The sequence below is a fragment of the Xenia sp. Carnegie-2017 genome, unplaced genomic scaffold, assembly GCF_021976095.1.
Source record: "Xenia sp. Carnegie-2017 unplaced genomic scaffold, XeniaSp_v1 HiC_scaffold_24, whole genome shotgun sequence".
NCBI classification, from domain to species: domain Eukaryota; kingdom Metazoa; phylum Cnidaria; class Anthozoa; order Malacalcyonacea; family Xeniidae; genus Xenia; species Xenia sp. Carnegie-2017.
Window position 1 is genome coordinate 14,716,788 of NW_025813487.1, and position 104,671 is coordinate 14,821,458.

General features: G+C 35.4%; 9 protein-coding genes, 1 long non-coding RNA gene and 1 other non-coding gene across 12 annotated transcripts; 10 read left to right on the top strand and 1 right to left on the bottom strand.

The window, feature by feature from the left end:
* Positions 1-21,464: 21,464 nt before the first annotated feature.
* LOC124451932 (transcription factor AP-2-epsilon-like) lies at positions 21,465-31,668 on the top strand. Its single transcript, XM_047002537.1, is given in 8 exon segments — positions 21,465-21,902; positions 23,933-24,457; positions 26,748-26,784; positions 26,964-27,095; positions 27,098-27,173; positions 27,869-27,987; positions 28,204-28,345; positions 29,491-31,668. Coding segments are annotated over 8 exon segments (1,488 nt in total). The 5' UTR covers positions 21,465-21,728; the 3' UTR covers positions 29,774-31,668.
* Positions 31,669-33,886: 2,218 nt separating this feature from the next.
* On the top strand, positions 33,887-35,891 carry LOC124450770 (histamine H2 receptor-like). The gene is made up of 2 exons (XM_047001410.1): positions 33,887-33,931; positions 34,596-35,891. Exon 2 carries the CDS (start codon positions 34,616-34,618, stop codon positions 35,696-35,698), a length of 1,083 nt encoding a protein of 360 aa, XP_046857366.1. The 5' UTR covers positions 33,887-33,931; positions 34,596-34,615; the 3' UTR covers positions 35,699-35,891.
* Positions 35,892-37,999: 2,108 nt separating this feature from the next.
* Positions 38,000-40,889, top strand: LOC124451424 (homeobox protein EMX1-like). Of its 2 annotated transcripts, XM_047002041.1 has the most exons (4): positions 38,001-38,231; positions 38,319-38,776; positions 40,083-40,150; positions 40,286-40,889. In XM_047002041.1, the coding sequence occupies exons 2-4, from the start codon at positions 38,452-38,454 to the stop codon at positions 40,427-40,429; spliced, it is 537 nt and encodes a 178-aa protein (XP_046857997.1). In that variant the 5' UTR covers positions 38,001-38,231; positions 38,319-38,451; the 3' UTR covers positions 40,430-40,889. The 2 variants fall into 2 exon arrangements, with proteins under 2 accessions (XP_046857996.1, XP_046857997.1); XM_047002040.1 differs by lacking the exon at positions 40,083-40,150 and having other exon boundaries at positions 38,000-38,231; positions 40,218-40,889.
* A 1,442-nt stretch (positions 40,890-42,331) lies between these two features.
* Positions 42,332-49,308, top strand: LOC124451351 (metabotropic glutamate receptor 3-like). Its single transcript, XM_047001960.1, is given in 9 exon segments — positions 42,332-42,875; positions 44,657-45,327; positions 45,329-45,342; positions 46,036-46,858; positions 46,860-46,899; positions 46,902-47,330; positions 47,333-47,921; positions 48,246-48,428; positions 48,533-49,308. Coding segments are annotated over 8 exon segments (2,919 nt in total). The 5' UTR covers positions 42,332-42,875; positions 44,657-44,766; the 3' UTR covers positions 48,813-49,308.
* A 2,259-nt stretch (positions 49,309-51,567) lies between these two features.
* LOC124451350 lies at positions 51,568-61,120 on the top strand. The gene is made up of 10 exons (XM_047001959.1): positions 51,568-52,306; positions 56,107-56,242; positions 56,545-56,762; positions 57,231-57,487; positions 57,565-57,851; positions 58,002-58,278; positions 58,687-58,899; positions 59,213-59,397; positions 59,559-59,617; positions 60,065-61,120. Exons 1-10 carry the CDS (start codon positions 51,936-51,938, stop codon positions 60,465-60,467), a joined length of 2,406 nt encoding a protein of 801 aa, XP_046857915.1. The 5' UTR covers positions 51,568-51,935; the 3' UTR covers positions 60,468-61,120.
* Positions 56,891-57,013, bottom strand: LOC124452314. Its single transcript, XR_006950757.1, has one exon. It is a non-coding gene; the product is annotated as a U4atac minor spliceosomal RNA (small nuclear RNA).
* A 917-nt stretch (positions 61,121-62,037) lies between the features above and the next one.
* Positions 62,038-68,436, top strand: LOC124451251. Its single transcript, XR_006950392.1, has 3 exons — positions 62,038-62,047; positions 65,289-65,290; positions 68,093-68,436. It is a non-coding gene; the product is annotated as an uncharacterized LOC124451251 (long non-coding RNA).
* Positions 64,754-68,436, top strand: LOC124451243 (neuropeptide Y receptor type 1-like). The gene is made up of 4 exons (XM_047001874.1): positions 64,754-64,923; positions 65,680-65,811; positions 66,058-67,099; positions 67,190-68,436. Exons 3-4 carry the CDS (start codon positions 66,374-66,376, stop codon positions 67,466-67,468), a joined length of 1,005 nt encoding a protein of 334 aa, XP_046857830.1. The 5' UTR covers positions 64,754-64,923; positions 65,680-65,811; positions 66,058-66,373; the 3' UTR covers positions 67,469-68,436.
* Positions 68,437-69,797: 1,361 nt separating this feature from the next.
* Positions 69,798-71,267, top strand: LOC124451244. The gene has a single exon (XM_047001875.1). It carries the CDS (start codon positions 70,325-70,327, stop codon positions 71,006-71,008), a length of 684 nt encoding a protein of 227 aa, XP_046857831.1. The 5' UTR covers positions 69,798-70,324; the 3' UTR covers positions 71,009-71,267.
* A 183-nt stretch (positions 71,268-71,450) lies between these two features.
* On the top strand, positions 71,451-77,305 carry LOC124451245. The gene is made up of 4 exons (XM_047001876.1): positions 71,451-71,576; positions 74,241-74,744; positions 74,884-74,910; positions 76,996-77,305. The coding sequence occupies exons 1-4, from the start codon at positions 71,564-71,566 to the stop codon at positions 77,055-77,057; spliced, it is 606 nt and encodes a 201-aa protein (XP_046857832.1). The 5' UTR covers positions 71,451-71,563; the 3' UTR covers positions 77,058-77,305.
* Positions 77,306-83,966: 6,661 nt separating this feature from the next.
* Positions 83,967-98,427, top strand: LOC124451237. Its single transcript, XM_047001860.1, has 9 exons — positions 83,967-84,052; positions 86,691-86,855; positions 87,181-87,234; positions 87,306-87,405; positions 87,643-87,753; positions 88,356-88,505; positions 88,622-88,672; positions 92,355-96,554; positions 98,061-98,427. The coding sequence occupies exons 2-9, from the start codon at positions 86,745-86,747 to the stop codon at positions 98,225-98,227; spliced, it is 4,944 nt and encodes a 1,647-aa protein (XP_046857816.1). The 5' UTR covers positions 83,967-84,052; positions 86,691-86,744; the 3' UTR covers positions 98,228-98,427.
* The last annotated feature ends 6,244 nt before the right edge of the window (positions 98,428-104,671 follow it).

Sequence of the window (104,671 nt, forward strand, 5' to 3'; positions counted from 1 at the left end):
ATTGCACGGTTTCATCTTGTTTCAACGATGTTCATGTAATGGTACTTACTAAATAAAACGAGTTTCCCAGGCATCGTGCATGATAAGAAAACCTTTCGCCTTGCTTCATGTATTCGATTCTAAACCTTTGCAGAACGCGGGCTTTAATTCAGCGAATAGTCTACAACGATAGACAACAACGATTTCAAGACTCAACTGTACATATGTGATTAGATATGCGCGATTAAAGCAATACACACAAAGACTCAAAGAGTCCAAGAGTAGATCTTTATTATATCTTACCAATATATTTCATGTGGAAAACCTGCGGAACTGCACAATATTGATGACATACTTATAAAATCATGTTTATTGCCTATGAATAAAGCACCATCATAAGGTACAAAAGGTATACAAATGAACTTAGAAAACATTTGAGACAAAATCCGACGATAAAGAAATTCTTTCACTGTCAATATTTGCATGACCCAACAGGTTGTTCGACAGAAGAAAACACGAAACCTTTAAGCCTTTGGTATCAATTTGAAAGAAAAATGTAGCAAACGAGTATAAGTTTTAATACCAAGTGTATTTCCACAAGTTAACGAACTTTACCAAACAATGTACAGTAGCGCTTTGGCTAAAACAATTTATCACTAATTTCTTAACTCATTTGCAATGGTTATCTAATTGTTCAGAGGTTAATGTTGATTTATTCTGACCGGTACATTGGATTGAAATTATACTTCGACGAAGACATCTAGTTGTTCAGAGGTTAATGTGGATTCATTCTGAACGCTACATTGGGTTGAAATTTATATTTCGACGAAGAAAACGGCAATGCACGCAGCAAGTACATATACACAAGCACATCGCCAAAATATTTCATAACCTAAAAAAATGCAACCACCTACTGATTACAAGTCAGCACAAGTAAACAAGGTATATGTGTTTTGTTGTGCCATTTCAAAGTGAATTGTTCACTATCATCTTTTTGTTCGACCAACTCACATAGCTATATCCCTTCTATATATTTTAAAGAACACGTTTACGAAATCTGATGTTTTTAAGGTACTTTCTGAAAATGCATGATGATAAACACTTGCTATTTACGAGAAACAGATGTTCTCTAATGTTTTCGGGACTTTTGGTATGATTTCATGATTTTTAAAAGTTGTCAATATCATTGTAAAACATAGCTATTCTCAAACTTTTATCTTGGACGTTTCGAGAGCGTTCTCTCGAGTATGAATCGTCTGTTTTGAACGTATTTTCGAGGTAAAATGATTTATGAAACATTGTTGATCAAGCCCTTAATACTGATAATTAACACGACCTTGACTTGGTATAGCTAGATAGTTTCTAAAACGTAAATTTTCGAGTTCTTTACGCTCTCACTAGCTCTCTTTTGCTATATGATACGTAGTTTTGCAGTTGCATATAAAAATAAAAACATTAAAAATCTAAGTAGTGCTTTGCAGTATTATGATAAGGATGACATAATTTTTTGACATACTGACGTCGATTATATATTTTTTACTCGTTTGTGAGGGAGGCAAACACTGAGACCCAGATATGTTATTTGAAATCGACGAAAATACTATTTCTTTACAGAATTTGAATTAAGATATGGGAGTTGGTTAGTTCCCTTTAAAATATTGCCTAAATTGAACTTATTCATTTCGTAATTGTGTAGCGTTGAAGAGATCACTGCAACGGTGGCATGGAATATAGGCTAGTGATTTAAATAATTCAGTTTTCAAAAGAGAACATAGCTTCAATAATAAGCTTCACAATATATTGTTGTTAGTAGCATCCCTTGTAAGGCAATAATCAAGTACATACATAAAGACCATGCAAGTTTTTACATAACTTCAATAATAAACCTCATAATACATTGTTGTTTGTAGCATCCCTTGCGAAGGTAATAATCAAGTACATACATAAAGATCATGCAAGCTTTTACATAGCTTCAATAATACACTTCACAATATACTGTTATAAGTAGATCCCTTGTGAAGATAGTCATCAATTACATACATAAACACCATGCAAGTTTCTACAAAGCTTCAATAAAAAGCTTCATAAAATACATGAAAAGACCATGTATTATATGATTCATGGTATGTCTATCAAACAATTTTTCGATCGATGCATCTTAGAAAGATGTGTAGTTTTATTTGTCATGTGTAAACGATTCTCCATTGTTCTCTCTCTTGCATGCTGTTTTTAAAGTCACAATGATTCGATGTGCTTTCCCCCTATCGACAAACAGTGATACGTTCTATACACGCATGAAGGGGAGAAATGTTTGTACCTAAAATGTTTTTATACTCACATTGATTCGATGTGCTTTCCCCCTATCGACAAACAGTGATATGTTCTATACACGCACGAAGGGGAGAAATGTTTGTACTAAAATGTTTTTATACTCACAATGATGCGATGTGCTTTCCCCCTATCGACAAACAGTGATATGTTCTATGCACGCACGAAGGGGAGAAATGTTTGTACATCAAATGTTTTTGTACTCCCAATGATTCGATGTGCTTTCCCCCTATCGACAAACAGTGATATGTTTATACACGCACGAAGGGGAGAAATGTTTGTACATCAAATGTTTTTGTACTCACAATCATTTGATGTGCTTTCCCCCTATCGACAAACAGTGATATGTTCTATAAACGCACGGAGGGGAGAAATGTTTGTACATCAAATGTTTTTGTACTCCCAATGATTCGATGTGCTTTCCCCCTATCGACAAACAGTGATATGTTCTATACACGCACTAAGGGGAGAAATGTTTGTAAATCAAATGTTTTTATACTCACATTGATTTGATGTGCTTTTCCCCTATCGACAAACAGTGATACGTTCTATACACGCACTAAGGGGGGAAATGTTTGTACCTAAAATGTTTTTGTACTCACAATGATTCGATGTGCTTTTCCCCTATCGACAAACAGTGATACGTTCTATACACGCACTAAGGGGGGAAATGTTTGTACCTAAAATGTTTTTATACTCCCAATGATTCGATGTGCTTTCCCCCTATCGACAAACAGTGATACGTTCTATACACGCACTAAGGGGAGAAATGTTTGTACATCATTATAATACACGAAATATATTGGATTGAGAAACACATCAATCACGAACCGCAATCTATCTCAAGCTTTTGAGCTTATTTCACATGGATTTAATTTTACCCCCTCTTACTTAAAACGCCTGCTTCAATGTTTTAATTTTGGCTGATACAATCAATGGAATGTTATTGCATGAAAAAAGCAAATTGATTGTTTATGGAAATTTACTACCTAAATGTTAAGACGAATTGATTTGTTAGGCTCTCCACATCAATCAATAAATGTGGGACACAAGGCTTAGTTTAATGTGTGAGGAGAAATTGACGTACGTACAATTACCAATATGGACAACAATTGTTAAAATTTCATTTAAGTTGCATCACATTCATTTAGGTTAAATATGTTAATTCTTGACGTAATTCATTTTGTGATTTTGATAAATGTTTCGCTCAATGGTACGCGGTTCACGCCCATTTCAAACGCAAGTCGATCTGATGAGAGAGTTAATAGGATTCTCGACGGATACGCTTTCGGAAATCGGAGAATGTTAAGCGGGATTATGGACTCGACATTCTTTCTCTAATAATATTGTTGGCTATCATGTTGTTCAACAAACCGACAAACTTGATGCAGCTATGTACACACCATGCCAGCGAGGTTTTCACATGCGCAAGAAAAAGCAAGTATTGTTCAGAAAACTGTAAGGTTAAAAAGATAGAGGTGCAACGCACAAGGATACGACTTATGCTGATATAATGTAAGGAGTAAAAGAAATCTTTTTCAAATTCTTCACAAGTTAGACAGACTACATTTATACATACACGTGTTTTGACAGTTGGTTGTATTGAGCGAAGAAAGGAGAAGTCTTGAAATTATCTAACAAGATGTCTCTCTCAAAATTCTTCATGTCGAGGCAAATCGAGGGCTTGAAGTTCATGGTTATGCTTAGAGGGAGGGGAAGAGGGGTTAGCGAGAGAGGAGAGGGATGTATAAATATCAAATCACTTATGCATGGCGAAATGATGCAATTTCAAAAGTTTGTTTTTAAATTTGAAGAGTTCAAGTTCCACACAAATCTAATTACATCATCCGGACGCTCAGACTGAATCATATGATTTATACCGATAGCTTATTTCAATATACGTTTAAGGCTGCCACGAATAAATATTCAATATTTTTGACAAACATTTTTGTAATGCAATCAGCCAAACAAAAACCGAGCACTTTAACTGTGAAAAAAGCAACTTTTGAGAATTGACCACATTTTATAGATGCAACGTCAACCGCGAGTCTTGTGCCGAAGCATCAATGAATGCATTCAAAAAGAAGCAGCGTTTAAGAATCAAACACATTGTATATAGAACAGATACAACGTCAACCGCGAGTCTTGTGCCGAAGCATCAATGAATGCATTCAAAAAGAAGCAGCGTTTAAGAATCAAACACATTGTATATAGAACAGATACAACGTTAACCGCGAGTCTTGTGCCGAAGCATCAATGAATGCATTCAAAAAGAAGCATCGTTTAAGAATCAAACACATTGTATATAGAACAGATACAACGTCAACCGCGAGTCTTGTGCCGAAGCATAAATGAATGCATTCAAAAAGAAGCAGCGTTTAAGAATCAAACACATTGTATATAGAACAGATACAACGTCAACCGCGAGTCTTGTGCCGAAGCATCAATGAATGCATTCAAAAAGAAGCAGCGTTTAAGAATCAAACACATTGTATATAGAACAGATACAACGTCAACCGCGAGTCTTGTGCCGAAGCATAAATGAATGCATTCAAAAAGAAGCAGCGTTTAAGAATCAAACACATTGCATATAGAACAGATACAACGTTAACTGCAAGTCTTGTACCGAAGCATCAATGAATGCATTCAAAAAGAAGCAACGTTTAAGAATCAAACACATTGTATATAGAACAGTACACATACAACTTTAACCGTTAGTCTTGTACCGCAGCATTCATTAATGCATTCAAAAAAAAGCAGCGTTTAATTAACGATACATTATATAGATACTATACGTTAACCACAAGCATTGTGCCGCAACACTTATTAATGCATTCAAAATTGAGAGAAACGGTTCGTCATTGAACTTGACGCAAATAACAATTACAGGAAATGTCAACTTCATGCGATACAACGCGGCAAAGTCAGTGGTTTGTATGATCAAGTACCCGTACTAGATAATTTGATGGCCCTTGTGTTCTATTTTAAAAAGGCGACACGAACATGTGTTAGGGACACGCATGGCCTTTCATTCAACCACCAAACATACATACATTATATAATGGGCACATTTATTCTCAAAGCTGCATGGAAGAATGTCCATAAAATTATAGCTACAACTGGCGTGCAACCTTCGGCTAGTTTCGCATGAATTTTTGGCACAGAAAGATATCACTATTGTGATTTCACAAACCTCGCATGTTATTGTGTCCTTATTTTGATATTATTTCAGCAAACTTTGCATTTCCAACAAATTCTTAATGCTTCTGAAAGTCAAGTTGGTCCGTTGGAAACGATACATACATTTAGTGTCCGGCACGTTACGTTTTAAGTCAACCATTTTTGTTTGCAAGTCCACGTTATTCCAGTGGTTTTCTACTTTATTGACCTTCCTCTTTGCCCTCACTCATCACATCTTGTATGCTTATGATTTTCTATCTTTGCTTTATTGGATTCTAACTATCCTGACATGTCAAAGATGGTTTTTGCTGTTAGGAACAGGGGGAAATCCATTTCCAATTTTTCCATGGACAAGTAATTGATCGGGTAAAATTCGGCTTTCCCCACAAAGAGTATGTTTGAGCATCTTTATGATGTGTAATAGCTACATCATAAAGATTATATAACACAGTTGCCGCCTGACTTGGCGTTCTATACTTAATCTTTTGAATGTAAGCCAACTTGGTAAGAGGACAAGTGAACACAATTGTAGAGCATATTCATGAGAACGATTTTTATATGTTAAATTTTTTTCTGTTTTTATCGCATTGAAATAAGCCAACTCGGGGAGCACATGTCCAGTGTAGAGTATCACCTCACATCCACCGAGATATTCTTTTATGCATAAGTGATGCATCTGTTGTTCGAGATAAAATGGAGAGGACTTTAGGTATCATAGTTTCATGGATGAAAATTCAGAATGGTTTTACAGAAGGCATATACTTTCTCCTTGTAGGGTTCAACCCCCCTAAAAGATCGTACAGTAGGTTTAACCCCCCCCCTCTCGTAAAAGATCTTACATTAGCAAGTCTTAGATGAAGAATGTAATAAAATGATACGAAGCCAGGGTGAAATAATCTCGAAATAGAAATGCAATTCTGAAAAATATATAATTTATTGCGATAAGTTTACGAAGAGTTTATATAAAAATAAACATGCAAGAGACTGTTTTTGCCAGTCAAATAAAGCACACTGATTAACAGTCATTGTATGCCTTGAAACACAGTATTGTATAATATAAATCAGTTTAAAATTATTAATCAACGATCGATATTTAGTGTTATGAAAAATGCCATTAGATAGATTAATTTCGATACATAATATGTTATGGTTTTCTAGAAAATCTAACATTTAAGCAGAATCAAATAAATAGCTAGAAGTAAAAGGTTTTTCAACGGATACTCGTGTTCCTTTAAATCGTCACTAAAATAATCAAATATGATAAAAAGGAACATCCAACTAACTGCCTAGCTAGTATTTATCCTTGCAGATAATCCGTGTCAGGACACGCGAAACGCGTTTCACACCCCATTCATGTTTATTTGCCACCGTTGAAATCTTATTTACACATAATCTAACTATAGCAGTTTTACGTCAAACTCAATAACAGGCTTTACGTATTTAAGGGGTCACCTTGTTCACCAAAACGGAAAAAGCTTTTTTAAAAACCCGCACACGAGAACGTCTGTCCGCATGGCCACATTAAGCACAAACAAGCAACTCACGCTACTGTCACGCAAAATGATTTCTCGAGCAAATGCTTTTTTAAATTTTGCCAACTGAAGATGGTTATTGAATGACTTCTACGAACGCAATATGGCATATTTCAAAATACGCGTTATCCTCGATGATGGTATTCATTAAAGCATGTTGAGCGCACTTCGTCTCATATCCGGACGTGATTTACCATAATGCTACATGTCAAACGTATCCAACCATCAAACGTAACGTGAAGTCCTTTCCACAGTATCCGCGAGTGACACAATTGTTCGTATTGAACGCGAGCGTCAAGCACGGACTCTAAAAGAAGCGCGTGTGTATTCGTACTCAATTTGTAACTCGCGTATTTGATAAACGGTGTACATGTGTTAACACGCAAGCAGATATTCTGTTGATAAATTTGTTTGCGAGTTACGCCATTCGTTAGAAAAATGATATGAGGAATGACAATGTACAGTTGCGTACAGTCTGACGGAAAGAACTGGAACAAAGGAATGATGAGGTATAAACAATCGTGAGAAACTCCCGTTTTTCATGCGGAAATTATGCTAATTTGTTCTATTGAAGGAGACAGTTCAGTTCAGCGAAATATATAGAATAGACAGGTTACACGAAGTAGAAATAAGACTTAGTACGTCTATATTTTCTTTGCGACACAAAGCTAAATTCAGGATTATGATCTGAAAGTTTTTGTTAAATTCTAAGACTGGATACATCACCTTTGATCAACCATGTTTCGCAGAAAGAATGCTACTAGACTGAAGATAACACGATTTAATTACTTTTCCGAAGCCAAAATGTCTCCGTTACATGTGTAGTTATTGCGTCAGTGCATCATTCTCTGAGTACAACTACTGGTTCGTGTGTTCAAAACAACTTATGATAATATTCTAAAAGAAACATTTAATCGCAAGTTTACTTTATTAGTTTTTCGTATGTAACTTCTTATGCGTATTTTCAATGTCTTACATCATGCACGTATAGAGGATGGTTTCGACAATAAGGCATTTTTCTTGACGGCACTTAAGTTGTGCACGCTCTTTCACAAGTGAAGTTTTGATCGCGAGGACAATTTGCACAGCTTACGATTGTATTTTTTAATAGGTATTACAATACAGTATTTTAATTTGTGCGTGCTTACGAACATTTCACGCGCGTTGCTTTAGTCTGCGATACGTGGTTATGTGGGGGAAAAGCCGAAATTTTGTTGCTACATTTAATATATGGGAAGCAAGCATGCGTAGCATTTCGCATATCAACCTTTTACCATTTCTTGTTTTGCAAGGCAGTTGCTCGCAAAATAAAAGCAAGCTTTTGTAAATGTAAGCCCAAAAATTCCAATCGTTTCAAACGTCACTCGCAAATATCATTATGTAGAACAAATAAACATTATAAAACCAAACAAAGTTATTTCCCTTACAGTGATATTTATTATGACCTGCGCGAAAAAACACAAGTGTCACATTATATGCAATTGCCGTGAATGTACACAAACAGAGAGGAAAGAGCAGTAGAAACTTTAAAGTTTTACTTTAAAGTGAAAAGTGAACCTGTCGCATCTTTTTCATCAGCAATTACCATTGCTAAGTTAAGAAAGCTAAATTACAAAGGGTTAGTGAACTGTTAACTCAAGAAAGCAATAGTACAGAAGATACTTGGTTAGTGAACTGTTAACATAAGAAAACAATGGTATAGATAATACTTGGTTAGTGAAATGTTAACATATGAAAACAATAGTACAGATTTATACTTGTTTAGTGAACTGTTAACATAAGAAAACAATGCAATAGCACAGGAGATACTTGGTTAGTGAATTGTTAACCTAAGAAAGTAATAGTACATAGGATACTTGATTAGTGAACTGTTAACTCAAGAAAGCAATAGTACAGATGATACTTGGTTAGAGAAATGTTAACTCAAGAAAGCAATAGTACAGAGGATACTTGGTTAGTGAACTGTAAACTCAAGAAAGCAATAATACAGATGATACTTGTTTAGTGAACTGTTAACATAAGAAAACAATGCAATAGCACAGAAGATACTTGGTTAGTGAATTGTTAACCTAAGAAAGTAATTGTACATAGGATACTTGGTTAGTGAAGACTTCTTCATCACCGAAGCTTTTGTTATAATCTGCATAGCATGTATGACATATTTATATGAATGCTGTTTACAAGATGAACAAGGTTTAAAGAGTTTTTATCTTTTGGCAAAACGTCAACCGTCTAACGAACTAATAGTCGAAGCATTTTCATTGCATGAATAAACTCTATTTACGGAAGGTGTCACATATCAAAAGAACATGCGAGAACTTGAGCTTGTTGTATAGTAATTATTCGATGAGGAAAAGCAGTCGCTAACATCAACATCGATAACTTCTAGATACCATCAAAAATACAACACGTTCTATCGAGATCTCGTTTCGTTTGCAAGAAGAGATCTTTTGTACAATGTTGTTATGATGCTGTGTGAAGTCATTTTACGCCTTTGTTGCTAATTAAGAACGTTCTCTACGCAAACTAGTCATTTTGTTCTCTTTGTTAGAGCACGTGGCTAAAATACATGCATACATAGCGTATGAACAAAACGCTTCTCTACGTGTGCTTTCAAGGCGTCGGATCAATTTCCACAAAATATCTAAAAACAATCAAATGCATAAAGAGCTTTCGTTAATCCGTTCGACCACGGTGGTCAGCGGATTCAATAGACAAGCACCACACAGTCATACATGTCGACTTCTTGTCTCTTTTTAGAGGGCACCACGAACAGAAAATGTTACGTGATTCAAACTTTAACGGAATGATCGACGACGCCATCATTCCCAAGGAAGAGTCGACATGGAACAACGACGAGGTGAGTCACAGTCGATGTGTTTAAATTGTCATTAATTCTTCACGAAATGCTCCGCACGTAAGGACATAACCAGAGTAGACTAACGTAGAAATTTCAAACATGCTCAAGCTTCGCGAAAATTGCGAATTTAGATAACAAACGTTGCCAAATCGACATTGTAAACACGCTATCGCGATTTTGTTATTCTGTAATTAGCATATTTTGCGCATTTTCTCCTTTCATCGCGTATTAAATCTAAATGAACGCGGATCGTATGGTTAAACTCACGCGCGCAACGTCCATTCAAGCGAGGCCAATAACGGCGCACGGCTACAAAAACACAGGATATCTATAAGTAGAATTTTACTCAAGTTACTGTTCATTTACGAATTTGCGGCAGGAAAAGCAACAAGCGAGCTACAATGCAAGTGCCGTGCCACGAAGGACAAGGTCATTCGGAATTTCCTGATTCCGTGAAGTCCAATTTCGTGTGATCTTGGATGGTGTTTGGTTTTTGAAATATTTCACTCGTGTTTGTACACATTACTCGGCAAAGTAAACGCAATCGCAATAACCGGCGCTTGTCGTGTACATTTTCTTTATGTAGAAGTATATCGACATATACACGACATAACATTATGATAATTATGAACTAAGCAAATCTTGGAAACTTTCCATTTGGTCTTGGCATCGAAACTGCCACTTGCCCATCATTGTTTTTCGAGTTTTATTATTTCCTTTGGTAAATCAATCGTGGTCTTATAAAAACCAATTTTTCGAAATATCATAAAGATGAAAGGCAATGTGTTGTATGATCGCCCTTCTCTACGAATCCTCGCTTATTGCCCTAGACGTCATGTAACTTCCACATAAAAACGATTTTGGAAAATGTTTTTGATGTTCGAACATGCACTGACCACGTTTGCTCTATAGCTATCTTGTGGCGATCTTGATATGTTTTCTCTTCGAACTGAGTTTGAGTTCTTTGCCGTTAACGTGTCGACAGTACGTCATATAACTAAAAGTGATGGCCATCATGAATAGTGCGGTGTGCAATGTAGCCAATTATCTAGAATGAAACATAAGACTTATTCTTTGGCAATTTCTAGTCCTCATCCAGCTCATTTTACTTCTTTCATGACTACAGTATATTTTATGATAAACATAAATCATAAATTGTGGTTATAGGGCTAAAGCATGATTTTTCCTTTCGCTTAATCTTATTACGGGAGGCATGCGGGCTGAACCGTTAATTCAAATCCATCGATTATGAGTACGGAGCAAAAAAACAGCTTCCTAATTCGAACCACAACAGTTGTGTTTAGGAAACAGCAAGTGGTCATGCGATGATAAACAAAATGGCAAAAGGAAATAAAAATCACTATCAGTATTGATCTTGCCAACATAGTATCGTTTTCATGTATCAGGACGCACATTCCACGCATGTTGACATTGTTTCTTTCGCACGCAACGAAAACGGTTTATTTGTTAAAAACACGCGGTTTGTTGTGGCATCCTTCTAATTCTACGATTCTTAAAGTGCGCGAAAGCTTCATTGAACAATGCTTGCCGTTAAAAAATGTTTAGTTAAAAACGTTAAAAACTATTTCAAATTTTTATCAATTCGAAGTTGTTTAGTAATTGCTTCACTTGCAATAAACATATTCTCGTCAAATTGGACGACAGAAGACTCATAGATGGGAGAATTGTAATAAATTCCACACAGATATTACGTGCTTGTAAATGAGACCATGCGAAAATCCATGCAATTAATCGTGTTCTATCCATCTTAATTAATGGTGCTATTCTCAAAGCATATCTTTGCAAATACATGCGGCATTCAGGTCGATCAAACGGAGTCATAAGACAGTTTTACTCCTCAGCAGGAAGCAAATTTCACACTTTCTGTTTTGCGGACAGATTAGATACATGTATGTTCGACCACAAAAATGCACCATTCGGCCTGTACATGTAAAGAGTGTAATTAAACTGTGACATTGACCGTAAATTTCACACTTTCTGCACGTCTAGAAGACAGATTAGGTACATGTATATTTTATCACAAGAATGTAACACTGCCTGTTTAAGTAGACTGTAATGAAACTGTAACACTGACGATAAATGTCACACATTATGCATGTCTAGAAGACAGGTTAGATACATGAATATTTAAGCACAAGAATGTAACACTCAGCCTGTTCAAGTAAAGCCTGCATTGAATTGTTAACATCGACCATCAATTTCACACATTCTGCAAGTTCAGAGGACAGATTAAAGGTACATCCATCAATTTACGCACAAAAATGAAACAATGCTTGTATATGTAAGACCTATAACAATACTTTAACATCGACGATCAATTTTAAATACTCTGCTTGTCCAGAAGACGGTTAAAGGTACATCCATCAATTTACGCACAAAATGGAACACTCCTCTGTCTGCCTGTATATGCAACACATGTAATTATATACTTTTAAAATGACGATCGATTTCACTCATTTTGCCTGTCTTAGAGTACTTACTACATATACATGTGTATATTCAACCTCAAAAATGCAACGCTGCCTATTTAAGTAAACTTTGTAATGAAACTCTCAGCATCGACCCTTCACTTCACACACTTTGCATGTCTAGAGGACAGATTAGGTAGCTACATGTATATATTTTACCACAAAATGCAGCACTACCTGTAAATGTAAAACTTTATAACGTTTAAATGATATTTCGAGAATTTAAGGTTTATATTTTATCTTTACAGTCATGCAAATGACTTCTCTGTCTTTTTACAATTAATTAAGTAAATGACTTTTCTGTCTTTTTTACAATTAATTAAGCATTTTGACTCTGAAGATGACTACCGCTAAGGTTGTCGAAACGTCAGTCAACAACAACAAAACAGTCCTTCTCAGGACTATACCAACCTGGACGATCTACATTTACCAACATGTAATTAATTAAGTGTTCGCCAGGAGTGTGTCATTGTATATGTTAATGCAAACGTGTTCAATTGATGTTATGGTTTCATCGGCTATTGTTACCTTTAATTCGCAAAACACAAAGGATTTATAAAACTAAAGTAATTCCGTATGAGCTCAGACTTTGGTACGAAAATTGCTAACCTTAATTTTGTATTTCCGGTTTGAGTATGAAATGTTTATCCACGTTCTTAAAAATCGTGTAGATTTTCCATTCTCTAGGATGTACTGTAAAGGTTAGTGCACTGATCATACCATGTGTACCTTATAGTTAACGATTTGACGTTGAGAGCTATCTAAATATTTTACTCCAAATCTAAATGTTTTAATCGATACGATTAGTGAGAGGTATTACTGAGGAACTTATTCCGAGTGAAAACGAACATCAAGAAAAAGCCATTTTTTACACATGCCCAGGATAGTAGAATTTGAAGAGTGGAGCAGCCTTTTCTTCGCATACTTCAAGTTCCGTCCATAATTTGAACACTTGAAATTTGTGAGGATCATTAGGTAAATGTTGCAATTACATTCCGCCTCCGATTTCTAAGATAAATTAAATACAATCACCAATCATATCGTCGACATCGCAAATATGGGAAGCAGTTGGACGTTTTTTGATGCCATAGAAAGTCAAGTTCAAACTACTTTCAGGAAGTCGGATGTCCTTACGTCACAAAGAGTTCGTCGTGAATAAATAAACATACAAGCACCTTTCTATTTCTCGATAGCGGCTGGGCAGACGAGAGTGAAAAGTGATAACTTTTACTCTTCTTGAATATACCAAGGAAACACGATACCTACATATAATTGAAACATCATCGAAGACTAGAACTGTATGTGTTGTTTTGTAGATTGCGTGATTCTTTCTAACCTAATTAGCGAGTCGATTAACAAGCCGATTAATTTTAGTCACGATAGGGAAAGTTTAAGATATATGGTCTTAATGATGGATCGGTTTTTCGTACTTATTTAAATTTTTGGCAAACACTTTGTTTTATAAGTTTATATTTGTGTGTGTGTGTTCCTCTTTCTCTCTCTTAGTCATAGCTATGTTGACCATCTCAGATTATATCTATATTTCATTCTTTCGCTAATTTGCCTAAATTATAAGCTATCATATTATCGTATATTATAACGAGTCTCCCTCTAACATTCATGATTACATTCAACTATATTATATTGTAGTAATTCAGGATACCCACATCACTTAGTGTGTTTTTCAAGGTGCTCGCATTAGATAATCATTGAAAATACACAATATAACACAAATACCTACGGATCTATAACAGTGAGACACAAACACAAACATATATTATAATAGTCAAAACTTTAGTAAAGAACTAAAATCATAAAGAGATAGATGTAGTGTTCTTTATCATATTTCATCATTATCAGTAACATACTGCTCATTTTTGACCGCTGATAAGTGGGAGTGTTTTGTGTTCAATTCTGTTGAATTGTTTTATCCAGTAGAACAACGCCTGTGCATAACAATACTAATAATTTAATAGATATATACGGACATAAACACAACTTTCTATATATACCAGTGTTCTCCTGTAAATTATCCCCTTCTCTCTAAGTAGCTATTCACAATTACAATACCATTCTCAATCGTAACATGGTATTTTTAATTAATAGAAAGGTTAATATTAGTTCACTTAGCTTGTCCGGTGAAACTCTTTTCGAGAGCATGCAAAGGACATGTCTATGCATGTGGGCGCTTAAATCATCTAACTTACCATCATAGAATGATTGCAATTGTCTTACAATCGTATCCACACTCCACAAAGTAACTTTGATATTCTTTAATGAAAACGTGTAACTTTGTCTTAAAGTATCGTTGAGTTTAGAGAATGTTCTACTTCTTACAGAAGTCGCTCTTTTTTATCAAAAATGTAGGAAAGACTGGAAGTCTGACACGGCATTGCTTTTTATCATGATACCATAAAATGCCACATAGCAAGATAGTGATCCACGAAGCACGTCTATATTTCCATGAAGATTCGTAAATTGTAACACAAAATACCATAATATGCTACAATTCACGATCCTAGATCCACATTCCACTTATATTTACTATGAAATTTTTTTATCATTGCAAACTGACGTTTGGACGCATCTATAGAATGTCAACCTTAATTTGAAGCAAATGTTTTCACGATGACACAAACAATAGGCATGCATTACATACTAAAGGAATATAGAATATCATATGAAACCATTTGATGCACAGAATTATTGACTTGCAGGGCACAAAATATTGTACTTATATGTACTTATATATGTAAGGTATATCCTATAGTTCTTTGTGTTTCGATTATTTTAAGGGTATATGCATTAATTGATTTTGTTATCAAACTATTAGGAAACTATTTAGGTTTGTTCACACCTTAATAAATCACAATTCATTCGTATTGCAGAGCGGAAAATAGGCGAAATACAACAAAATAAACAGCTAAAATGTCCTCGATACTTGGAGTATATATACCACATTCATTAGAAATTGTGTTCAGTAGCACACACATATTACATATTATTTAGATTCATTGATTTGATTCATTGTATTTGTTCATATATATTATCAGCATAAACCTCGTGAATGTATATAGTGCAATTGAAAAATATGCGCTTGTACATGCACATATCGTCGGAACTTTAGAAACATGCACGTTAACACTTGGATTATATACTTGTATAATCAGGGAATTTAGAAAATATATTTCTGGTATTATCTTCTAAAAATATTGTTTCAATAAAAGACACCACGAAGTTATGGAGAGCTCAATATCGACAAAGATAGAGCAAGACAACAATACAATGGTATAACATCAATACACTTATGTTTTGTAATCAAATTGCATTGGTAATATTTTACATATATATTTTAACTTCATTTATTGATATCTTTTTTATCCTTCTATTGACCTTTTCAATGTATAGCGTAATGTAAAAATATACAACACACTTGCACACGTATATTGTCGATGAATGTCGGTCGTAAAAACAAAAATAACCAAAAAGCCATGCATGTCACGTCTGTTTAAGCGCTCGGTTCAAGTCCTTCATTTATACAGTTGGCAGCTATTACATCGACTAAATATTATATAAATTGATGGGTAAAATTCTGCTATTGTGCTAATATGGCAACGCGTAGATGCATGCTAGGAGCTTGTGATTCTTGAATGTATAAACTATGTCCTCCTTTCTTCATATCGACGATAGATACTTGAATGCTACTTAGCTATCAAAATACACTCATGCATGTAGGATATTATGATATTACAACAAAGAACACAATGGTGGATGACATGCAGCAACTCAAGGAATTCATATCTGATTCATTCGGATAAAGGGATGCATCATTGGAGAATAAAAATTCGAAGAATACACCATATTAAACCTTCGCTTTCATTTTTCTACAGTTTATCATGAGATCAGATTGCTATAGGGTAAGTTTTACACGCGACTTTATTTACTCTTGATCTACTTTTTTTTAAAGCGATTAATCGCTGCGCCGTGCGGTTTTATATATTGATCATTTAGTGTAGATAAATATAGTTCTATAACGTCCATCTGTAAAGGATTATATATTGTTTTTGCAGTGAAATATTACATGACTATACGACAATGTACGTAGCAGTACTTCAATTATCAAGAACTCTCACCGGTAATTCTCGACTTAATTCGAAAACCACAACACAGTCATGGATTTTTACGTTAACGTAACGCAGGCACATCTATAGATGTAGCAAATTAAACCAATACTGTTCTCGGAAACAACGTTCGCGCATCTCTTTTTGTCTTTATTTCAAAGTTATTTGAAAAGCGTTCAAAATTTTTCATGGTGCGTGTCAAGAGCCCAAACAAGCCAAATGCACAATGCGCTCTTACCTCGAATGAACAACTGGTATAGAATGGTTTCCAGTAGATATATACCATATTGTTATATAAGGGCGTCATTGCATCAACTCTAATACAATTATACGTAATATACGCATTTATATTTCGATAGAAGTAAGCGTACAGATACTACAATAACTTGCTATATCTATCTGGAGCGCAACAATTTTCAACAATTCAAGTTTATAAGCTAATTTTCATGGTATGTATAGCATTTCATATATATAAAAGCGAATGTAGAGCGGTATGTAGAGTAAGTCGATATGTTGAGCAATATTACTTTATTGAATCACTTCAAGTTTGTTTGCTAAAGCCAGCCACACTCTGCAGGTGACGAAGTATTTAAATCAATGTCGTAAACTAATGTAGTCTTGATAAATATCTGTATATTTTATCACAAAAATGCAACACTGCCTGTTTAAGTAAAGACTGTTTCCAATTATACTTTCGGAGAATCGTATATACATATGTACATATATAGAAAAATAGTGTCTTCAGCATAAATGGCGAGGAATTATTGATTAATTCAAAATGATCGACAACTGAATATGATCGCTATTAAAATTAATCCCATCTATAAAAATGCATGTGGGGTGGAATTCCTATACGCGCATGAGAAAGCGATTCTCAGCACATCACGAGAATTGCACTATCGATCTGGAATTTTATCACAGTACGATTATTGCCGATAATTATAGTTAGGACAACATTGACCACAGGTAGTATATTGACCACAGGTAGACTATTAGGTAATATGCAGGTAGATAACAAAAAGAAAAGTTATAGTGCTAATCTTGTACATCAAAATTACTAGAAAAGTTGTGTCCGCGAAATAAACACATGTACGGCGTCATTTATGTGTGAGGGAAAAGTATATAAGTATATTATGTAATAATTGAAGATAAAAACATACAAGGAAAGTTTTGTCCTCGAAATAAGCACAGCGCATCATCCCTACAATTTTGTAATCAATAAAATAGTTGGTGTGAAAAATGTGTGAAGGAAGGCTATATATGTATATATTATGTATGTTGTGCGTTAAGATACAAACGTGCTCGACATAACAGATCTTGGACAGGCCGCTAGACAACATTTCCGTTAAATTCTTTATGTCTACACGTACTGTCATTTTTAGAAAGTGCTTACGCCTTCCTGGTGATCTATTGTGCAAGATTTAAACTCGTTATAATGATCGCACCGAACATAATTCCCTGCTAATAGTACTACAAAAAAGAAGTTTTCGCGGACGTATTTTTGTGTTTACCATGTACACAAACACAATATTAGCTAAGTGATGCATTAGAAAGAAGAAACAAAATTGCGATTTATACATCGACAAATACCTTGCTCTGCATATAGTCTGAGGTTGAATAGAAATGATATATACATATATATGTTGCGTGCGATTCAACAATAGACAAGTCCATAACAATACATGATAATCGTCTTAAATCTTTCCAATTCTGTCTACATGACAACGAACATTATATTCGAACGCAATATGGACTGTGATCAATCTAATTATACGTTCTAATTTGTACAAATTGTGGCAGTTGTACACATATTTGATAGTTATCTCTGTAATGTCCATAGAGCCTAAGGGGAATGATAGCTTTTTTAAATAACTTAAGATATTCAATAAATAACCGAAGCTCTGTTGAAGAGAGATATTTTGATCGATATCAGTAGAATAATTTTTAGAATTTTTAATCGTAACAGAATTTGCCATTCGTGGAAGCTTCCATCACACAAATGCAGACTCACAGATCGTACTTTGTATTCAACATTGCTTATCGTGTTATGTTAATACATGTTACAGTGAGTTGCTGTTAATTCTTTTAAAATTCTACTACACAATGATTGTCAAACATGTCGTAAAAATTGATAAAAATGAATCATGGGTCGTAAGGTTGGATAGCTTTAGAAGTCGAGTGAAGGAATTTACTACGTTTTTTTAGTAAATGTATACATAGTTCATATGGAGTAGCTAAAATTGTTATCTAAATTCCTTTACATACACCATATAATATTATATACATATACAGTTCATGTATGGAGTAGCTAAAATTGTTATCTAAATTCCTTTACATACACCATATAATAGTATATACATATAGTTCATGCATGGAGTTGCTAAAATTGTTTTTATGTATGATTTCTTTACATAAACCGAGACATAACCGAGACATAAAAGCCTATAAACTGTGAAACTTAAAATTATCATTGCATGAATAAGTCCCTGTAAAGTTTTCGGTTTTAAAGGTACTTCTATTATTTTTCTATTATTTTTCTATGTATAGTAGCATTGTGATTTGACATTTGCTTAAACTATGAACATGAGCAATTATTTAGACGAGTAGTCGAAGTCGAGAGCCTGGTATTGAGTTGGGGAAAGATTTACTGCCCCATCCACTCCTGCGTAGTTGAAGTCGAGAAGACTGGTATTGAGTTGGGGAAATATTTACTACCTCCTCCACTCCTGCGTAGAAACGACCCTCCACTCCTGCGTAGAAATGATACCTCCTTTACGCCAATGATTCGAACTTTGGATCAATTCACACCATCGACTATTTCATCATTCATTAAGCAACAACGTCTCACGCCAAACAACTTACATTATATACATAGTGCAAACTAAACCATGAAAAACAATGATAGCACGCTTTTATATATGAACTTAAAACGGTAAAACTTTATATGGAGACCATTATCCTACCTGAGTAGATAATATTGTTGAAGTACGTTAAATATGCAGAAGTTTTTTTATTCAATTGACGTATTTTTCAGCATATCATGATGATGTTATTTCTAAGTATGATAATATAATTCTTTGGGATAGCTAATTATATTGAAGAAGGCATCATGAGATGCCGAAACACTTCTCTCATAAGAAATCGTAATGATTTGGACTTTTGGATGCAAGAATGCCTGCCATACAAAACTCGCTGCTTTATTATGTGAATGACGTTTAGGTGAAGTTTGTTTTAAGCTCAGCAAGCAGTTAACTTACAACAGTAATGCGAAAATAAATTTATAATAAAGCAAAAAACATTGGCCATGATGCATGCAGGCAAATTGGCTTGAACATACTCGACATGTAACCTTTCCGAGAAAAGGTGAAGGAAAAAATGTCTTCGTCCGATTTAACTAAATTTTCATTGACTATGTCAATATGGAAGTATGGATCAATTTCATTAAAAAACATGCCGACCGGAAGACCTCAATGCAGTCAATAGATAATTGTTGGGCAGTTGCCATTTTTTTGGTAAACATTCCTTGTGTACTAGAGACGAAAATTCATCTTCATTTCTCATCTTAGACCTAAGCTACAAGCAATAGGTCTGGAATAAAATATAGAATACCTTAAGTTATATATGTTTAAAATATAAAATACTTCACGAACAATAAACTATTGGTAAAATTTCGACTCCACAGTATTCTTTGGAAATTGCCAACCAACAACAGCGTTGTTGTTATGGCATTTTTGAATTGAAAATGAGTGTTTGTAATGTATTCTGACTCACCCTGAACCGCTGCTGGAAGCTATACGCACAAAAGCGAATTTATTACATGAGTAAATGTTGATTGGTCGAATACTGATGGTTAAATGTCATTTTTTCAGTTAGAACTGGTAAGCTCTAATTTTTGATAGCCTTGTTTATGCCAGTCGACGGTGGAGTTAGGAAAGCCAAAATTCGTATATAAATAGCAACAGATCAAAATATTTTCTTCAATACTCGCCACAACATGCAGAAACCGTGAAAAAATCCATTGTTCGTGTATTGGCAAAGCTAATTCGGTAAATGAATAATGCCACACCAATTCACACGTAGTTTTTAAAGTATGAACAAAAGTGACAAAATCCTTTCAACACTGTAGTGTAGGAAAGCATCGAAAATAGCACAAAATGCCAAAAAAGAGTAAGCCGCCAATGTGATGGGTCATGCAATGTTGTTTTCATAAACAATGTGAACTATTATAACAATCGTCATCTGAAGGAGGATGAACGTAGTAATATAATATCATTAAAGGTTAGTACGGTAGGCGATCTTTTACGAACCCATATGGAGTTACTTTTGAGTTAGCTGCATGTATGCATTAAGAAGTAAACAACATCCATGGATTTGGAAACTCATAATGCATGTCCTAGCATGTGAATTCGCGAGTGTTTTTTTTAGCATCGTTCATACAAAAGGGCCAGTTAGCGTGGCTTCTCTTCCTCATTCCTCCTTAAAAAATTTGTATATAAATTAGCTTCGTGTTCATGGCGAGTGATTTGATTTGAGTACAGTATGCTTTTGCGTCACGTTTTTCCAATTATGAAACAGGAAATACCAAAGCGCCAGGCCAAAACAAACTGTCTAGGGATGACGATGGGCCAGAAAAAACACACAAACGAATTAAAGACCGCGATTGAATCGATCATTTTCACCAATGTGCGGTTGATTTGCGAAATTAGAAAAGCAAATAGCGTTAGATGACTATTGATATTATTAAACACGTATACCGCAAGTATTAGTATAAATTAAGTTGTGCATTTGAGGTAGAAATTCGGGAAGGGTGCATTTCATTGGTGAAAGAGAAACCATTCCACCAATTGGTGGCAGTCAATGGTACTAATATATACAATAACGTGTCGCTGCGACCATTTGCGATTGATCATTACATCGTTTAAATTGACAGCGAGATATAATGCACAGTTGCATGTCAAGTATTCCCATTCAATTTATGATAATTTGTTAGGGTTCGTTGAAACATGATATGTAGCAGCCAAAACATAACAAGTACAACGCACGCCATCCTTTCGCGTTTCGACAGTATAGCGCTCAAGGCCGTGTTGCGAAGACACGGCACACTCAAAATACCCCACGGCAAAACAGAACGAGAAACGGCGACCCTAGGTCATTGAGCCAGGTGAATTTATTAATATAACTTAGTGATATCGGGGCGTTTTGAGACTATGGTACCACGGAATAAACTCGTGTGATTAAAATGATGGACAGTAAACCAGGGACGAGTTTTGTTTTCGAACCATGCAGTGGTTTGCTGACGAGGGGCGCGAATAAACGGCGTGTATCACACGAAGATTTGAGCCCACCGCCGACCCCGATTTCAGCTAGTAATATTCAACTGAACACATCGGAAAACACGCAATCTATATTGGAGGTGAGCGTAAAATACAATGTGTATAGTTCATGAGACTTAGCGAATCATATGGATGCGAGACTGCGTGCAACGAACTATATATGACACGTAGTGATTTTGGTTCTTGTCTAAAAATTACTCGGTCGTTTTATGAAAATTTAGACATAATATCATGCATACTCGCTCGCATTGTGCTCACTTCGTGATCTATATAGACGTAAAGCTATAGTTTGTTGATATTTGGCTATATGTAAGGCAAAGGTCTGATTCTGTGTACGATGCAGTCAAGTCATATATTTGGTAACAATCATATAACCTAACAGTGTTAACTTATACTGGATTGTCTCCGTTTTTTTGTACTAAATGCAAATTGTTTGATGATCGCATAACTGAACATGATGTTCTAAGAGTCAAGTATATTTGTACATGCTTAAGAACATAAAATAATAAATTTATTATCTAGGTGTTATAGATATATTGTTATAAGTACTTATGAATTATCGTATGATTAAGTGAGGCAAGATATTTGTCGTATTAAAATACAAATAGTTCTACTTCAGCAACCGTGAAAATTTTTCATTCGACAGTGTCGTGCTTTTATTTTGGGATTTTCATATTTAAGCGCGGATACCTCACATTACTCGATACGGAGCGCAAAACTCGCTTGGTAATCTCCTCATAGAGAGAGAAATAGCCGTGTTCCACAGTCGAAAGTTCAATAATGATTAGCTATTAAATGTTTTAATTGAATTAAAATCATAAGATGTCAAATGTCTATATATTTATGACGTACGCTAAAGATATACGTTCGCATGCAATGAATTAAAATCATAAGATGTCAAATTTCTATATATTTATGACGTACGCTAAAGATATACGTTCTCATGCAATGAATTAAAATCATAAGATGTCAAATTTCTATATATTTATGACGTACGCTAAAGATATACGTTCGCATGCAAGTACAAACGTAAACAAAGCTTAAACTAGTCCAAGATAAGAGACAATAGCCTTAAAAGCTTTTCGATAAACTTAAGCTGACGAAAAGAAATATTTTTATCGCACATCATTGTTTTACTCGATGATAAACAATTATATCTGTCAATGAAAACAAGAAGTGGACTTCATTTGAGCCCGCAAACTTAAGCTGGAGGAAACGCTGTAATGACGCCTCGGCGAATGTGTTTGCACAAAATTTCCGAAATCATTTTGTACTCGTATGTTTTAGAAGAGCGTGGGGGTATTAGCGCGATAAATCACTGACGGAGGTGAATTCAGGATATCAATAAAACAGCCTAGCGACATACCTTAGAAATTGCAATCTTCACGACAAAGAAACTTTGTAACTATAATAGGAACGCGTTGAACTTAATCAGGATTGCTTGACTTTGAGAGCTGTAGAGAACACTTCCTTTTCTGCGTTGAACATAATCATGATTACTTGGTTTTACGAACTGTAGTGAACGTCCTCTTTCCTGCGTTGCATTACGCCTGCAATAAAACCATCGAAAATTTCAAAAGCAACTAATTATCAGAATCCGGGTATTGGCTAATTCATTTCTAGTTGCGGATTGTTTGAATTGCACTTAATGTGGATTAACGATAATGGATGATGAGTGCAATGAGGGTAGTTCCAGTGACGATAACAAAAAGTCGGCAAAAAATCTTTTATTCACTTTACACACTCTGGAATAAACCGCGGTAACTTTGACAAATACTATGAATGAGAACTAGACTTTAATAAAGTCAGCAATCGAGACTAAACTCTCCTATATCAATTATTATTCGTATTTGCTAAATCAACATCACTTCAACAAAACATTTTCAATAAAATACGATGTTTTCATCGTTTCAAAAATCAGTTTTCTCCTAATGTAGATTAGACTTAGATTTAGATTGTATACTGCACATCATATACTTTAAATCTGGTGGCTCAGATTAGATGTTAAAGATTGGGTAGTTTGCATCAGTTTAAGATTAAGATTTCATAAATCAGTATACACAGTGTATAATAGAGCCACATTGAATGAACAATCTCTTTTACTTTGTAGGATCGAAGTTTGTCAACAATGCCATGTGGAAGTACAACAACAAGTGTGAACACTCCATCGGCAACACTCAATGCTTGCTCAAGCATAGCACCCACGGGTCTTTCCCTACAAAATCCGCAAGCTCACGACCTACGGGATATTCTCGCCGGACAGCTACCTCCGAACACCAGTCCGTATTATGCACCGCAATATGCACCGATCCCCTATCAACAACCACCGCAACGTTTTGACTTTTCACATTCAATAGATCATTTTCAACCGGCAACGCCTTACGGTCAGACACCGTCGGCGTTTCATCCTCAACAACAAATTTCAAATCATCAACAAGCGACTTCAAATCCGAACCATAGACTCTTAAGACGTGAACAATTGCAGCGTTTAGATACATCCGTGGGACCGTTTAGTCCCGATTTAGTCAATGGACATTTTACCTCGCATGCTCATAGGCATGATCCAATACGGTTAAGTAACGAGGCTATGGATATTATGTCGCCCGCGCAACTTAGTGGTCAGAGCACTCCGCAGGTACGTTTATTCACTTTGTCCTTTCCTTGTTATCAAACTGCAGTGGAATTTAGATTAGACAAAACTTATGTAATAGCTCAGGGTGTTTTGTGTTTTAAAACAAGAGAATAGAAATTTCTGTGGTGAGAATTGAAGGTAGATAGGTAAAAAGATCTAGATGGAACGTTTAATAAATATTTATAGTCTTGCGAACTGAATTACTATTGAATTCACAAGGTATTATCAAAATTATTTATGTCAATATACACACTACAATATTTTGAATGCAACAGTTGTCTCAAAGAGTCGATCGAAAGTTCGAAAGTTCATAGAAAATTTACAACAATGTTACAAACTAAATTAGCAATTAATTAATTTAGCACTAATGTATCTGCATAATTGCTTTACAAGTATGGGATGAAGAAATTACTATATCTGGTTGTATACATTAGGAGAAATTTCTATTTCCTAGTTGAGCTAAGACTATTATAAAAGGTTTTGGGTTGTAAAATTTCTTATAACTTGCGGTGGTTTCGCACAATCTGCGCGAAGTGCTGGTTCACTGTTCTAAAACTTCACACTAACGATGGGACTGTATTTTGAATTTATAATTTTAACACTTCAATAAGATATTTCCAGTGTTGTGCACGATTTTACGTTCCAAGCGTTGGTTCTTCGCGATACGGAATGATTAAATTTCATCTCGTTAAGATTACGGACAACTGTCAATCATACAACTGCGTTTTCGAAATTTATTGCCTTCTGCAATACAACTCTAATTCATCAAATTTGTATTACCAGTTCATACACCAATAACTACAACTTTTCCGAACCCCCGAACCAACGCTTGCAAGCTATATTTATGTATAATTATTCGGAAGTGGTTTTTGGGCTTCTACATATGACGCACAACTTTGCCATCCCGTTTCTACCTACATCCTACCGCAATGACGCATTGCGGTGAGGAAGTGTTCTCTTAACCATGACTATACTATTTTACATCAACATAATATCCGTTATATTTTATAATCAAAAATATGACACAGTCACACACTACATAACATAACATGACAATTTACGACAGGTGGTAAGCCTGGTAACTTTCGTTCTTACTTAAGTTTTAATTGTATTATACAGTGCCGAAGAAAGCTAGTTAGATTTACTGAACGACAGCTCTCCCGTCACGAGTGTAACATTAGTATAGGTAATTGTATAGTTTTGAGTGCAATTACGTATAAAAATTTACGAGTGAGTTTTTTAGGGACTGCAGCGAATCTATTTGAAGTCTTCAAAAAACTCACGAGTACATGTTTAGCCTTAATTGCGCGAGAAACTATACTCTTATTAATAACAACATACTTTGAGATAATTCTTGACTGGACCGTTAAACTTTGTCTCACTTTGTTATTTTCTATCGTTCCAGAAGAGCCTCGTTGCGCGGCTTGACCGTTAAAAATATTCACCCAAAAAAACAGTACTTTCTGTCTTATTTTTTTCTTTGCATTCTTTTGTAATTCTTGAATTTCAAACGATTGCAATTGTGGAAATCATTGTTTACTTACAACTACAGCCATGTTTTTTTTTAAATTGAAAAGAAGTTTGTTTGGATTTCCTTGCTTTTCAACCAATCAGATTACACAATTTACAGTGCAACTACACTTTCTACATTGCAATTTCATATATTCACATTGCAATGATAGATAAACTGCCCTGCGATTAACCAATCACCGTCGAGAAATATCTCAAGGTATATTATTATCGCCGTAATTCTCTTGCTGTTTCTGGCTTCAAGCAAGCACGTACAATAATTAAGACCTTACAAAGAAGAGGATATGTATTGTCCTTTGGGTAACTTTGTCTGAGAACATGTGCTGTTAAAGTTTTATTACAATCTTTTCTAAAGATAGAAAGGCAAATGTTCTGCGCCGCATGTGTCACTCGCAAAAATTGACGTTTTTCTACGTTCTTTTGACGTTTCTCTACAGAGTACCACACTCCGTGAACTTTGATACAACAAAGTAATGAATAATACACGAAATACTACATTGGAAAATCCTAATTTAAACTGAAATAGACATATTAACATTCTATAAAATTTTATAAAGTAAATGGTTTGAACCCCAGAGTATCGTTACTTTTTATATATAACGTAACATAGTTTTGAATTGTTTCCATACAGGAACTATTTCGGAGAGTTACCTCATGTTATATAATTCTAATCTGTTTTTGTCGTTGTACCTTGCAGCTAGCTTAGATAGGTTAGCTTGCGCATTCGTGAATCATTTTAACGCTTGCTGCTATTCAATTTCATTCTTTGGAGCCGCCATCATCAAGAACGTCGCGAGACTGTAAGCATACTTTTATATCGAATTAATATAACTATCCGGGTATGTGGAGGGGCTGCTCTCAACACAAACTATTCTTATTTGAAAAGATTCTATATTTAAGTGCCGGCAGTTTTTCTTAATAAGTGACTGCTGTGAAGTTACTAAATTCGTAACATAAGAAAATTTTTCATTCTTTTCAGTTAGATATAGGCAAGACGACGAGGATAGCAAAGACGAAATCGACACCCATCGTCCCGTGCAACCTTCGGACGTATTTTGTTCGGTCCGAGGGCGTTTGTCCCTTCTCAGGTCCACGTCAAAATACAAAGTTACGGTGGGGAAATAAGGAGACGACTGTCACATCCTGAGTGTCTAAATGCCTCATTACTTCGGGGAGTCTGAGAAGGTCGGTAAAATAGTACACCCTTATACATAGTATCAGGGGCGTCGGGAGGGCTATAAAAGTGAGGGGTGCATAGAGAAATCATGGTACTAATTTTATATTAGTAGTTTTATCTTTCCTGCATGTTTTAGTGTAAGATGCATTCGAAAAATCGAAGTATAAACATCGCAAAACGTTTTACAAGACGTTTCTCATTTTTACATACATGCATGCTAATAGAATAACACACGAGATGACATAATGTAAATGATGCAATCACTGTCATGCAGGAAAATAAAAATTTGTCATTTTAGAAGCATTTTTGCCCCACCAGGTAACTATAGCAAACTCGGCTAGCAATAAAAAATATCTAAAGGTTTCTGCGCTTTTCTTTAGAAGCCCATTAAGCTGTGTATATCTGTATTGTAGAATATACCTATGCTAAATATTCTCTTGTCATTTTGCTATTTTAGTAAAAAGTGATGGAGTATTGCCTCTCTTTCAAGAAAAACGAAAAGGCTTTAATTTTTCTGCCAACTCCCCGCTTGAAACGGCCCTACACAGTATAGAGCACAAAGCCGTCTTTGGGGGGAAGAGTTAAGATATGCCTAAAATGCGTCTAAAACAATTTCCACATGTTATGATGTCCTATTCGCTGCAACGTCTCCAGAGTTTGTAATTAGTAATGTTTGACTTTATCATCGTCTCTTTTTTTAATAATAGGGCGAAGTCGAAAAATGGTGGTAAATGTCTACGGGAAAAATTAGAAAAAATAGGTTTGTCACTTCCGGCTGGACGAAGGAAAGCAGCGCAGGTCACGTTGTTAACATCATTAGTGGAAGGTCAGCATAAATTGGTCATACTCATTCTTTTTTATCCATTTTTTATCATTTCACACTTATCATTGAAGTTTAATTATTTGCGATAACATTGCAGTCTTCACTATTTGATTTACTTTCCGATGCAATCTCCACTATTTGATTTTCCTGCTACTTTTTACATTTTACATCAGTACCCAAAAAACTGTTTTTTAACTCATTTATTTTATTGCTGTTCAGGCGAAGCTGCTCATTTGGCCGGCGATTTCGACTATGTATGTGTATCGGAGTTTCCAACACAGGCACTTTCCGAGCACGTGGCTAAAAGTCATAAAGAATCAGCAGAGTATGAAACACGAAAGAATGCCATACTCTCTTGCAAGTAAGAAAACAATGCATGTTCACAACTCCGTGTAAAACAAGGCCAGATTTTGAGGGGATGTGCTGGGAAGCATGCATCTCCCATGTGATCGCTTTGCGCATCCCAAGACATTTTTCAGCCCCTTGAAAATAAATGCGCCTCCCCTAACATTGAAATTTTATTGATCCATTCCCAACAATATGCGACTGTCTAGTATCTCCGCAACCGGTTGCACAAAGCCTAAATATAGCGCTATTCATTGGATACTATTTTTTTCAAACTTGTAAAAAAAGTGGTTATATTCTCTTTGGGATAATGAAACTTTCTAATTTGTAAAACCAATATTGTATTTCAATGCTTGTCCAGTTCAAATCCAAATTTTTTTCCCGGCTCCATGTTCATCAAAGTCTATTTACACTGTAATCTTTATTCGGTAAGGTAAACAATAGGAATTTACAGCAACCGCCAACTGGAATAAGCGATGGGATGGCGCTATCCGGCCTTCGTGCAACCGGCCCCAGGTCTATCAAAGTCAATTTACACTGTAATCTTTATTCGGTAAGGTAAACAATAGGAATTTACAGCAACCGCCAACTGCAATAAGCGATGGGATGGCGCTATCCGGCCTTCGTGCAACCGGCCCCAGGTCTATCAAAGTCAATTTACACTGTAATCTTTATTCGGTAAGGTAAACAATAGGAATTTACAGCAACCGCCAACTGCAATAAGCGATGGGATGGCGCTATCCGGCCTTCGTGCAACCGGCCCCAGGTCTATCAAAGTCAATTTACACTGTAATCTTTATTCGGTAAGGTAAACAATAGGAATTTACAGCAACCGCCAACTGCAATGAGCGATGGGATAGCGCTATTCGGCCTTCGTGCATCCGGCCCCAGGTCTATCAAAGTCAATTTGCACTGTAATCTGTCTAGTGAAGCTAAACAATAGGAATTTACAGCAACCGCCAACTGCGATAAGCGAACGCTTGTTTTCTGTTCAACAACAAAAATTTTTGCAGGAAATTTCTAGTTTAGCCGGCGATATCTATTTTTGAAAATTTGCTGCTAGGTTAAGTAATATGCAAACCTACTCTCCATAACAAATTCGTATATAATTCTATTCAAATTTTCCATTGCATTATACACCCATGTTTCTTAACTCTTTAGACAAATTACAAAGGAGCTACAAGACATCCTCGCCCAAGATCCATACCCTACAAGTAGACTATCCAACAGCACTCTACCGGAATCCGTTCTCAAAGGACTCACGCATTTTGGTCTTGTGACACACGGTTTTGGCACGCCTGCATTCAATGCCGCACTCAATTCTTTTCAAGCTTACCTTAGTGAACTTTTAAAATGCCACGAATCTTTGCATAGCAACAATAACTCCTTCCAAGCTGGTATGTCTGCGTCTAGAAGTCAAAATTTAAAGAATGGTGAAGTATAGCATTGGGTTCTCTGAAGACGCGTACTAAGATGATGGTATCAAGATGCATTTCAGCACGTATTTCATGAAAATCTTCCACAAAGCTTAAACAATAAATCGTATTTATAGGACTGAAGCACAGAGTAATACAGAGGGTTCGCTTTTTCTCATTGCTTTGTGTGATAGTCTTCTAAGTTCATCTTTGACTGGATCAACACCACCCCACCCTCCCCACACACACACACACCCACCCACAAAAAACCAAATAACTATTTCGATCAAATTAGATGCACTTCATTTAGAAGGTTCACCAATTTACTTAAAGTGATACCTCTGTATTGCTCTGTCGGTAAAGCAGACTAAAGAAAATATGAATTTGCTGCTAGGAGAGCAAAGTCCAAAAAAATTAACACGTGTAATTAATACGTGCAATGGGCGACAGTTAAAGTCAATGTATACCATGAGCGTAGCCAGGGTGATGTCTCCCTTTCATGACAATTTCAAACTGACAGCTATTAGTTGTTTTTTGCGTGTTAAGATACCATCGCCCTCCCCTGCACTATTTTTCATAAATCCTGCCCGTGCCCCCTGATACAGGTATTGTTCATTCAGGCATAAATGTCATCAGGTTTGCTTTTCAAGAAAACCCCATCATCGTGGCAATGACAACAATTCACATATAAACTCAACTTAGAAATAGGTCGAGTTTTCGCCATAGCTACCTCCTACGAAAGTCGGACGAAAAAATTTTCCAATTCTTCTCAGTTTTGTTTCTACGTCGATTTTCGAACAGAAGGACGATATTTATTAAGATGTTTTGTAGAGATTAATAATGCAAGCTTTCTAAAAGCCGCGGGGCATTCGACACGAGTTAGGTAATTCTATATAATTATTTAGAAAAAGACAATACAATATTCTATGCGAATAGAGTAATTTGGCATTTTGTTTGAAATACGTTTTATGTATTTGTAGTTATGTACGAGAATTGTATTTAAGCTACGCACGCGCGTGGGTTGGTCTAACTATTGCAAAACTTCAACTTGAATCCGAAAACACGTTCCGCTGTTGATAAACGAGCGATACGGTGAAATAGAGAAAATATGCACAACTACAGACTAATACAGAGAGTCAATTTCGAAAACGAAAGGATCAACAGCATAGCAGTGCGCTTGTACCTCCCCCCTCCCCCATCATTTTCTATTCATTTCTGGGAGGTTATACGTTAAGTTAAACAAGGCGACCGAACAAAAAATTTGTACGCATTAACTACCTCTGTATTTATCTGACATTGTTGCATAATCGCACATCGATGTCAAAATACAATGAATTCTTGCATAGTATCGTGAATGACATGTAAAGATGGTTGAGCACTATGCTTGATAAGCCGTTACAGGACATGAGACTGTCAAGAACGTTCATGGAAGTTCACATATTCAACCACTCGTTGCTACATATATATCGTGCCTATAACTAAGTCATAGGCATGAAGGTATGCTGGGTCGGGGGGGACAGTAAATATTTCTTAGCCAATACAACTCACAATTTCTACTGGACTTCTAATTACACGTCATAATTTTATTCATAATTTTAATTTTCCTTATTCTTCGCATTACTAATGTTGAAGATTTTACGAAACTAAACCTTGATAAGAACTCGCTTTTAGATCTCAACCAGCAAACCAGAAGATAGACAAGTGTTTCCCACATGCAAGTAAAATTATGATGCGTGCGCAAGGTGTTTCCCACATGCAAGTAAAATCATAATGCGCGAGCGCAAGTACAATAAATAACAAAGACAATCTACGGGTATTGAAATCACAAGCCGCAACTGTGCATATAAAATTTGTAAGAAACATGCAATTGTAAAAAAAATCAAATCAAGATTGTTGTAATTGAATAAAGTCATGTTCAATGGTATGTTTACTTGAGCTCATTTTTCTACGTTTTAAATAAAAAAGTATATTGGCGGATTCTTCCTGATGCATGCGTTTTGCTTACTGATTTGGCTCGAATTATTGACAATAAGGACAAGAAAACACGAAAAGAGTTACTGTCGAAGCAGGGAAAACTCCAGGGCTTTATTAGTCCGTACAAAAGGCTTCTGCATTTTTACAGAGTACGGTAAAGCAATTATTGAATTTGGCTTCGCATAACTTCGACCTCGGTCTGAATAATTCGTGATATCATGCTCAGTCTCATCTAATAATTGTAGAATGTTTCGCATTCATTCATGCCTAGTCATAGTTTTTGATTCTCTGCAATCTGATTGGCTGCAGCAGAGCGTTCATTCCCTTCAATCTGATTGGTCGCAGCAGCGTCATGCTTTTTACGATATCTTGACCTCTGTCCGAGAGTGTTATTTTTTTGCAATAAATTTGTTTACAAAGTAAAATTTGAATTTTTTAAACTTCAATTTTAAAACTATCATTAATTAGCCATGTAAACTGTTCAAATTAGCAACGAGCATTCAGATGGTAGTCATCATAGCGAGAGAAAACTTTACTATCCAGACGAAGTAACGTTTGCAGAAAACAATCCAATTTCAGATCTTCAGTCCAATCAAGCCCATCGATCATTTTACAACGTGAAGTTCCTCATTATAAAAATGAAAACTTTATGAACCGTTTAGGTCTGTTCGTACCGAATACATATTTTCACGAGCTCTCAGAAGCGGCAAGAGCCCGAAGCCGGCATATAACATGTACGCGTATTTAGACAAACACGTACAAGTGCAGTATCTGGAATTGAGAAACGAGTTTGGCAGTTTTTGTTTGTAACATAATTCAAAGCATAATTAACTACATCTAAGAATAATTCTTTGATAGCTGGATATATGATATACAAGAAATTATATTTTTAATCATTTTCGAAAACAGTCCTAACATGCAAGATGGATGCATCTGGGCTTACTGCTCGGACGAAAAAACGAATTAGATCTGAAGTGATAACTAATTTTGTCCCATATTTTCGATGGAAGCCCAGCCGACCGATAAGAATCACACACGACTTAAAGTTCTACCGGAAAGATTTTTCCTAGAAAACGGCCTAATTTCTCTTTAGTCGATACTCGTTGAAAAAATGATGATAAAACGTCAATAAAACTATACATGTGGTATATTTAAAAAAAGTCGGTTGAACATGCTCATAATGATGACTGGGCCAAATAAAAAGTAGCGTAAAAGATAACTGCTGCTAACTCATTCGATAATAATATAGACTGACTTATGTTTACTTTACGACGAATAGATAACGTTGACACGTGAATAAACACGATATAGACGTTTACTTTACAACGAATAGATAACGTTGACATGCGAATAACACATTTTATAAATGTTTACTTTACAACAAATAGATAACGTTGACAAGTGACTAATACACGACCGTTGTTTTTGCTGTCTCAAACCTTTACCGTATTATTCCTTTCATACAAATATAATAGAAAAATAGAGAGAGAGAGCGCACGGGCGCAAGAGAAAATATAAAACATATATTAATTTAAAAGTTTCGATTGAGAAATTGAAAGTGTATAAAATATTTTGCTTCTTCGAATTATGATGGGATAGTTTGATATCCACCTTCACATTCAAGTGTCGGCAAATTAATCTTTCTACAAATCAACAAAATATTGTCTATCCTTACATCATAAACAGCAGATGGCAATGGCGTGTGTGAACAGAAGCCTCGTGAATAAAATCGTGCGGATTTAAATATAGCGACTTTAAAAACTCCCACAATGCTATGCGTTTTTACGAAGACGCACATTCTTTGGTGCATTCTGCAAGGATTTATGCTCGTTAATGTTCAATTTTTTACATGTCAGGCAATGTATTTAATAGTACTAATAGATACATTCGCCGTGTATTATATTAGAAACCCCATGTTTCATCCCTCCAACTCCCACCCCCCATCACACACACATACACGTGGCACTTTGGGAATGATATATATTATATATGTAGGAAGTTTATATATGATGATTCTCCGTATAAAACATATATATATATAGAAAAGTGTCAAAAAATACAAAGTACCAACCCCCCCCCCCTCCAAACACACACACGTGGCACTATGGGATTGAAAAATAGACTATATATACAGAAGAAAAGTGGCAAACATGCGAAACTGTGTCAGATTCGTTCGGTTGCCGAAACGGTATTGAGAAAACAAGTTAGTCAAGGTGAGTTTTCATACCAAATCATGTACATGACTTAATAAAAATCATTAAATTCAGTAAATAATGCAGGTCTTATGAAGGCTTTTTGCACAAACATTTATCAGAGGTATTTCCTGAAACGTATTCTATACAGTCAGTTGCCGATTTCTTTTTACAGCAAACATTTTTCGCAATTGTTGGCTTTGTCACAAACATCGATGATTATGTAATATTACGATGTATATGTAACATTTTAAGTGCACTCTTCTTTAATATTCACGATATCAGTTGACGTACGAAAAAAAATCATCATCAACGAGCAAGATTGCCCCGTTTAGCTATGACCGCAATGTTAAAAGACAAGACATCAAAACAAATTAGCAAAGAATTGTTGAGATGTTTCCAGGAGATAAACACTTTTTAACAATAATTCATCTAATCATAGAGGATTTTTATAGGAAGAAGTATTAGCTACAATTGAAGTAAGTAGCGTAGCAACTCGTTAATTAGTGGGTGAGGTAGAAATTTATATACACACATGTTAATACGTAGAAAATAATTGATTGTAAAGGAACTTAATACGGAAGAACATGTATAAATGAAAATCCCCCACTTCAATTATTGACGTTTCTACACCACTGATTGAGTAAAAATAAGGTGCTCATCTGTTTTTCTTTCTGCTATATAGTTTGGAAAATTCATTACAAAATGGGGAACAACACGACAATATCATGGACAGAAACAGGCATCCTGTTAGACTACCACTCATACTTGATAGCATGCGCCATTTTGATATGCATCGCAAACTGCCTGGTTTTTGTCCTGTTCTTCACCAACGCGTCGCTACGAACTAATGGAAATTACTTATTGTTTAGTCTAGCTATTTCGGATTTGTTCGTTGGTCTAATTGGTATACCATTGAACATTGGCTGTGAAATTACCCAAAGATGGAATATGTGTCTGTCAGGATATTCCGTGAACCGCTTCATAGCAATTTCTACTGTTTATCACATCTTCTGGATAACATTGGAGAAATACGCAGCGATCCTCTTTCCTTTCAAGCATAAACTACATTTCGACAGGATGAAGGTAAAGCTCATCTGTCTCAGCACGTGGCTGGGTTCAATTTTCCTTAGTGTCATCGAATTGACGTGGCTAACGAAACACAACAACCCGAACGAAGATTATTCATATGATATTAAAAAAAAGGTGATGATCTACAATATCTTCATCTTTGCTCTGGTGTTTGTATTTCCAATTTCAGTCATGGTATTTGCGTACGCTTCGATATTTCTACGAATTGTGAAGAAGACGTCGAACGGTTTTCTTAGAAAGCACGGAAAGCAGCATGGTAAGAGCTTCGTGCATCCACGACACACGAGAACGGCCATATTGTTCTTTGGCATTCTCTTGATGTTCATACTTAGCTGGTTTTGGTGGTTCTATATAGAAATATACTACACGCTGCATGCGAGTTATGAGTTGGTGCCAGAAAAATTCTACGTATTTCTCATCTCTCTCAGATACAGCACGTCCTTTCTCAATCCAGTTTCGTACACATTTTTCAAACGAGATTTTAGCAAAGCCTTGAAGAAGTGCGTGAATAGATTACGACTTGCATCCACAAATGAAATGCAGCGCAGCAACCAAGCCTCCATGACAGCAGTCAGCATTGCATTTAAGGTTCAGCCAACATCGTCTTTGAATAACGTGTTTACGATCACTCGTGAAGGCAATGAAGACGTGACGCCAGGCAACAAAATTGAACGTTCAAAAAAAACAGCCGAGTAGATTTGTGTGAGACAATGCTTGATTAAGGCACAACGATTACGACTATTCATGCTGTATCTGTAGCAAAGCAAGCCCGCATGTTTTAGTCAGGGTGGTTTTAGTCTTGCCATGCATAAATTTCAACAAATTATCATTTTCATTTCTTTAGAAATCTATTGTTTGTCTGGACTAAATAAACGAGTTTCGCACGCCATTGTATGTTAGTTTTGTTCAGATACCAATCTGTACAAGCACAATGCAGTAATCTCGATAAACTACATCTGTCTCGATAATTTCTTAATCTCTTCAGCAGCACTCCTTGTAATAAGAAGTTAACAAACATCCTGCATACCATCGATCTCCAAATTGCTTATGTATTCTCAAATGGTCGTAAACCGTGTGTCCCTTAGAATTTAAAAAACATCACATGCTATCGACATTCGTCTTCAAATTGCCTATGTATTCTCAAATGTTCTTAAGTTGTGTGTCCCTAAGAAGTATGAAGAACATGATGTGTGATCCTGCATAGAATGCATGTAATTTAATTTCGACACAATTTTCTCACATTATACATCAGTACAAAAGCTACGTGCGCGACAATATCATATTAAATTAGCAAAATTGGGAGTTGGTTGCAACGCAATTAATAAGCAGCAATATGTAATTAAATAATTTAAATTATTAGCAATATTTTAATATTGGAAACAACACCTTTTTTTTCATTATTGAAGAAATCATAAAACAATTAAACGTAGTCATAATAGTAAACATCAAATCAGATAACACAAGCGCGTCATTGAAAAAGCAAAAAGCTATGATTTGAACAACACATGCAATGTTATAGAAAAAAAAACAAAATAGCTCATGCTTTGTCTGCTTTCATCGAAATAACTAAAAGATCAATTGGACAATTAATCATAGCCGGTATAATTGATGTTTCAAGTGTCTCTCACATCTCATCAACAGTGTATTCCATATATATAACTAACTTAACATAATAATAAAAATAGATATTTTAAGAGTTGCGTAATAAAACTGTATCGCGCTAACACAGTTCTCAATGCTGAAGAACAATAAATAGTTATTGAATGGAGAATTTGGGCATATACTCCTGTATCACGGTAAACATCATAATTTTCAGTTAGTGTACTGCGTTCGAGAAATTATGATAGCTATATATACACAGGGACAAGTGGATGAGTAATTTTTTGAACGGTCCCATGAACAATGCCACGTCATTTACAATATGTAAGAACTTATACAATTAAACACACAACCGACAACACAAGAGCAAACCTAGCTATAAAGCCTGGATGGCAATAAGCAATTGTCTCGAAAGTTTGACAATTTCAAGTCTCATTTGAATACGACAAAAAGAAAATTACAATCTAATTGTGAACTCTGATTTGAGAGAAATTGTTCAAGACTTTATTCAATTTCTTCTTTGGACTTCCTAATGACAGTAAAAACGAAAATTAAAAACCATTCTACCATGGAAACGATTACGCTTATCAACACTGTAAACGGAGTGATTAGCGTTGCATTGTTTAAATTTGTTTGGCCTATTCAACGAAGTCATGACAGGCTAAATTCTCGGCTAAATTAGCGAATAGCTCATGCTCTTGCTATTTGTCTACGGTTAACTTTTGTATCGTAATTGCCTACGTATTACAGAAAGAAGATAAGAATCTGTTCTCAGACATTAAAACTCGAAAACTTTATCGAAAAATATTTCAACAAAAACTTTCGTACGTTGTGTATGTTCAAGAAAATTTCTTAAGTAGACACCTGTTTTTCCTTTAATCCATTTGACGAGCATGAGAAAATTTACGGCTTCAATTTTACGATTCAAGTATTATACATCATCATAATTGTTTGCAATTGTAAAGACCGCAACACTATAAAAATTAGTTCTTTGATCACACAAGAATAATTTAATTTCAAAAAATCGTGCTGAAGGATCCTGGGAAAAGTGCTCAAGATTTTCTTACGTCAAAAATGGACTTGAATGTTCTGGTGAAAACAAGACTTGAATGCTCTGTTAGCGACATTTCTTACAAACTTTCTATAGAGACGAAAGTGTTGTCTGCAAACATTCAAATAAACCTTTGTAAATATTTTCGTTGAATAAAAGGCTTTTAAAGTGCAAATTAGCAGCGATTATAGCATTAAACATAGTTTTAATTATTCTTTATAATTGAGTTTCACCGTGCTGCGCCAAACTACGAGCGCACTTAACACGAGCAGGGTCTGTTGACAAAGCCCTAAATTAGCAAGCTCACTGCATTCTTTCTTGGAGCCGCCCTCCTCGTAGGTAACCATGGCCTATAAAACCGGGAAATCCGCAAAAGATTACGCATTAAGTGAAAGACTACAGTGGATGTAGCAGCAATATACTGGCGTAAAAGTTAGAAGCTGTTTGTTCTAGGACCATATCATCGCGGAGTAACTCTTTTGATTCAAGTTACTACTGATAGTGATAGCTTTCTTCGAAAGAATCCACTTCCTGAGAGTATTTATAGAGAATTATCAAGAACAGTAAGGAAACGTTCAGGTAATACTTTTGTCGTTTGTTTTTTTTTGCAAGAGGTATGTAGCGATGCAAAAAGTCCAGTATTCTTGATTTGATTAACATTTGCAGAAAAAACGACAGAAGAAAGCGAGAAAAAAATCCCTGCGGGAAATTAGTCGGACCGTTCGCTCCCCCGAAAGAAAACTTCAACATCAGAGTATAAAAAGAGATAAAACAACACCTTTTCATACAAGTGGACGAAATGCAATTTTCCACCGAGTTACAATCAGAAAACAGACTCATGTTCTACAATTCCTCTTCTCCACCCGTACGATGTTCCTGTGGTAAATGCTATCAGAGAAGCTGTACAGATTACGAACGTCTACGTGAACGTCAAAGAGAAGATTTCGACAAAGCTATACGCGACAGATACATGTATAGCTCTCGTACTTTTCCATTTCCATCCACAACAAGACATTCGTCGGCATTTCCTTATCCCCTTCCTGATCCAAGACATTTCTATCCAGGCTCTGCTATACCTTCATCCTTGCAGTACTATGCACACGATAGAGCTACGTCAGAATACGGTAGGTGATACTTGTATTGAAGAATAATCGCACAAACGGATAACTAGTTCCAGGGCCAGTAGGCTAAAACAAATAAGTGTTATCCATTCCTCCCACTAAGTTCAGTCACTGGACGACGTTTACTTTCCTCTCGCTCCTTTGGTTTTTACATTTCCTGACTAGTGTTTAAAATTCATGGTGTTTGCAATAGGCAATAAATTTATAGTTCAAACTGAGAAAACACACTACTTCATGAGTTCGGAGCATTGTGCATTTAATCAAACAATTGGTCGTACCGTTTTCAACAGCATAAATGGTTTTAATTAGACCCATTTAGCATAACCTGAATAGCAAAAATCAAACACTAATTATTTCTAGGTACTACAGGCCTCTCGTAAGCCCGGGCCTGTAGGTTTCAGCCTACTTAACCTACTGAGTAATCTGCTAATCACATAATGTATAGCAACGCAAAACAAAAGGTTGTTTCACAATTTCAACTTCCTGCTTGTCTCATTTATACAAAAATATTACATAGCATGATGAATGAAAGGCAGCATGGCTCTTGTATGTATATATTCATAAATTTTCGAAAATTATGCCCCTTATGCGGCATAAAGTGATTTGCAGTTTCAATTAAATATCTCAAGTAACGAACTATAAGTGTCCTTTTAACCTTCTAAAGGCTATTGTTTACGAAACGCCTCATCACAATGAATTGTACCGGTCGCATTAAATTGATTTAACAATGCTTTGGAAGGAAACACGTTGCTCATTTTTACACGTTGTATAAACACCCAACTGCGAACACGTTGACAACATTCTTAACAAATATGAACTGCCTTTCGTATGTGGCTGTTTGTAGATCATATTTGAAAGAAGGGATTCGAAGCATGAAAAAAGGCGTCGCAACAAGTGCAAAATAAACGCTTGCATCATTCAAAAGGAAGGTGAACTTGAAATTTGAGCATGCGCATTACACCACAAAACTTCATAATCAATGTGTGAATCAAGTTTTGAAAACAAGGCGGCGTACGCAAAAGTTTCGGCAAAGCAAATTTCTTGCATTTTAGTAAGAACGATCAAATTAGGCAAGAAACGAAGATGAATACGGTTTTAAAGGGGTTCTTGACCGGCAGTTTGATTTACTGCTCGTGAAATATAAAACCTGTTTATTATCGACAAAAAACAACTTGCTACCACAACAAAAGAGCAGCAGTTGACATTGCAAGATTGGCAAAAAAATTCTTCGACATTTAACCACCTTCAACTGCCACTTACTATACTTAGTTTTTACATTAATTAACAACTATCATTTTATTATTAATAACGGACGATGCCAATCAAGACAGCAAACGGAAAAGAACGAGAACGATTTTCACCCCACAACAACTGGAAATACTAACTGCCACTTACTATACTTAGTTTTTACATTAATTAACAACTATCATTTTATTATTAATAGCGGACGATGCCAATCAAGACAGCAAACGGAAAAGAACGAGAACGATTTTCACCCCACAACAACTGGAAATACTTGAAAAAGAGTTCGAACGACAACAATATATTGTGGGCCCAGAACGACAGTACTTAGCCGCTTCATTGAATCTCAGTGAAAATCAAGTGAAGATTTGGTTCCAGAATCGTAGAATAAAGTACAGAAAAGAAAATTACTAATTATTAACGAGTATTTTTGAAAATAGCTATCGTACAGATAAATCGTTATGGTAAACAATATTATCAGTAAGTTTTTTTGGACAGGACAAAAACTTTGCTTTTTAGCAATGGAGAGTCAATACTTTATACCACGATTGATTTTTCACAATGACAATATATCATTCCCGTCGTTCTTTTAGTGCTAATTAAAACCCGTTTACACCACGACTTTCGTAAAGGTTGCACCAAAAAAATTAAATGTTGGGCTGTCACATTTTAATTAAAAATGTAATGATCAATGCTCAATCCAAGATGGAAGAAAACCGGCCACTCCCACTCATTCATTTCAATATCTAGAATTTCCTATAAACATTTGCGTATATAATAAAGGAGTATAGACATTAAATATATATAGGATAGTCATTTCACTATGTAGAATTTCTTAAATACACCAACCTAATAAATGAGTGTAGACATTAAATCAATTTCCTTCATAGTCCATTATCAACAAGTGTTGATGTGTGCAACTATTAATACGCACAAAAAAGCAGATCGCGAAAAATAAAGCTATCTCGAGATTTTCTTTTTTGAGAATCTGCTTCAGTGCATTTATTGGAAATTGCCGGCCTGGACTTGGTTTTTGTGTGCAACCAAATCACAGCGTTTGTAAGAGTATTGTAAGTTATCAGCTTTTTCTATTACTTCAATTCCTGTGTAAGTAAATTTACACCACACACATTACATACATGTTAAGCACAGTTCACACATTGATGTAAATGGGGCACATGGGTTAGACTGCACAACCATTTACTCGCCACAGAAAGTAAATAGGTTGTTTACCAAAATGGGATAAGCTAACAGGGAACGCAGAGCATTTTCATTTAGAGAGGGGGAGAGGGCTGAAATGATCCATTTATTTGCTCACAAATACTTTCATCCTCGTAAAACACGCATTCATTATGTTTGTAATTAAAGTTGAAATTATTAAGGGGGCCGTGCACCCCCCTCCTGCTGTTAATTTTTGAAAGGATTAAGGGACGTCTAATTTTGAATTTGCGTTGGAAAAATGCATTAGAAATTATACTGTTAGTATTATTTCACTCTCTAAAATCAAGGAATTAATTAAAAACTTTCATGGGAAAATACTACCGGACCCTCAAACACGACTCTCACTTTCGACGTTCGGCTCAGGCCTTTTCCCCTTCGTTTCTAAATTGCTTTATTTTTCTGCCCCCCCCCTACATAGAAGAGGTTCCAAGCACGTCACTGACCCCCCTGCTGTGCGATCCCTGGCTGAAAAGCACTTCCAACTAAACATAACTATCGGAATCAAAATTATCAATCAAATTGGAGACAATAAATTGCTTATTTAAAAAAGATTAGCACAGCGCCATGATTATGCCATCATGAAATAAATGTATAAGGAAAGAATATCGTTCCCGGAGAGATGTTATCATATCTGTGTGCAATAATTTCCTTAAAATAACACGTGCTCTTACAATATCTAACTGATTCAACAGTATAGAGAGAACAACATGTTTTGAATATAGCCTACGGTTACAAGGAAGCGAACTTCTATTTTGAAGCATGAATAGGCAATCTATCAAAAAGTGTAAAATATTGGTGTCGGGCTGTCAGCTGCATAATACATCTACTTTCAAGATGAGCTCCCCACGTGACGCAAGGTGAGAAGCACTATTTAAAACATGTATAGTTTAAGGAAAACGCTTTTTCTTACAAGTACTTTTCATAAATTGCCTTGTATAATGAGGTAGTTCGCATCAATTCATTTACTCAAATGCACATGTAAGTTTATCTCACACTTGTATTAGATTAAGTTATTGTAAGACCACATGTCCACTAATCTTTATTAGTATTATTACATCATCGTAATCATTCGTAGACCTTGGCATTTTTGGACAATGCCAACGACGCTACTTGCAACAAGAATGGAATCGTACGCTTTGGGAAATCAGCTTGAAGAGCTCTAAGAAATCTGTAATTTTTCGAAAAGAAAACTGAGGATCGTATATTTTTCGTGCGCGCAAACCCACGTTTTAATTTGTTGTTTTAGGTAGCGCGCATCGTCCGATATTTGATTGTTTCACTTACACTGCTCGTTTCAAGTGTGTACAATTTTGTGGACATTTAAATGACAATGCCGCACAAACACAAGCGAAAGAACACCTGCGAGCAAAATTCAATTTGACCGCAAAGCCTTTCATATATAAACTCGTGTTCAATTGTTCCTTCTGTACGAGAGACAGAGAGAGTTTTTACTACGTTAAACGATAGTCTGCGTCAATGGAAAATTACTCGCGATCCTTGAGCTGCATTGCTGTGCATCAAAACACATTTTATTGATTCGCGTCACGGATTAACTCTAATCTGAACGACACAAAATCGTGCAATCTTTGATAGAAAACCGCAACATAAGATTAAAGAGTCGTTCGCTCTATATACGCAGGTATGTAGCCAACTATTATTCATATGAAACCATCGTGTTTCAATATATGACTTTAAATGAAAGCATTTAGTTTTCCGATCAGTAGCTATTATAGATTATATTGATGATATACCTTGTTAAACAAATGTGATATGCATGGTATAGTGTTACATTTTGATATTGTCACCTCATGTCCGTCCTTTACAAATTCATTTTGTGTTTTTAGTCACTCGTTTTAATTACTTTACAAATGTTATTGACGACGTAAATTTTTTGAATTATATATAAAGGCATTTCGATAAAAAATGCAGTGAATTTTTAACTTCGAAGATGAGTTGACATAAGGGAATGTAATAATCTGCGTGCTTACATGTGTACTGTCTTGTATTCACGCATAAATGAATTTATCGGCAGCATTGCGCATATAAATGAATCAACAACTGTTCCGTAAGATTCTTTAAAGATATAAATGCCAAATGGTAGAGAAAATACAATATTTTTGTTGAGAATTCCCGTTGAAATCTTGTGATATGTAATCAAAAAGCTGTGAAATATAAAAATGCACGATGGCTGAAAAGAGCAATTGAAATACAATATATTCATATAACATAAATATATTTTCATCTCAGGACAAATTTATACTAGTTTTATAAGAATACGTGAATCGACATGGTAAACATAATACGGAAATGGAATTTTACGTCATGTTTGATGTTGATTGAACTGGAGCTGTTTGAGCATGTTTCTATAGAATTTTCGTTATGTTACTCCACATACGTACAGTTGGTTGTCAACAAGTCGACAAGGTGAATTTAATTAGGGAGGACAACGATTTTGCAGCAATGTGCAAAGTAATATAAATTTTCCTTTCTTACTGATAACCACGAACGAGACCAGTGTGAGCAACTAAATCCTGAGAATTTATCACACATTACCATTTATATCCCATTTTTGAGAGAAACCCCTCGGCAAAGAAAATAGTCTAGTGTTAGAACATCGCATGATAAATAGTCGTATGAATCTCCAAAGTAGCAGCAACAGATTCACGTGTAACACACAAAGTGTACTTAGCGTGGAGTTTTAAAAAATCATATCATGTCAAAATATCATCATGATCAAAAAAGCTACTCTTGCGCTGAAACTGTCTGTAAGGATATCACATGCATGACGCAGTTGGCAGTAATTGCCAAAACATTCTTTAGTATCGCGCGAATCATGCAGAGTTCGCATGTTTCTTATTCTAATATTTATTGTCAATTCTATACAAGAACAGAATAGATCATTTTGGAATATTCAAGGAAAGTGGAGGCGTGTGGGCAAGATCGCACCTAACTCTGCGTGTGGGAAAGTTCGCACCTGACTCTGGGTATTTTCTTCAATACTTCAGGGCATTTAAAGTAAACGTAGACGGTTGAGCTAGGCTCGGCTTAGATTAAGTAGTGGTATGCACAAAAAAATTTACAACTTTTAACTCTTCTAAAAGATGGAGCGCTTTCGGCCTGCCATGCTCAAGAGTGTCTCCTGATGTATTCTATACCTTACATTAAAACAGATGGCTTTCCACGAGCTTGTAAAACTCCGGAACATCTGTCAAATAATGGATATACATTTTTGTCAGTCGTCTGAATGAGTAAACAGTATCCAATATGCTATAGCAGTTTTAGTTGTCAACTTTATTTATTATTAATGCAATTTCCACGGAATTAGGTTTTCTTTTCAAAATAAATGACAGCGAAAGTCTCGAGATTTTAGTTTATTCTTTAAATTCAAAATATTCCTAATACAATTACCATTTCTTTTAGCCACAAGAGAGATGAGAAAATTCTTCTCGGCATTCAAGAATATCTTATTTATCTTTGCATTACTGCATTGGGTTATTTTCGCTGCTCTCGTCAATACGGCTTTTGTTCACATGCCGGGAAACATTACACTTGGAGGTATGTTCCCAATACATTCGATGAACGAAAAAGGGGAATGCGTAAGTTTAAACGGAGTGTTGGGTATCCAAAGACTTGAGGCTATGCTGTACGCAGTAAAACAGATAAATAAAAACGAGAGTATACTACCGGGTATAACCCTTGGTGTGAGCGCATTTGATACGTGTTCGAGTGAAACAACTGCATTGGATCTCACTGTCGAGAAATTTGTCATTGATCATAAATGCCATATGCAAGATGAAATGACATACGGTGGGAGACAAGTGATGGGCGTTGTAGGACCGCTGTACAGCTCCATTTCAGTACAGGTGGCTCATTTGTTTCGTCTTTTCAAAATACCACAGATCAGCTACGACTCCACAAGTCCTGAACTTAGCGATAAGACCAAGTATAAATATTTTCTGAGGACGGTGCCATCGGATATCTTTCAAGTTCGTGCCATAGTTGACCTACTTCTTCGCTACGGATGGAGCTACGTGTCAGTTGTGTACAGTGAGGACAACTACGGTCTCAAGGGATGGAGGGATTGAGTATGGAAGCAAAACAAAAGGGTAAGCAAAACACTGGTAATCATACTGTCGACAGAGTTGCAAAAACCTGTGTACACAGGTGTACACAGGCGACAACCGTGAAGAAGGTTTCCTAAATAAAGTTTGTGAGAAAAGTTCAAACTCGAATAATCCAACTAAGCACATGAACGCATCCAAGCTGAACGATTCGCATAGCTAATGTGAATAATATGATATTATTTTGAGGAAGGTTTTCGAAACATGAACTTCTACTTGGAGGAAAATTGACTTCTTTTAGCAACTACTAACGAAAGCAGGTGTCAATTCTTTTCATTTCGACTGTTCTTGTGTAATATTGGATAGTCAATTGACCAATTCCATAGATCTTTTGACAAGTTGTTGAAGACAGTTAGCAGTACTGCAAGCACGTCCAGATTGCCGCTGCCAAAGCCTCTGTAATGCATTGCCACCAAACAATTTTATAAAGTATAAAAAGAAACATACTTAGAAGAAAAGACCCATCATCTTTTCAATATTTAAGAAAACAAAGAAAAGACTATCGAAATATTACTATTTGAAAAAATATCTTATCTCTGTTTTCTCAAATATTTCCTTCAAGATGGAGTTAAGACTTCAACAGTTCTTTTCTTTGGAGTATGTTTCCTTTTAAAGCTCTGTAATAGTTCACACTATTTTTTTCCAGCTAACAATTCTTGCATTGTGTTTCATCCTCAGGTATATGTATTGCAATGCGAAAAAGGTTCCTCTTCGAGCCGACAATTTGACTTATGCGAGAATTATTCAAAAACTAATCCAAGAAAAAGAAGCACGCGTCGTGATTGTACTTTGCAGTAAGAAAATGATGATAGAGTATATTTTTCGAGCAGCACACAAAGAAAATGCTATCAGAGAATTCCAATGGATTGGTTCGGACGCTTTCGTTACTGTGAATTGGCCCAAAGAACTTCGACCACACATTCGTGGACTTATTACATTGCGCCCGCAGTCCTCCCTGTCTGCGGGTTTTCGCGAATACTTCTACAATCGTGTACCAATTAGAAACGACGCAAACCCGTGGTTTACAAAATATTTTATGAAAACTTTGGGTTGCAGACCATTGTCGCGCAGAAGTACCAAACGACTTTGTACTGCAGACGACACACTGCGATCTGCAAATGTAACCATTGAGGAAGGAGTACAGCGCACGATCGACGCGGTTTACGCATTTGCCCAAGCGTTGGATAAAATAAGCAAAAGAAAATGCAAAAACTTTCCAACTATCTGCGACAAATTGAAAGAATCCTCGGGTGAAGAAGTGTTAAATGCTTTAAAGACAAACGCATTTCCAAGCATCAATGGTAGGGATATTATCTTTAACAAAGATGGAGATGTTAGAGATGCGAAATATTTTATTTACTGCTATGATAAAAACGGATCACGTGATTACGCCAACATGCTCATAGGAAAATGGGAGAATAATATCCTGACCCTGAAGAAAATAATGGAAAACATCTTTGGAAGATTGAAAAAGTCCTCTTGTGGCAAAAATGCAAAGGAATGAGGTTCAAATAAGAATTGAGGGAAAGCCTTCTTGTTGTTGGGGTGTACAGTATGCACTGGAAATAAATATGCCTTCAACAAAACCTTTTGCAAATCATGCGCACGCGGCTTTTGGCCAGACAGCAAAAGACAGCGATGCATCAGCTTGCCTTCACGTCACTTCACATTAAATATAGATTTCGTCGAATTATACTTGGTGCTTCCTCCTCTAGTTGTTTCCACTCTGGGTTTCTTGTCCGTTTTAGGCATTATTGTGGTTTTTGTTAAACACAATCAGACACCATTGGTGAAAGCATCGGGTCGAGAGTTATCATATCTATTACTGACGGGACTATTCTTCTGCTATGCAATACTGGTGGTTAACCTCATGAAACCATCACCTTATGTGTGTGTGGTGGAATTCATTCTTGACAGCTTACCGTTTACCATATGTTACGCTGCGGTTATTGTGAAAACAAACCGAATATCGAGAATTTTAACCGCCGCAATCTGACCAAGCGTCCACTATTTATTCATCCGCAATCTCAAATATGTTTCTCGTTCGCTCTCGTAGCCGTTCAAATCATGCTTCTATCCGCGTTCTTCTTGTTGCGTTTACCAAAGGAAAAGACACTTTATCTTTCAGACTCTGATCTTGTGCTGATGTGCGACATCTCTGACAAGGATTTTCTGCTTTCGCAAATCTACAACTTCGTCTTGATAATTGTGTGCACATATTACGCGTTCAAAACACGCAGGAGTCCAATGAACTTCAACGAGGCAAAGTACATAGCGTTTGCCATGTACTGCACATGCGTGCTATGGCTTGCATTCATCACTGTGTATTTGGTACAGACGGACGTCATGCTTAAGTCTTGCATAAGATGTCTCAGTATATCCCTCATTGCCACCATACTTCTGGCGTGTCTGTTTGTTCCTAAGGTGTACATCATTATATTTAAACCGTCGGAAAACAGGAAACGACCCACGCTGCCAAGTCATAGCATCTCAAGTCTCAATTGTGATCAAACAGCAGTATCCAGAGCGCATGCGCAACAGGCAGCCGATACTGGTGGTATAAGGTAAGCATTTGTATAATAGATAAATGAGTTGCCAGTCGTAATCTCCAGCATATTCATAGAATTAGGACGACGGTTTTACTGAAAACAAACCGAATATGAAATATTGTTGCATTTAAAATTTTGATTCCTCGTGCCTTTAATATGCTGTGAAATAGAGTAACTTTTGCTCAGATCATGACAGCGTAATTCAGTATATGCTTTAACTGATGACAGATAAGTTTAATGTCTGTTCAGTTCGTCCATTATAAATATGCTTTCTTTTCTCGTGTACCATGACAGAAAGTAGCTATTTTAAAGGCATTCAAAATGTATATGTTCCTTTAGTCTGTTGGAAAAGTCTCCAGAAAATGGTACATTTCCGAGAAGACCAAACAGAAAAAAGAGAGACCCAGACAAAATAACGTGGAGATACTCGTTGCCGTTAGATCAATATTCTCAGTCGAACGAACCAAGAAAGATCGACAGAGAAAAGGAGTTGGAATTAGACATGAAAGCATTGATTGAAAGGTAAAAGTCAATGGTTTGGCAACAAAGCGGTTTAGCATTCTTTCGTTAAATAGATTGAGATTGAGCTAGGTCACGTGACACAATCTGAAACCTTTTTTATCTAGGTTGGCCATTCTAGAATCTTTACTCCATCATCAGCGTCAGACGACCAGGACATATCAAGCTCAAGAAGTCGAAGACGCTGGAAAAACTTGCGAAAGTCCAAGTGCTTGTTTGCCAACAGAGGACCGTGCTCTCGATGAATGCACACATACCCAACAGTCATCTAATACGGGAAAAATGGATAACAGAAGTCTGCTGATGACGTATGCACAGACGACGAATGCTGAGCAAAACCCACGTGATTCGTCTTCAACGTACGTCACGCGTAGTGGAAAACATTGATCGTACCACATAGAAAAGAGTTATACAGTAAGAAAGACACGTCCGAGAATGACAAAGTTGGACTACTGCAATATTCAATATCTCCGGTCAATCGAAAATCGGCTTCAAAAGCGTAAAATAGAACTAGTGAAACGTCAATTCGAGGAACGTCATTTTATTAAATGGCTATCAAATTGCGCATCACGCTTACAGATAATCTGTGCACTGAAAGCTGTGCTTTTTCGCCAAAATTCATTATCATAATAGGGAAAAAAGTCAAATTTAACAAAATTCATATACAATACTATAAACTTTATTTAAACTGAACAAATATCAAATTGAAATTAATCGTGTACCATGAAAAAAACGCGTCTTAAGTGAGTTAGAATAGTATCAAGTGATGTCAAATATAAATAATTCATATAATAAGGAAATTGTTAATATGGTACTTGTTAAGCCCGGTATATGTATGTTCTGTATTTCAATCATTTTATTTCTGGTGATCTTCATCATTCAATGCTGAGTCATTTTAATTGATTCAAAGTAGTTCATGTGTTTTATTTATACGATGATCAGTAATACTCGAGAGAAGAAGGAAAGGGCTCTGGAAGAAAATGTTTAACATCATTGCTTCTAGTTCCGTTAAAATTGTAAAACTTTCCAGACTTCAACTCTTCGATTTTTCTTAAAAGTTGGAATGCAACTATATAATGCTTCTGAATGTTCGTGATCTTGCCTGTGCCAAAAAATGAAAATATGCACATTTCCCATTACGTTTTAGGTGTTGTTTACAGGAAGCTATTCACATACGTCGCTGATGAAAAGGATAATGTATAAATATGATAATTTTAAGGTAAAGATTTCTCATGTACTATAGTCATCAGGATCAAAGTTGTAGCTCTGAGTTTAAATGAGAAAATACTTGAAAACTCTATAAAGAAATGGCGTCAAATTTAACGAGAAAATATACGTAACGTTCTCACAAGTACATGTACAGTAGATGAAAAAGTACAAAGATATGCATACTTCAGTAAAGAGACAAATTAAATTAGAAGCACTGTGAGAGCACCGCAATGTCTATGTACCATCCATCATGAGTGATCATGAGTAATTGGTGGCAGAAAATTGAACATTCATATCAAAGGGAGGAGTTCACTTGATCTCTGATATCAAGATATATATCTAAAGGCTTGTCAGTCAATTTAAATTACACTTCATCCACTGAAAAACAACGTGCCGGAGAATGGAAAAGAGACTTCAAGTGGTGAATGATTATTTCATAGGCAAAAGTGAGATGAAAATAGCTGAGAAATCGTCATCCATGACCAAAACCAAACAAGAAGCTTTTTTGTTAATTTTCTGGCAAAAATGGAGGGTCAACAAGCTTTTGACATGGAAACATTACACCTATGTTGAAATACGACAAATTGCTGGTCTTATCAAAGTACGCAAAAGGCGTTCTTCCCCATTCTTTTGGAAAACAAAAAAATCGATTCCGTTTAAATTCTAGAGAATCGCATTTACCACAACCGTCAATAACTGTTTTCGCACAGAGATATAGATATGATACAGTGAGAATAATGCAAGATAACAATATTGAAGTGTCAATAAAGCCACTTTAGAAAAGACAGGAAAGTTCTTCGCCCACTTTTTCCCAATCTGGTCCAGAAATCGGACACTTTGAATTACCAAAGAACTACAAGTTTCAAAACAATGATTCTGAGTGGAGGACTGAAATACTGTGATCGCCCAAAAACGCCAAATCATAGAGTTTTCAATCGCAGAGTTTTCGATCAAAAATGATTAAATACTTTGGTTAGAATAAAAGGTTACTTCATTTGACCACAAAAGGAAAAATTGCTGTTTAATTACACAGATGTATAATTATAAAAAAAATGACATTGCAGCACATATGCTGCACAGACAAGAATTACAACCAATGTGAAAAAATAACAAGATAACAACATATTGCACTCAGCCGTCTTTTTCTGCCAAATTTTATGAATATTTTGCGCGCTAAGAATTTCAGCAAGAAGTGAGGCCCACTGCTACAACTATCCCATAAACATGAACAGCAATGAACCACTCCAATGGAATGACATCTTCAAAAAGTTATTTTATCTTTTCGTACATACATTTACTAACGACTGCATAGAAAAGTTTTCAGGGATGTATATTAGGAAGAAGTTAAAGGGTGGGGCTGGTGGGATGATATCTCCTAGCTTTTGTGAATTAATTACAAAACGTTGGTCCAAAAACTGGTAGATGACAAAAAAGTCGGCCTTGCGAAATTGTGAGTTTTTGTATTAAATAATGGCACTGCATAAGTCTGTCCCATTACGTAGAAACCCTTAGTTTTCCGATTGCGCCCTTGGCAATCTAGTTCATTTTAAATGAAAGTAAAAAATTACAGAGTAATCCTCAAAAAAAAAGGTAATGCTTTTATATATCGAAAACTAATCTCTTATAAAAGTTGCAATAACAAATGGATTTTCTGTGCAAGCGTCAAAGTGCTTTATCTGGAAACATATCAACATCATATTGGGAGAAACAATTACGTCATTGTTAGACAAATAACCTCATAGATGAGAGCCATAACGAAGGATGTTTTTGGGGATGGCAGCAATTTGAGATAAACGATAACCTAGTCGGCCACTTGCTTTCAAGTGGAAAAGCTTCCTCAAGCAATAAAGAAAAACAAGGAGAAGACATTCCTACGTTCAAGTGAAACACTGCCAAATTGTACACGTTTTTTGTCTCAACGTTATACGTACGCATCAGTTGCAAATGACATCCTCAAATTAGACGAATCAAATTGCTGTCATAAGGTTTCTGCATGCTGATAAGCTTTATACTGCATAACATATGTTTACCGTCAAAAAAGATGATGCGGACTGTAAGATATTTATCTGAGTTTTCCATGGACGAACCATGGACGTTACTTCACGAAAGGTGGCGAAGAAACTACGGTCAATGAGTATATAAGGTGGCACATTTACACAACTGCACATTAGCATGAAGCGCGCATCTCGAGAGGTTCTTGCAGAACAGTAACCTAGAAGGTGTTAAGTCTTTGAAAGGAGGAAAAAATTAAATTTGAAAAGTCTGAAAACGTACAACAAATCTTAATCGTGAAAATACTAAATGGCTCAACAAAAGGACGAAATGAGAGGGGTGCAAAACACGGTTGTAATAACAAGAAAAGCCCGACGACAAAATGAGCGATCAAGTCGAAGAAAGCTTTATCTTATGGGCGGAATGCTCGTCTTGCTTGGCGGGATAATTTGCGTGATATTAGGAATGTACGCGATGAAGTTAAATAAAGATTTGGGAAAGCCGACAACTTGCACCTCAACGTCAGATTCGTTGTGCGAGTATTCCATCGAAGCCAAACGAGTCAAACTGCCAGAGTTCCTTGAGAAAATTCATAAAACCTATTACAAGCTTCATCCCGATATGTTCGCATGGGATAATCAAGCTTCTGAAGAAGAGTTGCGAATAAATATGCTTAAAAGGTGAGAGGAATTAATATTTGAAAATTTTTCAACAGTCTTATCAAAGGCGGATGACGGTTTCCCAATTAACCGAATAACGTCATTAACTAAATAATATTAGATATTACATGTAGTGCATATAGTTAAGTACAATTTGCTGCAAAATTTGATGATTTGCGTGAGTGTATAAATTTCTGCTTCAACCAAAATTTGTATGGCAGAAGAACCAATTGTCCATTTAGGAAAATGGCAAAAATACTGTGGATTCAACTGAAATTTTCACACCACATTTTGTAATACTTAAGGAAAAGCCGACAACCTACAATGTTTGCAGTATCACAGTACCTATAGTATGTTTGTTTGTTCGTTTTCACTATGAAAAGAAAGCATAAGCATCTAATCGCCAGCTCTTATATGTTACCATAAGAAATTCTATTGCTGTTACAGATAAGTCACAAATTACTTTGCACCAATTTCTCCCCAAACGGTCAAACCAGCCATACTACAATAATGAACGCAATAACGCACATCAGACACTTTAACGGCTCTGTTTGAAAAAGATTATGTATTTTGTGCTTCATATATTATACGTCGCGGACATTTTTAATTGCATCTCACGTAGAAAACTTGGATTGCTACAAGAACATAGAGTCGTTATTTAAGGGTCCGCTAATTACCACTATCAGCGTGAGTCCTATTCATTACTGACCGACATCGAGCTATAATGTCGTCATAGATCACAAAAAGCTTTTACTAACAATATTTTCAAACAGGCTGTTGCAAATCAGCTTAAGTGATTTGACGAAGCAAAGCTGTTTACATGTTCAACAACATGTTATTCTCTCATGGTAACATGTTGTTCTCCCATTTAGGAAAGCCATCCAATACTGATGCTAATCTGATGGCTTTTAAAAGTAATACTAAAATTTGCGTTAAAAATAACTACAGCGGCAAACCATTTAAACCATTTCGTACATTTATGATCAAGTGATAGGTACATCCATGCAGCACAATGGTAAGTAACACTCGAAGCATAACAACATATGTTTAGCATATGTATAAATGTTTCAACCACTCAGCTTAAAATAACTACAGCGACAAACTATTTAAAACATTTGAGCATTTACGATCAAGTGATAGAGACGTCCATGTAGCATAATAGTACACGAAGCATAATTAAATATGTTTAGTATATATGTTTCGACTACTGAGGATAAAACTGTAGCTACTGGTTTTTTCTTTCAATACCACCGAATGTAGTAGCATTGAAAAAAACTTTAAACATCGAATTTCCAGGTAGACAATGAACATTTTAGCAATTTTCTAGATGGAATTTACGATGAAGAAATATCCTTCCACTAAATAATGATATTTTTAGTGAAAGGAGGGAAGGTTTTAATTTCAACATGCGAACGTAATTAGCGGACATTTTTGATGGTTATCGCAATTTTTGACATCAATCTACGATAAGTATACCGAGAGAAGAATATTGCATAGCGATTACGATCTTGATCTATATTGATTACTAGCTACGACAAAAAGTTTATCGAAAAAATGTCCTAATTGGATAAATTCCTGTCTCAACTGATGGCTCATTATCGCCGGAACTTAAAGCCACGAATGTCAAAAAGAACGAGCGCTCGTTTTGCGTAAAAGTTCAACTTCTTTTAAAATGTTCATGTTCTCACATATATATACCGCGCACGCGCACAACAAATCAGCTTCATGACATAAAACTTCTTACCTTCACACTCAAAAGATAAGAGAAGAACGAAGTGAAAAGGCACTCCACGATCATGAAACCAGAGAGCATCATAACATTCTAAATTACAACATGTCAAATTTTTAGATATTCATATTGCGCGCTATGTATTATGGACATACGTAAAGAATGATCATCGATGCAAACTATTTTACTTACTAGGCTAATAGGCAAAAACAGACGCAAATTCGTTTCATAAAAAATCACGCACGAACTAGGGATATCTCAGCTATAAAAAACGCGATAGACATCGCGGCGATTTACTTTTGGAGAGCACAAAAACTTGAAAGCCAATAGTTTTAAGTAGTTTGTTATATTTGTATCCATATTTAATGTGACTTAAGTGCAAGCTATCTATGTCATTGTCACATTACCGATGTAAATCAGGATCAGGTGTGTAACGTATGATAGATGAAAACTTGGCTTCATTCAATATAATGACATTGAAATTTTACTAAGTAAATTCATGCGTATGATAAAATGTGGTTTTTCAATAGCTCGGTATCTTATCTCAGAAATTGGTTTCACTACGAACTGAAACCTTTACGTAATTGCGACACGTACAGAAGCAATTAAGCAGTGAATCAATCAAGTAGCTACCGTTAGCAAATTTACCAAACTCTAAAACGTTACTTAGAACCAATCTAGAAAACAAAGGTTCTTTAACATCAATTTATTAATTGAAGAAGTTTTTTAGGTTTGTCTTTGTTTGTATTGGGCCCTTCAAAAGATGTGGGTGGAGGGATTAAGGCTTTAGGAAAGCCGGTGCCAGGAAATTTTTTTTTGCCTCTCATAAAATTTTTTGAGGAATTAAATAACATTGCGTATGTATACATAAACATGTACATGCAGGTACATAAACATAAAAATGAATTCATTTATTTCATATGCCAAGTGAAATAAAGAACAGTAAAATTTTCAATAAAGTATGAAATAGAAAATAACAAATGCAATTACTGCCACAGGCAATAGTAACAACAAGTACTTAGAATGGTTTAAGCACTTGTAAACAGCATGTCGTATACAAAAGCTCGCAACTCTTGTGGCTGACCTTCGTACATTGTATCATAAAATTTCACAGGAAACTATTTGCATATGAATGCCTGCTACCATGCAGGAAGGAATTTACGTAGGATTGGCAAGGAAATATCAGACTGTTTACAAAATAAGATTATTAGCAGAGAGTATTACAAAAGTACGAAACATAAAATGAAACAATTGATGTTTTTATAAATTCAGGAGATCGTCCTGACATACATATTTAGATATTAAAATGAAAATATTTTATCATACTCTGTCAAGGTTTTATCAAACATTTTCACATTCATAAAGAGATCAAGTATCAAGAATACCGTTGTGCAGTTATAAAAGCCGCACCATACAAGAGAAGAATGTGCTAGCATATGTGTTTAATGTGAATTCCAATCTAAAATACCGTTGAATAAAAAAAAATTACGCAGTTTTGGCATGGACTTCATGCAAATCTTAGCATGGACCAAAATTCACACTTCACCATTGTGTTTTATCGTTCGTAAAAAGCAATATAAAATAGTTGGCTGCATATGAACGAATAAAAAATAATGTTAGGAAATTTTCTCGTTACTCTGAATGACAGGCGTAGATGAAATTATCGTACAGGAATTCGTCACACAAGTGCATGGTTAATAATGACAGCTTACTTTATTTTTTCCCTTTTTAACAATATTTCCGTTCAAGAAACCCAAAAAATTCCTTAGTTTATCAGCACATAAAGCATGCATATATCTGCCTTGATACATAATACCAGAAGATGATGGTAGCAACAGAGTTGACTTCTTGAACATTTCATGTATCCTCTATGCACGCTTTTCCGCCTGGACTACAGGTAAATATGATACTCAAAAATTCTGTACATGGAAGAAGCGGAGAAATTTCTGTGATAATTTGAAAAATGCAAAGGCAAAATACCTTGACATACTCCATGTTTCACAGTTTACTATGGATTGAAACACACAGATATGCGATAAGCACAAAAATATGTGGCGCATAGCTATCATTTAAGTGCCAAATTTCTTTACAGATACCGTCCATACGACCCGCATCCTCATAAATTAAAGAAAATTACTGACCAATCGCATGGACTTTTGCTTGAATTGAAGAAAAAAATTATAAACATCGACGAGTTAACACCAAGAGAACTAAGGACTTTTGAACAGGTGAAAGACTTTTCAAAATTTTTAATGGCTAGTTCGAACATTTGTAATGAAATCATAGGCTTGAGCCCGTGAGCATCGTCACATGTTTGTAAATGTTCATCATCCAGATTTGTACTGTCCTGAGAACTGAAAACTGTTGGCGTTTGCGGTAATCAGTTTCAGGGTTGAGATCTTGACGCTGAATCAGTCAGCACCAACACTAACAAATTTACTCAGGATTGCACAAGCCTAGACGATCAACAACATGCACCCGTTGTATTGAAAATTTGGGTCATTAATCTTATTATTTTTGTTCGCTGCAGCTAAAGCACTACCTTCAGCACAATTTTGGCACAGTTCAGGATCATTATTATAACGGCGAATGGATGATGGGACCAAATTTGTTCTGTCGTCTACCTATATGTCGCATAAATATTCAACTATATGCCTACGGCCAACTAAAAAGCCCTGCATCCTACAAGGACTTGGAAGATATCATAGCAATGATAATGAAACATAAGAACAGCATAAATCAGTACAGGTAAGAAGCCAATTCATTCTTTTATAAATAATGATAAGGCCAACATTCATTAACAAACCGCTAATGTGGAAATCTTCTAAATGTAGAAACTTTCTAAATGTGGAAAACTTCCATAGGGAAGTTTTCAATATTCCAAAAATTTCACCGAACAAATGTTAGTTGTTGGTGATCATGTGTTGTAGTTAGGGTGCCAGCAACGCAGCTCTCACTTTTCGATCACGGAACCAACGCTCGACCCCGATAAGGACGTTACCTGCCCAACGGCAGGCAAATATTACTTATACATATTTTCGTTAATAATAAATGCGGGACGAACGTAACGCGCATGCGCATAGGAAAAATTGACACAAACGCAGTTTTTATTAATAAAAACATGGTAACAATGACCTAAAGAATTATAACATAAGAATGATATACCCAACTCATGTGATACTAGCATATTCATAAAACGTTTTCTTTTCTTGACAGAACAAACATACAACTTGGAGTAAAAGCTGGAATGGTCAGATCAATAGAAGACTGTAAAGCCGGAGTGGATGCTTTAAAAGAAGTATTTAAAGAACTTGCAAAGACAAACAAGCCAGAAAAATGTCTCGATGAATGGTACACGGAACCTTTTCAAAAGTCGGAATTTCTCGATTACGTTCCGGCGAGTGACTTGCAGTTATGGATAAAAAATCACAAGAAGACAGCCTTGACATCCATAAAGGAAGCACTAGTTGAAGGTATGTTTAAAGCAAGATGTTTGAAATGTGTAAAAGCACTAACCTAACAAAGCAGCGATTCATTTTCTTTTCGCAAGGATTTGGCAAACCAGTGCTGGATCTTTTAAACTTTCTGGAATACAAGCATGTGCGGCATTGCGTCCCAAGTAGTGTGTCCAGCGGCCTGGCAAGTTTGCCTCTGGACTACGTCTATTTGAATGGCAAACCTACGAAGAGGAAAACAACTAAAGTGTTGCCAACAGGAGAATATCTCGATGGAAGGAAAAGCTATAAACGAATTCTCTCTTTCTACACAACTGAAAATGCTAGTGCTGAAGAAATTTTCAACAAAGGAAAGCAGCTACAGAGCGCATTCTACAAAGAGGTAAATCTACAATGATACAGTAAAAACTAACAAACAAATTGAAAAATAAAACCGGGGAAGAAAAGGTATCGATTAGTCGAGGCGCATGCATGAGATATTATGATTTATTAAAATGAATAAATTTGAGGAAGAAGTACTCCACCATTTTAGATCGAGAGTACTGCAAAGCTGGTAACAAATACCAGCAATACCTCCACAGCCGTGATCAACCTGAAGAAGATCCTCAATGATGACAGTCAATGGCACAACGACCAGAAGTTTCCAGAGAACGAATCAAATGCAAAGGCCTATAAAACTTGTGTTGACATAGACTCCGCAAAAAAGTACTGTCCTGTACGATATAAATTCCTGAAAAAGTGGATGGCATCATGCAGAGAAATAATGGCGCTAATGCACCCACAATTCATTTATGCATTTCACATAACAGGTAGCTACATATCAACACAAAATAGAGAAAATAGATCACAAATTTTTCTCCAAGGCACCATTTTGAAAAAAGCCTCTTAGGTAGCGGGAAAGAAAAACTTCTCTGTGAAACGTAGACATTCATGGAGAAACATCAGTTTTTCATGTTCAATCTTTCTTCGATGGCGTTTCAATTATGAGGAATACATAAAGCAAGCCTTGCTTTTATTCAGATTTTTATACACTTCTGATAACTTTATAAACATCGTTTGTTTTAACATCGAATGATAACTAAGTGTCCGTAAACGTCTTCTCAGTCAAATTCAGTTACCAAAGAAGCTGGGAAGATTTCCTCCCCCCTCCCCGAAAATTTTAACAAGACATCCATAACGCATATCGCTTTATCGTAAAAATCATTACGCTTTTGTAGGAGAACGCACAACGCTACCAAATTGTCCAATTGAGATCAATACTCATTTCAATCCATCACAAGGAACAATGTTCTTCCAAGAAAGCGACGAGAAATGCAGTTTTCCAACCGAATTTTCTTTGCCATTTTTCTTGGAACGTTACGGACCAAAATACCAAGAATGGTCAATCGTGGCACACGAAACCAGACCTGGACATCACTCCCAGATACAAGGTTATTTTACGCAAACCGTGATGTTGTATTAGACTTTTAATTATTGCACCATCATAATAACATTTGTTTACTTCCTGAGTTCATTTCACGAAATAAATTTTAGAGATAAACATAAGTCCAGCCGACTTATCATTTCATAAACGTTTTTCCGGTCATGCGTGCCATACTCTTTTAATCACAAGCACATAAAATTAGATGGGAGAGTTGGCACAGCCTTCCGCCTTTGTGCGTCATCATTACAAGTTCTCCGTTTTTCTAAACATTCGTAAAGTTTCCATAGAAATCAAATGCTTTACTAATATTTTCCATATAGGAATGCTCGAGTATTTCCAAGGCAGTTGTAAAGGATTGACGTCGTGGTTAGACGAGCAAAGCGACGGTTCATATTCTGCATTCACAGAAGGCTGGGCTCTTTATAGTGAAAATCCAATCATGTCGGATGATACAGACTTGTACAAGGATAATCCGCTACAGAAATACGGCATGTTTAAGTGGCAGGTTAGTCCATTATTAAGTAAAAACAGCTGTTCAACTGACACAAAGTTTTGATTTTCTTGCACTTGACGAGCTTTATAATATCCATGAACAACTAAAAGAAGGAACTGTTTATAAACAATGCAGAATCATTTACATAATAATAACTGTCATAATACTTCTAGATATGGCGAGCTTTAAGATTAATCATCGACACCGGATTACACAGCAGAGGAATGAAAAGGTATTAGCACCAGAAGGTTATCGGAATCGTCAAGTAGCCATCTAAGACTTGAGGAGCATCATTACGTTGAACTCATCTTGTATTTCCATTATTAAGAAGCATTTATTATCATTGTACTTTGTCATGTGTGATATTAGGCTGTTTCATTAAGATCTGCTTGGTCTTCAACGAAGTTTCGTCCTTAGCTTTCTGTAGCCAGAAATGTCTCTGTCCATCTCCTCTAGGTTTCTTTTTACACTTGTGTTGAAATGAGAGCCTAGGTTTAACCTCATAATTATTGCATTTGTCAACTCTAAATGCAGTGACCATGTAGTAGCTGTCAAATAAAACGCAGTGCTCTACCCCTGTCACACAATCGAACCATTCAGGTTTATCTGTCTTCCACTCATTGCATACTAGTTCTTTTTATATTATGGTTTTCATCAACATTTACGTCCAATTAAACAGGGATGAAGCTTTGAAGTTACTGAAAGAAATGGCCTGGGATGACAGTGACTTTGCAGTCAAAGAAGTTACGAGATATCAAAGTTGTCCTGGTCAAGCTGCGTCGTATATGATTGGACGACTCACCATCATGGAACTAAGAGAGAAAACAAAGCAAGAACTGGGAGAAAAATTCAGCCTCAAAGACTTTCATTACCAGCTTTTATCGCAAGGAAACGCGCCATTATCCTTTTTGAGAAAATACATCGAAAAATACATCGACTGTGTGAAGAAAGATTCCACAAGCGGTATATGCCAAATCATTAACGAACCACATAAAAAGCCGACAAAAAAACCAAAGAGAGAGCATGGATCTCTTAATTTAAAATTGAAGTACATGAAATCTCATGGAAAACATTATGCATAAACTTTCTATATATTAGAATAGAGCAGAGCAATTTTCCAAAAGATAACGTGTAAATCAATCAGATTTTCATCCTCGATTTCTCACTGGACAAATATAATGAATAGATGTAAGTCTTTGCCATAGCTGTAGATCATTATACCCTTTACACAGCTTTTAGAAAAATAGAAAGGTAATGAAGTATAAGCGAATATATAACTACAACAGACCGTATATATATACTATAAAATATAGAGGGCATAAAAGTAAACGAGCATGCGTGATCCTCTATTTTAAGCTCGCTCTTCATCAGGCAAATTGGTTCACGAAGAAACAAAAGAAAAACAGAATAACTTATATATTATGTTGATGAGCGGAGAATTTTGCCTTGTGAAAAATCTGCCAACTCCTATCTATTTCTGTTTTGTTCGCAGGCGAACAACATTTCCACATGGAGAACGATTTTACGCATGCCTATTAAATATGTATATATTCGTAACTATAATTAATTCATATGTGTCTGCAATATAATGTGAGATATAAAATATTTAACTTTTTATTTAGATAAATTTTGTCGAGCAAATAAAAAATGTACGCAATGATGATATACTATAACATGTATGAAAAGTTTGAGTGTTATTCATGAGTATAATTTTTATATGCTATCGTGCATTTGATATTGTGTTTTACACTTATATCATTATCTAACATAATAGAGGAGCTCTTTAGCTTTCCAATGATAGTTTTTTCAATTCTTAACATACGGAAATGATCGAGTACTCCTCAAACAGAAGATATCAAAGTCGGCTCATTCATATATTTACACATTTGCTTTACAATAACGTTTATTAACGTTGCCTTTTGCATTAACACACAACTAATACAGAAAGAAATTCAATCAAATGGAAAGAAAGACCTGTAAAGCATTTAAATCGCCAAATATAGGAAAGTAAGACCGACAAAACGTATGCTAATGAGCCAACTTTTAACTTCAATGTTCACAACAGATGCATTATCCAGTCTAATATATATACATACCTCGTACATATCAGTGATTAACGCCGGTTTAAATAACGACGTCATCTCGGGAAAACTTTTTGTGGTATAAAATATGGCACTGGACACCTGAGACGATTTTACAACATAAAATACAAGAGATGTTATCTTAAAGATAAGCATCATGAAAAACCGCACAAATTGCAACCATTGTTATTGGAAGATTCTTATCTAATCTATGTGATATGTCTTGATGCATGCTTTTTTTATTGGGGAAATTTTTCAAAAACTATAGCAACCAAATAGAAAAACAGTCTACCTTAATGTGATTTATTGCGAGATATAAATGCAAGAAAATGTAAGAGATTAGAGATATGATATTATTTATATAGATATACTGACTGCAGACCTTGGAAAAGCCCAAACAAAACGATTGACACATGCACTTTGACAATAATGAAATTGTGTTTTGATTTTTCCAAAATCGTCAACACTCTGCATGTTTAATTTAATTATATAATTGTTTATAGCTATATGACTAGCATAAAAAAATCGACTCTACTCAATTTATAGTAGATTATTTTACGGCCTGCTGCATACTGTTCATAGTTCAAAGTATTCTTATAGCTATCAATTAGAAAATGACTAAAACAAGTATCTATATAAAGGAACATTTAAAATATTTTCTGAGAAATAAATCCTCCAAGAATGATGAGAAGCAAACAAAATAATAAACTACATAAAATATGATACTATTTACACTGTCTTCTGGAAAACTAAGTGATATCTATCCAATAACAACAAAGATACAGTAGAACAAGTGACCTTGTTAATCAGTAATTGATTGGCAAATTGGCGATTCACAACGTTTTCATGAAACTATGTTTGTTTCGGTAAAGGATGCTAATTATAAAAACTAAGAATTAATCAATAATGAGATATCGAATGTTTTGAAACGAGATAATACTGAAAACTTCGTACTGCATAATTCATTTTTGATTTTTTCAAAGATTTTTATGATACAACTGTACGCACGACTTACATACCGGGCTGGGAGCCCTATATATTCTATGAAATTTTAATCGTTTGTCAGAAACATTGCTGAGAAGTTTTGCATGAAGTTACTACATTGTTTAAAAAATAAGACTAAAATTCATATTCACTCAAAAATACAAAGTTTAGTAACGTTGTTAGACTACTTATTATCAATCGTTATACTCTATCATAACACTTTTATACCAAACACAATATTCTTATTACAACACATTTTTTTACAGCACTGACCGAATCTCTATACAATGCAGCAGAATACTCTAGAATTGCTGCTCTACGTAAGCTAATATGCCTCTCCCTTCCTAAAGTAAGGCATTAACCCTCTGTAATAATTGCACTTAAGCAAAATGTTTGCTAAATTTCTTCATAGATTACTAAGGGTGTGCTACTCAAACGTTGAGGACATGCCAACTTTTTTTGAGCTGCATTTCCAGAATTTGAATATGTATTTTTACCTTATGTATATGTATAAAGAAACAATATGTCATTCTTACATAAGTGTGCTTAGTCACGTAATAACAGGTTATCATATGCAACAAAAGTGTTTCATCTCAATAATTTCGAAAAAATCTTAAAAACGTCTTATAAAATTAAGTGAAATTAAACTTCTGAGATTAATGCCTCGAGTAAGGCAAAAAAAATAAAAAAATGTTACGAAGTTATGTGAAAATTAAGCTTTGTGGAGTAATAATACAAAATTGCTGCATGGCAAGAACATTTATTTCGAGAAAGATCTTTCGCACAAAAGGGGCCAAACAGGGTGGCCTAAATCAATCAGTACGAGCATACTACGAGTTATTTTCGCTTTAATGATTAATATTCAAAGCTTCTTAAATCATTATAACTGCAAGGTATTTTAATTGACATTTATGCAAACAAAATACTACGTACATATATTGAACATAGTATTTCAAGATTAATCAAAAGTTGCTTTCAATATTTATGATCATATTGAGGGAATCCTTATACAGGCAAGTTAAATATATACAAGAAATTTTCCAATAAGAAGCGTCTTTAGTCTACAAAAGATGAGTAAGGTTGAATGCGCGTTTATCGTGATTTGAACTGAGGTAATTTGATCTGCAATAAGCATGTGAACATGATGTGTTAGGGTTATATCTATCAACAAGTAGCTCAGACATAGGAAATAATCTTGTGTCGTAAATCATAACAAAAAAATTAGCAAGACATGTATAAAACAATTGTTTGCTTTCGTGAACAACCACGCACACATGAAACATGCTTTCTCATGTATAATTAAACATCACTTTATCGCTTTTCAGAGACGGAGAATCAATTCATTGGAGTTCATTTTTTTCTTATTCAGCAAATAAAACTATGTAATACTCTGGGAACAACACGGTTCGATTCATGCACCCTTATAACGTCTAAAAATTTCTCTAAAGAACTTCTTAACTATTAAAAGTTATAGATTAATTAGATTGTGCGGAAGTAGATTACAGCTATTCAGGTTTGTTTTGTGTGGTTTATATTTTATAATCTAAGGACTACTGAGAAAAATGCGTTGTTTGTAATTAGTGTCACCCTCTAATTTTAATATTGATCTTGATGTGAGTTTGCAAAGAGTTAACCAATTAAAAACCACGAAAAAATTGTGCAACTTCACAACAACAATCCTGTTGTCAGTCCTTTATTTGACACACGCGTGTCCAAAAGCGAAAGGAAATGTATGTTTTATTGTGCAAGCAAGATATCATTTGGGCATTTTCTTATCGCCTGGACACGCACATTGAAACGAAATCATTTTAGAGATAAATCATATTGGCAATGATATACAAGTAAAATTATATAGCAAACTCGGCAGTACTTGTTAGGCACGCCTTCAACGTACTTTTAGGATAATGTTTATATAATTTTGCAGTAATTGTAATAAGGATAGTCGCTATTTATGGAGTGGAGGGTAAAACACATGTTGATACAAAAGCATTGATTTCTGCGTGAGTGAATGAGATTTGAGCATCATATGATCTGGACGATGTTCGTGTAAGCTACAGACATATTACGAAGCATTTTTGATGGCAAATTAAGACAAGCAATATAGTTTACGCATAATGTGAGAAAAATGACTTTGAAAAGTAGAGCAATAAAGCGTTCGTTTGTCAGCTGTGCTTCTACTGATTACCAACATTACCTTGGGAATTACTTAACCTAAACCAATCAAAACAGCGGATCGTTGTGAATTATTTAACATGGTATCATGTTTTATAACTGCCCTTGCTAGCGCATTCAAATCATTAGGATACAGAAAGCGTTGGATGCATAAGCACAAAGTCTTGTGAAAATCCTTTCAAGAGATTATTCAAATAAAATTTGGTGTCTGGTATTTGCTAAACTTTATACTTTAATTCCAGTTCCTGAATTTACAGCTAATATTCGCCTTGACAGACATCAGAAGAATACATCGCCAAAGGTAACACAAAATTCAAATGATTTTTTCTTTACTAAATGAACTAATCGTCGCAAAAGTGTTTTGAATAGTTCTGCGCATCCTCATCCGATCTATAACACATACTAAGTACATAAAGTACCAAAAATACCAATGTCACTTTGCGTAGGCAAATATTATGCGAGCGGAATATGTCTTTGTTGATATAATAGAAAAGTTTCAACATAAATCCACCTGCACGCGCATGTAAATATTGTCTTACGAAGCGTCCACAAATTGTTGCTAATAAAAAGCACAAAGTTATGGCACTAGTGCTCAACACTATTTGCATACGTATAAGTATAATATTACTAAGCATATACGCAACATATGTAGAACTTAGCATGCAGACGTATTTGTTAGCAGCTAAGTTTGTATACAATTCATTGTGTCGAAAGTAAACGATGAAAACATCGCAATATTACCTATTTATGGCATAACTTTGGCTATTCGTTTGACAAAGATAAAAAAAGAAGTTCGTGCCACGTTCTTATCTAGAGTGTTTCAATACTAAAGTCTCCGCAAACGAGGAGGCGAGTAAAAAAAGTGTGAATTGTCTAATTCATCTTTAGGATTGAAACTATGAAATGAATCATCACAGTTAGAAATTAGCTAAGAAAATTAGCACCTACAGGAATTGTGTTTTTTCACATACAATCGTGATTCAACGACAGCTTTACGCTTCTATAGCTAAAAACAGAAACCAATTCTTCTCTTGATTTTCTCGCTTTTGTTTTTTAGGTTACTTTGTGCAGCTGGCGAGTATTTTTAAGCGACGAATTGAGGGAAACCCGTGAAAAAACCTGAATAGATAGCTACTTAGACAATAGATAAGAGCAAAGATGTATTATGATGCTCTCGCTGTCTTTTGAGGTATAGACGATCAAGTAGCGGTATTTGATATAAAGCCTGTGTGGTTTGATGAATTGTGCATATATAATTTTCGAGGTGATTATATTTTAACTGAGAAAATCTTCGAAAATTTTTAACACTCGCAAAGACTGTGCCATGAAACGCATACTCTGACTTGAGCCATACAAAAAATATTTAAAAAGATAACTAACATAGTGTCCCAAAGACGGAACTGATTAGGTCTAAAACTTGCAACATCTATTACAGGTATTCCACCACTGGTGAAGGATTAACAAGATATTCTGCAAAATCCCATTAATCAAAGAAAGTCTCGCCGCATTAACATTCTCAGTCAAACATTTGAAATTAAAAAGAACTTTACGCTTCTTTCGGTGATGAATATTTCAGATCAAAGCTACGTGTTAACGTCAACAGCGATGGCAAATAATTCTGATAATTCATCATCTCTCCTTGGTGAACAACGAGTATTGGTTAATGGCTCTTTAAGGAACCAAACGTTTCCACTCATCGGGTATGCCGACCATTTTGAAGGCACAATAGATCTTTACAAAGTAATTTTGCCATGATAGATGTCTTTGGTATTGTTGGTAATTGTCTCGTGATAGCAACAATAATACTCAATCCTAACATGAGATCGACAATCTATTACTTGCTCGCAAATCTTGCTTTTTCCGATCTGCTCTTTGCTGTATTGGCACCTTTCCACGTATCCATGCTGTTGGATAACTACAACTGGAAATATGGTGAGATATTTTGTCGTGTATATTACTTCATCTTTCGTTCCTTCTACACTTTCTCCATCATGAATCTCATCCTCATAACGGTGGAGCGTTTCCTGGCGACGAGGTATCCATTATCTTTCCGAGCTAATCCTAAACGCACCGTGGCATTGATTCTTGGCACATGGGTACTTAGTTTCTTAATATCAGCCCCATTCCTCTCCGTGATGACGTATAAGCAAAGATCTCCGACCTATGCGATGTGTTATCAAAATTGGTCGAGTACCATTGCATCTCGCAGTTACTACATGTTTGTGTACACGACACTGTATTTCATCCCTGCAACTCTCATGGCCTTCATGTACGTTCTCATATCAATAACTCTTCGTAAGCAGCCGCTCGGTATCCTCACGGACAAGAATGATACCCAACGGAAACAGTATAAAGCGAGGAAACGAATGTCCCTGCTTGTTATCGTCATCGTGATTTCTTTCTTTGTATGCTGGTCTCCATGGAATATTATAGAATTTGTAGAAAGGGGCACTAATAAAAAATGGAGAAATCCTAAGGTAACCAGCCATTAAAACCTGTTTGATTTATCCATTGATATCTCCTATTATCCCACTTTTACCTTCATCCTTTTATCACATCTTTTCTAGCATCTACCAGCCATCAAGAACTACTCCGTGCTCGCAGCAATATTTAGCACCAATGTGAATCCAATTCTCTTCAGTTTCATGTCGTACGAATTCCGCACAGGATTTCGATTCGTCTTCGTACGCATTTCTTCGTGGTATCTGAAACGTCGACGATCTAGTGAAGACTCGCGAACAGGCTCAAGCATGCGCACGGGGCAAATGGATTTATCCAGACGATCCTGTAAGCGTAGCAGTCACGGCTATGATGGAAACAAAACGGAGGCTCGAGCATTGGTTTAGGTGAACCGTTTGAGCCGAAAAGAGATTTTCGAAATAACACCAAGCGAACTTTATGATTTATGTGCAATCTAAAACTCTAAAGCCACGACATCTCTAGTCTACTTTATTCTTTAATCCTCCTTTATAAGTCGCGTGAGGGTCAGGTTTGATTATCTTTATTGTCCTAATTCACTCATTAAGGATATAATCAGCACATGTTGCAAGCATATCTTGCAAATGCTCTCTTCAATATATTCCAGCATTACTATAGTTCTATCCATTCAAAATTTAAAGAACTCGGAAGACATGCGCGTGAAATTCATATTTTTAAAGTAGTTTTCAATAATGTTCATGTACAATCATGAACAATATTCGCTTATTTTGGCAAGACTACAAAAAAACCGTGAACAGATGTTTCACTCAGTGTTGTTTTATAAAGGATGTATCATTAATTAATGATACATGCATTAAATGAAGGGTGAAACTAATGGACAACTCATTGTTCCAAAGAATTCAAACTTCTTTAATAATGAATTATCTATGCACATATAATGGATAATTGCATCACTTTTTCATAACATAAATAATGTTATTGAATGTTAGGGATGAATTGAAGAAGAACTATAACTGCATTTAACTGCTTAGGGTAGGTTATTTAAGTTGTTCACATTCAGATACAGCCATTTGACCCTAACGCGCTGAGCTGAGACAATATAAATTGATACGCGCTGAGCGTCAATATAAATTAATACAATTTAATACTACGGAAGACACATATATGAACATGATACACCATGAATAATATAACCACAATATTTTGCTCAAAATTAACTAGTATTATTAATTATAGTATATAAAATGATTGTGTGAAAACAAAGTGTAATCGCAAAGGTAATATGTATCGGGGAAAGCAACATTTTAAGAATTGTAAATATTTTATGCTTATAAATAAATACACTACATTACATTGTTGCATCACTCAAACTAAACTTAACAAAATGAATTTTGCTTTTATTACTTACTGTACAAACATCCGTGAGAAACAGATGAAGGACACAATACAAAACATGACATACCTTGAAATGGGTTTTCGTCAGTTAATTACTTGAATTGATTTTGCTCGTATCAAGACAGATTTATTTCGTCTCTTAAAAAGAAAAAAATAAAACAAATAACAGAACCATACTCGTTCATGCTAATGAAATTAATTTACTTTGCTTTATGTTAGAGAAAATGAAACAGTTAGTTTAACGGGCAAGTATACGTTTAAAAAAATGAAACTATCATTCTTCATTGAATTTTCTACACTCGCCAGCTGCTGTTCACTCTCAATCACAAAAATTACGTCATCATTTAACTTTTCGGGTTACAAAGGGAACGAGCTAACTATGGCTTGTAAAAAGTGAAAACGTTTCAATCATGTAATGGAAGCAAGAAGGTCCAAGTCATTCTCGACACTTACATTCGTATAGAACACATGAAAGTATGATCTATTTCATAAAGAAAAATTTCACATAAATGATAGATTGATCGTGAGATCTTTTATACTTTATAACAAGCCTTGTGTCTAGTTTCCGTCGACTTCCCCTCTAAGAGAAAAATGAACAAGACACTTTTAAAAGTAAACAAATCCATCGACCGTACGCCAAGCGTATTCATTAAAGGACACAAAGATTCTTTCATGTTGAAAATAGTGGTCGTATATCCATATTCAAACAAACATTAGATGAAAGGAAACATTCGGAAATCATGAAACGCTAGTGAATTAATTAATCAAAATATATTTGTAATGTTTGACCTTGTTTTCGACTTGAGGTTTAAAATATTGCAAATTCGTTAGCAGGCAAATGTCTTTAGATACTTGAGTCTGATGAAGTGTCTAAACACAGCGAGCACTAAACTATGATTTAGCACAAAAAAATGTGAGTAATCTTTACATTAGGTCACCGGCTTTTAAAGGCGTGCAATGGCTTCAATTATGTACTTCTATTCTTCAATAAGATAAGATAAGACAGTTCAATGAATTTTTCTGGAAATAAAAGTTAAATTTATGCAAAGTACATACACCAGTTATAAACTACAACAGAAGACTTATCTAAACGTAGCTTCAAAACCAGAACAGGATTTACCTGATTTACGATGTATCAAAATAATGAATGAAAATATCGATATAGTATAATTAATATAGGCAACTTCATCAATGGAAAATTACACTTCTTTCGTTTCTTTATGTTCTCACGGTATTTTGAATTCTTTGTTTTGTTGATTGACGTATACTGTTATGACATACTTGAGATACAAGTTTGCATTACGTGTGTGACATGCCATCTGCTTCCGCTTATGCCGAAATCAGTGTATTTCGATTGTTGAACGATTGGCACGAAGTATATAGTGAACATGGCAAGGATGATCAAATATTGAGATTGTTTTGTGCATATCCATTAATTAAGCTGCGGATTGTCTTCAAATGTATTAAATTGATATACAAAGACATACTGTGGTCAGGGTAAACGTTTGGCCTTTGAAACAAATCAGATGTGTATATGACAATGAATAACGAATGAACCGTGAGTGCTTTTTGAAATGAGTTCAAATTTTATATCTCAATCACGACACAAATAATACGTACAAACACGTCAAGGACACAGTTCGAGTTGAAGCTTAGCTCAGTCAGCGTGGCGTGGCGGGAATCACACTGGCAGTGGGAAGACTGTCTCTTCTTATCGAAAGAATCTATTTGATTTATCACCGCGTGACCAAATCAACATCGTATTAAATTACAACTGAAATCTTTTTATTTCACCTGATTAACACACACACACAGCTACGAGAGTGCAATAGTACAGTTCTAAACAAGGCAACCAGCCTAACTTCTCCATGGCTAACGAGGAAATTTCCAATTATTCGGACCTCACGGCGGGTCATTATGAAGGTCGTATATTCAAGCGTGAACCAAATCATAAATGGCAACCATTTTGGTGTGTGCTGTACGGCCGTCAGCTGACCTTCTACGAAGACGAGAAGAAAAGCTATATTATAGGACAGATAGAAATTCAACCAGGAAGCAGTTGCGATAAAGCTCGATCCAGCATAAGGATTCCTACGATTGCCAATTTGTTTCACAGGGACCATTGGAAGCGAAAGAAACACTTATTGAAGCTCAAGACAAAGAAGGGAACGCATCTATTCACCTACGAGAACGTGAACGAACAAACACGATGGCATATAGCAATGAACAACGCATCGCAAATAAACCAAAAAGGCGTACGGCTATCGTGGATACCAACGCCATTCTCTGCAATGACTACAGTCGAGGATATAAAAGACAAAAGACAAAGCCTAACACGGACACACCGACCAGCAACCAAGCTGGACTGGAATTCTAACAGCGAAAACGACATCGAAGACGGTCATGTAATAATCCAACCCTCGAACAAAGCAACTAAGGTTAAGTGCAAACATGAAGAATTTCAGAGTTTGATTTCCAAATCGCAAACGAGGGATAGCCCACACGCGTATACGAATCCTAACTTACAGAAGGAAATGGTTACAACTTTATGATGTCATCACTAATTTGTTATGATCTATAATGTTTCAAATACCAGCGGAAGCAATATTTGATTTCATCTTTGAACCAGACTTGAACCATACAATATATAAAGATATACACTTTGTACATATGATTCATTCTTTCACAAAACTTCTACTCAAATACTGAAGAACAATTTACATTCTTCGTTTCTGTGTAGTATATTTAATGTAATTAATAGCATCGCATATATCCTTATTAAATTGTCTATTTCACTATGGTAAAGCCAAACACGGTCAAAAATAATGCTAAGAGTGGTTGGTTATTATTGGGCAGTTGTCAACATCAACTGCAAGTCTGCAATAACTCTTTAACCCAACTCTAGAGTTTTCAATGCACTTGTGACTTGAGCACTTTATCTTTTCCAAGTCCTGGCTGCGCAGTAGGATACTGCGCACGATCGCTAGCTTCGCTGGCAAGCTACATCCTCTACATATTCTAAATAATTCTCAAACACGTAAGACCAGATAAAGCATTTCGTTCTTTGATTAACACAACATTCGTCAATTTTATGGACGTCTTGGATAATGAAGAAAACAGGTTGGTATTTGCAATATCTCGACAAGTTACTTTATTATGTTATATTATGTTGTTCCACGAGCACTTCATAGTTGATACTCGAGATTAGAGAAACGAATAGCCCAGTTTCTGTTTGTCAATTTGTTGTTCTTGTTTATGCTGACCCTCAAAAGGATTATAGATGTTACAGTTGACTGACGTTTGAACATCCTTATCTGAAGACAATATGCTTGTGTGCTGTCTGATGTTTTATAATTCAAAAGGACCACACATTGCTTTGGCCATTTCAACACTTCAGCCTGCTTTACACTAACTTGTCCACACACAAAAAATTATTGTACCTTTTAAGAAAAGTTTCAATTGTTCTATATAAACTTGAGTGTTTGCTCTAGGGATGTGACTGTGTGCCCTGTGATTTTCCACTAAATTTAACCACTCACAAGTAGTGTTAAAAGTTTTTATCTCATGTTGTAAAACCTGCTTCTCAGTATGCTCATCAATCTCCTGAATTTCATGCAATACAGCATAAGTTATTGTCACAGTCATTGTGCTGATAAAAAAATTGACAAGGACTTGAAATCTAAGAGAGTGGAATAACCTGTTTAATCATGCCATTTAAATATCTGAGCATTATTACCATTTGCTTCTTCAATAACTTGTTTTTGCAGTAAATGAATGCAGAAATATTAACATATATGGGTTGGCCATGCTACTTAGTGTGTTCAAAGAGGTTTGAGCAGTCTCGTTTCACCAGTTTTTTTTATGAAACAGTGATTAATATGCTTGGCCTTAGAATGAAGCCCTATATTACTAATTTTATCATTTTTCATCACCTAATTTTTGAATTAATAAGGAGAAGGAGGGCGGAGGTAAACAAAATATAACTTGTTAAAATATTGTATGATTCATGTTGATGAGCCCCCAGCCCATAATTTGAACATAATGTATTATTTTGGGAAATAGTCTGAAGAAGGGGAATAGAAGAGAGGTACATCGAATAAAACTCACCAAAAATATATTGAATAGTTCATGCTGATCACCCCCTAATTTAACATAATGTATCATATTTGGGGCTAGTTAGAAGAGTAAAATTCACAAAAATATGTTAAATACTTCATGCTGACCCCTTCCTTTGTAATGTGTGCAAGTTTCTCCACACACAAGTATCTGGAATTTAGCATCTTTTCGTGATAAAATATTTGAAACTTGAAAGTCAGCCTGTTGAGGAAAATGTTGTGTGTTTTATTATAAATATTTTGAGAAAGTTACCTAGTAGTTTTTTTAACTTCATTATATCCCATTATTCATAAGTTGAAAAGCTAGCGAGAATGGTTTTAATCATGTAATATTTCAGAAGTTCTTTGTCACTCTTAACGTCATTTAACAGCTATTTCTGAATTTTTAAGCTATAGCAAAAAGTACAATAAATAAAACGTCCAAATGTGCATTGCGACTTTGTATAAACAGATCAACATATATTTCGCATGCCTGTTATGGATAGCACCAATAAGATTGTACACAACTCTTACCGACATTCTCGTGGTTCTACATTCTAGTTATTCTCGGCACTTGGAAGTTTTAAATCCTTTTTGAATTATATGAACATCATTTTGTTGACTTGTTGTACAACTTTCTTCACGACTTCGATATTTTGATTACAAGATGGCCGATTTTCCCGCCTTAGGAATTAGAACCGCGCGTGTGGGTACTGGGGCTAGTTTGCGAACAAATGCCCAACTTCCTGGGGGTATAACTTAAACCCTTCGGACAGCTTGGACGAAACCAGGGTTGTCCTATTTATTGAATAGCATTTCTTTAGATTGTACGAGAAATCTCTTAGAAAGCAAAACACGCTGCAATGTAAACAGGGCAATCATCAGAATCAAATGTCAATTCCAATTTCTAAGATACCAAAATTCTATTTCCATGAAGAAAATAGCCTTTGATAGTCACTAGATGGCACTGTCTATGTTTTATGCAACTTCCCAGTGCTCTCTGCTTTTCTGTGGTGGAAGTGTAATTGAAATTTTGACTGTCTCAAGCTACATGTTTGTAAATGAAGATCGTCCAGGTTAATAAAGTCCTGAGAAGGACTGTTTTTGTTGTTGTTGACTGACGTTTCGACATCCTGTACACACAATACAATGACGTAAGAACCAGATTACAAATACGGCTAACCTGACGTTTACTCCTCATTTGACTCTGAAGATGACTACCGCTAAGGTTGTCGAAACGTCAGTCAACAATAACAAAAACAGTCCTTCTCAGGACTTTTTTAATCTGGACGATCATCATTTACAAACATGTAACGGTACTCCGGGTTCAAACCATTTACTTTACTACTGCCTCAAGTGTTGAAAACAAAGGAACGTTTCTCCCCAGGATAATATTTTACAATCAGTGTCCGATAAATATAGGATTGAGGACATCTTGCAGGTTTTAGTGATGTTACGTAAATTTCAGAACATCATCATAATTTATTTCTTAAGAAATCTATTGTTTTGCAGTGAGTGATTACAAGAAGATTTGCATAGCACGACCAAATAAGCGTCTGTATTTCTACACTTTTAATGCACGATTCAAAATTTTGGTCATATTTTTAGTATTTGGTTACAATAAGCATTAATTCTTACAGCGTACGGATTATAAAATGCTTTAATAACTTTCAAATGTTTTATCTGTTAGGTACACGTCGATCATTCAAGGTAAAAGGTGAATTTTTTTCATACCAAGAAGGAGAAATACTTCCTGACAGCGAGGACAATGTTGAGTATGTATCACTTACGAAAGAAAATACAAGCAAACTGCCATGGAGGATGATGGAAAAAGCAAGAGTGTTTATTTGTGGAATTTTAAACGCAGGAACTAAAGGAACAATATATTTTGGAACTGGTGACACAAATGACCCAACGACCAGTTATAAACGTGGTCAAATCATTGGTTTGGAAATCCAAGATTTAAAAGATGAAATCAGCAAAGCATTTCAGTCAATGTTGAATCATCACATCAAAAGTGATAATGGTGAACTGACAAAGGGTGGTGATATGGAATGTATTAAAATACATTTTGTTCCAGTAAAAAATCGCCAGCAATTTACTCAACGTTATGTGGTTGAAATTCAGGTGGAACGACTCTGGACGTTTTGCGAAGATTACGTATATTATTTTCAGAAATGGGCTGATAAGGAAGGTGTGTTTGATTGTTGTTGTCACGTTACATTATGCATATGTTGAATTTTGAATCATTATACATGTTGTCCATTCAGAAGTTAGTACCAACCTAGTAGCAAATAAAATTTAAATTACAACACATCTCTCATTTTTTTTAGAAGAAACGTTTGGCGCTGGGAAAACAGGTGATTTAAATTTATGACACAGAGCAGATTGCCTGACATTGGTATATTTATGGTTATACCCCTTTAACCACTACTTTTAGACTTTTTATCAACAGTGGTTCTGGGACGGTTACAGATTCATACTTGGGGGAGGGGGCTTATACATCCATACATTCATAAGTTACAATCCGCCATCCTAATTGACTTCAATAGAACCTAAATAAGTAGAACGTGCATGTATGAATAGGGAGCTTTAGCAAAGACTACGAGTACGACTCAGTGAACTCCATATATATATATATATATGGAATGATAACGACAATACATTTTATAGATATAAAATTGAAGCCAAAGTCCTAGTCTCTTTCGCAGTTTGTACGTCAGTTCCAGTCCTTCAAAGTCGAATATTCACGCGGTTTGTACGTCAGTTTCATTCCCCTGAGTGCTAAACATACACGGCCAATATAAATTTGAATAGAAATTGCAAAAGCATAAAACATATAAACAACATCACGACAAACAACACACGAGGCCAACTCTTCGCAAAAGGTTATTTTTTACAGCTGAAACTTTACTACAGTGAGTTCGTTGTAACTTACAACTTAAAACTAGGAAAAGCCAACTGAAAATTACACTGTATGCTAAAAAGACAATACAATAAGAAAATATGACGAGAAAGTATTCAAGCAAACATTTTTCTTACATCGGAAGGTAAATCTTCAAACGGTGTCAGACTATGTTTGTCTTTTTTTTGTCAATTCAGTGGATTTAAAGATCTGTTTTTCCGAAGAAAAAAGAAACTTGAATATCCAGTTTCATAAAAAATATTGAGTCTATAACTCCCATTTTTACTTTTTACAGAGCGATTGTATTTTTCATCGATTTTGATAGTGCTTGAAATACTAAATGGTTGTCATCTCGATATCAATAATTGAATATCCTTAAAGACTTTGATTTGTTTTAAAGGAAAACCGCAGCGTAAGAGCAGATCGACTAAGTTCACCTCACCTTGCTTCTCGATTTATCACTTTGATTCACTTTCCGTGAACCTTTTCATTCCAAAAAATTCTTTATTTTTACGCTCTGATCAAGATCCGAACTCTATCATTACCAAGGGACAAATGATTTAAAAAAATTTAAATGAACATGCGAGAGACTTGAGCCTGACGTGCGATGACGAATGATGACGACAAATATTTTTTTGGCTTCGGTTATCATTTCAGTTATTCAAATGTCGAGTTCACTGGTACGACTACGAGTACGAACTACGTCATTTTGGCGCGAGAACGTTGTTGCGACAACAAAAACACGTAGCCGTCATCAATTTGAGTACGATGTTTTCTAAAAAATTCGTAGTCGCGACTACGATTTCTTTTTAAGCAAAGAAAATAGATATATTTTTTCATTCTGTAAGAAATTAGTTTGCAGTACTATTTTTGAGCAACCAGGCTTTAATTTAGAACCTTTTTTGAGCGCTTGATGTACATTAAAAAGGAAAATATGACCTGCAAAACTTTCATGCATTTTGTACGCAAAGCGAAAGGTAAACAAACAATAAAATAGTACAAATATATCGTACATAAAACTTAAAATAGTGAAGATTTTTCATTCTAAAGAGTCCTATATTCTCGAAAAACCAGTATTACCGATTCATTCATATCATTATTGACAGATAGAGCCGTAGCTGCTTCGCAAACGTCGGTGTTTTACACAATAAAAAGGCTCGTTCTGTTGTTTACAACTAAAGCAAAATTTTGACCAAGCGATAACGACAACAAACTTCCTCGTGCCATTCTCTTACACGGTCAAACTTCGTACTCGTTGTCGTAGTCGTACTCTTGCTAAAGCTCCTAATATTAGCCCAACAACGCCGCCGTGCCTGCGTATGCTTTGTTATTGTAACTGTAGGCTGAAAAGTAAAATTCAAGCAAAAGCAACTTTTATGTTTTGTCTTGGACATCAATGAATTTTAAGTACAATGAAATTTTGTCTTTGAATAAATGCTTCACCATTCCCTTCATTTCGACCTATAACACCACCACTCATATTCGTACTGTTGGATATCACCACTCTTTTAGCAATTCTTTTCTGTTGTTATGTTTTCAGATACTTTTGGGATAGCACAAGTCTGTCGCAACCTGAAATTGATAGACTTTCAAAACAGATAGGGGGAAGATATGACGAACTTGGACGCCTCGCCAACCTGAACGGGGTTGACAATGTAACGAACAACAACGTTCAACTTCCAAAGCCAGCGCAAAAGCTGCAAAAATTCTCAACATGATAAACGAGTCGAGTTTTAGTCGAAAAAAGCTGGCCAATCATTTGAAGGAAATGCGCCTAGAAAACTTAGCTGACGAAGTATCACGTGGAACATTGCGATAGCCGAACAGACACTTGATAATTCAATATAACACTCTCACTTTCAATCATTTTTACTTCTATTGAATGTTAACACTTCTGAACAGGACGTCGGGAAAAAGATGTTCCACATTTTTAAACCCTCAAATTTGTTATAGATTTTGTACAAAGTGATCTTAGTCTGCATGTTTACTTAATAAATGTAGTTCACAAACTTTGTATAATGTTTGTATAATGTAAAAATATTGTAAACATTGTAAAGACAGTCAAACAGGTAAACATTTCGAATGCAGTGCAATGCAGAAAGAAAGAAAATTGGAAACGAACAAAATTTCCTAATTTTTTTACGAAATGTTTTTTGTATTAAATGATTAAATAATATATTAAATGATAGTTTATTTAAAGAAAAAAAATGTTATTTGCTTGTTATATAGAAAACAGTATTGTAGTAAATTTGCAACTGCGTCTAACGTATAAACGACCATTATGCAAATCAACTATCGCTAATCGGATTGAACTTTTAACACGAGTGATGACGTCATTTTGATGCTATTGCTGCATACACAGACAACGATTTAGGGCTAAGTTTTAAATAACACTTGGAGAACAGCTTTAATCTTTTATTGCGTGTTCTATTTTTATATGACTCAGAAAATAAACATTTACCTCAATATGCAACTTGCATAAATAATCTGCCACCGGTCATCAATTGTGCAATAACTTAAACATGTAAACATAAAGCAGTGTATATTTCTTTTGAAAATCTTCACCCAATCACAAGAGCGCTCTAAATGGAAGAGCAGTGAGCCAATTATACAATATGTCTAGACAATGTACCCCACCAGTAATAACCATACTAACGTCTGCATTTGGAGAGAGAATTTTCGGTAGTCTATCTGGTCTTTATTGTATTCCAAATCAAACAACTTGATTGAGCATAACAGCTCAGCCAGCCGTTTGGAACATGGAATGTCAGTCTTTTACTTCAGTTTATACTCTTAGACAAGCTTTCTGAAGAAAAAATGCACCACCCCTGCAAAAACTTACAAACAAAATGAAATCAAAATGCCAGTTGTGGAGTGATCTTCCTTAGATGGTTTTTGCTCCTTCAAAGAAAGCCACAAGGTGATACCTCGCCCAAACGTTTTTGCACAGAGCCCAGTTGCTCTCTTCCCAGGTTTCCACCGCACAGTTCTTACTAAGTCGCCTTCTTTTAGAGACGGGCGATCACATCATCATCACTGATATTAGATATCAACGACTCTGCAGACATCGACAGCAGATCTGTTGTTATTCTATGAAAAATTGCAAAACTACACTATCTTGTAAGTTGCAGGCTGCGTATTTCTTTTGTCCAACAATGCCAGGGACGTATTTGAGTCGGGCTATTTTACAATTATGTTTTTTCTCTTCCTGTACTGCTGTAGTGATTATTACATGAAGTACTCCCACCTTAGTAACCGCGCCTAGTTTAAGATAATTACTTATAAAGAGACATTTTGTAGATTTTAATTTAGTGTTGAGTAAAGCCTTATTTTGGAAGGTTGTTCTGTGGTGTTTACTTGAATTCAAACTTCTACTTCAATTTACTCAAACTTCTACTTCAATTTACTCAATGTAAAAAAAAGGGGCACTACCAAAGAGTTTGCCGTTCTTCAGCAGTAGTCTCTAATTTAACTCAATCAGCTTACATAACTCTAGCTGCAATGGGGGAGTCATTGCTAAGTTCATGTATTGACATTCGTTTAAAAGAAAGAACTGTTACAGCTCTGGTAGATTCAGGAAATACTCATTGCTTCATACATCCTGATTTGGTTGAGCAACTTTCATTGACAGTTCATCAGACCAAAGAAAAAGTTACGAAGGCTACATGTAATTATTCCACAAAAATGCAAGGATATTGTCTTAGTGATATAACGTTAAAAGGCCGGTTGTCTTCTCAGGTTAAGCTATATATTCTGCCCAATCTGTGTACTCATGTTATTCTAGGGCAAACTTGGCAAGCCCTGCACGAAAGTGTCACTATCCAGTACGGTGGTTCTGCCCCTCCTTTGAAACTTTGCAGTTTAACAGCTTTGAACCTAGACCCCCCACTTTTGTTCCAACATTTAACAAAGGGTTGTAAACCGATAGCTATTAAATCAAGGAAATATAGCCGAGAAGACAAAGAATTTATTACAACTGAAGTACAAAGGCTTCTAGATGAAGGTATAATTGAACCGAGTGAATCACCGTGAGAGCACAAGTGGTCGTAACTAGAAACGATCGACAAAAAAGATTAGTGATTGACTACTCGCAAACTATAAATAGATTCACACACCTGAATGCTTATCCTTTGCCTAGAATAGATGATATCGTCTCTAAAATCGCTCAGTACAAAGTTTTCAGCACCGTTGATTTGAAAAGTGCGTATCATCAAGTCCCAATTCAAAAAGAAGAAAAGAAATATACTGCTTTCGAAGCTAACCAGCGTTTGTACCAATTCCGTCGAGTACCATTTGGAGTAACGAATGGAGCAGCAGCTTTCCAAAGAATGATGGACAACTTTATCGCTAAAGAATGTCTAGAAGACACGTTTGTGTATCTTGACAACATCACGATTTGTGGCCGGGACCAAGCCCAGCATGACATAAATCTCGAAAAGTTCCTTCAAGCAGCTAGAAAGCGAAATTTGACGTTTAATCAAGACAAATGCTCCTTCTCAACAACCAGTATTTGCATCCTCGGTAGTATAATCGCTAATGGAGAAATAAAGCCGGACCCGGCACGATTGAGACCTCTGCGAGAGTTACCTGTCCCCCGTGATTTAAAAGAACAGAAACGGATTGTGGGTCTCTTTTCCTACTATTCTCAATGGATCAAAGACTTTGCAGCAAAAGTAAGACCACTGACACAGAATACTGTATTTCCAATGGTAGGCGATGCTCTTACTTCGTTTAATCTACTTAAGTCCGATGTCGAAAATCTGTGGTCCAAGCTGTTGACGAAGCACAGCCCTTTCAGGTGGAAACAGACGCTTCCGAGTTTGCTCTTTCAGCCACTCTCAACCAAAACGGTCGCCCAGTTGCGTTCTTTTCGAGGACGTTAAGCGGATCAGAACTTAAGCACGCTTCAGTGGAGAAAGAAGCAGCGGCTATCGTAGAAGCCGTGAGGAAGTGGAGACACTACCTTACGGGTAAGCATTTTATGTTAATTACTGATCAGAAGTCAGTAGCTTACATGTTTGATACCAAGCAAAAGAGCAAAATTAAGAGCGATAAGATAATGAGATGGAGGATGGAACTATCCACTTATGATTTTTTTATAATCTACAGAGCAGGAGAAGAGAATGTACCAGCGGATACATTTTCTAAGATAAGAGCAATGAGCATGACCTCCGATAAGCTGATAGAGCTTCATGAATCCTTGTGTCACCCAGGAATAACGCGGATGGCACATTTTGTAAAAAACCGTAATCTCCCTTTCTCTATGGATGAAATTAAGCTCATGACACAGTCCTGCAAGATATGCAGGGAAAGTAAGCCTCAATATTACAAAACAGAAAATTTCCATTTAGTAAAAGCGACTCAACCCTTCGAGAGACTTAGTTTGGACTTTAAAGGACCATTGCCGACGAGTAATCATAATAAGTTTCTTCTTACTATAATAGATGAATATTCAAGATTTCCTTTTGCTCTCGCTTGTAAAGACGTTAGCGCGGAGTCAATTATAAATTGTCTCTGCGAATTGTTTTCGATTTTCGGTATGCCTGCTTACATACATTCGGATAGAGGTTCTGGCTTTATGAGTGCAAAAGTTAAAGACTTTCTCCTCCAGAAAGGAATCTCGTCAAGCCGAACCACACCATATAACCCAGAAGGGAACGGCCAAGTAGAACGTTTGAACGGCACTCTATGGAAGACTATTTCCCTCGCGATGAAGACGCGAGGACTACCGACCAGCTGCTGGCAAGAAGTTTTGCATGATGCTCTTCATTCCATCAGATCTCTGTTGTGCACCGCTACTAATATAACACCGCATGAACGCCTCTTTATCCACCAACGAAGATCGACGAGTGGAACTTCCATACCAACGTGGCTATCCAAACCTGGACTGGTACTGTTGAAGTGTCAAGTAAAACAATCTAAGTATGACCCATCTGTCGATGAAGTAGAGCTAATCGAAGCAAATCCTCAGTATGCGCATGTAAAATTTCCCGATGGAAGAGAAGATACCGTAGCCACTAAGTTCCTCGCTCCACAAGCTGAGGAAAAAGAGAAGTTATGCGAGAAACCGCTACCACTATCGCCTTATAAAGATAATACTGTAGACGACCCATGTCAATCTCCTTTGGCCACAAAAGACGCTAGGAAACTAAATAATAGTTCGCCAAAGAAGGAAAGAGAAGGGAACTCACTACTAGAGGATCCCGCTCTACCTGATCAGTCGTCTTCACAACAGAAACTACCGTTACGCCGCTCGCAGAGAGAAAAGAAACAACCCGACCGCCTGACATATACATGACATTGGACTAAAAGAAAAAAAAGACAATCGGGCAGGACCAGTCTTATTTAGATTATTTAGTATAGATTATATAGTTATTTCAAGTAGGAGAGGGTGATTGTAGTGATTATTACATGAAGTACTCCCACCTTAGTAACCGCGCCTAGTTTAAGATAATTACTTATAAAGAGACATTTTGTAGATTTTAATTTAGTGTTGAGTAAAGCCTTATTTTGAAAGGTTGTTCTTTGGTGTTTACTTGAATTCAAACTTCTACTTCAACTGCATAAGATCGATTGCAACGCACTATCACAATCAACTCAATATTTTGTGACTCATAAGAATTTCTTTCATTAGACTTCGTTCGTACTTCAGCTTTAACGTATTTCAGCAATATGGCTGCCAGTTTTAAGAAATAAATCATCTATCTATCTATCTATCTATCTATCTATCTATTGTACAAGCAGACACAAGGTTCTTGATGTCCATTGACATTTCACGTTACAAAGACACTATTGGGCTTGTTCACGACAAGATACGCATTGTAAACCCTTTTTATCAGATCTTGTTTTCTTCCTTTAGGAATAAAGACCCTTTTTGCTTTAATGGTATGACCATCTTGAGCAGATATTTCATCTTTTATGAGTAAGATCTCGCAACAACTGCATGACGTGGTATAAAACTATGTTATTTAGGGTCAATACATCATATTTCTATTCTTTGGACAAGGTGCACCTATCATTACTCAAACTGTTTCTGAATAAGCTTTTAAGCTATTTTTAAATAGGTATCCATGAAATGGAACTTCTAAATGATAAAATTCTAACTTTTTTGACTTCCTTATATGGAATCAAACTTAATTCTTTTCTGTTGACTTCACCCAAAAAGTTAGCCAGGTCCCTGTCATATATCATAATCAACATCGCAAGTGCCGTGGATAAAAACATAATAAGCAATGCACTGAACACCAGACAGACCTCAGCTCAATTCTCGATTCAAAACAATTCTGAAATATCTCACTTGAAATCTTTAGACAAAAATGCATGGGAAACGAATCCATCTGAAGTGACTAAAAGCAATGAAAACACATACATTTCTCAGGTCGGGAAATGGAATGGTCAATTGCAGCAATTTGATTATGTTCTCTCTTTAAAGAAGTTGTAAAAGTTTTGGTGCAACGACCAGCATTTTTTGATAGCGCGCGAGCGCAATTTGTAAAGTCTTCATCTTAGACTTTCAAAGATTATTTCACGACATACGATCTTTATTTAATATCAGTAACTAAAATCTTGCTATGAACTGTTAAGCCTGGTTCACACAAGTAAAATAAGCACCAACGTCAAGACTTTTGTTTCTATTACTCTAGAGGTTTAAAGACAAAGACATTGGGATTTTGTGACACTCATATGCTAACCTTCCTCACTCAATTAATGGCAACTTTTTGTTATACAAAAATCTAAGATTAAACATCTTGTAATATTATTGATTACAAAAATATATTCAATCTGCACAATCATTGTGTGCAACTATCTTAATTATTAATATTTGTTTCATGCAAATAATGCTTTTCTGATGACGACATGTTTTAATATTGCATTAATTTGCTTTATAGCTGATTCTCATGGAGAAATGTTGAAATTATGAAAAACATAAAATTCTTGTTTGAATATTGCTTGAGATGATGAGCAGTCAAAAGTTTTGCATTCGTTGTTTTTAGCATTTTGGTCAAAATGTTTGTATTATTGCTAAAATTATTGGAGCGTTAAATCTAACTGTGCAATCGATTTTCAAATAAAACATTTGAGTATAGAGAAGCGCTGGAGAAAAGACCATACATTTTAATCGCTAAACTAAATTTTTCATAAATAACAAGTTCGTTAACTAATGAGGGAAAGTTGTAGATATCAATATTTAAGATCATAAAGCGCATCTTTACTTTATAGCTATATTACATTCTATGTTTAACAAATTATTTAAATTCCGTTCACAGTTTGACTCGTCTCATATCAGCTCAAAAGATGCAAAAGATTATCTCGAAGATTATTTCCTTAAACGAATGTTAAGTCTGAAAACCTCAAAAATAAAATCATCGATAGTAAAAAGTGTGCAGGATAAACAACATACATTGATGTGATTACAAAGTATACAGTTTCCATGGCTGACAATTTGTTTCATGGGGAGTATGAATTTGAAACTTCTAAAATATTTTTATTTTGAAACAATCAGATCATATAATTGTTGCTGATCTTTAAAAGAAGCTTGAAAGGCGAACAAATATACTTTCTTAGCTGAAAACAAGTTTTGTTCGTTCATTGAAAAGGTGAGAGCATTTGTTGAATGTATGTTTGAAAATATACATGAACATTTTATACAAAAATGTTATGACTGAATGAAATGATCATATAGCGGCATTTTATTTGAAATATATTGCTTGAGTTTCTTATTGGTGGCACAACTTACTAAAACCTTTCATCTTGACATAATTCTTGATTAAATTCAGCAAACGTATATAAGCAATGAGGGTCGATATGTTGAATCTTTACAATTGAACAACAAAAATAAAAATGCGCATTCAATATACACGACGAGTTTTTTTTAAATAGACATGTTTCGACATCTCATGATGCCATCTTCAGTATAAGTGAATTAATAAATAATAGAAAGTTTATATAAAAGTAATATGATACATAAATTACAACAATAATAAGGAAATAAGATAAATTAATGGGGAGCGTCCGAGCGTATTATAAAGTAAATATTGTATTGAATTTAGTTCTTGAAAATTGAGGTCAGGGTTAGTTTTGTTAATGTGGAGTGCTTCTTTGATTTTAAGGGGGAATGAAGCAAGAGGGTGAATAGTTGGTTTTACATGAGTGAGATTTAAGAAGGTGTCGGTAGATATGAGAGTTTTTGTCTGTTGTGGTATGTTCCCTGATTCTGGTAGATAAATGGCACAAAGTTTCGCCAATGTATCGGGAATTAGATCTCGCGCAATTGAATTCATATAACACCATTGATTTATTGAATCAGGGATTGGGTCTTTGAATGAGAAAAGGTTTTTGATTTTGAATGATATGAAAATTAGTCGAATGTCAATATCTGTACAAAAGCGTCTCATAATGTTTGTAAGTCTGCTCTGTGTGTATTGTAAGTAATGTCCGATGTATGTTAGTTTGAAGTATAGAGTTGTTATTTTGGAATTTTCATTTGTGTTGGTCGTGATCGTCGTGTCAGGAGTTTTAGTGTCTAGTTTGAGGTTGTTGCTTTGTTTGTTTTCGAGATATCGTTTTACGGTTCTGTTAATAAAGTGTAGTGGGAAAGAATTTCGTAAAAGAATGGATGTGATAATTTTTTATGTCTCGTTGAAAGCCATTGTTCGTATTGTTAAGTTTGTGTGCTCTGTCGATTAGTGTGCGTATAAGTCCGGTTTTGTATAAAAGTGGTGTGAAATTAAAAAAGTTCATCAGAAGTCCTGTGTATGTTGGTTTGTGATATGTAGATGTTGTACAGCTGTCATAGGATTTTGTTAGTAAAATGTCAAGAAATGGCAGTTGATCTTGTTGTTCAGTTTCAAATGAAAATCTAATGTTTGCGTGCTGTGTGTTAATTTAAGTATAAAACTTCATGGCCTCAGTTTCGTTAGTAAAAACACAAAAAATATCGTCAACGTATCTGCGGTAAAATACTGGTTTAGTGTCGTTGTAATTGTTTAGCCAGTTTCGTTCATGTGAGCCCATGAAAATGTTAGCAAGTATGGGTGCTAAGGGAGAGCCCATCGCAACACCGTCCGTCTGGTCATAAAATTTTCCATTAAATAAAAAATGCGTCTGTGCTGTTGCTATTAAAAACAGTTGTGTGAGGTCTGTCCTATTTATACGGAGCCTGGAGTTGTGAGTGAATATTAGGTCAATTGCTAGGTTGATAGTTTCAGTAAGTGGTATGTTAGTAAATAGGCTTTCACGTTGTAGGAGATGAAGAATTTGTGACAAGAAGTTGATGAGTTAAAAGATGAGAAATCGTCGAGGAAAGTGAAAGAATCTTTAGTGGGGTGGTCATCTGGTATGAGTGGTGTTAGTAGAGAACTAAGATACTTAGCTAAATTATAATTGTATGCGTTGATTGATGAAACTATCGGTCGTAGTGGAGGTGATTGTTCTGGTTCTCGTTTCTTGTTAAGTTTCGGTAAGCCATAGAAGCGCGAGGGTTGAGAACCTCTGGAGAAGATATCATGATAACAAAGTACCTTCACAGTGGTCTTCCGCTCTACGACTCCTCCAAAACAAGTAAAAACGCCACGTCATATGTGTGCAAAAAATGAACGACGCTTGCGCATGCGCATTTGACTTAATTGTACTTCGTTCGCATTGTTGAGAAGCACGTGGTAAAATCTTAAACATAATATAAATCCTATTAGGATTTATAAAATCTTAATATCTCTATTATACACAGCAATCAAGCAGACTGGAGGAGCAGAAGATGTGGATTTTGTGATGCCATTGTTAGAAATTATATGTTGCTAGAATGTTCAATGTTTGTAAATGATGATCGTCCAGGTTAATAAAGTCCTGAGAAGGACTGTTTTTGTTGTTGTTGACTGACGTTTCGATAACCTTAGCGGTAGTCATCTTCAGAGTCAAAAAAGTAATCATTCTTTGACTATGAAGATGATACTGCTAGTTGTCAACGTCAATCAACTACAACAAAATCCTTCTCAGACTTTATTAACCTGGACGATCATCATTAAAAACATCAATTTCAAACCATTTACTTTAGAATGTTCAATGTTAAATTATAACGATTAGTGAAGGCAAGTGTGTCTTTATTTAATCATAATTTTTAAAAGACAATGTTTAAGTCATGCGGCGAATCCATACTGTTCAAACCATTTACTTTAATTTAAAGTTAATACTATAGCAAGACTAACTGACCACGGAAATTTTTTTTATTTTGAAACGCAGCTTAAATTGTCGCTCAAGACATCTGCCAACTTAGCTAGCTACACAACGCAGAACATGGCGTCGGGCACTGCTCCCAATAACAGACGTTTTTTGCGGGCAGCCACAATCTTGGAAACGATCAACGAAGAGAATCTGTATGAGATTTTCGTGAATCATGAATATACGGTAAGATATGAATCATCGTATAAAGTTTCATGCAAAGAAACTAAATGGAATAGAATAGATTACGATTTTTGGCTGTTGCATGTCCTTATTTGTTACAAGACATTAACCATGCAAAAAATTCACAATGAACAATCCATACATTGCAACATGCTATGACGTACAAGCCAGCATGTAAATACTTTATACTAACAGTGGTTCTCATTGCATGTTGCAGCATAATATCACATAACATAAATGTGTGAGTTGATGATAAGAATAAAAATTCACATCTCTGTAAGATAGCTATTTTGTCATTAATCCTGTTTAAGCAGATTGTTTCTTTTAGGATGAAGTCCTTAACTGTATAGAAACGCAAAGTGAAATGCGCGACGAGTTACAGGCATGTTGCTTTATCGACAAATCGTGATTTAATAGCTCAACAATAAATTTGAATATTTTCTTTCATTATAGGACTCGAACATTTCAAAAGGTGCCGCACTTAAATTTACCAAGCAATGGTTCAAACAAAAGACATCTCCTTCAGGAATATCTACTAAACCACTACTAAACGGTATTTCGCGCAGGAATATTAATTGGATAATATATGTCAAATGCACTATTATATAGCTATCAAAATTATGATTTTTCTTTTGACGTCTATTAAGAGATAAAATTATGCGGCAAGACAATCTAAAAAAGTATTTTGATTGCCCACATTTATTGATTGATTTTTATTAAAAGTATCTAGAATTAATATATTTCATGTATTCAAAACATAATTAAAATGCTTGTTTTTCAATCCAACAAGTATCCACCAAAATATCCACTACAGAGAAATTAAAAGCTGCAGAACGAGCTGGAAACCCAAATTCAGAAGCGCAAGAAATGACAATATCCCAAAAGTCTAAACGAATACATGGTAATTGGTGACGTATTGAAATCACATATTTAAAAGCGATTGATACGCTTCGTGTGCGAGACAAAAACGAGAAAAAAATTTATTTAACTAGTTTTTATCATAAACACACGACTGGAAGTACACCTAAATATATAAAAACATGACTAAAATTACATGTTTGTAGATGTATATTGTCCAGGCAGTAAATTTGTGGGAACGACTTAAATTTGGTGTTGACAAAGCTTTCTCGGGACTCCACCAATCTGGACGATTTACATCTACAAACATGTAACGATATCCCCAGGTTTAAACCATTAGTACTCGTCCTCGGTATCAAAATTATTAAAGGCTACAAAACTAAAAATAGGTACTCAGCACATTAACGTGGGTAGCTTGGCAAATTGATAGCCACAAAATGAGGCAGATTTTGAAACTTCAATGATGTGGATGGAAGCCGGTCAGTTGGTCGGCTATTTTCTATTCTTTTGCAGTATACCATTGTTTTGCAGGTCACAAAAATGTAAAAAACATGCATTGCAACTTGCTGCATTTGTACATAAGTCAGGATAAATTATATCGTACATGTATTGTTTGATAAATCTTTGTATGTATTGTCTATTCAGGAGCAATACAACTTGATGATTTGTACAGAATTGAAAAAAATAAATGGGAAGTTGTTATCAGGACACAAGGAAAGTCACAGCCTATTAAAGCGACTGATGTGAACCGACATGTTAAAAATACACTAACGAAGAAGTATAATGAGTGGAAAGGTAAGAATTTACGTGTTAACAAGTAGAAACATCTTTCTCATTCTAGCAAATGAAAGGGTTATCAAACCAAAAAATTAACTTCTTTCCTTTAAGAAAGCTATTTTCGCATTTTGTAGAAGAAAAGATCACAAACAACAAAACGAGTAGTTTAATTTCAAGACTTTATGGTAAGGATAAAACACTCAATAAAAGATCAGAGCTGTTTTCTAAAATATCGTGATATATATGCAAAATTAGCGCTCACAATTTAAAAGCAAACAAAAAATTATTGGATGAGGTTGAGCATGATATCAAAAACCATTCAGATCGAAGTCGATATTATCTTCCGAAGCGAAGCTGAAGCGGATAACACTGACCGGGTTCTGAATAATTCTTGATGTAATGCGAAACTAACCTCATCCTCAAATCACCTCAACTAACTGAAATACTATAAAAACATATCGATCGACAAAAACATTTTAAAACCATTGCTAATTTGTCCTCGTCAGACGGTTTATTTAAGTTCCCCTTTTATAGTGTTGTAAATAGGTTCAAAATCAGTCGCTTTTATTTCAAAAGTTTTTGCATATCGTTTTTGTGGGTACTATTTGGCCACTATGTTATGCTGCAAAAAACAAGTATGAGAAGCGTACATGTGCGAAGAGGGTAGCTTAAGGCTGCGTTTACACTATACCGGATTCGCTCATCACGACATCTTCATTTGCTTTAAAGGGTTAACTGTTCGGAATAAAAGCTTATCAAATTGATAGATTTAGTCTATTTGACGTTGAACAATTTCACTGCGTATTAATACAAAGAATATTCAACCCGCTACGATATCAATCAGGTGTGGCATTCTCAATGGTCTCCCAGTCGGAAGTGTCCTTTTTTACAACGCGCATGTGCAACTCAGCGGTGCTGCCTCACGATATTTTCTCGTGGTCTGAGTAGTCCTCTTCCTTATTGGCCGTCGCTTCTTCACTGTAACAATAAACATATCTACTCGATACGCAAATTCACAATTATCTTTTGCAAACATATGTAAAAAATGGCGATTAATGAAAATGTAGAGTCTAATACATTGAGTCCATAATAACTGGAGCGGCTAAGTGGACTGGACCTGACTCCAAAAAAATGGCGGCCAATGGACCTATTTCCACTGAAATGATCGCTTTGCAGAAAAATTATATTCTCGACCTCCTCCTGATGTCTATAGCTAATTATACAGCATTTTTAAAAAACAAGCACGATATCTTTTTTTGGCATTTCTTATAAAATGCCAACACTTCAATCATTCAATTGTTGGACATCGTAATGTTCACAAAAAGGAACATGTCGCTTTCACAAGTGAGATATTTGTTTTGTTTGTTCATCAAAAATTGAAAAGCACTTGAAGTTGAAGCCTGAGCGATAAAATCCGACTGATGTTTTCCTGTTTTTGTTTTTAAATATCAACATACTTTTCCACTTATTTTTTAATGTACGAAACCGTAAATCTGTTTGGAAAATAGTTTCCCTGACGCGAAAAGATTCTGTTCTTTTTACTCAGTGGGTATATGCTATGAAGAAACGATCACCCCCAAAGAGAAGCCATGAAGTAGAGCAGAGTTGTTCTGATCAATTTACTGAAAACATGAAGAGATAGCAAAATGTTTCTGAAATATGCTGCAGTACCACTGTTTCATAGATCAATATATTAAGACAATTGGAAGATGCTAAGTTTGTATTTTGCAGTTAGACAGAGTCTAACTGCAAAATGCTAAGGCTGAATACAAACGAAGGTAAATGATTTACAGACTTCCCAGTCCAACAGTTATTTGAACTTGGACTAATTCTATGAATGAAGATAATGGATTTAGTAAAGATGCTATGAATGCTTTGAAAGTGAAGGTCAAGTACCAAATAAAGATAACAAGGTTATGTGTGTCTTGATGCTTGATGAAATGTCATGTAAAAAGATCATAAAGTTTGTGCTTATGTCAATATTGATACTGAGATTGATGATGACTTATTGCAACTGTACAATCCATGCAGTGTGTTTTGTATAACTAAATTGTAAAATCGTGTCACATCTTTATTAAATTATTTTAGTAGAATGTTGTTTGAATGTTACTTATATGTAATGCATGCCATATTGAAGCATTAAAGATTCAGTAATGAAAACCTCAGTGCTGTATATTTCTTCTTAATTTCAGTTTGCCGAAAAAGTATTTTGAGCTTATTTACCTAATAAAGTACAGAATGGACTTTGCCATTTGCTTTATTTTCTGCTTTATTAATCCAGGCTTTATTTGACTTTTCCAAGTTTTTCCTTCTTAACTCATTTCATAATATGAATGAAATACAGGTAGTACAGTTTAATAACTCTATAATTTCTGAATAGTTGTTAAGTTTCTAGCATTAATGAACATAAATGTGTTTAATTCATTTGGTTTTAAACATATTGTATACAATACTTTTTTCATTATTCATTTACGAAACGCAAGATGCATGTACAAAAACAAATCCTACAATTGTTGCGAAAAAGGCCATCACATGAAAGAAAGCAAAAAACTAATGAGAATAAATGAGCTAACATTTCTATCGTGATCCGCTGAGATAAAATATGATATATTTTGTTTCGTGCAGACTACACACTTTGATCGAGCAAATCGTTAAACGACAGTACGACCCGCACATCTGCATTCATATGTGGCCCACAAATAGCTCGTTTGTCAATAGCTAAAAAAGGCATCAGTCGTAGAACCCGACAACTGGCAACCACAGTAGACTCGCTTTTATGAAATTTTTGTTTTTACAGCGATTTTCATCATAAAATTCTTGCCAAATATGCGAAAAACACATATACTTTTTCCTTACTCTTTCTTAAGGGGGGAGACAGAAATTGTGAGATTTTCGGAAAAGCAGTCAATTTCGGTAATTCTCAGCGGTAATGGAACAAATCGTCCATTTTTTGGCGTCAGCCGCTAATTAAAGCAGTGTGAGAGATAGCCGCTCCAGTTACAGAACTCAATGGTCTAATAACGAAGTCGAATCAAGAAAAAAATTTAGAAAGCAGCGTTTGGCAGAGCACAATGCTATAATTGGGAGCGAATCATTCACTAATTAAAGAATGGAAATCATCAAGATGGTTTGACAAAAAATCAGCAATGGATGGTTCGTCGCCAAGCGAAAATCTATTGTGTGGATATATATAGAATACGCATAATGAGTTCTTATAGTGAAAATATGGATCGTGAGTTATTTAATTATAGTAGTAAAATAATAAAAAGTAGGACAATTTAAAATTGCCTTACAACAACTAACAACAATGTATAAAGCCACGAAATAAAGATAAAGAGTATATACATAAATAGGGACATCTGAGACTGGGGGACGGGTGAGACCAGCAAACAATGTGCTCAGTAGTCCGCAGTTACGGTGCATGCACACATAATCAAAGGGGACCACTCAGACTGGGAGATTGTTCAGACCGTGACACCGGTATAGTGTAAACGCAGCCTAATTTCACACGCGCGTGTAATGAATACATGCTGAAAAAATGAAATGAATCGATAAAAAAAGTAAAAATTATTACATATATTAGGTGAAACAAACATTAAACACGTGAAAAACAAAAGATATTCCTTAATTGCCGATGCCGATTGACGTTCGGTGAATATTATAAGTCGTCCACTCAAGCCTCGGAAAGTTTCTCAGTATGCAGGATATTTAATCACTAATATTCTTGAAAGCATGCGTTAAAAAAACTTATAAAAACACTAGGCAATTTACGGCGACATTGTAACATCGTATTGTTAGTGTTATTGTATTGTATTGTATTGTATTGTATTGTGTTGATGTTTGATCAATTCTAAATTTTGATTGCAGATAATATGAAATCGGTAGATGTTCAGGTGCTCAGTACGAATGTGAGAAATAGTTTAAAAGATCTTAATTTCAAAGAAAATAGTTTTATTCTGATAGCAAACAAAGTTCCACAAGAATACAGAGACTCGAACATTTTGGCATTTTTAAAAATGATACCTTGGCTTGCGGTCTTCGATCTGTTTGACATTAAAACAGAGAAGGATGGCCTTTATTTTATTGTAAATGAAACAAATGATCGAGCAAAACCAATAAAGAAAGAACTACATGACTTCAGTGATTCCAAAAAAAATGAAGAACTCTTAAAAGTTGATACAACTTGGATCACCCGTGGTGAGGAGTTTCATGAGAAAAACTGGACACGATATTCCAAAGATTCGTTGTACAAAGCGTTGTCAGCCTTTTGTGACTGCCCTACGGGACATCCGCATTGTGTTTTTCTGTTGATGAGCGATACGAATTTAAAAGAAATGGCTTGCATTATCGAGGCGTCATTCAGCATTATTCAAGGAAATGATGCTCATAAGCATATCAGTGTCATATCTGAGAAGAAAGAACTTAGGGCGAACTTGACAAAACTTTTAGATGATGACATTAATAAAGATATAAAACCTCCATGCTCTGTTTTTGGAGTTCCAATGAACGTTCTTAAGAGCATAATTATGGAGCTAATTGGAGAAGACGAACTAGAAGAACCCGATGCAACAGTTGAGCTACCGTATATACATGGTCACCATCGTCCAGTGCTCAATAAAAGAATTAAGTCACTTACTGATTTGGATATTTATCTTCCACGCCCCCCGTTGAGTAAAAATTTAGAAGAGATTAAAAAGGCAAAGAAAAATTTTTACATGGGTAACGCTATTAGTCAGTTAAATCTCTTTTATCGTGATGCAATTGATCGAACCCTAGAAACTAAACTGTCCAGTCGTATCGACGAACATTTACGAAATTTGTCCAGTCTTGAAAGTTTTTGTAGAAGTAGTGACGATGAGTTTTTTGTCGAAACAGTGACCATGCGATATGAATCTGGTTCAGGAGCAACAACTCTTGGACGGCAGATCTTATGGAAGAAAAGAGACACTTACAGATGCGCTGTTGTGAAAAAGATCACAGACGCAACACATTATCACATTACTCAATTACAAAAATTTCTATATGAAACTTCTGACTTCGACCCTTTACATATTCCACCGGTTTTAGTATTTGTTGACAACTTTTCCGAACAGCAAGTGCACCGCTTAAGCGACAAACTGATGACAAGTAAAACCAAATGTCTTATTTTAAATACTGTGCCTGTTGGCAAGCAAACAAATACTGAAGTTGACGACTTTCTCCTGGGAAAGCTGGATGATACTGAAAAAAGGCTAGTTTTAGGGGTTCTTAATAGCTTAGAGAGCACTTTCCAGAATGAACGCATAACAAAGGCAGCGAAGGTTCTCGACCGCGAAGGAAGATTCATGTGGCTTGGTTTGGAATTATTTGGACGCGAATATGCAGACATAGAAAAACGTTTGGAAAAACACATTGATGAAATTCTATTGTCGATGGATCAACTGAAAGAAGCGTATCGGATGATTCTACATTTCTGCTGTTTGTTAGACTATTACAACAAACGCCGATCTATATTTCCTCAACCATGCGTCGAAGTCATTCTTAGTTTGAAAGCTTCAAAAATGGATACAATTCATGAACAGTTTGGCGGACTCTTACTGGAAGATTTTAATGAATCAGTGGGATACTATGGATGGCGACCAGCCCACTCACTAGTGGGAGAGGTTGTACGTGAAAAAATTGATCTTTTCAACACTGCCAAAAAGTTGATGGAGCAAATAAAGAATAAGAGTACATATGTCAACAAATATCTAACGGAAGACATCGTAACTGTTTTCTTACAACGTGAGAAAATTTCTGAAAGCCTTTTCGATGATAATGACAGCGATAACAGTGAAGATGAACTGGTTGGCATATTAGAAGTGAGGACAAGGTACTCGCAACTAATCTTGGACGTATTGTCAAGCGAAGAGGTCAAGAACGTGCGTGATGCATTCGATCTTTTGATCATGTTAAATGAAACAGTTGAAACCACCCAGCTAAAAGCACGCACACTTCAACAGATTTCCAGGATGTTTGCCTACGAAATTGGAATGAGCACACTTTCAGAAGAGCTTTTTCCCATTATAGAACGTTTGAATAAGATAGTAAAACTGCAAGAAAACTTACTAAGAAATGGGTTTGATATTGCCCATAGAATAATAGATCAATCAATAAAAATGCAACCGTCATATCTTCATCATGTTGTTACGAAAGCAACATTTTACAGAAGCCAGCTTAAATACCTTCATGAAAACGTCAAACGAAAACTATCAGAAACCGACGAGTTGAAGTTTTTGATCGAGGAAGCAATTGATACAACAAGAAAAGGAATTGATCTGTACGACGATACATTAAAGACAAGCAATCGCGACAGTTATTTACATGCTATGATAGGGAAAATACACACAATAGTCGTCGTTGTGGAGATGTTCAAGAACTTGCCTCATTTTTTGCATCATGATGATGGTCCTGATGAAAGTTATCGAGAGTACCTGACATTTCATAAGCATCCCAAGCAGCTGAGAGACTTGATACAAGAAGAAAACCTTGACTATTTTATTTTCCTTACAAAGAGCGCTGTTCAAGCCTTCAACGACTTTTTCGGTGAAATAAAGTTTCAGCGTAAGCTTTCATTCAAAAAACATGAAATGAAGGAATTAGAAAATGCCCAAATTCGACTAAAAAAGTTAAGGACAAAGTTTTACAAATTGACAAATCTTGATCGAACCAGCATTGAACAAGGATCGGTGTTGAACGAGGATATTGTTTACGACCTTTTGTACAAACATCACGAAAATCCCTTTAGTTCATGGGCAAGATTAACTTCGCAGCATGTTGAAATTATATATATCCTCCTTAAAGACGAAGTCCAACAAGAAAGCAGCTCTCATAATGCAATGCTAACATTTGTTAAAGCAGCGATTCGACAAGACATCGACATCGACACTTTATCAAAAATGGTGCAATCATGGTGCAAGAGGTGCCCTAAATCATCTTGGGCACATATGTTTAATTATATGATTCATTTTCCTACTCCAAAAAATTCACTGAAAACCGATGTGAACATAGTGAAAAAGTCAGTAAGTGAATGTCGCATAAAAATCGAGCAAAGAATTACAGGTTTGCGAAGATCTGGGGCTGAATATCTGTTGGGGAAAGGTATTGGAGCGAGATCAATTATTTCACCGGACAAAGTTGTCATTCATAACCAAGAAGAAAGCACAGATATTACTCGCAGCCGAGACACTCAATATTGGCGCAGTAAAACCGTGTATGATAAACTCGAACGATTAGTAGGAAAGAAAAGCAAACCGGGAGTATTGACTTATAGAGACATCGAGATTCCATTTGACAATGATAGATATCCACAGATCAGTCGAGATGATTTGTGGTTTTGCTTGGGATTTACAATCACTGGACCATATGCTTATGATCCAATTGTCAAAGACACGTATGATGAACTACAAAAGCAATTTGAACTGAAGCAAAATAGTGCACAGAAAGGTGACATGATGTCGGAGAAAGCATGGCCAAAACATTACCCTACTCGACACAAAATTTCAGATGCTAATAATGCGACCAAAAAGCAAAGTCCAAAACCGATCTTAGATATAGCCTCCGGTACAGTACAACCACAGGAGGGAAATGATTCAAAGCCAGAATTCAGCTCTTCATCAAACATTTCCGAAAATCGATTAGCAGATATTAAAAAAAATTCACGATATCGAAAAACAGTCCGTACTCCAGAAGGAAATCAACTTATTTTCCATCCAGTCAAACTATCAAAAGGAGGAAAAATACAACATGGAGCTGTTGTTCAAGGAGCTAAAAAATCTGTTGAATGTCATCGTCACACTCTGCTCACGGGAAAAGATTTCCCACCAAACTGTACATTTGCTCATTCATGGAAGAATGACCCAAAAAGGCAAACTATTTGTGAAATCTGCACTAAACGTAGAAGAGAAAAATGTTGGGACAAAAACCGGCACAAAGCAAAGCATTATGATCTAGGACCGTATGAAATAATTAGACAAAATTTAAAAGCTCAAGAGTTTTGTGGAGAAGCTCTGGACATTCATAAAAAATTGCAGAGTACTGCTGTTGTCGGTAAGTCTTCAAAGATTCTTGGTTCGTAGATTCAATTGGTTCAATTAGATTAATGCATAATACGAAGCCATGAAAGTTATAGCAGAGCTCGTGAATATTATTCAGGGGGGTCGCCAGCTCGATAAGTGAGGGGGATAATATTCACAGATTCGATTTTTGAATCCGTAAGAAACAATTTATTTCAAAAGAAAATTAAAACGGAAGAATCATGAATGTATGAATATTGTCCCCCCTCCTTCACTGAAGTTAGGTAATTTCAGGTAGTGTGAAAAGTCTCGCGTTTTTAAAACCTTTTTTTAAGTGGTATAATGACATGGAACATAATGTTATGCTGGAAAAACATCAAATTCATTGTGACTAATGTAAAAGATACACTTGCAAAGAAATATAAAGAGTGGAAATGAAAGATACGAAGTTAAATGTCTAAAACATTTATCCATGGTTCTATAGCAATTTGATCTTGAATAATATACCCAAACAAATGCTGGTGAAACTTTTTAATCTAGCTATAAAGAAACAGTTTTTGTATTTTTTAGGTCACAGGCGGCAAAACAGGATTTTGATAATGCGACACTCGTTTAGCTATATGATATACATCATTCAATCAAAATATAATTCAAGTCGATTTTGTTTTTGCATCCAAAAGTATCGGCAATATAAAGACTCTTTTCCACTCATCGCAAAATGCTCTCGCTGCTAGCTTGCGAGACTGTTCACGCGATCAACAAATTTGTTCAAATAATTTAACTATGCTGCAATTCATTGTCAGCTCGCTGCGAATAACTCGTAGGCACTTGCTGCGAGTACGTTTTGCGATGAGTGGAAAAGAGCCTTAAGAGTGTTGATTCGCGCCTCGCAAACTTTCAAAAAAACTTTTAGCAAACATAAATTTTTTGCGATAACCTTTTGTGTCATCATTAGGTAAAACAACTTTTTTAAACTAAAATCCATGTTTTTTCGACAATACGGCAAATTGTCAGCGGTTTTATAACACGAGTAAGAAAAAGAGCTTTTACAAAGGTGATGGAAAAGAGCGTATTGTTCAAATCCGAACAATCAATTCAAATGAGCAAATATTCCCCAAGAGGCGAAAGAAAATTAACCACTGGGGAATATTGCGTTTACAAAGTAACTACGATATTTTTTAAAATGAATGGGCTGTTGTAGTGTCAGAAAATTGAATTCTAACCATGACAGAAACTTTAGTTTTCCAACCACCTTTCAACTCTAGGCTACTCCAGAATGTACTTATACTGATGGAACACTAATTAGAAATAAAGGCTTTAAAAAAATCTATCTTTGGCGTCATTCGTATATGCACAAGGGGGGGGGGGACACATTCATATATTCTGCTATGCCTGGCTAATTTCATTTAAAGACTAAATTTTGCCTTCAGAAGTAATTATAACGTAGTTTTAAGTTATATATGAGTGATTCAATACTAAAATAAATAAGATATATAATTTTCGTTATAAATGATATTACAGTTATTACTATACTTTGCAGATACGAAAAAGGAAATACAAGAAGAGTGTGAGACCGACGATTCGAGTGAAAGCGAAGACGAAGACGAAAACATTGCTGACTTCAAAAAAAAGTTTCTTGATGAAAACTGCAAGATCCGTCCTGAAGTTTGGAAAAAAAAATCGAATTTCTGTGGAAAAAAACTATGACGTGTGAAATCTTGGTGTAAGTTCTACTTTTCTTTCTGTTTTTTCATCTTTATTTATAGTTTTTCGTGGTTGAATGGAGAATTTGAATTAAATGACTTCCTAAGCCTTCTTTTTATGTGACCGCGAGCGATGTAAAAAAAGTAGATGTAGTTAGATGTATTGAAAATGAATTTGGAAGAGAGGATTCTAAATACTTTGAATTTCGTATCGAAGATTTAATGGAGAAACCAAAATTTCGACTTTTATCGAACATAAAAGTTAAACAAAAGCATCGTACTTCGTCTGAACAAAATGATGTCTATGATAATCATCGGACTTCAAATGGCACATTGACTATGTTTTACTGCAAAGAGAAACAGCATTTCGCCTTGACTTGTGCCCACGTAGCATGTATTTCCGATCGTCAAGAATATAAAAAAACGTTTAACTTACCTGACGACGTATATGAATCACTTAAAGCAGTAGAAGCTGGATTGACCAATTGCAGTGAATATTTCTATATTTCTCCTGAAGGTAATGAAATTAGACTTAGTAAGCAAGTTTACTTCAGATACAATGATGAAAATGACATAATGGCCATAAAAGTTAAACATGATGCTAATAATCCGTTTATCGACTGCACTAAAGCTCGTTCGGACGTAGATATTCCTCGTCAATGGAATAAAACATGGCTTAGATTGCCCGGGAAAATAAGAAAAGGTGTCGAAATGAAAAAAAACGGTTGCAGCAAAACAGGACAACTTGTTGATATCCACTATGGGTTCAAGTACAATGGCCATACCTTATTTAAAGAAGCTCTTAGGGTGGAGAGTAGCGAAGACTTTCTTTGACATGGTGATTCGGGAGTTCTCGTGTATTTTGAGGATAAAAGAAGAGGGGTAAACGTGCCTTTAGGATATGGTGTTTTGCAAAATGGAAAAGAAAGCAATACTTATGTTTGCCTTTGACTAGATGAAGCTTTGAAGGCTTTTTGTTTGACTGGGTGCGGTTGCTACAAGACTGGGGGCGGTTGGGCACATAAATAAATAAAACACTTTGCTGGCTTTTTTTAAACTTTTTTTACTTTTTGAAACAATTCAACTGATTTTTAGTATGTTTTCGAAAAATTAGTTGCTTTGATACGTAACGGTAGAAAAAATGGCAGTTGACTGCCCGGTGCACTAAACCTCAATGCAGACTTTTTAAATACATACATGGTATAACGCTCATTTATAGGCACAGTATAAAGCACAGTAAGATTGTAATTCTGGCAAGTATTTATTTGCAAGAACGATGCTATATTAAATCGATTAGACTAAACAAGTGATAATCATTGATATTAATTGTAAAATAGTAATAATGTCTGAGCATTTTAGGATCTTCACATTTCAATCCATGCACATGCTGTCTGAACTCTTAAGTCTGAGAAAAAAATCTAATTAGACATCGTTCAGCTCGTCACCTTCTGTATTGACATTATTGATCACATATTTTACATGCAGGCTTGCCTTATAAATCTATCAATTATGTTATATCCATATCATTAAAATAATCGTGGGCACCAGCCATTGATATGTATATTACATGGCGCGCATCGCTAACTGAATTTAAGGCGGAAGTGTAGATTGGCCGCTCTTACATCACGAGGTTGACATACAAAGTATATTAATTTCTGCTATGAAAAATTGCGAGAAGCGTCTCTTATGATGCTTTGACAAAACAGTTTCACGTTGAAAGATTTTTTAGCGTTAATTAGTACAATGCGCTCCAAAATTCATTGCTATCGTGCTTCTTTACTACAGATTATTATTATGAGTGGGACTGTTCAATATGGCGGCGCATTTTTGCATCGTGACGTAAGGTAGTGATTTCAGTTTCAGAAAGGAAGAATTTTGCAAATATTTGCAAAAATGATTTTGTGCTATTTTGATCACTCCGATCACTTTTGTATAAATTCTTTAATAAAGCCTCAAGTAACAAAAACTGCCATTAGAGTGAGCATATCATTAATTGCCGTCCTTATATCTCTCGTTTAATTAATGCTTTTTTCTTCAAGTAGAAAAAAGATTAAGTTTTGTTTGTTTTAAAATCCTAATTGTTCTCGACAAAGTCAAAGCGCAGACCATGTTTTCGCATTCTTTTTTTAAACGATTTTTAAACAGCAAACACGGCATAAAAACTGACAGCCTCCAGCAACAGCCCTTTTTATGATTTGTTATACAATAGATGTTGATAATACCTGTTGATATAGCGCAATCAAGATAAAAAAGATCTTGTTTATAACACATTGAGCCTCCGCCTCCCTGCAATGCCAAAGTTCGCTTCACAAACTACCAAAATGCAGTGCACACTACACACACAGGTGCAAGGTAAGGTAACAAGCAGTTAGCCATTCCATTGAATTTTTCGGATGACGAATCTCTTATTTACCATAATGGTAGCAATTGCATTTTCTGACCAATAGCGACGCAAAACCGGCTATCAGCAATCATTAATTCATTAATATACAGCACTGACTTGCGCAATGAAGAGATCTAACTGTTTATTCTTCATAAGGTGTTAATTTATATTATAATTCTAATGTAGAGAATAAAAAATGAAATCAATAAAAAGCATTAAATTTTGCTTTGTATGCATATTGCTTTGAGATTTACAAAACAGTCAAACAATTCCGTTGACTTCCGTTGCACTGTTCGATTTGCCCCAAATATCAACTCAAAGGTTCATGTAACTCCAATTTGGGTTAATTTAACTCCAATTTCGGGGTTGAAACAACTCTTATTTTTTTACTACCCCAAAAGTAGTTGTGTTACCCCTTGGAGTTGAAGTAACTCCTTGAAATTAACAGTGTATTATGATTATCATGCACGAATATTAAGTGTGTGCAATCATCGACATGCTTATAATACATACTATAGAGTGTCTGTTAATTCCAATTCCTCGCAAGCTAATTCATCATGAACATGAAACTTTTAGCAATTATAATTTTTACTCTAGTCGTTCTATATAACGTTTATATTTTGTGACAACCAGAATAATCTTCAAAAGAATATCGAAAGACGATCATAAAAAAAGTAAATGTACGTTTTTTAGAAAAAGATGAGAGCTTTCGATGAATGCCTTTTACACATGAACATTTTGAACAAAATTGTGCTTTCTAGAGCCATTCATCTTGACGTTGATTCTTGATTCAACATAACACTAATTTTTGTGTTATATATAACATTCAAAAAAATATCCACAACATCCATTGAGGTAAAATTTGAAGCTGAACAACGTGTTGAAAAGCCACATTGAAACACGCCGAAAATGATAATGTTGCAGCATGTTGCACAAAAAATTGGTAAGGAATTGGCAGGAATTAATTTTATTCTCTATAGAACTCGCTTAAATGAAGGTCTAATTCGTCAGCTGCGGGGTATGCTTTTAATCTATGTGTCCTTCTAAAGAATATTTGGAAGGGAAGAGTTCTTTAAATTCATTAAACAAGTAAGTATTTGTATAATGTACAGCGTTCAGAATTTGATTGACAACCATTAAAGAAGCTGCTATCTACGATCGTCAAAGAAAGAAGTAACCAAGTTAAAAAGAAACTTACATTGCATGTAGCATTAGCGCGTGTTGCATTGGCATATTAAGAGAAGTCCTTTTTCTTTTACTCGGTTGTATAATTAGTACAAGCGAGTTTAATTTAATAAAGACGTTAACTTCTCCAACAGTTATTATCATGCAAATGGAAAAGTTGAGAAACTTAATGTCTTTACAGAAAATGTAACAACAATCATTACAACAGCTAATCAGAAAGCACGAACATGAAGTATTTCAATGAAAATTGCTCTTTTTATTATTATTGACATTTATTGTTACAGACGATTCAAGTTAAAATAGCACGAGGCTCACGGCCATTGAAAGCGAAAGACTTTCGCAAAAAGAGGGGGTGAATATCCAAGCCTTGGACGTCTTGCTGGAATGTTGGAAGAGGTGAACAACGTAAGGGACGACAACCTCAGATTTCCAGATTCAGTAGAAAAGGCTGTAGAATTACTAATAATAATCAACAACAGGTGTAGCTTTAGTCGGAAAGAGTTAGCTGATCATCTAAAGGAAATGGGCCTAATAAAATTGGTCGATTACCTATTAAATGGAACATTACGAAAGACGGACAAACACACCTAACAATTCTTTTATCATCTATTGCAACAAAATATTTTATGTTTTTAGTGGATATCAACACTTTTAAATAAAACACCAGCGTCATAAATTTTTCATATTCTTCTAAATTTAAATTTATGATAAATTATGCATGTGCAAAATGAATTGAGCTTGTCTAACATTTTGGCAAGTCCTTACTAGTAAGAACAATTGAATAAAGTATCTATTATGTTGATTAGACATATTTAGGCAGTTGAACCCAGGAATGGCGATTTATACAAAACAAATAAACAGTTTTTTGTACAATCACATGTAAAATTATTTTGCACTTCATTTTAAATAAAAAAATCTGTATAAGATGTAACTTAAAACTTCGTAGTCAAAGTTCATGTTTAATATTTAAACATAAAATACAATAATAGTATGTAAATATTGCCTACATGCAAATTCTCGAAATCATACAGACCAACATTATTATTATCGGTCATTTTGGCAATGAATTTTATGTTATTAATTTATGCTTAAAAAGCATTGGAATGAATAAAACAAAAGCTTACGAAACCAAAAGGCTTTGCATTCATACATAAGTATATGCAGGAAAGAACATTTCGCAGGGCAGCTTCAATTACTGAGTCATTTCAGTTTAAACACTTCCGTGGATTACAGGCAAGTCTTTCAAGCTGCTGTTTAAAGAACTTTGAACAGTACAACAACATTTTGGAAAGAAAAAAAAGCTTCAAAATTCATTATAATGATGCACACAACGAAGGTCACGAAAAGACATTTGGTCCAAAGTGTCTAATAAGCACTGGACAGTAGGCAGAAACAGCATGGTGCCTGGGTTTGTATAGCTAATAAACCTCACTGTTGAATGTAAGCGTCATAGCTACATCGTAGGAATATTCATTCAAATGCAAATTTACTCAGTCATGGACAAATGACCCAATCAGACAAAACCTTGTTAAATTTGTACGAAACGTGAAAAAGGAGAAATAAAGAGCACAAGGAGCAACATCACAAAGATCTCAGACCTTTTATATCACAATGTGTTTGTACAAATTATAAACGACGCACTTATCAGGCGTTCATTCAGGCCACTCGACGTAGGTGTTAGGTTATATTTGCGTATTACAATAGTTGCCAAATAGCACAACGATATTCACGGCAACGTAATATCACATTTGGCAATATTTTTATGAATATGAATAATGTTATATTGTACGCGTCATTAGTGCTACGCGTGAAACGATCCAAGAAAGATTTTGATTAGTTCAAGAAATTCGTATTAGTCACGTTTGATTTGTGTAATCTCGCAACAACACAGGAAAAACGGAATTTCGAACTCTGGCTAACCTTCGGTAACCCGAATAATGATGCTTTCATCATTTCAACTTGATTGATGACTTATCATCAATAAAACTTCAGTCTGTTTCTAATAAGTAAAACAGAACAATTGAATAAACAAAACAGCCAAGATGTGCCGCCACATAATGGCGTGTACAGGAGACTGGAACTATTCGAATACTTGTAACTTTGTATTTTCGGCATTATTTGGTATTTATGATTGATCAAACTATTTTTTTGAGTATTATTCTATTTTAAGTTTGTTTCAAAAGAAAAGACCAGACCGCTAACATAAATTTCTCGTTCAATAATTACTTATTTATTGACACTGAGGAAAACATTCTATGCTTTTGACACAAACTTCCTTGCAAAGGTAAAGTCAAGGTAGGCTTACAAACTACAAATTTTTAGTTTGCACGCCACTTTGCGTTATAATTTTTACACTCTACACGTGTTTACGATACCTTTTCTCGCTTTCATTCATACGATGCGTGGTTTCTGTACTCCATCTGAAAAAAGCAATTATATTGTTAATTCAATCTTACAACATTTTTGAAAAAAACAATTATTAATCTCTAGCATTCCATTTGCTTTTAATTCACAATAAATATGTTGTCGTACGCTTTGTAGATATGACTGATTCCTGTAACCAAACAGCGAATCAATTACTGAAGAGCAATTCTTCGTTTCTACATTCTTCGTTTTTGAGAAGTATATTTAATGAGTTAATAGCATCGCATTCATTTTTATTAAATTTTCTATTTCACTCAGTTAAAGGTTTATAGTGGTTTAAAAAAATATTGCTTATAGTCGTTGTTATTATTGGGTTAATTGTTTTTAACATCAACAACAATAACCCTAGAACTTTGAATGCACGCGTGACATGTGCACTTTTCTTTTTAAGGCCAGACTGCGCAGTAGACTACTGCGCACTATTGCCAGTTCGTTGATAACCGAAGTCGTATTTCG

Bases quoted from the DNA above. Each gene is read 5' to 3' on its own strand.
- LOC124451350 (XM_047001959.1), top strand. From the start codon at position 51,936: ATGGCTCAACAAAAGGACGAAATGAGAGGGGTGCAAAACACGGTTGTA. The intron at 58,279-58,686 runs GTAGCTACATAT...ACGCTTTTGTAG, and splicing joins TTATGCATTTCACATAACAG to GAGAACGCACAACGCTACCA. The intron at 59,618-60,064 runs GTATTAGCACCA...CCAATTAAACAG, and splicing joins CACAGCAGAGGAATGAAAAG to GGATGAAGCTTTGAAGTTAC.
- LOC124451237 (XM_047001860.1), top strand. From the start codon at position 86,745: ATGGCGTCGGGCACTGCTCCCAATAACAGACGTTTTTTGCGGGCAGCC. The intron at 87,754-88,355 runs GTAATTGGTGAC...TTGTCTATTCAG, and splicing joins AAAGTCTAAACGAATACATG to GAGCAATACAACTTGATGAT. The intron at 88,506-88,621 runs GTAAGAATTTAC...CGCATTTTGTAG, and splicing joins GAAGTATAATGAGTGGAAAG to AAGAAAAGATCACAAACAAC.
- LOC124451245 (XM_047001876.1), top strand. The intron at 74,745-74,883 runs GTGTGTTTGATT...CATTTTTTTTAG, and splicing joins GAAATGGGCTGATAAGGAAG to AAGAAACGTTTGGCGCTGGG. The intron at 74,911-76,995 runs GTGATTTAAATT...TTATGTTTTCAG, and splicing joins GTTTGGCGCTGGGAAAACAG to ATACTTTTGGGATAGCACAA.
- LOC124451243 (XM_047001874.1), top strand. From the start codon at position 66,374: ATGATAGATGTCTTTGGTATTGTTGGTAATTGTCTCGTGATAGCAACA. The intron at 67,100-67,189 runs GTAACCAGCCAT...CATCTTTTCTAG, and splicing joins AAAAATGGAGAAATCCTAAG to CATCTACCAGCCATCAAGAA.
- LOC124450770 (XM_047001410.1), top strand. From the start codon at position 34,616: ATGGGGAACAACACGACAATATCATGGACAGAAACAGGCATCCTGTTA.
- LOC124451244 (XM_047001875.1), top strand. From the start codon at position 70,325: ATGGCTAACGAGGAAATTTCCAATTATTCGGACCTCACGGCGGGTCAT.
- LOC124451424 (XM_047002040.1), top strand. From the start codon at position 38,452: ATGCAATTTTCCACCGAGTTACAATCAGAAAACAGACTCATGTTCTAC. The intron at 38,777-40,217 runs GTAGGTGATACT...TATTATTAATAG, and splicing joins TAGAGCTACGTCAGAATACG to CGGACGATGCCAATCAAGAC.